We start from the raw sequence: 144179 nt of genomic DNA on the forward strand, positions 1-144179 counted from the left end.
ATTTGACCCAGCTATTCCCCTTCTCAATCTATTCCCTAAAGACCTAAAAAGAGCATGCTACAGGGACACTGCTACATCGATGTTCATAGCAGCACAATTCACAATAGCAAGACTGTGGAACCAACCTAGATGCCCTTCAATAGACGAATGGATAAAAAAATGTGGCATTTATACACAATGGAGTATTACTCTGCATTAAAAAATGACAAAATCATAGAATTTGCAGGGAAATGGATGGCATTAGAGCAGATTATGCTAAGTGAAGCTAGCCAATCCCTAAAACACAAATGCCAAATGTCTTCTTTGATATAAGGAGAGTAACTAAGAACAGAGTAGGGACGAAGAGCATGAGAAGAAGATTAACATTAAACAGGGATGAGAGGTGGGAGGGAAAGGGAGAGAGAAGGGAAATTGCATGGAAATGGAAGGAGACCCTCAGCTTTATACAAAAGTACATACAAGAGGAAGTGAGGGGAAAAGGAAAAATAATACAAGGGGGAGAAATGAATGACAGTAGAGGGGGTAGAGAGAGAAGAGGGGAGGGGAGGGGAGGGGAGGGGGATAGTAGAGGATAGGAAAGGCATCAGAACACAACAGACACTAGTATGGCAGTATGTAAATCAATGGATGTGTAACTGATGTAATTCTGCAATCTGTATATGGGGTAAAAATGGGAGTTCATAACCCACTTGAATCAAAGTGTGAAATATGATATATCAAGAAATTTGTAATGTTTTGAACAACCAACAATAAAAAATTAAAAGATAAAAAAAAATAAAATAAAATATATTTTTAGTTGTAAAAAAAAAAAAAGAAAGTGGATAATGACTTATTTTCTCCTCTTCTAAAAGAGCAGATACTGTGCTCCATTCCCATGCATGGCTCAGTCCCTTCTAGACTGGGGCTCATGCAATATTTCATAAGTGAATGAGAAGATGCTCTAACCTACTGATGTGGCACACACTCCTAGCCACCAGCTGGCATGGAAGGCATGATGAGCAATGCCAGCAGATTTCTGCAGGAACCAGAGAAGTCCTGCAGTCATGCCACTTGGAGTAGGGGAAGAACAACAAACAGAAATCTTCCGTTGGCCGCTGCACACCATGTGGAAAAGACCCTGAGAAATGTAGCTCTCTCCATATCTTTTATGGTCAACTATTCTCTCAGTTATAGTAATGAAACTCCAGAAAATAAAAAATGTTCACAGTGTCTGAGACCAACATAATGGAAATTGTTTGCTTCAAAACCTTGACAGAGCTCATTTGCATTCCCAATATAAACAAACAAACCTTCCTCATTGACAACAGGCAACAAAACATCCCAGAGTTGTGAAAAGACCTAGGAGTCAGAAAAAGGGGTTCAGAGCAGAAGTACAGTTGGTTGCTAACTTGTGCCAAGATATAGGTATAAAGTTGATAAAGTCTTTATTTAAATTGCAATGAGATTGACGAGCACATTATGCTTATGAAAGGGTCTTTCTCATTGTTGAAATTCAAAACTTCTGCTGAAATATTTAAACTTCAAGAATAAAATTCTGTTCCCTAAGTATAGGGTCAGAAAAAAATACACAAAAAAGAAAATAAAATCTTGCTATTACTGGGCTTTCATTTGAAATACTAGAAGCTGGGAAATGTTAGAGGAGTATCTTAAAAATTTTTGAGAAGAAGAGCTTGTGATCTAAGGGATTTCTATATCCTTCAAATAAGAGGCAACAAGAAAGGATCCTTAGACTTTCTTATGAAGATTCTCAAATCCAGACACTCATATATCCTGACAGAAGTGTTATCATGACTAAGAAGTGATTCAAAAAATCAAGGTCTTAAGTATAGATAAAGCATTTGCTGCACAATTTATGATAATGATTTATTTAATATTCTCTGTGCTCCAACTTGTAATACCTGGATCAATAATATTTAAATAGTTATCCATAATAGTTCACTTTTCTTGTCTTAGGATTTTTACAAATCATTTTCTTAAGTAGTTTATTTACTCAAGAATTCTCAGTGCATTGGGAGTTAGCAAACCATGAGAACTTTACAAAACAAATATGAACTTTAGGAAAAGTCACAGAACTAAATATAACTAGAAATATGTTAGAACATGGGAAGGTTTGAAAATAATGTCAATTTTTAACTCTAGAAATTATGTAAATGACCAAAAAGTTAATTGGAAAAAACAAGGAAGAGAAAGATCAAGGTAAAAATTAATGCAAATTTTACAAATGCAACCATTAAAAAATTGAAGAGGCAGAAATTACTTTAATTTAAAATATTAGTTAACACAAAATCAACCAATTATATAAATTCATCCAGACATAAAAACCTGTGGTGAGTTTGACTGAGAAGAGAATAAACACAAATACACAGTGCTAGGAGATATCACCATGTAAATAAATGAGATTGAATATCTTTAAAGGAAGTTTTATAGCCACCTTGATCTTAATAAGCAATCTGGACAAAGTGGCCAATTTTCTGGGAAAATTTGAAAATTATCCAAAGGTGGAAAACATGAATGGAAAGATAATTGTGGAATAAATATTAATAATGATAAGTATAATTTTTAAATGTGCCACGGAACTATTCATAATAAGCATGGTATATCCAGATGGTTTTTAAAGAAAATCTCTGCACAATTGCAAGAAGCATATACTTCTTTCTTTACTATTTAAACTACTACTAATAAAGAAAAAAGGGGGGAACATCCAACTGATTTTACAAGGCTAAATTGTAATCAACTAGCCAAAGCCTAATAGCAAAAATGGTATATATGTGTTTGAATATATATATTCAATGATTTGAATATATATATATATATATGTATATATATATATATATATATATATATATATATATATATGTACCAAAAATGGTATATATGTATTTGAATATATATACTCAATGATTTGAATATATATATATTCTAATAATTTCCTGATCTTTTCTGGAAAAGATCAGGAAATCATTAGAAGGGCAATATATGTGTGGAAATGAAACCCATAGAATATGGCTGTCAATTTATTATAAGAGCCTTATTGTAAGGAATTGGTTCAGGAGGTTATGGAGTTCCAAGAGCTGCAGTTGGCAAGATGGAGACCCAGGGCAGTAGGTGGTCAGAGAGCTGGTGGGCTTAAGATCCAAGAACATCTGATGTTTCAGTTTAAGCCCCAAGATAGGAAAATAACAATTTCCTTCCTCCAAGCAGAGAACTTCTGTCTTACTTAGACTGCCATAACAAATCACCAACGACTGGGTGACTTAAATAACAGGAACTGATTTTCTCCTGACTCTGGAGACTGGTGAGTGTTCTCTTCCTGCATATAGATACCTGTCTTCTTGCTATGTCTTCACACAGTGAGGACAGAAAGAAAGAACAAGCTCTCTGAGGTGGCTTCTTCCAAGGACACTAATTTGATCTTGAAAAGCCCCCCACCATGACTTCATCTAAATCTAATCACCTTCTAAAGGTCTCATCTCCAAAAACCATCATATTGGTTTCAGCCCTTCAATATAGGAATTTTGAAGGGACACAATTTAGACCATGGCACACCTTAATTAAGCAGGATTTATACCAGGAATATAAAGATGATTCAATAATTGGAATATTTTTATTAAATTCATTAAAAGGTTACGTTAGATCATCTCAACTAATGCAAAAGTCATATCAAAGTTTAATAGTTCTTTCTTTTGTAAGAGGATAAAAGACTCTTAAGCCAAAACACTTATAATTTCAGAGTGGCAATGCCATAGGCAAAACACAATGATAATGATTCTCACAGTATCATTACTATTAATAAAAAATTTTAATCTTCCAGCCAGAGTAATAAGAAAAGAAAAAAACAAAGAGAGCTTAAAAAAAGGTAAATTATCATGGTTTGCAGATTATGTAATTATCTAACAGGAAAACCCTACAGATTCAACTAAAATCCATTAGAAAAAATGACTTCGTTAAGTGGACAGAATAAGGTTAAAAAGAAACAAAAATCAATAGCTTTCTTATAGAAGTGGTGGCCAGAAAAGATGAGAAAAAAATATCATTCAATTTATAACAGCAGCAAAAATCTAAACCACTAGGAGTAAACTTAGCAGGAAATATGCAAGGCCTACATGAGAACACTTCAGAACTTCTGAGGGCATAAAAGGAGATCATATTCTCAGAAGGAAAAACTCAAGGCAGAGGCTGTGGAGTTCTACGTAGGAGCTGCTCTCCAGGAAAACACACTTTACAGCAAACAATCTTACTAGGCTTTTAAGATCTTCTCTTTACCCCTGGCGTTCTGAAATTTCACAAGGAAGGATCTGGGTGAGATTTCCCTTTTCATTCATCTTGCTTAGCACTGAGTGGCCTCTTGCAATTCAAAGATAGCCTCTCCAGCTTTAAGAAAAAAATTTATTCTTTGATAATTTCCTCTCTTCTGTTTTTGAAACTCCCATTGTTTGGTTGCTGAATCCCCTGAATTAATATTTTATGCTTTCCTATTTATAATAGCAAGAAAATACATAAATTACCCAGGAAGATGCCTAACAAGAGATGAGATGAAGGTGCTAACGTGAGGGAAATCTGGGTGAGGTATATGTTTTTGCCACTTTTCTGTGAATCTAAAATCATTCTAAATAAGAAGCTTACTTTTAAAAGATGTAGAAATCTGTAAGGGCAAAACATAATACTTTATCCAAAGACACGAAAGAAGGCTGAAACAAAGGAAAGTGGATATACCACAGTCATGAATGAGAGAACCAAATAATGTAAAGATGTCAGTTTCTTTCTGGTTGCCTTTAGATTCAGTATAATTTTAATAAAAATCCCAACAGGGGTTTTAAAAGGAATTTGACAAGCCTGTCCTTAAATTCATAAGAGTGAGCAAAGTCCCCAACCTTGGGCCTCACGAAAGTTATAGCCCAGCAATTCTACTCCTAGGTATAAGAATATATACAATATATATACAATTTTTTAAATACAATATATACAATTTTTTAAATCAGGTTTTCCCAGCCTGTTGCTCAGTCTGGTCTCTAACTTGTGATCCTCCTATCTCAGCCTCCCAAGTAAGTGGGACTACAGGGGCACACCACAGTAACCAGTTTAAGAATATATATTCTAGAGATATTTTGCACCCAAGCACCAGCAGCAAATATGTACAAGAATGCATATAGCATCATAGTTCTTAATAAGAACAAAGTAAAACAACCCAGATGTAGATTAATAGGAGAATGAAAAGATCAAATCCCTCATATTCTCATGATACAATGTTACATAATAGAAAAATATAAATAGCACAAACAGCAGCTACATGTAACAAAATTGATAAGTCTTAGAAATATAATATCAAGTGGAAAAGAAGTCACAAAAAACAACATACAGTAGGGACAATGGCAAATATTGTGTTATAGTTACCCTGTGCCAGGCTCCTATGTGTGTATTACCTCATTCGATTCTCATTATAACCCTCTGAATGAAGTATTATCTTCCCTTTTTACAGATGAGTAAACTAAGGGGCTGAGAAGTTGGATAAGTTAGCTCTCTTAGGAGTGGTAGGATCAGGATGTGAAATGGCAGGTCTACTTATAATCACGGTGCTTTTTCTTTCTCTCTGTTTATAATCACTGTGCTTTCTCTCTCTGTCAGAATGATCCTACTTTTATTAAGCTCAAAAAAAATTTTTAAAGATATGTTCATATACTAAAACTGAAATTTCAAAAACAATGCTATAATTAGCATAATTAACAAAATCCACTATGGCACTTGTCCCTTGGGGAGGCGTGAGGTCAGTACGAGGTAGAAGCAGATCAGTGATGCTCTAGTCCTTGGGTTGCTGGTGTCCATTTGGTATTTGTGTCTTTTACCTGTGTTTCCTAATCCTTCAGTATGTGTTAGATAGGAATCTTACAATAAGGAATCGTGTTTCCTTTGACTTCTCCTTATGGGAACAGTTTTCCTTTTGTTCTATTGTGTACATTTTCTTTTTATCCTCAGCATTTTTAATTTTGGCAGTCACACTTTTAATTTCCAAGATGTCTTTCTTGTTTCCTAGTGCTCCTTCAACATAGCTCCCTGAACTTATTTCATTAGGACCATCAAGGTTGGAGTTTGACCCAATCAATGAAAACCCAATCTAAAAAAATTAAAAGAAAAAAAAAGACACCTTCCCAAACCTCTCTACATAAATTCGTGTTTGGAGTCCACCTCTATTCTTTGAACTGTCTCCTCTTCCCTTGGGACTGGCTGTTCTGTCTGCCCTCTTGTTCCTCTTTGGTGCTGTTGTTTCCTTCATCCGTCTGGGACGCTGGTGTCAGGGTGTACTGGCTGCTCTGAGTCACCCCTTTGAGGAAGCAGCTTCATTATAGCTGAGTCTGGGGTCATGGGACGAGTGTCACTGTGAAGGACAGGACAACTCTCTCCTGGGGCCTCTAGTGTGAGTGCTCTTCCCCAGGCAGACATTCAAACTTCAAGCTCAAAATGTGGGCGGATTTTCATTTCCCTCTCATTGTAGAAACTTCCTTCTCTTGAGCTTGGTGATGTCTTTTAAAATTCTTTTGACAACAGTTGCCATCGAGCATACCTGTATTTGGAATAGTATGTGGGTTCTCTTATGTAAGCTCAATAGACTATGGAGGCAGAAAATCTACACTGTGAGTTCTATAATCCTTTTAAGATACTTTTCCTTAGATGATATTTTTGTCTACCTCATACACAAGGATTTGGGACACCTATGGTGTCTTAGTCAACTTGGTGTTACTTTAATAGGATACTGGAGATTAGACTGGATAATTTAAGAAGAAAAATTATTTATTGGCTATAAAGTCCAAGGTCAAAGGGCTGCATCTGGTGAGGGCCACTAGCTGTGTCATAATATGGCAGAAGGCATCACATGGAGGGAGAAGGAAAGAGAGAAGGAACAAAGGAAGGGAGGGAGGAAGGGAACTGAATCATCCTTTGACCAGGAGCCTGTGCCCATGATAGCTAGCCCAGTCCTGGGATAACAGCATTGATCCATGCACAAGAGTAGAGCCTTCCTGACCTACTCTCCTCTGAAAGGTGCTACATCTCAACACTGTTGCATTGGAGACTAAATTTCTGACATGTGAATTTGGGGGGAATATTCAACTACAGCATATGGCGAAGGGAAATATTAGAAAATACACGATCCCTACCAGATCCTTTGGTTATTAAGTCCTAGAGCTATCCAACTGGAAGATACTTTACTTTCTTCTTCCAAAAGCATCTTCTTACTGCCTGAAATGTGGCTTGTCTCCCTCTTATTGGCTCCTGCCTCACAATTGCAAATCTTAGAATGCATTTTTCTGCAAATGATGGTGAAGCTTTCAGTATAATGAATTTCCAACCCTTACTATTTGCTCAGGCCTGGCCCACACGTTGCTCCATGGGCAAATCGAGCATGCATTCAGTTGTGCCACTTTTACTTCCATGTTTGACATGGGGGCAGCCTGGCCATTGACACTACCCAAGTGTAGCCATTTTCTAGTGCTAATGGACCCAGCCAGTCCATTCCCAGGTCCTATGATCTGATTTCCCAGCAGGTATTCCAGGTTCCTCTTACTTGAACTCTGTCTCCTTTTGATGCTTGACCCATATTTTTCAGTCTCTTCCTGGGGATGAATTTTATGCCTATATCCTCAGCTCCTGGACTGATTAGTGTTGAAGTCTCATCATTAGCTTTTATCTTTACTTATTCAGAGATGACTCCCAAACCAAAATCTCTAGCTCAGCCTATTGGATCTCTCCACAAAGCTACAGAAAAAAGCCACCAAAATCAACATGTCAAAAAACTGAAGAATAATATTTTTCCTAGAACTTCTCTTTTTTGATGTCTCTTTATAATCATCAAATTCATTCAAGACAAAACAGGAAACATCATGGGTATCCTTTATTTTCAACTCTCACATCTAAGGAATCAAGTCCTACTGAGAATAAATCCTAATTATTTCTCAGCCTGTCCCTTTCTCTCCATCCTTTCTAATACAGCCCTTGCTGAGACATTTTAACTGTAATAGAAATCAAAATTATCTCTTCTTGTTTAAAGTTTGAGGGGCTTTCCATTGCCAGAAGATCAATGCTTGAGCTCCCTGGAGTGGGGTGAATAGTGAACCCCAAAAACTATGTCCAAACTTTCTGAATGTAACTTTAAATGGAAGGAGGGTCTTCGTGGATATAATTAAGATTAAGAATCTTTGACTGGGACCATCTTAGATTAGGTGGGCCCTAAGTCCAATGATAAGTGTCCTTAGAAGAGAAGAGGAGAAGGATATGTGACAATAGAGACAGAGATAGGACTTGTGTGTCTAAAGTCAAGGAAGAACAAGGATAGTTAGTGGCCACCAGAAGTTAAGAGAGGTATGGAACTGAACCAGCCCTTTATGCATCTCCAGGAGGAATTAACTCTGCAAACTCCTTGATTTCAGACTTCCAGCCTTGACATTTGTTGTTTTAAGCCCCTTGATGGTAATTGTTATAGCAGCAGGTAATTTGTGTTAGTAAACTAATACCTCCTGACAGGGTGAACGAGGTCCTCCAGTTGGATTCATGCCCATTCCCACGCCTCAGCCCTCCTGTTTCATTTTTTATTGAAGTGCACGGGGCCACGTTTTCCCTTTGCCAGAACCGTGCTCTTGCTTATTTCCTTGACTTCACCCAATTCTTCACCTCTGCCTGAAGTCCCTCTGTTCTGCCAAAGAGCCAGGCCTATTTTCCTGCACTTGTTATGATTTGGATGTGAGGTGTCCTCCAAAAGCTCATGTGTGAGACAACGCAAGAAGGTTCAGAGGGGAAATGATTGGGTTGCAAGAGTCTGACCCAGTCAGTGATTTACTACCCTGATGGGGATTAACTGAGTGGTCACTGAAGTGGTAGGGTGTGGCTGGAGGAGGTGGGAATTGGGGTGTGGCTTTGGGGTATATGTTTGTATCTGGCTAGTGGAGTCTCTCTCTGCCTCCTGGTCACCATGATGTGAGCTGCATTCCTCTGCCACCCTCTCCTGACATGATGTTCTGCCTCCTCTTGAGCCCTGAGGAACAGGACTGTATGGATTAAGACCTCTGAAACCACGAGCCCTCAAATAAACTCTTCCTCTGTAATTGAGCTGGTCGGGCCTTTTAGTCACAGCAGTAAAAGCTGACTAAAACAGCACTCCTTCAAGATCTGGTGTGGACACTTTCTCCAGGAATCCTGCTATGAGCCCCTCAGGTGAGTCAGGGTCCCCTCTGAACCCCAGTTGTGCTCCACTTGCCTATGTGGAACAGAACCGTAAAGCACGAGAAGGAGCCATTGTTGATGATCTGCCCTCCTCTCTCCTCGTGGGTGTTGGAGCTGATTCGCATCTGAAAGCTAAGTTCTTGAGGCAAAGTTCGGTACTTTTTACTCTTTTTAAATTGGTAGTTAGTGTGAAAAGCCCAAGTGGATTTCCACAAGGAATAAAACTACCCACCTGTTATGATTTGATGAATATATGTCCCTTCAGATTTCATACATTGAAATTCAACCTCCAAGGTGACAGTATTAAGAGGTGGGGCCCTTGGAAAGTGACTCGGCTTTGAGGGCAGAGTCCTCCTAAGTGGGACTGATGCCCTTAGCAGACTTCCGAGAGCTGTCCGCCAGCCCTTCCATCCTTCTCACCACGTATAGATTCCTAGATCTGCCATCTGGGAGGAACAGGTCTTCCCCAGACACCAAACCTGCCAGTACCTTGATCTTGAACTTTCCAACCTGCAGAATATGAGGAATTTTTTTTTTCTCTTCATAAATCATCTAGTTCATGGTATTTAGCTAGAGGAGCACAAATGGAATGACATCACTTACATAAGTTTTCAAACATCCAATCATGTCTTGATATTTGTAGATAGTGATATGGGTTGAACTATGTCCCCCATCAGGATTTGTTGAAGCTCTAACCTCCACTACTGAAACCATGAGCCCTCAAATAAACTCTTCTCTAATTGTGCTGGTCGGGCTCTTTAGTCACAGCAGCAAAAAAAAAAAAAAAAAAAAAAAAAAAAAGCTGTCTAAAACAGCACTCCTCCAGGATTTGGTGTGAACACTTTCTCCAGGAATCCGGCTGTGATCGGGGATTTTTAAAATTTTTTTTATCGGGTCATATTTTTCTCAGAATATGACCCGATTTGAAAACAAGGTTGTTGTAGATATAATTAGTTAGGAGGAGGTAATTAGAGTGGCCCTAATCCAATATGATGGTGTTTTTATATGAGAAGACAGAGACACAGGGAGAGAATACCACTGAAGACAGAGGCAGAAACTATAGTTAAACTGCCACAAGCCAAGCATCACCCAGGGCCACCAGATACTGGAAGAGGCAAGGAATGATGCTGCTGCAGTGCCATCAGAGGGAGCCTGGCCCTGTCAATACTGACTTCCAGCCTCCAGAACGATGCTTGGAAAACAAGAGATCTCTGTTAAGCCACAAAACTTGTCACGGAAGCCTAGGAAACACAGAGACCTGTTCATCATGTATGTCCACAAAATGAAGGATGGACACAAAGCCAGACGTGTAAGTAGGTGGTCATCAGCACATTCAGGATGGTGCTTAACTCAGGGGAGGGAGCGGGGAAGGACAAGAAGAAGCTCATGGGAGGCTTTCACTGTATCTGTGCTGTGTTATTAAAATATGTCTACAGCAAAATGAGATTTGACGGAATGTGTAGTGGGTAGAAGGAGGTTTGTCATATTTTCCCTGTGTGTATAAAATAGTGTATATACAGAGAAGAACAGAATCTAAATCCTGCCAAGTATCTGGGGTACCTGGGAATGGGGCACAGTCTCTCTTGGGGTTAGCCCACTAGAATTGGTACCCACTTCCATGGGACGTTGCTGGGAGCATGGCGCAGGATGCTGTTATTGGATGTAGTGATCCGATGGCCATCGGTAGAGGCTGAGTAGCAGGGATGGGAATCAAACGACAAGGTTACTTTCCAAGGTTGGCATTGCTTTTAAGACCCTTGCAGCTGAAGTGTGTGAGGTAGATCTTTCTCAAAAGAATTATCAGAAATTAACTTTTATTCATTCCCACAGAAGAGAGGCTGCCTCATTGTGGAGAAGTTCTTGTTAGTAATAATAACTTCTAATTGTATAGTTCTTTAAAGTTAAAAATGTAATTAGAAACCAGTTTAAATAGACTGCACTGAAATTCTCTTGCCTCCTCCAACTTCCCCTATCAGTCAGGTTCGGTCTTTGTAAGCATCAAAGAGCAAATCCTTTGCCACCTGTCTGTCTCCCCATTCTGAATACCTGCTACTTGCCCTCTCTTGACCGTAGCTTTCTTGTTACACTGAGCAGATTTTAAACAAGGATAGCCTCTAACTTGTAGACCCACCATGAGACTAAGAAGCCTGAGGCTACAAGTGTGTTTGATCCCCCTGAGTGTAGCTGGAAAGCACAGTTTTTCAGCTTGCTTTCTAATTTGTGGCTATTGTCTGAGATGAGGATCTAGGAGATTGAGCTGGCTGTCAAGCCATACAGGTTCCATGGTCTTAGGCAAACTAGATCCTTACATGGTTAATTTCCTCATCTGTATGATGGGAATAGTACTGAGCTAATAGGGTGTCAGTGTGCATTAAATGAGATACTACAAGTTAAGTGCCTGATGTTTAAGATGACTTCAGTAAATTGTTTACTAGCCCCCGGTTCTACAGAAGAATCCCATGAGCCCAAATTATCACAAGAATCTTAGTTAGTGTGCTCCTTTCTTTTAAATAATGAGAGGTTGTAAATCTCTATCAATGAACTTATCAATTAATTCCATGATTCAGGATGTCCTTATGCGTATAGAAAGGCTGACGCAGAAATAGCATGATTTTGTTGTATTTAGTTCTTGTTTCTGTTTCCTTCCTTTGAATGATCTCACCAAGATTTCGTTCAGCACACGGGTAACCATGTGGGTTATGGTGGGGTGGACAGGGATACAGGGGAAGGCCTGCATCTTGTGGTTTCTATGGGGCTTTTCTTACAAGTTCATTTTCATGTCACCAATTTTAAAAAATTTGGAAAAATCCAACGTCTTGAAGAAAACTGTTCCATTTTACTTATGTTTAGTTTAAAATGATTTTTTAAATATATAATGAGAAAATTCAGTCCCAGTAGGGTGACAGCAAAATGAGATATTCTCATATATTGCTTGGGATAATATGAGTTGGAAGAATCTTTTTTTTTTCCTGTAGGGCAATTTAATAACATGCACCAAATGTCTCAAACCATATTTTTACTACTTGGCCTAGCAATTTACCTTCCAAGAATTCTTCCCAGGCAAGGATGAGAAAACCCTGGGAAAGATCAACTGACAAGTAAATTTAAAATAGCACGATTTATTTATTTGTTTGTTTTTTGGTCATGGGGATTGAATCTATAGGTGCTCAGACACTGAGCCACATCCCCACCCACTCTGCTTTTGTTATTTTGAGACAGGGTCTGCCGCCCCACTGACCAGCAAGGGCAGCTGATTTAAGGTCACTTGTGTGAATTTGTAGTGACATAAAATAAAACACAGCCACCATTAACCTTTACACAAGCTTCTGGACAGCTTCCCCTGTGAAAATACTTCTTACTGTGCACTGAGGCTCTCAGCCTCAGGCTCCCCAAAATGGAGAGCAAGAGAAATTCACTAGAGGCTGATGAGAGAGAGTGAGAGAGAATGTTCGGAAGTCAGCTTTTATTGGAGGGACGCTGTTCTTAGAAAGTTCTATCCATAAAAGGGCAGAAGGGGTAGAATTACAAGGGAGCAGGTGAGTCTAACACAATCCCAGGGGTACGCCTACTCAGAAGACCACCTTGCTATCAGAGCTGGGTCAACACCCAAGCCACCACGAATGTAGTGATTGGTCAGAGCCTCCTGCTTCAGGACTGGAAGGTGTGGTCATTCAGAGTGGCTCCCCAAAGGGTCTTCATAAGTTCCTTAGGGCCTTGCTGAGTTGCTGAGATTGACTTTTGAACTTGTGATTGTCTTGCCTCAGCCTCTGGAGCTGCTGGGATTAGGGGCATGTACCACCACACCTGGCTCAAATTATTTATAACTGGAAAATATTTTTTAAAAAGAAATGTCCAAAGACATGGCTATAGTTAAATAATGTCATATCATCAATGCACTTTTATGCAGCCAATAAAAATGTCCATGAGGAGTGTTTAAACACATGAAAACCTCTGATTATAATCAAGCTAAAGTAGGCATATAAATTATCTGAAATATGGTTTCTGTTCATATCAATAAAGAATGGCTCCCAACAGATGACGCTGGATGGATAATTTTTTTTCCATGCTAAAGATCAAAACCAGGGTCTTGTGCAAGCTAGGCCAGTGTTCCACTACTGAGTTACATTCCCAGCCCTTATAATTTTTAAATTGAAAGTATTCGTGCACATTAATATTGCACAAATAATGGTTTCATTGCAACAATTTGGTCAGATCTACTTTCCCTATTTCCTTATTTTGGATGGATAATTTAAAGTTTTCTTAATTATTGTGTATCTTATAAATCTTTAATAAACCTGCATTTTCTTCATAATCCTAAAAAATTGACATTAAAACATTAAAAATGTTTATAATATACCTCAATTCAGTTTTAGTATTTATCCATATATTATATTAAATAGTCAAACAGTGCTAAAAGACTTATAATAAAAAATAGCAGTTATCTCCCCCTCTGATATCACTTTCCTCCTCCACCCGGAGAGAAGACAATGACTTTAAAGTTTCTAGTTTCTTTTCTGTTATAGTTTTGCATACATATAGACATTCCTTGTTTCATCACATTTACACATTCCCATATTAGAGCAAATGATTTTAGTATTCTTTTTTCCTCCTTACAGATGTACCACAATTTTTAGTTAAATACTTACTTATTCAATGTTTTTATTATTACAACTGTGAAAATACTTCTTGCTGTGCACTTGAGCGAAGCAGGGTATTGCATGTTGTGATGTATTATAGTGAAGGATGTACACAGTTCATGAATGACTCTGGCTTTCCTAGAAATTCATTATTATCTTATTTTTTCCTTTGCTTATTTTTTTTTGATCCTGTGGCTGTATTTTCCAACACCCTTCAACTGCTGGATAAATCATGTCTCAATATAACTTTCCACGTGGTAAAAACTCTCAGTTCAAGCCTGAGATATTCCACAGGATTCCCTGTTTTCCAGTTTATGGGCTGCTTGTTCTCTAGTCCTGTTGTACTTCCTGACAAAATTTTAGGCTACCATCATGGATATCCATGCTCCTAAATCAGATTTCATGTTTCCAGAATCCTATATATTTCTTTCATTTTGGTGGGATATAACCATCATAGAAAGAGTTCATGAAAGATAAAATTTTGATCCTTTGTAGTATCAAAATATGCTTCTACTTAACTTCACTCTTGGTTGATATTTTGGCTAGGTATAGAATTCTATGTTGAAAATCATATTTATTCAGTTATTGCTGAGAAAGCCTGAGATTCTTTTTAGGTAATCTGCTTTTTCTTTTTGGAAATTCTTTGTATTTTTCTGTTTATGTTCTTAAATTTTAGGAGAACATGCCCCAGCACAGATCTTATTTTGTCCACTGTTCAGGTAGTGAGCAGGCTCTTTCAATTTAAAAACTCAACTCCTTCAGTTTTAGGATATTTTTTGGCATTTAAAAAATAGTTTTCTCTTCACCATATTTTATATTCTCTTGTCCTAAATTTCTTTTTAGTTACGTATTAGCCCTCCAGAAATGAGAAAAATTTAAATTTTCTTATCTTTTTGCATCCATTTTGTCTCTATTTTATTTTTGCTCTATTTTTGATCTTTTTATTAGTCTTTTAATTTTGGCTCATCATATACATAATGTCTAAAATATCATTCCCTCTCTTCTTATTCTTTTCTAAAATATCTTGTTCTTATTTCATGGATGTCATATCTTCTCTTTATGGTTATTAATTATGATTCTTTGGGAGTTTTCTTCTTCTTTATCTCTGTTTTCTTCAAATTCCCTTTTTGTTTGTTTTTTGGGTCCTTGCTTTCATAGTTAAGTATTATCCATTTATATTTAAGAATGGGGTTTTTACAAGCTCACTGACATTTCCCTGCACGTGGGTGAAGTTTTGCCTCTGGAGTAACTTACCTTCTCCAGAGAAGAGTCTTTCAGCCTTTTGCCTGCATATACAACATAGGCTCACAGCATTCAGAATTGGGGGAGGAAAGAACCCGGGGAAGGGATTCTTTCTATTTGGTGCCATTCACTTATTGTTCCCTACTCAATTTCAGCTTGGCATTTTACCGCCAACATCCTCCATAATCCTCTGGGTGAGCCAAGTCTAGACGTCCCTTGTTTTTTTCGTTTGTTTGTTTGTTTCCAGAGAATACACTTCTAGTGTCCTAGGGGTGGGGAAGTTAATCACTTCCTAATGCTATAAAGTGAGATGAGCTTGGAGAGTCTGTTTCTTATATGAACTAAATAAATCCACCTATTTCAGATTCCCTCCCCACCATCTTCTGAAGTACCTGACATTTACTTTGTCTAGAACCTTCCCATGGTTCTATAGTTGAATTAGCTTCCTTCTTTCTCTTTACCCTCTGTAAGTAATTAGATTTGCCTAATTATTAGTAGAAATTGACTACTTTTTCCATCTGCTTTCCATATCTCTATATATTTTGCTTCAAGTGTCTTTAGAAATAAAATTTGTTCATTTGCTTGTTTTTTCTCCTTGTATTTGGAGGTGGTTTTCAAGCATAAAGAGAAGCAAATCTTCTTAGTCTCATTTAAAGTTTTTTTGTGTGTGTGTTGACATAATACCTTTATTTATTTATTTATTTATTTATTTATGTGGTGCTGAGGATCGAACCCAGAGCCTCACACGTGAGAGGCAAGCACTCTACCACTGAGCCACAACCCCAGCCCATATCTTTATTTTTATTTGTTTATTTATTTATTTAATTTTAAATACATTTCTGGTTTTTTAATATTTATTTTTTAATTATGTGTTGCTGAGGATCGAACCCATGGCCTCACACGCACTAGGTGCACACTCTATCGCTAAGCCACAACCCCAGCCCTGTTTATTTTTTTTATGTGGTGTTGAGGATCGAATCCAGAGCCTCACGTGTGTGAGGCAAGCACTCAATCACTGAGCTATAACCCCAGCCCCTTAATCTCATTTTTAAAGGTAAGAAAATGTATCCTCAAGATGGATACTAAGGTGAATAAAGCAGCTACGGGTAGTCTCTTTTCCCCAGGCCTCCAGCATTTTCATGGAGATGATAGAGAAATAGATTGCTCAGGGTAGAAAATAAAGAGCAGGAACAAGCTGCATGCTCACATGTTTCAAAGCATAATAAGAATATGAACCCAGTGTTGGACAAAGCATATTTATCTTTATCCCACTTACTTTTAAAGCTCCCAATTCAGAGAAAATTATATATATATATATATATATATATATATATATATATATATATATATATATATATATCTCAGGCTTGTATATGCCCTGCAATGTACAACCAATTTGTTAGGATGATACTTGTAAATAAAACGGCCTGGGCAAGCAAAGTGATTTTTGTGGATGAATTAGCATTTTTAGATGCCCGAGGGAGCTTGTTTTAAGAGGAATACACTAGTAAATCCTCACACAATGCAAGAGATGTCATTTAATACACCCAATTGTAGGTGGGACTTTTAAAAGGAAAGATTTTCTTTAAAATATGTCATACCTACGCTGGTGCAGAAGAAATACCCAGAAGCTGTTCTCTTTCACAAAATATTTCCAAAGTAGAACTTCCCTTTGGTTCTAAAGCAAAAAACATTCATGAATAGAATGTGCATTTGTGCCACCTGGGAGAATTTCTTCCTCAGGCAAATACATCCCAGTAACTGTCCCACGTTGCTGTAGTTGAGGGTGCCCCACGTGAATTTCTCATATGAATACTGAACAGTAGTAGTCTTGTATCTCTGTTAGGGGTGGAGATCCTTCACTAAAGGGTCTTGAAACAGTTTTTCATATGAGACAAGCAATACATACTCTAACTTCTTAGCACTTTCACAATTGTCTGAAACTTGAAATATGAACATTAAAGCAGACCTGACTATCCTAATTAACAGTCAGGTCTGTTAATTAATTAATTCTTACTTCTATGCAGGTGATTCTCAGTTCAGGTCTCATGTTCACATCTATCATCAAAAACTGTTTAGATATTTTGAAAATTCTAAGTGAAGAAAAAGAATTAGGGACTTTAAATATCTCTAAGTAGAGCATTTTCACTAATTCTTATAAAAAAATTCAAACCCATTGCAGCAAAAGGAAAGAGGATGAAAGCAAAAAAGAATGGTGAAAAGGAGAAGAAGCTCCTTATTGGAGTCTCTTTGTGCATGAGTTGCTTTGTGTATGAGGGTAAAGAATGAGAGGAAATGGGTACTTGGCTGATTCCCATCCTGGGCAAACACTCCTCACTTAACTTTACTGTACTATATCAAAACATTATATCCATGCAGGATTCCAGCAAAGCAGATGATGGTATCCCCAAGTTGCAGATGAGCAAATTGAGGCTAGATTTTAAGTAAACTACATACAGTAATTCAAGCGATAAATCAAATCAAACTTCTATATAAATAGTAAAAAACTAGAGAAAGCATCAATGTTTACAACAGTACTAGTCAAATTCTCATAAAACTTCCCTAAGAGCAATTTGCTTTATTAAACTCTATTATTCAATTAATACCTTCACTACTCAGTACAAAAGCTATATTTGTGTATCTCAAGTATATAGAAGAAATGGAGATGTTGATGTCATCAAGGTTGACAATAAATTTTTTAAATCACACATCCATTTTGTCACTATGCATGGTGTATTAAAATTCCAAACCCATCTGACCGTACACAATGGCCTATTTGGATAAGTCATCAGAGATGATCAAGGCATTATCTCTCAAATGTTCTCCCATACAACAGCCAGAGTAAGGAGCCAGGTGCTGACATGGGGCAGCATCAGAAGCAGTGGCTGACACCGCAATGGTGTACTTTAGAGCGTCTGCGTCTGTAAGTCTCTTTACCAACTGGGCAACAGTGGATCACTTTTGACCAGTAGCAACATAGATACAATACAGCTTCTTTTTTTCATCAGGTCCATCATTGAAACGTTTCTGGATAATAATTGTGTCAATAGCGATTGCTGTTTTCCCAGTCTGTCCCTACTGATCAGCTCACGTTGACCACATCCAGTTAGCACCAAGCTATCCACAGTCTCCGTGCCAGTCTGCATTGGTTCCCTGACAGAGATTTGAGGAATGATTCCAGAGGCTTTCAGGCCCACTCGCCTATGGGTCTTGGAACCAACTGGACCCTTTCTATCAATGGCATTACCAAGGGCATCTACTACATGACCCAACGGTTCCTCACCAACTGGAACATCCACAATGGCTCCTGTTCTCTTTACAATATCTCCTGCTTTAATTAGTTTATCATTTCTGAACATGACGACACCAACATGGCCTGGTTCTAAGTTGGGAGACATATCCATTAAGCCTGAAGAAAACTCTACCATTTCTTCTGCTTGAACATTCCTCAGCCCATGAAGTTGGGCAATTCCACCACCAATACTAAAGACACACGGAGTTTCTTCAAGGTCAACAGAAATATCAACTCCAAGAATACCCTCTTTGAGAATAGAGGACATCTCGGCAGTGCCAATCTTCTGAAGGTGGGTGTTAGAGCATGGAGATTCCTTGTAGCAACATCGAGGCTGATGGAAAGATCTCAGAAGAGTCACATGCAACACTTAAAAAGATTGTAACAAACTTCTTGGCTGGATTTGAAGCATAAAGTATGGATTCACATCAAATACTGGTTTGGTTTTGTTATCATTTCTTCTAGTAACATTGTTTCCATTTATAAAAGGATTATTTTCATACTCCTGATGTACAGAAATCACGTTAAAAATAATAATATTATTGTCTTGCTTCATCCAGTATAACTGATGAGAAGTCTGATTTTAATATTATTTTTAAAACAATGATATAGTATATGTTATGTAACAGACGTTGTTCTATGCACTTCCAAATATTGAAAACCCATATATTTCTTTAAACGTGAGCATACAAGATTTCATTGCTATTATCTATGAAGAACCAAGAAGATACGTAATTTGTTTGAAGTCACGAAGTTTGCAAATATTAAAACCAGGATTCAAACTCATGTATTCAAGGTCTAAAATAGTATTCTTGTTCCTTTGTGCCTAATCTGTTTTATTTTCCCATAAAAATTTTCAGGATTTTTTTTTAAGTTGGTGTTCTGAAATTTTATTCTGATGTCACTAGATGGGTATGTGCATATGCATGGTGGAGTATTTATTCTAATTGCTACCTGCTAAACCCTTTCAAACAGGTGGGTTCATTCATTTTTTAAAAAAACTTAGTTAATTTTATTGATATGCTCATTAATTTACTGTCTACATTCTCTTTATTGTTTGTCTTGAACTCTTTTAATCTTTTAAACTTCTGGCCCTGTCTCTTAATTTTGTTTTCTTACTCATATATGTTATTCATTTCTGCTCATTCTGATAAAATTTTTCACTTAAAATTTTGGCTCATTGATCATTGTTCTGCCAAATGTCATTTTTCTTTGTAGGCCATCTATTAAATTTCTTACTGTTACAATCTAATTTTTAATATCTCTGATCTCTACTTGACTATTTCACAGATACACATGTTCAAACATATGTTGATGTACACACACTAACTTTTTTTCACATATAAGGATATTAATTGAAGTTAATCTACTGTTATACTAATTCTGTTCATGATGCTTTCTTGGGTACTATATCCTCCATTCTTTGATTTTACTGGTCATCAGAATATAGAGGTTAACCAAATATTCAGTGATTCTTGCTGGAGAACACGTCTGTTGAAATGACTTGTTAGTGGAGTGTCTTCTAATAGTCATGCTAGAAGCTGTAAGAAGACTCTTTGATACACTGGCAATAATGAGAGATTTCCTGAAGGATGCAAAGACTATAAAATTGTATTGAAAATAAAACCACACACCCAAATTATCTACAGGAGAACCAGCAGCAAAAGGTGGGAATGGGAGACAGGAGGGGGCCTCGTGCCATGAGTATAATTCATTGCACAGAAAACAAGGAGGGGGGAGCTTCCTCCCAGTGGGTCTGACCTTCCCAGGAAGTGCAGGATGACATTTTATGGGTGACTTCAGCTGTCTCTGGTGTCTTGCCCCTGAGCTCTGACTTAGTTCTTGATAATGTTTACTACCTTCCTCCAAAGTTGCTGTTTGAAATGTCTCTTGCTCCTCTTGGTGCTTGCTCCAGAACCCTGGAAGCCCACACCCTCAATGGAGTATGTCACTGTGCAATAACTTTTGGAGGAGCAGCTGTATGATCAGAGTAAAGAGGCAGAAGCATGTGCCTGGGAGGAGAGGGAAATGAGCTGGGAGCTGCGAGACTTCCTTCTCTGTCTCAGGTCTGAATTGAATTTTTGTTAGGCTTAGAAGTTCTGATTTTTTTGTTGTTGTTGCATTGAATGTCATAAATATACTTGGAATATGAGGGTTGATATATATTTTATGTTCAGACATTTTGAAAAATGTAATTGTATGTTGTCAAATCCCCCACTTCCTTCCAGCGGTATGAAACTTAAAATATATGTTTGGTTCAAGTAGAACATTAATATCTTTAATGCAACATATATAATGAGATAAATGCAAGTGTTAAATTAGAAAAAAAAATGAACTGTGCACTAAAATTAATTACAGATTCTTTGGAAATCTGTCAGTAAATTGTCAAATTATCATATAAGATTAATCACATGTGAGCTAAAAAAATGCTAAAAATAATTTAAGCACTATAAGTAAAGTTATGAAGATAATCAAATAATAGTCTTTAAAAGAGAAAAGTCACTTCAGCTCCAGCTTTTGAATTTACAAGTCAAGCAGATTCAGGTCAAGCCTGGAGAGAATGTGGCAGAGGGGAACAGAGAGCCAGAGGCCTTCACAGAACAATCTGACCCTGATGGAGCTGATTTCTGGTACACTCTTCAGCCCCACACCCACAGGGGAAGGAAACTTCTCTGGAATACTACAGCAGGAAATCAGTTGTATCCTAAGAGCACTGGGAAGGCTCAGGAGCCTGGATTCTAGTTCTTATTTCCCCACATGGTTACAGAGGAAGCCTGAGTACACCCTAAAATCTTAGGATTTCTCATTCCTTGGCCACAGGAAGAGGCTAAGGAAAGGGTCGTGTGTCTTTCCTTCTAAGCTTGATACTCCCCCAAAGTGCAGGATGGCCCAGTGGAAGCAGACTTGAATGTTTTTGAGAATGTACGTGTTCTGATTTTTCCTTTTCGTTTTAACTGAAATTGCAAAGGAAAGGAAAAGTCAGGATCCCAGATTTCAGAAAAACAAAAATGATTTCAACTCTCCTTCCACAGTTCTGTCAACATGCTGTGTCACATTTCAAATCCCAGATCCTTTTTGGCAACCCCTCGGAGAGAGGATTAAAAAGCATCCCCCTAATCTAGCTGAGAGGGAGAAGGTAGGATTTAAGCCTTCAATTATAATAAGAAACCCCATCCAAAGTAGAATCTCTCTAGGGTGATGTGCTGTAAGAGCTTCCGGTGATAGGGATGACTATTCTCTTTCCAGTGTTTCTAGGCCCCTCTTTTGTCTCCATCTGGGTAATACTTCTCTGCATTTCCCAAGTCCTATCTTTCCACCTCACCTCACCTTCATTTAAAACTACCTCCCTTTCTGACAGATTCCCAAATTTCCAACAAACACGTTTTGCCAGCATCAAAGGCAAATACATTTCCATACCAGTCAAACCCCGCTCAGTGAACTTCACAGTGTATCCAACTTGTTTAGTTGGAGTGGAGTTCTATAATGAGCATATGGCTGGAGATCTCAGTCTGGTTGTGCTGAAGCTAGAGGAGACGATGAGCTGACAGCTGTATAACTCTCAGTGAAATGGCACGTTTTAAGGGTGCTTTGAAGCTCCAAGGGGGGATGAAGACAGTGTACTGTGCTGCCTCTCCACATTCTACCTCAGAACATTAGTTGCTCTTATTTACTCATATTGTCAGGCAGTAGGGAGGGGGAGATCTCTGAGAATCTTAACATTCTATAAGTCAAGAGATGGGAGGATTAGAGGGTCCTGAGACCCCCTGCTACATGAGGACTTCAGCTTTGTCTTCATTTCCTACCTTCCTCTCTATCCTCCTTTCCTCCTTCCCATGTGAAATTCAATAATCACACAATTAGGCTCCTTTTTTAAATTTCTGCTAGTAGACTTGAATGCAAATGGCTAACAGATATGAAAAAAAAAAGATTCAACTTCAATTTACCACTTCACTTACCAGGTTGGCATAGAATTTTTAAAATGGTACCTGGTGTGCATGAGGTTCAAGAAAGCAGGCATTTTTCATATAGCGCTAGTGGAATTTCAAATGGTTGTAACCTTTTTGAAGGGCAATTTTGCTATTTATGTCAAAAGCCTTAAAAACATCCTCTTTCACTCTGCAATTTTAAAATTGTAAAAGTATACAAAGATTCATATTCAAGAATACTTCTCAGAGTATTGTTTATCAAATCTAAGCACTGAAGACAAACGGAATGTTCAACAATAATTAAGTTGTATTGCATCCACATGAGGAAATGTTTTGCTGGTATTAAAACAATGTGATGATAAGAAAGGATCGTACTGATATTGAACATACTCGATGTTTTCAACACAGTTTTAAACACAACATATGGTAACATTTCGTAAAAAATAAACAGGCGTGCACTGAAAATACTAGAAGGATAATTTATTGAAATGGTAACAGTGGCATCTAATGATAGGCTTGTAAGTGGTATTTGCTGTTTTCTTTTTTATAGCTTGATTTTTTAAACTTCTAAAATAAAATGAATTGCTTGGTTAACAAATTAACTTTATTTTTATTTTTATTTAATTATTTTTTGGTACCAGGGAATGAACTCAGGGGCACCCGACCACTGAGCCACATCCCCAGCAATATTTTGTCTTTTATTTAGAGACAGGGTCTCACTGAGTTGCTTAGTGCCTCGCTTTTGCTGGGGCTGGTTTGAACTCACGATCCTCCTGCCTCAGCCTCCTGAGCTGTTAGGATTATAGGCAAGTGCCACCGCATCCTGCAATTTTATAAAGGAAAGATTGAGCTATGTAGAAACACAGAATAAATCAGTGAAGACAGAGAAGGAACATAGTTAAGATGGTACAAAATCACAACATGTTCATAGCCTGAGCTAATATAGAAATAGGATGGAGAGGATGATGTGAGAGACATGTTTCTTCCTTCCCTTCCCTTCCTCCCTCCCTCCCCCCCCCCCTCTCTCTCTCTCTCGGTACTAAGATTGATCTCACTGGCACTTTACCACTGAGCCACATCACCAGGCCTCTTTTTTACATTTTTAAATTTTGAGACAGAGTCTGCTAAATTGTTTAAAGCCTTGCTAGGTTGCTGAGGCTGGCTTTGAACTTGATCCTCCTGCCTCAGCCTCCAGCATTACTGTGATTACAGGCAAGTGCCATAGCACCTGGTGTGTGAGAGACATTTTTCAAAGGTAGAATCAACAATACTCGATGACAACAGGAAATAGTGGTAAGGAATAGTCACTATATGATACGTGTGTTTGTGAGGGTGTGTACTTTTGAAAGTAAAAACACGTGTTTACCCATTAGAGCTGGTGGAGGGCATCTAAGGAGATGTTTTATAGAGAGTGGAAGAAATGGGATCACTGTCAGGTGCACGGGGGATAATCTGTTTTCTCAGCACAGCTGGAACAATAAGAGTTAATTAACCACTGAAACGACTGTGGTTGTTAAATATCTGTGTACTGGGCAAGTTAAGAGTTTTGAAGAAACGAAGAAGGATCTATAAAGGTTAACAGAGGACTGTCTAGAGAAATAAAAGGAATGCCACAGATTAATTCAGCTTCTCAGGAAACTAGGGGAACGGGTCATAAAGAAAAACGTGGGGGGACATTTTAGAACATTCAAGAAAAGCTGTGGCAGAGAAAAGACCCCTGAACTTGAGAATGTATTCTTGGAGTCATTAGAAAAGATACAATTCATGTCTGGAGATTGGTAAGAAGAGAAATTAAATTGTAGAAAATCATTCATTCAAAAGCTGTCAGTGAAAAGGAAAAGAGAGAGAAGGAGCTGTTAAAGGGTGAGCAGAGAATAAGTAAAACCGCATGCTCCAAGTCTGAGGATCTCTGCCTGCATTGGAAAGAAAGGAGTTTGCAAAGGGAGGCTGGGAATAATGAGTTAGGAACAGGGTTCTCGAAGGGGAGGGAAGATTTGGGCTGTAGAGCACAGATTTGAGAGCTCAACTTAGAGATAAGAGACCATGTCTTTTCTTAGAGATAAAATAAATATAAAAAGACTGAATGTGGACAACCACAGATGTTGAGTGAGTGACTTAGTGAAACTTGGGTATCCTTAAAGTAACATTTGAGGTTCTGTGTGCTTCTAGAGTAGAATTCTAAACTGTGGACTCAGGAAAACAAAGGGGACTTGGAATATTAATTTTAGGAAGTGGGAGAGAATGAAAAAAAAAATAATAAAAGAAATACAGCAACCTGTCTGTCTGGAGGCTGGGTTAAAATAGTGACTCAAGAGTCAAGGATGAATGTTTCCAGACGGGGGCTCATGAAATTCATGAATTCAGATGAGCTGATGGTGAGTTCTGGTGAGTGGAGGTCAGGGCAGAGCTTAGGAGAGAGGATGTATGGAAGGAGAGGTTTTTGGGGAATCAGTAAAGTAGGAATGTTGAGGAGGCTGTGGCCAAAGACAACACAAATTTAATAATTGAGGTGGAAGAATGGAAAGAGATGTTACAGCCCAGGATACTCAATTTTGTGGGATGCAAGGGTGGCCAGATGTGCAGAGGAACTGATTTGAGCAGAAGGTAGATGGAAAATAGGGAGTTGAGGAATTTGAAGGGTCATGGAAATGAATGTAATGGGCATGAAAGTTGTGCCAGAGGTCTACCTTAGGGAACGCCAGAGACCCTGGGGACAAAACTCTCATAGCTTAATGTGAGTGAGCATGGGTTTTCCCACCTCTATAATGACGGGGGCTATGTGATCTTATGGACATTACAAAGCTCTCTAAGCTTCAGTTCTCTCATCTGTGAAATAATACTATCAATCTGTTGATGTCATGTAGATTAAGTAAGATAATGTATCTCGAATAAATGATCATAATGATAGTGGTAGCAAAATTGTTCTAGATATGGACACTATTGAAGATCTTAGCAGAAGGTCTAAGTCATTCAGGAGTTCCTAAGCCTGATTATCTTATTCCTCAAGTACTTATGAAAAAAAAAAAGTACCTTTAGCACAGGCATAAGTGGTTATTTTTATGAGTGAGATGGTGGGATGGGGTGGGGGAGAAGGAGTTGTCCACTGTGCTGAAACATCTTTGCTTGGTCTTTAGCCACTCTCCTAAAATTCTCTGTTCCATTTTCCACCACTGTCTTCAACACAACAAAACCTGGCTGCAGATTTCTAGTTCCTGCTCCCATTATGTCCACAAGATGTAGCTCATTTAACCTGGTCTATGAGTTTATCTCTAAACTACAGTCTTTGTTCTGGACTTATTTCAGGAGAGAAAAAAATATATATGTACCCATGTCTTCTTTTCTTTTTAGTTCTTTCAAGTATAAAAATGTAATAATCAATGATACTAATAACAACTTTGAGTGTTTTAAAACTTTAAAAAAATTTTTTTTAGTTGTAGATGGATACAATATCTTGATTTATTTTTATGTGGTGCTGAGGATAGAACCCAGTGCCTCATATATGCAAGGCAGGCACTCCACCACTGAGCTACAGCCCCAGCTCTAGAGTTTTAATGTTTATTTTTCTCTTACAAAAACAAAGAAATATGCAATGTAATATAGGCCTTTTTATTTCATTAAAATAATTGAAATAAAATAAATTATTTGGTACTGAAATGATTAGGACCCAATTATTTTGAAAATTGCTTAATCATCATGGAGTGACAAAGCATTATACTAGTGCACTCATAAATTAGGCTCTTATTTTCATATTATCTTTCGATTTATTAGCTTAAATTCATACACCCATGGTTTTTCAGATTTTGTAAAAATTACCTGGAGTATCCACCTAGATAAAACTACAAATTCTGTGCTGTTTACACATACATTCAAGCACCTCACTTCCAATACTCATTATCGTCTGGCAGTAATAAATGATGAAAATCACACATCAAAATACATGAGTATTTGTAGAAGTTAAAGTGTAAAGATGATGAATAAAATGGCTTTTAATTTTTTTCTCATTTATAGACATGATTCTGGTTCCTATATACAAATAATTCGTTATTAGCCGTAGCATGGATATGTGTGTGTTCGTGGGGCTTAATTATGGGCGGGGCTTGGCATTAGGTTTGAGCCTCTAAGGAAAAAGAGTGAAGTCAGGGAGGCTACTGAGTGTTGGAATGGCTAAACAGGAAGGAAAGATAAGAACCAGATGGGAAAGCTGCTGAGCAGTAAGATCAGGCCGACTTATCAGATGGGGCAAACTACAAAGACTGGATTCTTTCTTCTTCCCTTTTTCACTCCCAACATAATAGATAAATTATTTGCATAACTACATAGTTAAGATCAGCTAACGTCCACAGAAATGAATAAAAATTTAAACATTAATGGCTTATGCCTTTATGCTCACTTTGATCCACAAAGCTCCTTATCGGTTTCCTTAATTAATGCCTTCTTTTGATTGGATACATCATCTCAGAAAAGTATCTGAGGAGTCAGGTTTCCTGATGTGACATGAGACACTTTAAAATATGTGGAACATAAATATAATTTGTGAATTTATTTCCTCCCTCTGATGGAGCTCGCTCCATACTCTCAAGAGCATTATTGATAAATGAGGACTTGAATGTGTCCATGACTCTAAAAGTTCATGATTTAAGCACAAGGGGAAGTTAGAAAGCCAATACTAGAACAAAAAAAATGTTTGAAAAATGACAGCTTATTTATTCTATGAATTTAAAATACTTTAAGACAAGGTTAGGATCCACCATTAAAATAAGAGGATCACTGTTAAATGAAAACGTAACCATTTAAAATCCTTTTGGTTCAAGGACAATGAATGTTTGGTATCCCACTCTGAATTCATATGAAATTACTAGAACCGTAGGAAGAGTTATTAGAGAAACGGAATAATATCTAATTCATTCCTAGATGTTTCAATTCTGTCAACCCATTTGGGGGTGTGAGTTGATTCTCTCCAGAACCTATACAAATGGAAATGCATGTGTGCATGGGGCGATTTGAAGTCTTTCGATGTTTGAATTCCCATTACCGCACCACCCAAACACCCTACTTACCTTTATCGCATCTGCTGCCTGTATTTGGCTAACCCCTAGCCGCTAACCATTTTCAACTGAAGTGCATCTGCTTGGTACTTAGCAGCTAGCTGAGAAGATTCTTCCTTCCCAATCAACACAACCACAGCATGAAATGAAGACACAGAATGAGAGGTAGGAAAAGGAAAAGCCGGGGAGGGGGCTATATATATATATATATATATCTCCTGTGACTTCTTATGTGTTCTGGAAGGACTATTAATATTTCTTTCTAACTCTCCCTGCACTGCCAGGCTCCCCTTTCTCTCCCACCCTCACACCTCCCCATGCAGGCAAAGTCTTGAATCAGCAGATTCTGAGCTCTGAGCAGTAAAGAGCTATTGAGGGACAGACTCTGATAGCATTACGGCCAAACATGGAACCATTTTCTGTGGCGAATCGCTGAGTTCTACCTGGTTATCTCTTGCCTTGCACATCACTTCCAAATGACATGCTCTCAGTCTGGGCAAAAATGAGAGTTTTTTAAAGAACTGGGATTTCAATAATATGTGACGAAAGGATGAGATTACTTTCTGAGGTAGGGGAAGGCAGGGAGGAATGAGGGAGGGAGAGGAAAAGGGACAGAGAAGGAGGTAGGGAGTGTGGGAGAGAGGAGGCAGAAAGGCATCCCTCACTACCTTGAGATCAGTCTTTCTCTAACCTTAAGAAGTAAAACAGAAAGTCGTTTTAATTTTCTTTGTCTTCTCTTATTCTCCTGCTTCTTTCACTGGTGGTAACTGACTCTTGAGTTATTTATGAGGATTACTGTGACTTGATTTTGAAACACCATTAAGCGACATGGAAACTCCAAAGCTCAGACCTAGGCAATGGAGGCCTTCAGAGAACAAAGACATCTGCATTGACCATTAGCAAATTCAGAGACTAGCCATTTTTGAAGCACAGTTCTTCTGTCTGTTCTCAAGAAGAGAAAGTTGGCCCTGCAGTACCCAAACTCTCCACTGTCCAGGGCCTGCCACCTCCTGCCAAGGGCTTCTAGAGGAAGAAATGGGATACATTTGAATGCTTCATCTCTGTAATTAATTGGCACTGTTAGGATATCAATTTCTCTTTATTTCAATGAGGAAAATGACAACATGTTGAATAAAAAAGCATTATTTGTACACCCTCATGAAATTAAAAAGTAAAGCATAGAAAAGTCGGTCTCTGTCCACAAACATGTGTAGTTGCTTTTACACATTTTCTGAAAACAACAACAACAACAACAACAAAAATTTGAACTTGACAGTGATATTTATTTCCTTCTGTCAGGGGTAGAGTCTCCTGGTCTGAGATGGGCCCTGCATGACCTGAATTGCAGCTTTTCCTGATGTTCTACTCATCTACAGGTGAGGCAAATAGGGACAACATTCCCAAAGGCTCCTCCTGGAGCAGACTGTGATGGATTCATATCCTGCGAGATGTGTACAGTAATAATAAAATGATCCCAGATCAGGATGAATTAGAAATAGGAGCAGAACCCTATCAAAAGGCATCATAGGAAATAAATCTCTGAATGGGCCTGAGCCCTTAATCCCTCACCAATGGTGAGCTAGGCCCATCACTCAGGAATGCTAATGCAATGTTCATGCATGACACAGAGAAGAGCATGTTTCTAAATATACAAATGTGTGTGTGTGTGTGTGTGTATGAATGGTAATTGGAAAATAATTCAAAGTATGTACAATATAATGTAACCAAAGTTTTATTTCACCAAATCCTTCCCCTCTGTTCCCCAATCTAGCATCCATTTTGGGGAGTAACCACAGTAAAGATGTCTGTATGAAGCCTTTCAAGCCATTTGCTAGCACTTTATTCCACACACTTAAATGCAATATTCTTTCTTTATTTCACACACACCTGAATCACATCTGTCATGCCGTTACACTGCTTGGATTTTTACTTACTGTATCTTGAGGAAGCTTTCAGTTCAGAAAAGAATGAGGCTTGCCTCATGATGTTTTTGTATGGGTGTACGGAGTTTATTTAAGAGTTCTCCTAAAGATGTTCTCTTGGGCCGTGTTGAACTTTTGCTCATAAAAACAAATGTTGCAATATACTTTTTTTCCATAGATACTTATGCCAATGTGTCCTTTCTCACTTTTAAAAAAAATTTTGAAATGATTTCAAACATACAGAAAAGTAGAAGAATCGCAGAAGGCCCCCAGATGCATCAAACAGGAACACTTTATCACATTCTTTCTCTTTCCATGTATATTATACACACATATTATTATTATGTTGCTATTTTTCTGAACAACTTGAGAATATTTGCACTCAATAACACCCCCCTTTCTTTCTCAAATTCTTCAGTGTGTATTGTCTAAGGACCTGTATTCTCTTACATAGCTACAGCACAACTATCAAGTTCAGGAAATGTAACATTGCTTTATCTAAATCACAGTATTATGATTAATTTATAATTTCACTCATTGTCCTAATAATCCCTTTTATGCCAATTTCATTTTCTGATCCAAGTCCAACTGAAGATCATGTGTGATAGTTAGGTGTTGTGTCTTTCATTTTACTTTATTTCAGCCTTATAAAGGTATATAGTAAGCTGCACATATTTAGAATATACTTGGTGACTTTTGACATGCAGAAACTATCACAGGAAGTAGATGGAATGAGCATATTTGTCACTTCCCCAAGATTTTTTTGTACCCTCTGGTAATCCCTGTCTTGCTTCCTTCCCTTTCTCTAGTTCCCCACAGGATAACTGCTTTGCTTTCTGCATTTTCCAGAATTTTATGTAAGTAGAATTATATATCATGCACTCTTTTTTGGAGGGGAGGTTTGGTGTTTTCACTTGGGCTACTTTGAGATTAGCCATAAACTATCAATAGTTTATTCTTTATTATGCTCAGTAGTATTCTATTACATGGGTATTAACAGAATTTGCCCATTCACTCAAAGACATTTGGATAGTTTCCAGTATGAAGCATTACAAGTGAACTTGTGATGAATGTTCGAGTACAAGTCTTTATGAGGACTTGTGCTTTTATTTTTCTTGGGTAAACACCTAGGAGTAAAGTGATAGGTCATATTGTAGATATATGTTTAACTTATTGAGAAACTGCCAAAACCTTTTCCAAAATGATAGTACCGTTTTACATTCTCACCAGCAGTGTAATAGAAGTTCACCAGATCTACATCACTTCCAACTGATAGGTGTTTTTTTCTTTTCTTTTCTTTTTTTCCAATCCTGGGGATTGAACCTAGGACCTCGTATGTGCTGCACAAGTGGTCTAACCTCTGAGCTACACTCCCAGCCCTTTTTATTTTATTTTGAGAAAAGGTCTCCCTAAGTTGTCCAAACTGGCCTCAAACTTGCAATTCTCTTGCCTCAGCCTCCCAAGTAGCTGGGATCACAGGCTGTACCACCACATCTCACCTGATAGTTCTTTTATTGAACATCCAGTAGGTATGCTGTGTCATTTCATTCTGGCTTGAATCTTTCTTTCCCTGTTGACTCATGATCTGAAGCATCTTTTCATGTGCTTATTTACCATCTATACATCTTCTTAGTATTAAGTCCATGATTTTATTAGACATTGTTTCTTTTGCATAAATTGAATATTCACTTTTAATGTCAATTTCCTATTTTCATATGGTTTCTAAGAATTTTTAAATGTGTAGCAATGGTAATCCTTGTTATGCTACATGTTTTCTCCTTTGCTGCTTGTGTTTTACCTTTTTATATAAAGCAGTTTTTAATTTTTATGTGGTCATATCTATGTCCATTCTTCCTTTAGGCTTCAGGTATTTTCTTCATGCATAAAAGCCTTCTCAATCCCAAGAATTAAAAAATATCCTATATTTTCTTTTTGTACCTTTCTAAAAATTTATATCATGAATTTATCATTGGTATGGTTTTATACATGATAAGAGGTCATGTTATGTTAACAAAGGTCACCTTTTAAAATATTTTCAGTTATCAGTAAATTGTATGTTCTAACTTTTAAAACCTTAAATACTGGATCATTGAACTACCCCTGAATTCTAGGAAGTTATCAGAAATGACATGGACATAAGAAGGGAATCCCTTTCAAACATGATGATTTTGAAGTCACCTAATTCAAAGGAGTATAAGCAGGAAAACAAGAACCTTAACAAACTCAATTAAATGATGCACTAAAGCTGGGAGATGTAGCTCAATGGTTGAGAGGCTGCCAAGCAATCATGAGGTCCTGGGTTCAATTCCCAGTATTAAGAGAAGGAGGAGGAGGAGGAGGAAGTAGAAGGAGGAGGAGGAGGAAGAAAAAGAAGAGATACATTAATTAAGGCCCAGGCTCCTCACCTGTGCCTGCTCCTCCCTTCTCCAACCTCAGCATCCTCATGCCTAGTGCTTCGTGATTGCAGGATGCCAGCACAACTTTAGACATCACATCTGTGTTAAAGGCAGCAGCAGACAGTGGACAGTGAAGAGGAATCCATCTCTTTTTCCAGATAACCAAAAGTCCCTAAGTAAACTTTCTTTTCCTTTTTCTTTGCTTTTTTTTTTTTCAGTGCTCATGATTGAACTCAGGACTGGGCATGTGCTAGGTAAGGGTACCACCGAGTCACAAACCCATCCCCCTGTGTAAATCTTCCTTAAGTTTTCCTTGGCAAGAACTTGGCCGCGTGTCAATTCCTAGGTGCAAGGGAGGCTGGGGCAGTGAATATTTGCATCCTAGCACCAGAGCTGGGATCATCAAACACGAAACTATGAACCAGACTGCAGTGGACTTCTAAATTGGCCAACACATTGAGTTTGTCACAGCAAATCTGGAGAAATGAGTCTCAAGTGTAAAGAAGTATTTTAAGAAGGAAATTCTATTATGTACCTTCACATGTTTAAAAGGTTGTCACTGGAAAAGTGAGTATTTTATATTGCCAAACTAGGTCAATACATGGGATTTTGTAAGGAGGCTAATCTCAGTTAAGGTAAGTTACAGTTTGGCTCTGGTTGTCTTGGAAGGCACTAAATGTGTGCATTTATTTATTTATCAGACATAATTTTCAATGTTGTTCATCCAATCCTGCTTTGTGGAGAGATTGGGTCAAATTACTTTTCAGGTCCCTTCACAACACCCCTCAAAATTAGGCCCCTCTTCCTTAGGTTTTAGGCACATATCTGATCATCATTAAACAAATTCCCCTTTTCAGCTCTAGAGAGAAACCTGCATGTTCAGCTCTCTTTGCGGATGATGTGCTAGATAAGGGTCTTTTCCTTCTAACTCACTTATTGTTTCAGGGTCTTATATACACTCAGTGTCAAGACTCCACCAACTTGTCCCAGTGTGTCAGTAGAAGGTGTTCATTTACATCCTTTACTACCCCTTGAAACTTCCTTTTAAACGGTGCTGGCTCTTTGCATAGGGAGCAGAACAAAAGTACTTTAGAACCAAACTATCCAGTTGCTTTTTTCACAGGTGGTAGAAAAAAGCAGACCCCAGAAAAAAAGGTTTGGGCACATGCTGTACATACTCAGCACGATGCTGAGAGCACGGAATCCTGCTTCTTCAAACCAGGGCTCTGCAATTTGTCTCAGGTGTGTGCATCAGAGACCACCTGCAAGTCACTTCACTTAGAAAACTTCTCCTAAAGAGATGCAATCAGGGGGATTACAGACTCCGAATTGATTTGCGGCTTCTACTTCATGTCAGCTGAAGCCTTCATTTCCTGCAGTCTGTTGAAAGAGGTCTTTCCGTGGGCTGCTCTGCTCTCTCTACTCATCGGAGACCAGGGCAGCACAAAGACCAGGGACAGTGACCCAGGTGAGGATCTGGCTAGCGGCCAAGAGGCACACGAAGTCGCTCAAGGATGGCAGCAGGCCAGGACTCTGCAGGGGCATTGCTGTGTGGCATCTGGAGAAAAGGTCAGAGATTCTCCAGTGTGGAGTAGGGGTAAGGCCAGTCCCGAGAGACTGCGGGCTGTTGGTGGGAGTCAGACCCAGCAGTGCAGTCCGGACTGGGCTGCTGAAAGAAGAGTGGCGGTCAAGGCCAGAGGACCACCTTCAATTCTGAACTCAGCAACAGCAGCTCCCAGTGAGTCTAGACTATGGAAACTCACAGATGTTGACCTGGTGCAGCTTTTCTCGCATAGATTCGCCAAACCCTTCGTCTTCATTCCCATTCCTCTCAGTGTCACTTCTGGGGCAATGAATCTTCGAAGTGTATTATCTGGTCTGTAATCTGCACTCTTTTTTTTTTTTCCCTTGGTTTGGAATCTCTTTTTTCCAAGTTTCAAAGAAGTACCACTTCATCCTCATGTTTTGGAGGAGCGAGTTTGGCAGGAGCCTGGACTAGTACTGCAGACACCTCCGTGGGCAGAGGTGAGCCAGCTGATCCAGCCTCGTGTTCATGACCTCATTTTCCTCCTCTATAAATGACGAACGACAGCCACAGGACTGTGTTAGGATGCAGTGCAAGACGGACGTGGACATGACGTGTCAATGGTAAAGAACCCCCAGCTACGAGCCAGCCCGCATCTATTGAATAAACTCTGCTCCAAACAAGGCTGGCCTTTTGGCACCAGCAGCCCTGACACTCAGGGAATGGGATTTCTGGGGGATGTCTGTGGGAGACAGGAGCCACTTCTGTGAATTGCTTCCACAGACAGGTGAGTTAGAAGGAAAAGATGTAGGAGCAAAGTGATGAAGAGCATTATTTTGTGTGGGATATTTCTTAAACTGAAGCTTTCTTTTCATTAGGAATATCTGGCAGATTTTTTCCTACTGATATTGCTTATTGACCATTTTCTATTTTTATACTCAAGAAAGTTGCAGAATTTTCCTTGATTGGTATGTCTTTTTAATAACCAGAATCAGTAGAGCCTCTGCGGTTTGTTTTCTCTCTCTCAGATCATTTGCAAAAATGTTAAATTCAACCAATAGAGCTGGAACAAATCTCCGACACTGTTTTTATACTTCTTCTGTCTAAAGTAGCCCACCCGCCGTAGTCATTTATCTCAGATCTGAATTCAATTAAAAATACATATTCTTGGTTAACCATTTTATTCGATTTATTTATGGTACCAAAATACTAATTTGTTTTCCCATTCATTAGTTACATTCTCTTTCCTTTTTGTAGGTTTTCTCAAGAAAAGTAAGTATCCAATGAGCCTCTACTCCAGCCTCTACTTCAATACAACGCCCCTTCCTTGTCAGATAGAGGAATGGGTCTCAGTATTTCTAGTCAGAGCCTGTCTACAATGACAGGCCCACATGAAGTAAAAATCGATCCAGTCCTTCTTTGGGTATTTTGCCCTCAAATTCTTCAAATTGGTTTTGGTGGTAATTCACCTTTTTTATTCTGATCAATGATCCTATTTATAGGAGTCTTAATTCTTACCTGCATTTTAAAGGGGGATTTTATAAAAGGGGATCTCTCTCTGAAATCAAGATTTTTATCCAACCCTTTGCTATTTTTTCCCCTCCTTTGATTCAACTAAGTGCTATTATTTTAAAGAGATTATTTCTTGAACCGACTTCCTTCCATAGATTTAAAACATCTCTCCCCACTACTTTTGTAATTCTCTGCAAATTGCCACATATTTTTGTGTTGCTTTTTGGTTTATCTAGTTTTGAGGTTGCATAGTTTGAATGCTTTATCCCCTGCAATGCTCACACTGAAACTTTATCTCTGTTGTAATAGTGTTGGGAGGTGGGGTCTAATGGGAGGTGTTTAAGTCATCAGGGCTCCACAGGAATGGACCAATGCTGCTATACAAAGGGCTTTCCGGGAGAGTTCTCTCTTTTCTATCTTTCTGCCATGTGAAGAAGAGAGAGCCACTTCCCCAGGGGATGCAGCTCCACCTTGTATCCAAACCCTGAACTTACCTATACCTTGATCTTAGACATTCCAAGATAAGAAATAAAATCTTGTTCTTAATAAATTACCCAGTCTGTGGTATTTTATTTTAGCAGCACAAAACAATCTAAGACAAAAGGTATTCTTCACCTGCTATATTTTGTAAGTCAATGTATTTTCTTAAATTGGTTCTTTTTCTGCTTTATGAAACATATCCCTTCCCCTGCTCCAGCAGTTACATTTCTGACTTTATCAAGCAGCCACTGAGACTTATTATAACCCCTTGGGATTTTTTCCTGAATTGCTGATAAATCACCTTGAAAATATTCTCTTGGTTACTTTCTTATTAATTATGGAGTTTTAATACTCTTTCATTTTTTGTCATAGGATACCTCTAATATTAACTAGACATGCAGTGTATTTTAATTTTTTCACAAGCCTGTGGAATTAAATTGTGTGGTGGCTACTGCCAATGTTTTTGTGTCACCTTGTGGACTAGTTTCTATTCACCGTCCGAGCCCAGTCTGAAATAGTTCCCTACAACCCCCTATCCTTCTTTACCTTCTCTGGGAGTAATTTCTCTTATCTAAAAATCTCACTTCCAACTCTTTTCCCAGTGAGGCATTATGCCAATCTATGATTGAGTAATTAAAAGTCTCTCATTATTTGCTACCTGCCCTAATTTTGTAGCTTCCACAATCTCAATTAACATTTCTATCTCAGTTTTCTGGTCAGGTGGGCTGCAACATATCCCTATTATGACTTTTTAATTATGTGAGAATAGAATTTCTACCCACAGAGATTCCACAGAAGTTCCTTTCTCTGATAAGATTTTTATCTTATTGCTTTGTAGAACTATGCTTCACACAGCAGTTACTGAAATGTATTTATTTATATCTATCCTCTTTGCAAGTTGTATTTGAAAAGCAGCTTACAAAAAAAAGTAAAGATTAAAAAAAAACACTAGCCATTGAGAAAAATGGGTAAGGTAATAGACGTAGAAAAATAAGATGTAGACAACACGAGTTCATGCAGGTATTGGCTGTTTGGTACCATTGGCTATAAACTTGCTTCAGCTATTTCTCATGGCCAATATGAAGAAGGAAATAGGATCAATCACACAGTTTAGAGTCTTTGAGGTAGAATTAAGCGAATTGCCTAGCAGAGGCACAAAAATTTATTCTTCAGAATTTCACAAATTGTCCCCTGGTCTTTATAACATCCTCAATAACATTGTTACAGTAAATGCAACATGTTCCCCCAATTAGCTTCCTAATGTGCTCCCCAGTGTGGGATTACTGCAAAAATAGCAATAAAGAGTTTGGTAAGAAGAGTTCTATTCAGGATTCAAGGAAACTTCTTGAGCAATCATGGGGTCAAGAGCATCGACCCTGACAGGTGGTTGGCATGCAGACCTTGTCTGTGTTCCACTGCATACAGAGCCTGATGTTTTTAACAGCCACCTGAGTAAGGGTTAACAGTCACACTGTAAAGGAAAAGGGGTGAAGCCTCAACTGAAAAGAAAATCTATTTTCCTCCACACTAAACGCCCACAAGTGGAGAGGAAGCTTTACATAGAAAGCAATTTGGGGTCAGAGGAATATTTGGTGAACAGATGATCGTGGCTAGTGAACGTCTCTGAGTGCGTGTTAATGAATGCAGATCTCACACAGTAAAAAGTATACTCCCAAGTCAACCATCCAAGACAAGCTGGGAGCAAAATGTTTCCTTTAGCAGTTTACAAAATCATTTACAAAAACATTAAACCAGGAGACACTAGACATGATGCAGTCTTATTTTGCTTATGGTTTTAGAGATAAAACCAGTTAAGTGGTGAAAAATATTTACTGAAATCAGTGACTACCATTTTGGAATGATATTGATATTATTTTCATCAATTACTACTTCCTGGTAGTAGTTAGACAGCAAGGGCTATGCTCTGTGAAGACTTTTTCCCACTGAGGTAATAAAATACTACTTCTGCACATAGGCTTTTTTCCGATTCTTCCCCTGCCTCTAGTGGAGTGTTGGGTGAAGGATGGATGAAGGTGAGTCTGTATGTAGCTGAGACAACGGTGATCTCAAGTCATCAGGGTAAAAGTGAAAAATAAGGTGGTGATGTTGGTGGGGCCAGAGCATAAACCTGTTTTATTCCACTAGAAATGACCTGCTCCTTCAGGCAACTCTCTGACTTTCTCAGAGTCTCATGGGAAAATTGTGTGCAGCTACAGTGTAAATGTTTACAACTTAGAACTAACATAGGCCTATTAGCCCACAGCTAATGTTTTCCATAGAGTCCAAGGAAAGATCAGAAAAGCATCTGAACATCTACCTGATGAAAATGTCACAAAGATGCTTTTAAGACCACAAATGGTCAATCACAGAGCAGGCACCCCAAAGGTTCGCCTGCTTCTCATGGAGCATGCCATCTGGCAACAAGCTTAGAAAGACCCTGTGCACACTGTCTAGGAAACAAAGAGGCTAGAGCTTGAGGGTTATAAAAAACTGTTCTATCAAAAGGTATATGACACTAGAAACTTTGGGTCAAACCACATGGAATATAGCAGAAGGGATGATAACAAGTAAATGCACCTTCAGGAACCAGAATCCCCTTTCTTCATGGCCCTTGAACAGCTCTTAGAAATGCCTTCCTTCCTAGGAGTGCTAAATAAGCCCAAGATTTTCTAATCCTCTCTACTATATCAGGAAGAGTTCTAGGGCCAACATGCAGGCTTCATCTAATGGTATGTTAGAACAAAGGCCACATGTACCCAAAAGTTGGTTAAGTAGTTCAGATTAACTTAGGGGTTGATAAAGTGAGAAAACATTTCTAAAAGTGCAATCATAGAATAACCTCAAAGCAATGTCTGATCATAAAGGGCAGGCAATGGAGCTGGAAAAATCATGTTGAAGTCACCACTATTGATACACAAGGCCTGTCAGGTTTGTGGCCTCCTCTGTATCATTTTCTATTTAAAAAATTACTTTATTAAGATGTAATTGACAGACCAGACAAGATGGTGCATGCCTGTAATCCCAGCAGCTCAGGAGACTGAGGCAGGAAGATCAGGAGTTCAAAGCCAACCTTAGCAAAAATGAGGCGCTAAGCAACTCAGTGAGACCCTGTCTCTCAATAAAATACAAAATAGGGCTGGGGATGTGGCTCAGTGGTTGAGTGCCCCTGATTTCAATCCCTGATAACCTCCCTCCCCCCAAATATAAATGACATACTATAAAGTTCACTTTTTAAAGTGTGACATTCAGTAGTTTACAGAATATTCAAAAGTTGTGCATTGATCACCACTATCTAATTCTAGCATATTTTAATTACCCCAAAGAAGAAATCAGGTACCTGTTCGTAGTCACTTCTCATTTCTCCCTCCCCTTCCCAGCCCTTGCAGCAACTAATCTACTTTCTATCTCTGTGAATTTACCTATTTGGAACATTTCATATAAATGCAAGCATACAATTTTTCTCGTCATTTTGTAGCATGTATCAAAACTCCATTCCTTTGTAAGGACGAATAGTATTCTGCTATCTGGATATACCATGTTTTATATTTCAGTTTATCAATTGATGTACATGTGTTTGTATTTTTTATGTTATAATGTCACTATGTACATTCATATACAAGTTTTTGAATAGACATATGTTTTCATTGTCTTGAAGACAAACCAAGTGGAATTGCTGGACTATATGGGAACTCTTATGTTTAACTTTCTGAGGAAGTACGAAATGGTTTTCAAAGAAGATATACCATTTTGACATTCCCACCAGTAATGCACAAAAGCTCAAACACCTCCACATCTTCACCAACACTTGTCGGTATCCATATTTTGCTGTTGTTGATATAGCTGTTCTACTAGGCATGAAGTGGTGTCTTGTGATTTTTATTTCCATTTCATCAATGACTAATGATGTTAAGCATTTTTTAATGGTTTATTGGATATGTGTACATTTTCTTTGCAGATATTCTATTCAAATCCTTTACTCATCTTCTGAAATTGGGTTGTCTTTCTATTGTTGAGTTGTGAAGGGTTTTTCATGTATTCTACATACAAGTACCTTAACAAATATGATTTGCAAAATTTTTCTCACATTCTGTGGGGTGCCTTTTCTCTTCCTTAATGATGTTCTTTGAAGCACAAGTGTTTACTTTTTATTTATTTTATTTTACTTTATTGTTTGCAGTACTGGGATGAACCTAGGGGTGCTCTACCACTGAGGTACATCCCCAGTCCTTTTTATTTTGAGACAATGACTCCCTAAATTACCCAGGCTGACCTTGAACTTGCAGTCCTCCTGCCTCAGTCTCCTGAGTAGCTGGGATTACAGGCATGCATCATTACACCTGGCTACAATATTTGTTTGTTTTTTACCAGCTTTATTCTTCTGTATATTGACATCCAGTTTTCCTTGGACCATATGTTGAAAAACAATTTTTTACTTCAGTGAATTATCTTAGTAACTTTGTTCAAAAGCAATTGCCAGTAAATGAACTTTTGATTAAATTTCAGTGATCTATCTTTATATCATTATTCCAGTAATGTCATATTGTCTTAATTATCATAGATCTGCAGTAAGTTTTGATATTGGGAAGTATGAGCTAATTTCATTCTACTTTTTAAAGATTGTCTCAGCTACTTAAGGACCCTTACTTTCCTTATGAATTTTATAATTTAGTTTGTCATTTTCTGCTAGTAATTAATTTTATTCGTTTTGTTTACCTGGAAATGTCTTAATTCTTCTTCATTTTTGAGGAATAGTTTTGCTGGATATAGAATTATAGATGGGCAATCTTTTTCTTTCTGCACTCCAAACATGTCATTCCACTGCCCTCTAGCCTCTGTGTTTCAAATGAGAAGTCAGCCGTCAATATTATTGAAAGTGTCTATGCAAGGAGTCACTTTCCTCTTGCTGCCTTCAAGATTCTCTTTAGCTTTTGACCATCATGTGTTCAGGTGGTGGACCTCTTTGAGTTGATTCTACTTGGAGTTTGCTAACTTTTTCAGACATGCAGATTAATGTTTTTCATCAAATTTAAGAAGTTTTAGGCCATTATTTCCTCAAATATTTTCCTGCTCTCTTCTCCCATCTCCTCTTCTGTGACTCCTGCTAGATGTATATTGACATGCTCAATGGTGTTCTAGAGGTGCCTACACTTTGCTAATTTTTCTTCATTCTTTTTTTCTTTTTTTGTGCCTCAGACTGGATTTTATTAATTCTCCTGTCTTCTTGTTGGTTAATTCTTTCTTCTCTTTGCTCTAATGCCCTGTTGAGCCTCTCTGATCAAATTGTTAAAATTTTGATTATTGTGCTTTTCAACTCCAGAATTTCTATTTGGTTCCTTTATCGAGATCTGCCATTTTTATCTCCTTATTGGTATTCCCATTACTTAGTTACATATCATGCTTATACTTTACTTAATTCTTAGTCATGGTTTCTTTTAGGTCTTTAAGTGCATTTATGATAGTTGATTTAAAGTCATTGATTAGTAGATTCATCTTCGGGTCTTCCTTGGAGACAGTTTATACTGACAGTTCCTCTCTCTTCCCAATGTATGGGCCATAGTTCCCTATTTATTTGCATATCTTGTACTTTTTTTGTGTGGAAAACTGTACATCTTATGGAATAAAATGTGTCACTTGTGAAAGTCAGACTCCGTCCAGCCCATGATGTGTTGCTATTATTATTTGTTATTGTTGCTGTTGTTCATTTAGTTTCCTGTATATTAATTCTGAAGGTTTATGTTCTTTGTGTGTATAGCTAGCAATTTACTTAGTTGTCAGATAATAATTAGACAAAGATTTCCTGAAATACCTTGAATAAATAAGCCTCTTATCCTTTGGTGAGGCTCTGCATGTGTGAGTTTTAAACAAATGCCCTGTGAATAGGATTGTTCATACATAGAGTGTTAGCTTTTCATTGCTATGACAAATAATCAACTAAAAGGAGGAAATATTTATTTTGGCTCATGGTTTCAAATGATTCTGTTCATGGCTGGCTGGCTCTATTACTATGGGATGGTGATAATGCAGAACATCATGGCGGAGAAGGCATGGTGGAGCAGAGCTGCTTCGTGGAAGCTGGAAAGCAGAGAGGAGGCGGGGAACAGAGCCAGGGATAAGATAAAGTCCCTAAGGGCATGCCCCCAGTGACCTCCTTCCTCCAACTATACTCCACCAGTCTACAGTTTCTACCACTTCCTAGTAGTCAATTAATTTATCAATGGATTAATCCACTGATGAGGTCAGAGACTCCATGATCTACTCACTTCCTGAAAATTCCATCTCTTAACATTACTGTATTGGGAACCAACCTTCAACACATGACATTTGGGGGGAAATGTCACATCCAAACCATCACACACAGTAAATTCTGACTCAAGAAAAATATAGGCAAGTTAAGAGAATGGAAATTTTCATCAAGCCTTTAGTCATAGCAAATAATGACAATTCTCTGGGAATGCATATTTTAGATGGCTTGACAAATTTGTGCCCAACCACTTACTCTCTACTCCCCAGTGGTTGCCAGGCTACTGGTTCTCACAAATATGGTATATAGGAAGATATTGGCTTTCAAAGCTACCAGAGGGCAGGTAGAGAGAAGGACATGGGGGCAGGGAAAATTAAAACACCATGAGATTGATGTACTTACAGAAATTCACTTGTCTTTCTTGAATTACCATTCTTCATATTATTATAAGTCTTTGATTAATTTTCAGAGCTCTGGAAAAATTGATCTTGACAGTTTTGCTAGTGTTCTCATTGCTTTTATTTAGGAGGGAATTTGAGGAGGCCCTACTCCACCATTCCAAAGGTTGAAGTCTGTATTATTTCTTTTTGATTTAGTTCATCAACATTCCCATTAGACAAGTACCTGTTGACTGGAATAGTTTTGTGAATAACCTTTTTTTCCCCCCAGTGAACATAATTTTTTAAGCCACTCTCTCCTTCTTTCAGGTTGTAAAAGAAATCAGGTATCAAGGGAACTATTGACACTTTCAAGGCTATTGATATATTTGGAGAGACATGTGCTTTTGTGACAAAAATAAGCAGAAAAATTTCAGCACACTGGTAAGATAGCCACTATATCTAGCCAAAAGGGGAAACAGGTTTGTAAATCATTGATTATTTTGTATGTTTTTCTCAAGTGGTTGCAGTATTATTGAGTTACATGAATTTTGTTACAAGTTATTGTCCAAATGGGCATGAATATCAGCTAAAGAATAGCTTCTGAATTCTACTTCCAAAAGACTTGCAGATTAAAAGAATTTTAGAAATGTATTATAACACAATCAACAGAGTGAAAGGGCAGCCTATGAAAGAGGAGAAAATATTTGGCAACCGTATATCTGATAAAGAATTAATGTATTTGATAAGGAGCTAATATATCACGTATCTGATAAAGAGCTAATCCATTCATCTGTTGATGGATAAACAAGATGTAGTAAATACATAAAATAAAATGCTATTTATCTTTTAAAAAGAAGGAAGTTCCGATACATGCCACAACATGGATAAAACTCAAGGACATTATGCTAAGTGATGTATAGACCAGTTGCAAAAAGATGAAAACTGTCTGATTCTACTTAGGCAAGGTAATAGAGTAGTTGAATTCATAGGGACAGGGGATAGGGAGTAACTCAACTGGTATAGATTTTTAGTTTTGCAAGATGAAAAAAGTTCTGGGGTTTAGTTGCACGGTGATTTAAGTGTAAATACTATTGAACTATGTAGCTAAAAACAGTTAAGATTGTAAGTCTTTTGTTACATACATCTATCTATCTGATTAATCTCTCTCTCTACACACACATACAAACGCACACCACACCACATCACAAAATGCATGAGCAATTATAGAAGCGTAGGACTATAAAGCCTACTAAAGTGCAATGGAGAACATTCAACTTTTAGGGATCAACACCTTAAATGAGTGGAAAGAATTATATAGGGATGGATTTGAAGAAGGTATGTGACCTTGACCTGCAGTTCAGTGAGGGAACCTGTGCACATGATGGGAAGCTAGCACAGCATAGAGACTCTAGGAAGGAAGTTCTGCATCGTGGGCACATGTACACTGGGTTGCAGGGAGATGAAATCAGATCAAAGCAGTGTACTGAGGAGGGTGCTGGGAGTGCCTTTCCCCAGTGTGCTCCCAGCAGATTGTATCATTCAAGGGATGAAAAGCCTGATTCTGGATGAGGTGGGCAGCACTTTAAAAAATTGATCATTTGTGTGGTCAGTTTATTCTTGTCACTTGGGAAAACACACAAGAGAGTGAGACAATATAAGCTTCCAACTAGGTAGAGGAACCAAACCCTGAAGGAGGCCCTTTCATAGGGAGACTCTTCTTTCAGCAAGATTCTAATTATATGAGTTTATTGATCACACACATTCTGCTATCCGCCTACTCATTTGCACGCTTCAAATGGAGACAGTGGCCAGGGAGCTCCATCCAGGGCAAAGAGAAAACCACGGCCATGACACCCAGATAGCATCTCACACTTGTCATCAGGAGTCTTCTGCCATCTGTCCAAGGGAACAATCTGACAGAGCACACAGGATGAAATTTTGCTAGCTTCTGTCTTTAGATAAGGATGCTATCGCTGGCTGAACATATTTTATGTATAACCTACCAGCTGCAAAGACCACTCAAGCATCATGTTTAAATATATTTGATAGTATCTGGAATTCCTGTTAACTCTTGCCAGGGTGTGTGGATTTGAAAAAGCATATAATCATATTCAATAGCTGCTCAGATTAAAAAGAAAAAACATGCATGAAAAATGACTGTGATCCATCCCTGAATGGAAGGTGCAGGGACAGAGGTGGGCAGAGGTGGGCAGTGGTATAGACAGTGGCACAGAGACTATTGAAGGAAGAGATCACATACTTCCTTCAAACCCATCTCTATACAATCTTCCACTTACTTAAGGTGTAGATCCCTGACTAAATGTTGAATGTTCTCCACTGCACTTTAGTAGGCATTATAGTTCTATACTTCTATAATTGCTCATGCATTTTGTGGTGGTGGTGGTGGTGGTGGTGGTGGTGTGGGTGGAGGAGGGGAGAGAAAGAGAGACAGAGAAAAAGAGAGAGAAATATTAATTAGCTAGATATGTAGAAATATATAGACAGACAAAATTTAAAGTGTGATGGTAATAGAAGGTCTTTAAAACAGTACAAACAGCTTAAAACCAAATTCATCTCTCTTCTCTGTTGCCTGATTGCACATGGGCCCACACCTGCAGATACCTCTGCACCACAAAGTGTTTTCTTCCTCTGTAGCCTAACCAACTACTCACTGTTGGCTAATTTTGACACTAAGTCTCATAGTTGAGACAATTATGAATTGGGCCAGACTCAACATTTAGGAAAATTAAAATGTAAATTCAGGCTGATCAGTAATTTCATTATTATTATATTCAAGAATTTGTAGAAATGAATGTAAATTTTATACCCTACACACCCCCTACTTAAAGCTTTGAAGTGTCAGGGTCCTCTAAAGGCAAAGCATCGTGTAACCTCATCCCAGGATCATCTTGGTTATCTTATCAATTATAGCAAAAATAAGGGTTCTTCACTTTGCATGTGATGTTTCTCCCTCATTGGTTTAAGTTTCTTCTCTCTTATACTTAAATCCTGAGTGTGCTATTAGCTACTAGGAACAGAAAATTCTTTCACATAAGCAGTTATTAAAATCAGGAAATCTAACATGACTATTACATAATCCATAGTCCACATGAATTTTTTTTCCATATTCTTATTGGTGCAATACAGTTGTTACATAATGGTAGGATTTGTTCTTAGATATTTGAACATGCACACAATATAAAAGTATAATTTGGCCAATATCACTCCCCAGTAGCGTTTCCCCTTTCCTTTCTATGCTCCCCTCCCCTGGTCTCTTTCCTCTACCTATCTCCCTTTGATTTTCTGAGATTCCCACCATGACCTTTCTTTTCTTTTTTCCTCTCTAGCTTCTACATATGAGAGAAGAGATACAATGCTTGACTTTGTGAGTTTGGCTTATTTTGCTCAACATAATGTTCTCAGGTTCCATCCATTTTCCTGCAAATGTCATAATTTCATTCTTCTTCATGGCTGAATAAAACACCATTGAGTGTGTGTATACTATCTTACAAAGCCCTCAGCCAACCACATTGTCTTTATCCATTCATCCATTGATGGCACAGTTCACATTAAAACAGAATTCTTAGGGAGAAGGTGGTGGGAGCAAGCCAGGCAGGGAATCCCAGTCTCCTCACAACACAGACAGGAGGCAGAGGCAAAGGAAAGGCAGAGTCGAGACGTGAGTGACGGAACAAATGCTCTAAGACTCAGTATCACAAGGTATGAGACCTGGAAAGACGGGATGGTAGGTTACCAGAGTAGAAACCAAACTCAGAGTCTCCTAATCCCAAACCTGGACCTGGGGAGAAGACAGGGCAGGGGCAACACAGAGAGAAGGAAAGAAAGAGGGGGTGGAAATTCTCTTGCACTCACCCCCACATAAAAATAGTTGGAAAGACAGACAACATTTAAAGTGTGATGGTAATAGATGAGGGTCCTTAAAACAGCACAAACAGCTTAAAACCAAATTGTGAAAAGAAGACTGAGCCGGGGTTCCACAACCATTTTACAAAGCCCTCAGCCAACCAGTAACCCCTGAAATCATCATGGCCTCTTCTCATGCCCAGACAGCTAGAAATTAAACCAGAGGGAAGTCTCTTGTAGTAGAATCTCTTAAGAATCCAACCCAAAAGAACTTCTAGGTGAAAATTGCTGAAACCCCCTCTCTTTCTCCCTCACCATGAACAAGGAGAACAAAGGGACTGGTGGGGACCTGTGTCAGGAAGTGTGCCCAGCTCTACTTAGCCTTTGTGATGCAGGCAATGGTGGAAAACTCTGCACATTGTTTGCTCATTCAACTCAGACAGAATCAGCAACCAATTAGCTTTGGCCCTAAATAAAGGAAAGTAGATTCACCATGTCCCTACTACTGACATTGGAGGGGGAAGCATCATGGGAAACCTAGGAACAGTCCCCAGGATCTTGGTGTCACACCAGAAGGAAGCTCCCTAAATAGTCAGTGACAGAGAGACCCAGGGGGTAATTACCAGAGTCTATGCAGCAGAAGGAGGCTAATCCCAATCTTAAGTAGTGCCCCCAGTCTGAACATTTATCACTACTGGAAAATGACAGGGCATTGTTGGGGATACTCACAGAACCTTGCATCAGACTTAGAACAGAGGGAATCAATGCCCACCATTCATAACATGGGGAAGTGGAACTAGAGTCCAGTTGAATCACTTGAGACTCCTCATATAGTATCTCAGAGAGTGGCAACGCCCAGGGGAACACTTCTGCACCACAGAACACCTGTGAAAACCCCACAATCAGAATTTCTGCACTCACAGACAGTTACCAAGATCATTACTACCATGAAAAGGATCCTGTAGACGGGATCCTGTAGGAACGAGATCCTGTACCTACAGGGTGACACAGCAATCACAGGGACACTCCAGATCTTGCATCCTGAACTCCTGCACAGAACAGTAAAAGCCAACACACAACACTGCACCCTCTGAGTAGTCAGCTACAGACCCCTGAGCTGGGAGAGGATTCATAGCAACCAGGGAATTGGCTCCTGTGCCCCTGCAATTTGAGAGAGATCCACAGCCAAAGACTGATGAACATCTGTCAAATGTCCAAATCCCAATAAAATCCAAATCAAGATAATAATTTTCTTCACTTTGATGTGGTTTACTATAAACAATGCTAATGACAATTTTGATCATATAACTAACTCTTTCACTTGAATGATAATTGTTCACCCAATAGCCAACATTGTACCTTTGACCCATTTGAATGTATTTTATCTAATGGTTTAAAGCATTAATTGGAATCAATCTTCCTATCTGTTTTCCTAGCTCTAGTTTGTACCTGCTCCTCTTATCTCCTACTCACCCTCTTGCATTATCTGCTACTACCTCAAATACCAAACGTTCATCTATTTCTCCAGTCTTCCTTGGTGTAAAAAACTATAAGTAAATAGCAGAAAGAGCAGGATAGAGGGAAGGGAAACTGGGGAAAGAGTAGGAGAGAGTAAGGGGAAGTGCTGGGGACTGAATCAGAACAAATTATATTTCATGCTATTATAATTATATCAAAATTAATCTTATTGGCATGTATACCTAAAAAGAACCAATAATTTAAAAAATTTAATCCATTTTCCCCAAATGTCATTTTTCCCAAAAGTATCCTGTGAAAATTATTTTTTGCCTGGTTTAAGTATTCAGTTGTCATGTCTCCTTAGAGTAAATATGAACAGTTCCTTGGATTTCCTTTCTGGGGTTTCATTTTGTTTGACCTTGATGTGAAAAATCAAAAAGACTCATTGAGAGTATCAGTTATTTTTGTAAAGCATCTCTCAGTTTCAGTCCTGATGTTTCTTCCTTGTCAGATTCAGGTTGCACATTTTGGGCAAGAACACTTTGTAGTGTTGTGACGCCGTGTCCTTCTTGGTACATAATTGTAGGAGACACACTGTGTCCATGGACCCAATATTGGTGATATTAGCCTTGATCACATTGTTCAGGCTGTGTCTTCCAGTTTGCTCCACTTAAAATTACCATTTTCCCTTTGCAAATGATGTTTGGGAAGATACTTATACTTTTGAAATGTCTCAATGATTTTGAATAATACTCTTTAGTAAAATGTTCCAGGCTCATTTGGATTTTTCCATGACCTTCAGTTGGAATTGACTGTTTCTTCCTGTGTTCAATTTATTATAGTAGAGATTAATATTGAAGTACCAATATCTGTGTGCTAGGTATGTTCATTGATTCTGGAGTATAACAAATTCTAGATTCCCTTACAGAGGAAGGCTAGGAAATATACGTGTATACTTATTTCTGAGTCTATATTTACACTTTTCCCAAACATCACATTAATACCTCTAATTCCAATCTAATATCACAGGGCACATTCTTATCTTCCTTCTTGCTATCTCCCATTATCTTCAATATATTTACTAATTGGTTTAAGCCTAGAATACAGAGAAAATACTTTCATATTTTCTAATATATTCTTGTGAGAAGAGTCTCTGAACTAGAAGAGTCTCTGAACTAGAAGAGTCTCTGAACTAGAAGAGTCTCTGAACTAGTCTCTGAACTAAAGGTTGATATTTCCAAGTATTTCCAATATATATGGGCCATTGGGTAGAATTTAGACAATTAAATGTACAAGTCTGAAAGTGTATAATTCAGTTCATTTTGACCCATAAAATCTTATCCATACCAGAACATAGAATATTTTATCCCTTCAGTTGAGGTGCTGGGAGGATTCTGTCTCAGTTCCATGGGAGAGTGCACAGAGGCAACCACCTTAGGCTTTGCCCTGTGCTCCTCTTCATTTGTCTGGTCCTTATTTGTAGCCTTTATGATAAAACTGTAACCGTAGGCATAGGGCTTTCCAGAGTTCTGTGAGTCATTCTGGTAACTTATCAAATTTGAGGTAGGTGCTGAGAAACTCCTAGATTAGTAGCCATTTGGTAAAAAGTGTGAGTGGCCTGGGGTCTCTGAGGTGTGGCTGGCATCTGAAGTAAGGGCAGTCTTGTCACAGAATACATTCTCAAGAGTGCAAACTGCCACTCACTCCAGGGGGGTGGCCTTAGAATCGTATTGCAGTACATCACTCTGTGCTAGAATATTATTTACCATTTTCTATTTTATTGATTTCTGCTCTACACTCTATTATTCCCCTACATTCTAGATGCTTTGGGTTCACTTTGATCTTCTTTTTTTGTAGTTTCTTAGGGTAGAAGCAGATATCATGGATCTGAAACCTTTCTTTTTATCCTGATGCAAGCATTTAAAAGCAAAATTTTCCTTCCAAACATCATGCCCATTTTGATATATTATATTTTAACTAGGATCCCATTTGAAATCATTTCAAATTCCCATTGTGGTTTTTTCTTTGATCCATGAGTTATTTAGAAGTAAGATTCTTTTTAATGCCAAATATTGAGGAACTTCCAGATATTATTTCTTTAAAAATTTGTCATTTAATTACATTTTTGTCAGAAAAATCTATTACCTACTTCTCTGTTTCCATAGCTTTTTAATCATGCATACATATTCTCCATAGGATGCATTTTATAAAATGTATCTTCTAGCAAGATTGGTCCTTTAGGGAAGCCACTGCCTTGCATGATACCTAAATATGTTAGGTACATTATGAGGTTTTTTATTTTTCTGTCTGAGACATGGAAACAGGGACCCTTGAAAACATTAAAATATTTATAGGGGCGAAAGGGCTTTGGAAAGTTTGATGGAGAAAAAAAACTGTGGGCAAGAGACATCTTTGTCTCTTTACAATTTTTCCAAATGCCAGTATTCCTGCTCTGGACTGTACCTTTCTAGTGGTTATTTGTTTTATTTCATCATATGTTGAAAGGGACAGTAAGAAGATGTTGAAGGAACCCATCATTTCATGATCACTTACAGTCTGAATAAGAATCTAAACATACATGTATAAACTTGAACTTGCCACTTATATTGCTCAACTCCTTCCTCTCTCTCTCTTCCTCTTCTATAGGCTGCTTTTAATTTTAGTAGAATATTGAACATCTACTTAACAACTTAGACCATTCATCTTAGACACTGGAAGAATGATGAAAAAGTTATTTAACCTTTCATCAGCAGATTTTTGCATTGAAAAAGAGCCACCTAACCTAATGCAGGAACTTTTTTCACTAAATTTAATAAATTGGTTCATAGTCTCGATAATTTAGGAAACTTCAGCGACATCATCCAAATCATTATTTTTAAAAAGAGGCATTTTAGTGTTTGGTTGACTAAGTGCCATGCACTGTATGATTTAAAACTCATACATCAAGCTCAATATCATGCAAGTGAAGTATTAATCAATTTTGTATAAATTTCCCGGAATGAGGAGCACATATCATGCCTCGGAGACTCTGCAGAGAGGACTGGCCCCAGTCACAGGATGAGATAAAAAACCAAGAAGTCCTGCTCCTGGCCCACATCAGTCTTCCTGAAGAGTTATTTAAATTAAGCCATCTGCACAAATGAGACACTCTCTTCAAGTCACCTCTATTGTCCTAAAGCGGATTAGGAGCAAAGCAAGGCAGTACTACTTTGCACTTAATCCCTTTGTAAATCAGAGACTTTATTTAGCCTGCATCCAGGGGCCCAAGTCAGCTGAGCTGAGGCCAAGATGGAAGGAGGACAATGCATGTTGTTTCTTACCTCATTCCACATGCCAGTTCACTTCTATTCACCTCTCCTCCCAGCTAGACTGTCAGTTCTGAGAGCTCAGGAAGCAAGCTTGGCCCTGCACAGAGGTGACCTCTAGTAAATGCTTGTTGGACAGCTTAGAGTTACCCAAAGTACCTTTTTTTTGTTGAAGTAGTTATAACTGAAGTTCTGTGTTCCCTGTCTAACTCACAGTCATGAAGAAAGCTTTTAAATCTAGAACTAGCCGACTTTTTACAATCAGGCTCACAAAGAAGCACCCTGACACAAATGCTTTGAATTTAATGATGAATTCAGTGAAGGATTCAGTTTACTGATGATATTGACTTGATCTGATCATTTCCCTCTCTTTCTGTTTCTCTCTCTTCTCTTTTTCTGGGACAGAGAGCGATCTGCTGTGCGGCATGGTCAGTGTGGCCTTCCTCGAGAAGGTGACAACTGAGCAGACACTAGAATAAAGTAAAGGAGAGAGCCTCATGAATGGACATCTGGGGAATTCCAGGTGAACTATGTGGGATCAAGGGAACACCAAGGATAAAACCCCAAGCTGGCAACTTGCTTGCCTCAGTGCACAGCAAGGAGACCCTGTGGCTTAACGGGGTGAACTGGGGGTGGCAGGAGATTGGTGGATGGGTCAGAAAAGCAGTGGGATGGGCAGACTGTAGGCCTTTTGGCTTTTACTCAGTTAAATGGAGAGTTGGGGAATGGCATGGTTAGACTTCCATGTTCAATGGGTAGAATTTGCAATCAATATGAGTTTTTATGGTATAAATGCTGTGTCACTTGTCATCTAGTGGCCTGAATCTTGGACTTATAGATAGAACGTCAAGACTGAATCACAGCTAGCTCTCCCTGGGACCTCACATTTTCAGAATATCCTTGTCTATGAAAGGGATGATGGCATCAGTCACTCTGAGTCTCTGTGTGAACCACCTAAGAGTGTATGACATGTAAGATACCTTGCTAAGTAAAAAACAGTCTACACAATAGGGCATAAAATACAATCCTGACTTTGCAAAAAAAAAAAAAAAAACCTACTATGTTTTAGGAAGGTAACCCATCTGATATGTTAAGAAAACAAAATGTATTCTCTGATTCATGTTACAGACATGGGTTGCTGAACAGTATGGATGCATTCTAAGAGCTGCACATTGTTGCACATTGTAGCATGTGCTTACACAAGCTAAGATGGCTAATCATCACTAGGTTGTAGGCTCTTAATGTGATCACCATCATAGAGGTGGTCTGCCATTGACAGAAAATTTTAGTGTGGCATATGGCCATATTTATAAATTATTTAACTTTCTTCTTTACTCTTTCTGGGTGTTTTAGATTTTCTCATTGAACATACATGCTTTTTCAAACACAGAGGTGTAACCTTAAAAATAAATATAAAAGTATTTGATAAACATTTAAGTCCTAATTTCAGTTAAAATTAATAGATGTCAAATTATTAGAAATTCTCAAGAAGTGTGCAAAGGTGGGTTTGAGTTTTTTTTTTTTTTTTGAGGAAAATGGGGACAATAATGTTTTATTTCTTTCTTGAGTTTCTTTTGAAAATCAGAGAAAAGGCACAGTAGCTTTGGCCAAAGGGAACATTTCAGCAAAGGGTCTGGGATGCCAAAAATGGAGGGAGGAGAAGTCCAACTTTTAAAATATTTTTTTAAAAGACAAAATAATAAACCAACTTGGAATCAGGCTAAGAATAAGAGTTCCTTTGCCATAACCTGTATTTAGAAAGAAACTAGAGGGAAAGATCACTGGAAAAGTTGAGTCCATTCATACTTTCCCTCTCTTATTTTCACCAAAACCAAAACTGACTCTTAAAATGAAATGAATGCCCTTACCATGGCTCTACTATACTCTAGGTTGTATACTCTTAATGTGATCACCATCATAGAGGTGGTCTGCCATTGATGGAAAATTTTGGGCGTGGTGTATGGCCATATTTACAAATTATTTCATGGTTGGATGCCTGTCACCTCCCAATTTCATTTTCTACATTTTTTTTCTATTTGTCTCATCATGTTTTGGACACTCAGACCTTCTTTGGATAAAGTTGGTTCCTGACTTAGTGCTTCTGCTACACCTCTTCCCTCTCCCAGGACCCTGTGTTGACCCTGATCTCCACGCTGCCCACTCCTGTCATTCAGACCTCAGATTACACACCACCTCCTTGTGGAAGAGCTCCATGACAATGCTCCCTCAAGAAGCCCACTCATTCCATCAGCACACTCTACCTTGTCACCCTGCTGGTCTCTACATTGTCATCACCAATTTTTTTTAAATTTTGTAGGGAAGTTTTAGGGTCACAACAAAACTAAACGGAAAGTAAACAGGGTTCCCTGCCATGGATTGAATGAATGTCCTTCTCCTTCATTTTCTCTCCTGTGTGAGGACATAGCAAGAAGATATCCATTTGAAAAAGGGCCTTCATCAGGAACTGAATTGGCCAGCACTTTGATCTTAGCCACACCAAGCCTTCAAACCTGGGAAGGATAAGTTTCTGTTGGTTAAGCCATCCGGTCTGTGACATCCCAAAATGGCTACCACATTTCCATAGACCCTTTCACATACACAAAACTCCCTTGCCATCAAAATCCGACATCAGAGTGCTACACTTGTTGCAAGCAATGAACCAATATTGACACATCACATTTCTTTCGCAAATATTTTCTCCCAGTCTGTGGCTTATCTTGTTCTCATGACAGTGTTTCATCATCTAACATTTTTATGTCTAATTATGTATGCACAAAGATTATCTAGTGCATGCCACAGCTTATGAATACATATTTGCAGGATACTGGAGGGTAAATATCCAGAATCAGGATTGTTGGGTCAGTGTGTTTGCAATACTAATCAATGTTACCAAACTAACCTTCTTATGGGTTAAATCCATTTAATACTCTGACCAGCAATGTAACTATACTCCCACCAGACACTCATTAAAACAGTGGACTGTTAAACTTTAAATCTCAACCAATCAAATAAGAAAAAATAAAAAAGTATTTTTTCACATACTTAAGAGCTGTTTGTATCTCCTTTTCAATGAACAGTTTCTACCATTTTTCTTTGTTTTGATTGTGCACATTTTCATCTTTCATTCCTAGGTGTTTTCTCTTAATGCTATGATACAATGAAATCCTTTTACCTCATGGATTTTTAAGGTGGTTGTGATTTGTATATGTCATGATTTTGATTTCTGTATATGGATTAGCTTCCTAGTTTCTTCACTCAATCATCTAATTTTTGTAATAGTTTTACTATAGATTCTTTTGATTTCTTTGTTTTAGGTAAAAGATGTTATCTGAAAGTGGTTATATTATTCTTCCTTTCCAATTTTTATATTTTAATTTTTTTCCTTTGCCTAATTATACTGATGTTAATTATACTGCCAGAACAACTTTAAAACAATAGTGGTGATAAAGGATATCTTTGTCATGTTTGTTTGTTTGTTTGTTTTAATAAAATTTGTTCAAGTTCTTCATTCAGAATAAGGCTTGTTTTCAGGATGAAAACATATTTGTAAATAAATGCATTATTGTAATTTTGGTAATGAAGGATTATTTACCTGGCTTTTACCAAATGTTTTTTAAACCAAGAATAGTCATGAATCTCATCACCTGCTTTCCCAGCAGTTAGCATTATTCATATATAATTTTTATCTTTTTTGAATTTTTATGTTCTTTTTAGTTATATGTGATTTTGACATATTTATACAAACATGGAGTAACCATGTTGATTTTTCTCTTTTATTATAGTGCATGGCTAACATTATTATTTTTCACTAACTCTTTCAAATATAAACAAAATCAGAAAAGTTAATGCATCCCATAATACCCATCACCTAGCTTCCCATGGTCATCAACTCACAGGCAATGTTACTTCATATAGATCTTACAGTATTCCTTTCCCTTCCCTGTTTAGAAACAAATCCCAGTATCATTTCATCTATAAAGAGCTACATATTAAAGTATAGACTTTTTATGAACATAACCACAACACTATTATTATACCTAAATATTAAGAGTAGTAATAATGATTAAGCAACAAAATTAATAATAGTGTTCAATACCATTAAATGTCCAGTGTTCATACATTTTCTTGATTGATCATATCTGACAGTTTATTGGAATTAGGATGCAAATAAGATTTAATAGCTGTGATTGCATTTCTTGAATGACTTTTCATCTGTGGTTTCCCATTCACCTCTTTTTTTCCTCTTGTACATTTTTGTTGACATAATCATTCCCACAGAACTTTTACACTTTGTATTCTGTTGATGACATCTCCATGGTGTTAATAAATGTGTCCCTTTGAACCTCCATTTTTTTCTCCCAATAAATTAGTAGTAACATTTAGTGGCTGATCAGATTTACTTTATTTTGTCCAGATTCTTTCACAGGTTGTACTGAATACTCCAGCAGGAGAAAACGAGAGTTTTCTCTATTTGAGGGATTTCTAGCAAGCACCGATGATTGTTTTTCTAGATTTATGAATTCATAAGGCATTCCAAAGGGTGATATTCCATTTTTACTTCTCTATGAGCTGGAACACTCCAGCTAAAGAAAAGCTTCTCTTCATTAATTGCAAGGATTCCTAGAGGTGCAGTTCATGAAAGAAAGACAGGAGAGTTGCTCAGTTCTTCCCTCTTAATGATCAATTTTCAAAACATAAAGTTATTCCCTAGTATCATCCCAGCAATGATCAATGCTTTTAAGGTACTATTATGAATTTATCGTCATCATGAACACATATGTGACACATTCCAAATCCATTGCAGTAACTGTCCTTGTAGTTACATCTTCCTATATTGAGCTTGTGGGATCTTACTCAAGAGGCTCTTGAGTTCTTTAGATACAATTTTAATAGTATTTGATAACTTACTTATTTTCTGGCATGACAAGTTGTTTTAGACTCATCTCCTACACATTTTGCCCTAGATTTGAATCTGCCATTTCTCCAAGGAGTCCTGAAGTACTCAGAGACCATGATCTTGATGCTACCAAGGTATTTACTAGTTCTGGCTTTATCATCATTTATAGGTCTTTTCAGTGAATGGAGTTAGAAATTTTTTTAAAAGGTAAAAGACATCATGAATTCATTCATAGATCTGTCATCAGCACCTCCTTTATTCTACATCAAAGTCTCAGTTCTTTAAAACAGCAATATAATTATTCACTTCCGTTATATCACATTAAACACACCCCTGAGGGTAACGTTATTAACAGTACCCCTCAAAATGTGATTGATTTAAAAACTTTGCAATTCTTTTTATAAAATTAGGGGATATTCTGAAAGGAATACTAAAAGTTAGGTTTTAAGTTTTTTTTTTCCTTTTTTACATTTTATTTATTTATTTATTTATTTATTTTTAATTTTTTATTGTGGGTTGTTCAAAACATTACAAATTTCTTGACATATCATATTCCACACTTTGATTCAAGTGGGTTATGAACTCCCACCTTCACCCCATACACAGATTGCAGAATCACATCAGTTACACATCCATTGATTTACATATTGCCATACTAGTGTCTGTTGTGCTCCGCTGCCTTTCCCATCCTCCACCCTCCCCCCTCCCCACCTCTCCCCTCCCCTCCCCTCCTCTCTCTCTATCCCCTCCACTGTATAACCCTGAGGGTCTCCTTCCATTACCATGCAATTTCCCTTCTCTCTCCCTTTCCCTCCCACCTCTCATCCCTGTTAAATATTAATCTTCTTCTCCTGCTCTTCGTCCCTACTCTGATCTTAGTTACTCTCCTTATATCAAAGAAGACATTTGGCATTTGTTTTTTAGGGATTGGCTAGCTTCACTTAGCATAATCTGCTCTAATGCCATCCATTTCCCTGTAAATTCTATGATTTTGTCATTTTTTAATGCAGAGTAATACTCCATTGTGTATAAATGCCACATTTTTTTATCCATTCGTCTATTGAAGGGCATCTAGGTTGGTTCCACAGTCTTGCTATTGTGAACTGTGCTGCTATGAACATCGATGTAGCAGTGTCCCTGTAGCATGCTCTTTTTAGGTCTTTAGGGAATAGATTGAGAAGGGGAATAGCTGGGTCAAATGGTGGCTCCATTCCCAGCTTTCCAAGAAATCTCCATACTGCTTTCCAAATTGGCTGCACCAATCTGCAGTCCCACCAGCAATGTACAAGTGTACCCTTTTCCCCACATCCTCGCCAGCACTTGTTGTTGTTTGACTTCCTAATGGCTGCCAATCTTACTGGAGTGAGATGGTATCTTAGGGTGGTTTTGATTTGCATTTCTCTGACTGCTAGAGATGGTGAGCATTTTTTCATGTACTTGTTGATTGACTGTATGTCCTCCTCTGAGAAGTGTCTGTTCAGGTCCTTGGCCCATTTGTTGATTGGGTTGTTTGTTCTCTTATTGTCTAATTTTTTGAGTTCTTTGAATACTCTGGATATTAGGGCTCTATCTGAAGTGTGAGGAGTAAAGATTTGTTCCCAGGGTGTAGGCTCCCTATTTACCTCTCTTATTGTTTCTTTTGCTGAGAAAAAACTTTTTAGTTTGAGTAAGTCCCATTTGTTGATTCTAGTTACTAACTTTTGTGCTATGGGTGTCCTATTGAGGAATTTGGAGCCCGACCCTACAATATGTAGATCGTAGCCAACTTTTTCTTCTATCAGACGGCGTGTCTCTGATTTGATATCAAGCTCCTTGATCCATTTTGAATTCACTTTTGTGCATGGCGAGAGAAAGGGATTCAGTTTCATTTTGTTGCATATGGATTTCCAGTTTTCCCAGCACCATTTGTTGAAGATGCTATCCTTCCTCCATTGCATGCTTTTAGCCCCTTTATCAAATATAAGATAGTTGTAGTTTTGTGGATTGGTTTCTGTGTCCTCTATTCTGTACCATTGGTCCACCCGCCTGTTTGGGTACCAGTACCATGCTGTTTTTGTTACTATTGCTCTGTAGTATAGTTTGAAGTCTGGTATCGCTATACCGCCTGATTCACACTTCCTGCTTAGCATTGTTTTTGCTATTCTGAGTCTTTTATTTTTCCATATGAATTTCATGATTGCTTTCTCTATTTCTACAAGAAATGCCGTTGGGATTTTGATTGGCATTGCATTAAACCTATAGAGAACTTTTGGTAATATTGCCATTTTGATGATGTTAGTTCTGCCTATCCATGAACAAGGTATATTTTTCCATCTTCTAAGATCTTCTTCTATTTCTCTCTTTAGGGTTCTGTGGTTTTCATTGTATAAGTCTTTCACCTCTTTTGTTAGGTTGATTCCCAAGTATTTTATTTTTTTTGAAGATATTGTGAATGGAGTGGTTGTCCTCATTTCCATTTCAGAGGATTTGTCGCTGATATACAGGAATGCCTTTGATTTATGCGTGTTGATTTTATATCCTGCCACTTTGCTGAATTCATTTATTAGCTCTAATAGTTTCTTTGTAGAGCCTTTTGGGTCTGCTAGGTATAGAATCATATCATCTGCAAATAGTGATAATTTAAGTTCTTCTTTTCCTATTTTGATGCCTTTAATTTCTTTCGTCTGTCTAATTGCTCTGGCCAGTGTTTCGAGAACTATGTTGAACAGAAGTGGAGAGACAGGGCATCCCTGTCTTGTTCCAGATTTTAGAGGGAATGCCTTCAGTTTTTCTCCATTCAGAATGATGCTAGCCTGAGGCTTAGCATAGATTGCTTTTACAATATTGAGGTATGTTCCTGTTATCCCTAGTTTTTCTAGAGTTTTGAACATAAAGGGATGCTGTACTTTGTCGAATGCTTTTTCCGCATCTATCGAGATGATCATATGGTTCTTATTTTTAAGTCTATTGATGTGGTGAATAACATTTATTGATTTCCGTATATTGAACCAGCCTTGCATCCCAGGGATGAATCCTACTTGATCATGGTGTACAATTTTTTTGATATGTTTTTGTATCCGATTCACCAGAATTTTATTGAGGATTTTTGCATCTAGGTTCATTAGAGATATTGGTCTGTAGTTTTCTTTCTTTGAAGTGTCTTTGTCTGGTTTAGGTATCAGGGTGATGTTGGCCTCATAGAATAAATTTGGAAGTTCTCCCTCTTTTTCTATTTCCTGAAGTAGCTTGAAAAGTATTGGTATTAGTTCTTCTTTAAAGGTTTTGTAAAATTCTGCTGTATACCCATCCGGTCCTGGGCTTTTCTTAGTTGGTAGTCTTTTTATGGTTTCTTCTATTTCCTCAATTGATATTGGTCTGTTTAGGTTTTCTATATCCTCCTGACTCAATCTGGGCAGATCATATGACTTAAGAAATTTATCTATGCCTTCACTATCTTCTAATTTATTGGAGTATAAGGATTCAAAATAGTTTTTGATTATCTTCTGTATTTCTGAAGTGTCTGTTGTGATATTGCCTTTTTCATCCCATATGCTAGTAATTTGAGTTCTCTCTCTTCTTCTCTTCGCTAGCATCGCTAAGGGTCTGTCGATTTTGTTTATTTTTTCAAAGAACCAACTTTCAGTTTTGTCAATTTTTTCAATTGTTTCTTTTGTTTTGATTTCATTAATTTCAGCTCTGATTTTAATTATTTCTTGCCTTCTACTTCTTTTGCTGTTGTTTTGCTCTTCTTTTTCAAGGATTTTGAGATGAAGTATGAGATCATTTATTTGTTGTTTTTTTCTTTTTTTAAGGAATGAACTCCAAGCAATGAATTTTCCTCTTAGAACTGCTTTCAATGTGTCCCATAGATTCCGATATGTTGTGTCTGTGTTTTCATTTATCTCTAAGAATTTTTTAATTTCCTCCTTGATGTCTTCTATAACTCATTGATCATTCAGTAACCTATTGTTCATTCTCCAAGTGATGTATGCTTTTTCCTTCCTTCTTTTATCTTTGATTTTCAGTTTCATTCCATTATGATCAGATAAGATGCATGGTATTATCTCTACTCCTTTATATTGTCTAAGAGTTGCCCTGTGACATAATATATGATCTATTTTTGAGAAGGATCCATGTGCTGCTGAGAAAAAAAGTGTAACTGCTTGATGTTGGGTGGTATACTCTATATATGTCAATTAGGTCTAGGTTATTAATAGTGTTATTGAGTTCTATAGTTTCCTTATTCAACTTTTGTTTGGAAGATCTGTCCAGTGGCAAGAGAGGTGTGTTGAAGTCTCCCATGATTATGGTATGGTGGTCTATTAGACTCTTGAACTTGAGAAGAGTTTGTTTGACGAACATAGCTGCACCATTGTTTGGGGCATAAATATTTATGATTGTTATGTCTTGTTGGTGTATGGTTCCCTTAAGCAGTATGTAGTGTCCCTCTTTATCCCTTTTGATTAACTTTGGCTTGAAATCTATTTTATTTGATATGAGTATGGACACTCCTGCTTGTTTCCGAAGTCCATATGAGTGATATGATTTTTCCCAACCTTTCACCTTCAGCCTATGTATGTCTTTTCCTATCAAATGCGTCTCCTGTAGGCAGCATATTGTTGGGTCTTGTTTTGTGATCCATTCTACTAGCCTGTGTCTCTTAATTGGTGACTTTAAGCCATTAACATTTAGGGTTATTATTGAGATATGGGTTGTTCTTCCAGCCATATTTGTTTATTTATGTTACTAAACATGGTTTGTTTTCCTCTTTGATTATTCCCCGCCCCCTTTACTGTCCTACCTCCCACTGTTGGTTTTCATTGTTATTTTCCATTTCCTCTTCCTGTAATGTTTTGCCGAGGATGTTTTGAAGAGATGGTTTTCTAGCTGTGAATTCTTTAAACTTTTGTTTATCGTGGAAGGTTTTAATTTCATCTTCCATCCTGAAGCTTAATTTCACTGGATACACAATTCTTGGTTGGAACCCATTTTCTTTCAGTGTTTGAAATATGTTATTCCAGGATCTTCTAGCTTTCAGAGTCTGTGTTGAAAGATCAGCTGTTATCCTGATTGGCTTACCCCTAAATGTAATCTGCTTCCTTTCTCTTGTAGCTTTTAAAATTCTCTCCTTATTCTGTATGTTGGGCATCTTCATTATAATGTGTCTAGGTGTGGATCTCTTATGATTTTGCACATTCGGCGTCCTGTAGGCTTCTAGGATTTGGGATTCTGTCTCATTCTTCAAGTCTGGGAAGTTTTCTCGTATTATTTCATTGAATAGACTGCTCATTCCTTTGGTTTGGAGCTCTGTACCTTCCTGTATCCCAATGACTCTTAAGTTTGGTCTCTTAATGTTATCCCATATTTCTTGGATGTTCTGCTCATGGTTTCTTAACAGTCTTGCTGAGCTGTCTATGTTCTTTTCCAGTTGAAATACTTTGTCTTCATTGTCTGATGTTCTATCTTCTAAGTGTTCTACTCTGCTGGTAGTATTCTCCATTGAGTTTTTAAGTTGGTTTATTGCTTCCTGCATTTCTAGGATTTCTGTTTGTTTGTTTTTTATAACCTCTATCTCCCTGTATAGTTGATCCTTTGCTTCCTTGATTTGTTTGCGTAATTCATTGTCGAAGTGATCTTTCATTGTCTGATTTTGCTGTTTAATGTCTTCCTTGATACTCCAGATCATCTGAAGCATGTATATCCTGAATTCTTTATCTGACATTCCATCTGCTGCAGCTGTTACCTCTTCTAAAGTTGCATTGACCTGCATTGCTTGTGGTCCTTTCTTTCCTTGTCTTTTCATACTGCTTGCGTATCTTTCCTGCAGGCGCAGGCGGCGGCTCTGCTCTCTCCTTATTCCAATTGGGGTGTTGTGGCTACCACGCCGGCAGGTCACTGGGCCTGTTCTGGGCGCTGGCGGCGGCTCTATTCTGCCCCTACTCCAATTGGGGTGACGAGTGTACCACACCGGCATGCCACCGGGCCTGATCCGCCGGTCGGTTGCAGGTTTGCCTACCCTGCAGGCGCGAGCAGCGGCTCTACTCTGCCCCTACTCCAAATGGGGTGACGTGTCTGTCGTACCGGCAGGCCACTGGGCCTGTCCCGCTGGTCGGTCGCAGATCTGCCCACCTTTCAGGCACGGGTGGAGGCTCTGCTCTGCCCCTACTCCAATTGGGGTGTCGTGACTACCCCGCCTGCAGGACGCTGGGCCTGTTCCTGGCATGGGCGGTGACTCTGCTCTGCCCCTCCTCCAATTAGGGTGGTGTGTGTACCACGCCGGCAGGCTCCTGGGCCTGATCCGCCAGTCTGTTGCAGGTCTGCCTACCTTGGAGGCTTGGGCAACGGATCTGCCCTGCCCCTCCTACCACGCCTGCGGACCCCTGGGCCTGATCTGCAGGTTGGTCACAGGTCTGCTCACCCTGCGGGCACGGGTGGCAGTCCCGCTCTGCCCCACTCCAATTGGGGTCACGTGGCCACCACACCGGCAGGGCCTGATCCGGGCGTGGGAGAAGGATCTGCTATACCCCTACTCCAGTTGGGGTGACGTGTGTACCACACTGGCAGGCCACTGGGCCTGACCCGCCAGGCTGTCACAGGTCTGTTTACCTTGCAAGCGCGAACGGCGGCTCTGCCCTGCCCCTCCTACCACGCCCATGTACCACTGGGTCGCGGGTCTGCCCACCTTGCAGGTGCGGGTGGCGGCTCCGCTCCGCCCCCTCTCCAATTGGGGTCACGCAGTCACCACGCTGGCGAGCCGCTGGGCCTGCTCCGGGCGCTGGCGGCGGCCCGGCTCCTCCCCTCTGGCTCGACGACAAATTGAGGAGACTCGGGTGTCTGTGCCTCACCCCCCCCTACCAGGAGACCAACTGTTTATGTCGCCGCTGGTATTGATAAAGTTCTCTCCTCCGCCGCTTTCTGATGACATCAGATCTCTGCCATGTTGGTATCCTATGCGAATGGCAGCATTTCGTTCCCCTTGCCGGGCAACCAAAGCAACGGTGAGTCCTGACCGGCCCTCAGCAGGACCCGGACCGAGAAGCAGTTTCCGCGGGCTCCTAGCCCCGGGCCAGGGAAGTTCCGGGAGCCGGAACTCGGCCGCTCCGTGCTCAGTGTAAGCTCCTATAAGAGTAGGCTCCAAGAAGCAGTCCCCGCGGGCTCAGTTCCGGGAGCCGGAATTCGGCCGCTTAGTGCTTGGTGTATGCTCTGATAGGAGCAGGGTCCAAGAAGCAGCCTCCGCAGGCTCCGCAGCCCTGGGCCAGGGCGGTTCCGGGAGCCGGAACTCGGCCGCCCCGCGCTCGGTGATCGCTCCGATAAGATCAGGTTCTAAGAAGCCCCCAGGCACTGAACCCTAGCAATCTGTCTGCAAGCCGCAGGCGAATGGCAGCCTGAAATTACCTGTTCTATGGCTGAATGAGCTGCGGTCAGTCGAAAACAGGGATGGTGACGTCAGCTTTCCAACATGGTGGCTGCTGGCCTCCTCTGTGGTCTGACCGGTGTGGAGAACCGAGATGGACCGCTTCCTTCCCCCGTCTCGAACCCAGAATTCAGCCCTGAGTACTGTGCTTGCACGGCTGGCAGAAACTGCAGCGCTGTATCCCTGCGTCACTATCTCCTCGTTTCCCAGCACGCGCTGCAGACTCTAGCCGCGGGGCGATTTGCTGAATAAGCAGTGTTACCCTCTGTGCAACAATCCTCTCGCGTTTGAGTCCCCGTAGCCGATCCTCGTGCGATGGAAATCCTTCCTCCAGGTTCCGGAGCACCCCACTATTGCTGGAAATTCCTAACAAGATAGCCTTTAGCCGTCCTGACTTGTCATACTCCCACACAGTGAAGCAGCACACGGGGGCAATGCACTGCCCTCGCCGCCATATTCCTAAATCTCTTTAGGTTTTAAGTTTTAAAGTTAGTTTAAAAAATTTATTTCTGGTGACTACTTTTCTCATTTGAGTGGTTATTATAGTGAATTTGAATTTTCTAATACTCTAATATTAAAATTCTAATATAACCCCAAAGGAGGAATCCATAGTAGGATTCTAGCATTACTATTCACATGTAAAGTTGGGTCTGTTTTTGTTGGTTTTGACATTAGTGTTATGATAGCTTCATAAAATAAATTTGGAAATTTGAAACACTCTTTTTTTTTTCTATGCTCAGGAATAGTATAAAGAGAGTCAGGAAAAAAGTACAAAAGAAATTCATACACAGCCTCATCAGTGTTTATTGAAGTACAATTCACCATAACCAAAATATACAACCAAACTAGGTTCCCTTCAAAAGATGAATGGATAAAGAAAATATAATATATATTACTATATAATATATATATATATATATATATATATATATATATATATATATATATATAATGGAATATTACTCATTCATAAAGAAGATTGAAATTATGGCATTTGCCGGTAAATGGATGGAACTGGAGACTATCATGCTAAGTGAAGTAAGCCAATTCCCAAACACCAAAGGTCAAATGTTTTCTCTGATATGTCTGACATGTGGAAGTTGGTCCAAAATAAGGGGGGGAGGGGGGATAAAAAGAGAGGGAAGGGGGAAATTCTATCAAAATAGGAGAAAGATCAGTGGAGTAGATAAAAGGGATTGAGGAGACTGATGGAGGGACAGGATAAGGGAAAGACAGTGGAATGAATCTGACCTAACTTTCCTATGTACATATAGGACTATACCACAGTGAATCCCACCAGTTTGTATATCCATAAGACAATAATTTTTCTTTAAAAACCCTATAAGTAAATAGCAGGAAGATCAGTAGAATAAAGGGAAGGGAACAGAGGGTTGAAGGAAGGGAAAGGGTAAATACTGGGGACTGAATTAGAGCAAATTATATTCTGTGCTTTCATAATTATGTCAAAATGAATCCTAATGTTATATACAACTTTTAAAAATAAAGAAAAAATAGCAGTCTTCTGTGTACCCCAGGAACTGCTTCCAATTACCACTAGAAAAAGTTATTAAAGAATAATCCAGAAAAAAAGGAATTCAGAAATCATACGGAAATAATAGTACCTATTGTTAAGTAATTCCTGAAAGCAAATTATCTTTTTTTTTTTTGCTCCAGTACCACAGCCACATAGAATCTTACACTAGTTGGACATTAATTAATACAAGTTCAACTCAGCTGCTCATCACCAAAAGCCAACTAAGAGCCACCACTCACCAGCACAGACAGACAGATGTCATGAAATCCCCACCTGTTTCAGTTGCTTGCATTTCCCCCTCTTTTGACCTCTCATGTAGAATCTGCTCTGGAAACCAAATGTGAGAAAGCTATGGTTAAAAAATGACCTAGGAAAGGTCACAGGTCCACAGCCCTCCATGCCAGAGCTCACACTGGTGCAGGGGGTGAGGCTGCAGGATTACCTCCAGTGCCTGTGTGTGGCTCCTGCTGGTCCCCAGTGTGGGACAACCTGTGTTCTCCAACTCACATCACCTTGTTTCTCATCTCTAATGTAATGACTTCTCTAGGTTTCTCATCAGAACCACCGAGGGAGGGAGAAGTGCCTTTTCTTTTTATATCACTTTAAAGTGAAAGATTGCATGCTGTCTCTTAGTCTTCCCTCTTCTCAGAAGCTTCCATGCTTCACATAGGCTTTATTTTAACTATTCTTTGCAGTTTCCTTCCTAGTAGGTGATCCAGCCAGAAAAGGTAATCAGGATGCCACATGCTCAGGTGTGGTCACCGGTTGGGAAGCTAAAACAACCTCAACTGACCCCTTGTCCATTTGCAGTATAAGATAGACAGGATAAAGAAAGGCTTCTAAGGTTTCAAAACACTGTTTCAAATAATTTCTAATCCCCATGCCTCATGGGGCCCTTTGTAACTCTAATGCCCTCAACAGTGGAGGATGCGAATTCAGAGGCAGAATCTGCTCTTAGCAGCTGGGGCAAATGAGATGGGAAGAGAGAAATCCAGGAGAACTAAGATCAGACAGTGAGATTTGTTGAGAAGAGAAGAGAGGATAGGATCCTTTCTCCAACATTCTCCCAGCAGAGAAATATGCAATGTGGACTTTTTAGGGAAATGTCCTATATTGTGGAACCATGTCTGTGGAGAGCAAATGAGCCCCTAGTCATCCGCTGATTCTGTGGTGTTGGCAAAAGCCAACCATGGGAAACATTCCTTGCCAAAAAGGCAAGGATATTAACAGCCTTGACACTCAGCTCGGATGCTAATGGTTATCAGACAGTCCAGTAGATGGGCTTCCTGGGTGCAGCAGGATCATAGTAGGATGTTCCTAGCACTGTAACAATAGGGTAGCTGCAAAACTGTTTCTAGCTCTGAACTTTTAGTGCACAAAGAAGCCTCTTGATAACTCACAAGGCTTGGACAATTTACAATGCCCCTCAGTTTAACTTCCTGATTATGAGATCCTACATAATAAACTTGTGGAGCTAGTTCTGAGTCACTGTTCCTCCATCAGAGGTCATTGTTCCACCTGGCCCCAGCTTTGCTTAAAGAAAGTCTCTGTCTTCTTTGTCTCTGTGTTTTTCTCCATCTCCCACCACCCTTACTTGAGATCCTTTGTTGATACTGCACATGTCCTGGGAATCTTGATCAAAATTATTGAAAGCACAATTTGCTTATAGAGCTACGTTTCTTGTGAGAAATTTACAGGTTTTGTGTCAAGTGGGGAGAGTTGGGGCAGAATAAAATCAGCCTTCTCAAACCTAGACCTTGGCTTTGACTAGTAATGCTAACAATGCATGACGTTCACTCCAACCACTAATCTGCATCTGCCAGCCATGATCTGTCCTTCATGTTAAAGAGCTGACATCTCCAACCCAAGATATCTCTCCTTTGGAAGGAAACATTGTCCACAACTGAAGCCAATAGCCAAATGATTGAAGATTATTTGTTTCAATTGAAAACACATAGGAAAACTAACAACTACTATCATACTCTTTTTATAGCACTAACATCACATTGCTAAATTGATGAATGGAATATAAGCTTTATATGTATAAAATTTGAAATTCTCATTAAATTATCATACTTATAATCTTAAATTTATTCATTCAGCCAGTTATTCTAAATGTATTTATTAGAGTTAGTACAAGTTTTGTTTTGTTTTGTTTTGTTTTAAATATATATACTAGAGATTGAACTCAGGGGCATTTGGCCACTGAACCACATCCCCAGCCCAATTTTGTATCTTATTTAGAGACAAAGTCTCACTGAGTTGTTTAGCACCTTGCTTTTGCTGAGGCTGGCTTTGAACTCGCACTCCTCCTGCCTAGCTTCCCAAGCCATTGTACCACGCCTGGTGGTACAAGGTTTTTTGCTTGAAATAAAAATACAAATTCAAATAGATATAGCATCTATTTTTTTTCCAGGTTGTATAAAACACTACAGTAAGTTTGTGAAGCTACTAGTTTTCAAGACTGTACCCTCCATGTTTTCCAGCAGGTCAGATAAAAAAATTAACCTCTTTCAAGTTTGGGCTTTTTAAGCAGCTTTCAGCAGATCTTGAGAGCATTCTCTTGAAATTATAGGACTATACAGTAGAGACTCTTGCCACAGGTTCAGGAACCTATGGGGCTTCTCCAAAGCAGAGTTCGCTTTCTGTCCCTGTGGTAAGGGATATCTATGTCAGTTGTCCATCACAGAGATTGGGAAAGAATTCAGGAGACATCATTTGGGGAAAGGAGTTATTATAAAGTGACTCGGAATGCATTCTCCAGTGTTACATAAAGCAAGTACAGTGGCTGGGTCCTATGAAATTAGTGCGGCCAATTTGGAAAGCAGTATGGAGATTCCTTGGAAAGCTGGGAATGGAACCACCATTTGACCCAGCTATTCCCCTTCTCAATCTATTCCCTAAAGACCTTAAAAGAGCGTACTATAGGGACACTGCTACAACGATGTTCATAGCAGCACAATTCACAATAGCTAGACTGTGGAACCAACCTAGATGCCCTTCAATAGATGAATGGATAAAAAAAAATGTGGCATTTATACACAATGGAGTATTACTCTGCACTAAAAAAATGACAAAATCATGGAATTTGCAGGGAAATGAATGGCACTAGAGCAGATTATGCTAAGTGAAGCTAGCCAATCCCTAAAAAACAAATGCCAAATGTCATCTTTGATATAAAGAGAGCAACTAAGAACAGAATAGGGAGGAAGAGCATGAGAAGAAGATCACCACTAAACAGGGACGAGAGTGGGGAGGGAAAGAGAGAGAGAGAAGGGAAATTGCATGGTAAAGGAAGGAGACCCTCATTGTTATACAAAAGTACATATAAGAGGAAGTGAGGGGAAAGGGGAAAAAAACAAGAGAGAGAAATGAATTACAGTAGATGGGGTAGAGAGAGAAGATGGGAGGGGAGGGGAGGGGAGGGGAGAGGGGATAGTAGAGGATAGGAAAGGCAGCAGAATACAACATACACTAGTATGGCAGTAGGTAAAAAAGTGGATGTGTAACCGATGTGATTCTGCATTATGTATATGGAGTCAAAATGGGAGTTCATAATCCGCTTGAATCAAATGTATGAAATATGATATGTCAAGAGCTTTGTAATGTTTTGAACAACTAATAATAAAAAAAGAAGAATAAAAAGAAAGAAAATATTTGAAAAAGAAAAAAAATGAAATAATAAAATGGTAACCCATATCCATGGGGAGGGAGAATGTGGGAAGATCAAGGGAAAGTCAAACAGGTGGGGCCTGTCACTCTGCAAATAAGAGTTGTTGTGATGTTCTGCCAGAGTCTAGAAGGTGGAAGCCAGCATTTGCCTCATTTTTGTATGGTAGGATACACAAAAAATTTTAAAAAATTATACATGTGCATCAGTAGGCCAACAGAAAGGTTTGTAAGGAAACATGATTGGGTCCTTTGGTGAGGAAAACAAGAGTTCTTTTAACATATAACTGCTAAAATATATACTTCTGCCTATATATTCCTTCTAGAGGAAGGAATAAAGCTTTTACAGTATTTTAGTATACTGGTTTGGGATTTGTGTAGGATGGGAGAGAGGAGTAATTGGGTTATCCTGTCAATTAATTAGTTGACAAATTTTGAATGACATGATGAGTGAAATTATTTTTTAACTAAATTTACCTATGTGAATTTTAAAGATGAGCTGGATTTGGGTAATCAGATATTTGGGAAGCGTGTGTGTGTGTGGGGGGGTGGGTACTGATATTCCCAGCAAGGAAAGCAAAATGTGCAAAAAGGCAGGGATTGGAATGGGTGTAATGGGCATAAGGACTTGCATGAAGCTATCTGTGGAAAGAGTGGGATTTATGTCAGAGCAAGAGGGCAGAAGCTCTTCAGTGTGGTTCTTGGAGTACAGCCCAGAAGGACAAACTGAGAGAGGCAGAGAGATGGCAAAGGTTGAAACTAGGGAACTCCAAAGAGGAGTCAGAGTGAGGTTCGAAGTGGATAGTGCCCGGGCTAGGAAGCTGGCAGTGGGAATGCAGAGTATGGGGCACATGTGAAGGGCATTTCAGTAAAGGAATGATGCGATTTCATGGCAAATTGGTTGTAAGGGCTGAATGGAAAGACTGAAGTGAGAGATGGTCTTCAAATTTTCTCACTGGGAGGCCAGCAGGGTCCTGGTACCTTTGAGCGAATGGTGAAGTTGGAAGTGTTTCAGTTTGAAAGAAAATGAAGAAAAGGAATGAGGCTGTGTTTTGGATCCATTGAATCTGCTGAGACTGTTGAGTGTCCAAGTGGAAAGTACTAAAAGGCCTTAAAATGGGGATGTTCTGTGAAGGTGAGGGGGTCAGGATAGAAGTTACAGTTCGGAAAGTCATCCACATCAGATCTATATAGATAAAAGTGCAAGACATCTCAGAGTGAAAATAGGGACATAAGTTCTGACTCCAAGAATTGGGAACTGGTGCTACATGAGTATTTTATGTAGTTATTTTCGGCAGCCAGTCCTACATTTCATTCAATTGATGATAACAGTAAGATTGGGGAGACATATTTCCTGTTTATCTATAGGTTTTCCATTATTTCGCTAGTCAAATTTATCCATTACCATCCAGAGGCTATATTTGTTTTAGTGATGAACTTTCCTCCTGCAAGCATTAAAAAAGAGTCTTGTCTGGTTGAAGATTTTTTCTAAATGACACAAACACAGCCCATTCCACCACCACCCCCACTTAATTTTCAATTCTGAGCTTTCTGACAATGAACTGCACTGTGGTAGAAGAGAGAGGAAGAAGGCGGTGGGTAGAGATAGATCTTTTTATAAAGATCAGCAATTCTCTGTGCTTTCATCCCAGGCAAAGATTACATTTAACACCCAGGGGTCTCCGCCGCCTCAGATCCTTTTCAGAATGAGTGGCTGTGGCCCTGCAGATAGTTTGGGGTGTCCTTTCATATTTTGCCCGTATTAAATATACCCCATTGAGCAACAAATCAGAGATTTATCTAAGAATAAATCATATCTCTAATAAGGGGGCCACTTCTTTTAAATTGGACAGTGCATTATATTAAACAGATTTTCTCCAAAGTACAAAAATGTGTCAGTCAGACATTTTTAATGAATATAACCTAAAATTCCTCTTTTTGTAAGAAGAAGGTAGTTTTTCTCAGTAGGAGAAAATGGAAAGATCTGCTGAGTTTTGTTGGCTATTGTGTACTTTATTTACTCTCTCAGTGATGGGGAGAGTTAGGGTTCCTCTTAGATTTTTCAGTATCCAGGTTTAACATCAGGAAAGGGAGAGGAATAAGAAAGATGAAAGAAAGAAAGAAAGAAAGAAAGAGAGAGACGGACAGACGGACTACGGACCTAGGTAAGCCTAGTGGATGCACAGCAGAAAAGGGGCCAAGAGTGGACTGATTTTGCTCTTATGTGCTAATAGTTGGCACTGCAGTGTGTTCAGTATCCTCTCAGGGGTTGGGTCTGCCTCATTTGCTACAGCAGCCCTGGTACTTAGCATAGCAGTACCTGAAACACCTGGTAGGTGCTCAGCATCTATCTACTGAATAGATTTACACGGTGTGCTAAACTGATATGATTATTTCTTAGACATTCAGATTCCATCTTGGGCTATTGCAATGCATGGTAACTTCACTGATATTAGTTTAGAAGCAGCTGGGGAAGAGAGAAGAGGTTAAATATGAAGATGCATCCACTTTTTCACCCATAGTAGAGTGTTTTCTAAGCACTTGTATCCCTAAGGAAAAACATTGCTATGTGCTGTCTATATTTGTTCTAATTACTGGATTTCAGTGGTGACAATGACAAGAAAGGTGGTGTGGGCAAGGGCAGAAAGGAACTTGAATCCTTAAAGGGCGATAATCTGCTTTAGAGACCTGGCTACCCATAAAAATAAATGGATTAGCTGCACATGGATATAAAATATGAATAACTGAAGACAGATACAGATATGTTGGAGACATCTGTTTCTTATTAAAAACTAAAATATTCCTAATATCTGAAAATGCTGGATAGAATATTTAAATAGATGTAAGTGTAATCCAAAGGGAATTGGAAAAAAATCAAAGGAAAAGACTTAAGGCCCAAAATAATAATAAAGCAATACTCCAGAAAGACAAGTGAGCAGTGATTCCGTGGACCTGGGGTATTCATCTATTCCAAATTAGAGCTTCAAGTTTCCAGGACTGATCTCAGGAACAGAGACGAAACTTGAGTTCCATGAAAGTCAGAGTGGAGATCCCTGATGCACGTGTCCTGAAGAACAGACTCAAGAAAAAAGACTACCAGGGAGGGGAGGGGAGGAATTTGCCCTGCGAGGGAAAACTTTCCTTAGGGGCTACATGCAGAGAAAGGTGGTTCTTCCTTGAGAATTTACAACATAAATTGACCCTCTCGTGCATCTGGAGACAAACTTTACATTACACAAGTGAACAAAAAAGCTCAAACTAACCCTTTTAAAATGCTCTCTGGATGGTAATGCTCTCAGGCACCACATGGAAGAACACACCTTAAACCCAAGCTTCAAATAATCCCCACATATAAAATGAAGTGAATGCAAATTCACAATTAAGAAAATAATAATAAGGAAACAAGACACCACGAGTGAGTTTTCTTAATACACAAACAACAAAACAAGTCCACAAAACTTCAGATATTCCAATGACTGGCAAAAAATATGAGATAAACATGAATAATTATTTAAGTAAATTAGAGAGTCAGTTTAGTCTATCTTTGACCTAGGACTGTCAAAAGATCGAGAAGCAGAAGACACATTTTAAAAAGAAGGAAAGAGAACCTCCCAAAAATATAATAATGAAGATTAGAAAAATAATGGGTTAAAAGCCCAATTAGAGTTGATGTGTTAGAAGACAAATACGAAAAATTATCTAGAATGCAGTGCAGAGAGACAAAGAGCTGTAATAACAAACACCAAATCTGAGTCCCAGAGGGAATAAAAGAGTTAACAGGGAGGAAATGATACTTAAAGATGGTAGATGAGAATTTTCCTGCTTTGATAAGAAACAGGAATTATGATAGTCAGAATAACTAAAAATTAATCTGTTTGTATACATCACAGTGTAACTACAGAATATATACAAAGAGAGAATCTTTAATGCAGCTGGGAAGAAAATTAATGGAAGACAATTAAGGCTTGACTGGAGTGAGACATGGAATATAAAATCTAAGGCGACGCTTACCATCCAGTCAACAGCAATAAAGACCCAAAACACTGGCAGGAAAGGAGTGGCTTTCTCCTTTCAGAACTGGGAATTATTCTTCTTAATTTAAGAGTGACAATGATATTGCCAAAGAGGTAGAAAAAAATTGTCCCTTTAGCCTACATCAAGTTGTCTTTAAGTAAAACATGCTAAAATCCTTCAGTGAAGTGCTGGTGTCTTGGTGGGACTGGGATAAGACATGTAGCAACCAAGGTTTCCTACATGTCTATGAAGGAAGCATCCAAGGTTTATAGGATCAAATCTGATGGATTGTTTGTTAGGTGCCTCAGAGTCAGGAAAATTTCAACAAGACACAAAAAGAAAATCTCAAAGTCATATGGAAAGGTATATTTTATCCAACCCAGAGGCAAAATGAAGATTCTTGACACGTCTTTTGTCATGATAAAATTCTCCATGCAGAGCAGATATCACCAGTTAACTACAACACTATTTCTCAGCTTGAACTTGTTCTCAAAAACTTTTTGATACAGTGCTCCTGACTCCAGTTCACCAATGTATCTCTAGTACCTAGGACAGCTCCTGAAAACTTATGCTCAGTAAACACTTGTCCATAGATGAATGAATTGGAGTGGACAAAATTGATCCTATTTGCCACAATCAGGCCAATGACTAATAATAACAAAAATAATAACTAGAGAGAGAAAGAGAACTTTTTGTCCAATCCATCTCCCCAGAGTAGATGAGTACTAAGAGTTAAGACATAAGTCTTTATCTGAGAATATGTTATCTCACTGGAACAAGCTGGGCATGAAGAAATGGCCTCTTGGGTTTGTGGGTTTTAGTTCATGGAATTGAAAAGTGATTCTTGTGTCATATGTGGATAGTTTCTGCTGGCCTTTCTTCTTAACTGCAATTTTTGTCTCCCAGTTTTCTCCTCTGTACATCAAATTATGAGGGCTAGCAGATGGATGGAGATTAGTGGATGTGAACAAGGTTCAGGAAATCCGGTATTGAAATAAAACTTCTGGATGAGACAGGTAACACTTTCATAAAAACACACAACAATTTGAAAGCTTTAATTACAGCTTTGGAATGAAATTCTAGAGATACAATGTGAATTAAAACCAGTAAGATGACCCAAAGGAGAAGCTCTTACTGTTGAGACCAACATCAGTAGTCTAGAAGATCAAGTAGAAAGAATATTTCACATAGAGCAACAGTGCAGAAAAGGAAAAGGAAAGACTTGGAGTAGAGAACCAGAATCTCTAGAAAGAATAAGAATTCTGGAAGGAGAAACAAGAATATGTGGAGAAATGGTAGTTAAACACATAATGGGGGTGGGGGGTGGGTCCCTGAGCTGAAGACAGAACATAAGCCATCGCCTGAGTCCAGAAATACAAGCTTCAACTAGAATTAATAAAAAAGGATGCACTCAGACACATTCTAGGAAAAGCCCTGAACTTTAAGGATAATGAGAAAATCTTACGGACTTCCAAACAGAGCAAATTCCTTACAATGGAAACAGAAGCAGAGCAGATCACACTGGAAGACAGAGTCAGTTATATAAATCTGTTGGTCATGAGAGAAAATGACTGCAAACTAGAGATTTTCATCCCTGCCTGACCTTTACATATCAGGGTGAAAAATATGCTTGTGTAAGTTCAAAAACTCAAGTATACATCACTCACCTATCTACCTGAAGAAAACATTCAAGGAAGAATTGTAGCCAAATGAGCAGAGCAAAAGTCTACAGAAAGGGAAGATAAAAAGTGGGGCAAGAGTCCTATATATAGCATGATTTAAATGGGTAAAAGAGAGACCCTGGTAATTTTGGTAACATAACTACCAAGTAAAGGTTTTCAAAATAGGGAGACATACTTTAAAAAGAAAATAACATTAAAATATAGAACTAATTAAGTCTCAGCAAAATCTCCAAATTGAAGTATGAAAGTAGAAGCACTCTAATTTGACCCCAGCTGCTGGAAGGAAGTAGAGAAGTTAGACTTAGAGTTCTAAGTATCTCATCAGATTGGGGTGAAGAACAGAGATGGAAATGAGCACATTGGTGGTAGGAAAAGTTGATATCTAAAGGACAGTATACAGAAATGTGCTTTTGATATGTGTCAGAAAAAGAATAAGTGGTAATTTGATCAAGTGAGAATTAATAATGAAAAAAAGAAAAAGAAAGCAACAAATAAAAGATATATATACATAAAATTGGGAGTAATAAAATTAAGTACATCAGTTTCTACACCAAATGTGAATGAGTTAGATTTTCTTATTAGGAGATAGATACTACCATACTGGGTTTCCAAAACAAACTTCTGTGTGCTTTTGTTTTGTATTGTTTTCTAATTTTTAAAATAATTTATTTTATATTATTACTTTATGACATTGTCATAAGTAACACTTGAGGAAAGGGGATGTGAAAGCTATTCAAGGCAAATGAAAACAGATATCAATAACAGGTAAGACTGAATATAAGAATAATTACATTAAACAGTATTAAAGAAGAATATTATATGATGATAAAGGTGGAGATTCTGAAATCCATAAGGATTCATAAAGCCATATATACTAAACAATACATTAACTAGAATAAACATAGAATTCTTTTATATATTTTAGTATTTTAGTTTAATGAGACTTACAGAGGAGCTACAAAATGGTACAGAGTTCCTCTGTGCCCTTCATCCAGCTTTCCCTACATGATTATGGCACAAGTACCAACAATAAGAAGCTGACATTATCACAACTGAACTATAGACTATTTAGATTTCACAGTTTTCCCACTCATGTCCTGTGCATGTGTGTTTGTGTGTGTACACATGTGTGTGTGTTCCAGCATCTAGTCCAAGATGCTACATTGTATTGAGTCATTGAATTTCCTTAGTCTCTAATCTCTCCAGTCTGTGACAATCTCCATTTATCTTTTCATTTATTTAATTTTTTTGGTGGTACTGAGTATTGAACCCAGGATGTTCTACCACTAAGCTACACACAAACACATTTTTGGAGATAAGATCTCCTAAGTTACCTCCTAAGTTGCTGAAGTTGGCCTAGAACTTGTGCTCCTCCTACCTCAGCCTCCAGAGTTTATGGGATTTTAGGCATGCACCATAGATCTCAGCATTTCTTGTCTTTCATGACCTTGATTCTTTTGAGGAGTTTCTCCCACACTGAGTTTGATGTTTTCTCACATTTCAATTGAAGTTATAGTTCTGGGATAAGAATTGAGGCAAGGTATCCTCCTCCCTGGATTATGACAGTGAGTGTGTGACCTTGATATGTCTTGTTGCTGGTGATGTTCACCTTGATCACTTGGTTAAAGTGGTGTCTGACAGGCTTCTCTAATATAAAGTTACTATTTTTTTTCCATTTAAAATTAATAAATATTTGGGAGGGGAGGTAAGTTTGAGGGCATGCAAATGTCCTGTCTCTTCCTTAAACTTTCACCCACTAATTTTAACATTCATTGGAGGATCTTACCTGCATCAATTACTGCTAGTGTTCTACTGGTGATTTGCTATTTTGCTCATTTCTTTTACATTGTTAATTGGAATTCCTCTATAAAGAATATTTGTATTTTCTCCCAAATTATTTATTTACTCAATCATTTATTATATCAGAATGGATTCATAGATATTTATTTTATTTGCTAGGTTATAATCCAACACTATATTTCTCAATTGGGAGTTCTTTCAGTTGGCTCTTGATGTGACTCCACTTTTTAATTTTTTAAAAAATATTTCAGCATTTACTGAATTTGTGTCCCGATAAGATGCTCATCTTATATTTTCTCTGTCCCAGCCCTGGACTCAACCTCTTCTTAAAGGAGTCCTGGTTCCATTTATTAAAGAATGGTATTTAAAATCCAAGAGCTGGGCACTGATGGTGTTGCTTGTTTTTATATATATTAACCTCCCTCCCTGCCATCTATAGATAGGTAGGTAGGTAGATAGATATTCACTTTTGGAGGATCCTGTATTATTTCATTATTTCCAGGTTTTGGCGATTATGAATAAAACTATTATAAACATTTACATATAGAATTTTGTGTAAATGTAACTTTTCATTTTGTTATATATACATAAATATTTATACATAAATGCATAGTTTTAACAACACAAGATTTCATACGAAGTCCTTCAACTTCAACTCAACACCTCAGGGTTCATTCTAGCCTTGCCAATTTGCTCATGACTTCTTTCTCCAACAAGTGAGAAATCTGCCTTTCATAATCTGCAATATATTTACATATTTTACATATGTAAAATAGTTTCAGAATTGCTAAACTGTACTACCATGAAAGACATATTGACCAACTATAGTGTAATATGGACATATGGTTCTTTTTGTCTTTAGGCTTAACAGTATCCTATGAAAACACCTTTTGGTAAAGTTGCATAGGCCATTTTCATTCTGTCTCAATCCATTCAGTGTGGCCAAGTCATTTATTTATAATATAGTTAGATTAATTTGTCATAGTTTGTATTTGACCTTGGGTTTCCCTGAGATCTTGATTCTTTAAAATTTAGAATTAATTCTTTGTGGCCTACAGTTCTATGGGTTTTGAAAAAGCATACAGCAACATATACACAACCACAGTGCCATACAAAAGGATTCCATTGATACCAAAACTCCCTTGTGCACTTAATATCTTTTATTTGTTTCTATAATTTTGCCTTTCCAAGAATATCATAAAAATGGAATAATTCAACATGTACTCTTTTGTGTCTCATCTTTCACTTCAAATGCATTTAAGGTTCATCTATGCAGTTAGATAAATCAGTACTTAATTCCTTTTTACTGCTGAATAGTATTATACTGTATAAATATGCCATAATTTCTTTCTCCTTTCATCTGTGGAAAGGCACTGGGTTGTTTTCAGGTTTTCTGGGTCTGGTTATGTAGTTCAGTGGTATAGTAGTTACCTAGTATGTGTAAAGTCCTGAGTTAGGGCCCCAGCACTATAAAAGTAAAAATGAAAACCCTTTGCCAAATCAAGATGTCGCAGATTTTAGCTTACGATGTCTCCTAGAAGTTATAAAGTTTTACAGTGTTGCATTTAGATCTAAATCCACTTTGATTTCATTTGCATAGAAGGTTTGTAGGAGTTAGGTCAAGGTTCATTGATTTTCACATGAGTATGCAATTGTTTGCAACTCTCTGTTTAAAATATTATTTGTTCTCCATTAAATTTCCTTTGTATCATTGTAAAAAAAAAAGTTGATTAAATCTGTATATGTGTATTGGGGGGTACTCTCTTCAGTTCCAGTGATTTAGGTATGTCCCTTCACAAATACCACACAGGTTTACTCTAGTTCCACAGTAAATCTTGAAGTTAGATAGCATAAATTTTTTAACTTGTCTTTTTCAAAATTAATTTGGCTCTTCAATTCCATTGTGTGTGTGTGTATTTATGTATTTATATTTATATTTTAGAATCACTTTTGGGCTTTAAACATGAAAGCATGCTGGGGTTTTGATGGAGATTGCATTGAAACTATAATTCAAATTGTGGGAAAAATATTGACATTTTAACAGAATTAAATCTTTTCAATCCATGAACATGATATCTCTCTCCATTAATTTGGGTTTTTAATTTTTCATCAGTATTTTCTGATTTTTCAGAGTTCCTGAATGTAATTTGTTACATGCATACTATATCTATCTATCCATCTATCTGGCTGGTTTTTGTTTCGTTTTTTATTTTTATTTTACTTTTTATATTTTGCAGTTCTGGGGATTCAACCCACAGCTTGTGCCTGCTTGGAAAGAGCTTCATCACTGAGTTGCATTCCAAGCCCATAACTGTGTGTGTGTGTGTGTGTGTGTGTTCTTTTAATTAATAATTTTTATTTAAAATTCCTATTAATCTCTTTTAGTATACAGGAATACAATTTAATTCTTTGGAAATTTACCTGTAACTTGAAAAGTTTATTTCAGTTTTGAAAGGGTTTTCTTTTTTTTTAAATCTTTGGTATTTTCTACATGAAAAATCTTGGTGTCTGCGATTACAGTTTTGTTTTATTCTTTCCAGTCACTTTGCTTTCATTTTTCCATTCCTGTCTCACTATCCAGGACTCCCAGAACAGTGCTGAATAAAAGTGTGAGAGAGGACATCTTTGCCTCATTCCTGAGATTGATGGTGGTGTTGGTAGAGGGAAACATTTAGTTTTACTATTAAATTTGATGCTTGTGTAGGGGTTACATAAGTGCTTTTTACCAGGTTATGTAAGTTTTCTCCATATTCAAGTTAAATTATGCTTTTCCTGAATGGATATTTAATTTTGGTCAATGCTTTTTTCTGCATCTATTGAAGTAATCAGATCACTTTTTCTCCCATTCATCCATTAAATGGTAAATCAATCTTCATTCCAAAGATAAATACCATTTGGTTGTGCCATTATCCTTTTTATGTACTGCAGTATTTGACTTGTTGATGATTTTGGCACCTACGTTCATGAGGGACCAAAGACTTCAATTTTCTTGTAATGTCTTTGGTTTTGTAATTTGTTTAGTATTTATTGTTATTCACAGGATTTTAATGACAACTTTAATTTCTTTAATAGACAGGAATATTTTCAGCTTTGATAACTTGTGTCTTTTAAGAATTCTATCAATTTCATCTTACTTGTCAAATGTAGGGTACTGGGATATTCTATAGTTTCTCTTAGTGTTGTGGGTTGTTTTTCTTTTCTTTTAATGTCTGTGTGGGGTGCATGATGTTTCCTCTTTCATTCCTTGTATCAACGGTTTCAACATTTTTTCTTTTCTTATTCATTAGATTGGCTAGATTTTTATCAATTTCATTGGCAACATTTTAAAAATCAGCTTAAAACAGTTTGATTTCATTGACTTTTTCCCCCTTATTTTTTTCAGTTTTCAAATTCACTGATTTCTGCTCTTTATCATTCACTTTCTATGCATGCTTTGAATTGGTTATTACTCTTCTTTCTCTAATTTCTTAAAGTTGAAACTTATTTTAGTGATTTGGGACTTTTCCTAATTTTATTTGTTTATTCATTCTTTTCAAACTTATACAATACAATACTTTTATATAAAAAGTAGAAATATTAAAATAAAATTTACATTTATCAACTGATACCATTAAAGGTACAAAGTGAAGTGACAGATTGGGAGAAATAAGTTTCAAAGCACTTTTTGTATTGTTGTTGTTTTTAGATATACATGTCAGTGGAGTGTATTTTGGCATGTTATATATACCTGGAATACAATCCATTCCAATTGTGATCCTATTCTCGTGGTTGTACATAATGTGGACTTAACACTGGTCATGTGTTCATTCATGAGAAAAGAAAAATTGTGTCCAATTCATTCTATTGTCTTCCCTAGTCCCATATCCCCTCCCTTCTCTTCATTCCCCTTTATGTAATCCAGTGAAATTCTACTTGTATTTTTCCCTTCCCTTCCCTCTTTGGCATGGGTTATCATCCACGTATCAGAGAGAACATTCAGAAACATTGGTTTTTTGGGACTGCTTATTTCACTTGGAATGATATTCTCCAGTTCCACCCATTTACCAGCAAATGGCTTTTCTTTGTTGGTACGCTTTTGATGGCATCTTCAATTTCATTGCATGAAATTGATCTGTTTAAATTTTCTAGGTCCTCCTGTTTCAATTTGGTAGGTGATATGTCTCTAGAAATTTGTCAATGTCTTCATAATTTTGTATTTTATTGGAGTATAAATTTTCAAAGTAGTTTCTGATAATTGTCTATATTTCAATAGTGTCTGTGGTGATATTTTCTTTTTCATCATGAATTTCAGTGATTTGAGTTTTCTCTTTTTCATCATTAGCTTGGTTAGGAGTTTATTAATTTTAATTATTTTTTTAAAGAACCCACTTTCTGTTTTGTTGATTTATTTTGTTGTTGTTGTTGTTATTTTGTTTGTTTCAATTTTATTGATTTGTGGCTCTGATTTTAACTACTTCCTGTCTTCTACTCCCTTTGCTATTGATTTTTTCTTCTTTTTCTGGGCCTTTAGTGTCCCAGAGAATTTGATAAGTTGTGTCACTATTCTCATTTACCTCTCAGAATTTTTTATTTCATCCATGATTTCTTCTACTAGACATTTTCATTCAATAGTATATTATTTAATCTCCAGGTGTTAGAGTGGCTTTTATTTGTTTATTTTATCATTGGTTTCTAATTTCATTCCATTGTGATTTGATAGAATGCAAGGTATGAACTCTATTTTTTGGATTTGCTAAAAGTTGTTTTGTGGCCTAAGATATGGTTTATTTTGGAGAAGGATCCATATGCTGCCTACAAGAAAATGTATTTAGTTATTGATTGATAAAATATTCTAAATATATTTGTTAAGTCTAAATTATTAATTGTATTTTTCAGATCTATAGCTTCTTTCTTTATTTTTTGTTTGGAGGATCTATCTAGTGATGAGAGAAGTGTGCTAAAGTCACCCAGTATTATTGTGTTGTGGTCTATTTGATTCTTGAAATTGAGAATTCTTTGTTTGATATAAGTAGTTGCTGCACTGTTTGGGGCATAAATATTTATGATTGTTATGTCTTATTGATGTATAATTCCCTTAAGCAGTATGAAATAAACTTCTTGGTCCCTTCTGATTCACTTTGGCTTGAAGTCCACTATATCTGATATGAAGATAGAAACCCCTGTGTTATGGTGTGGATGTGAGGCATAACCCAAAAGCTCAGGTTTGAGACAATGCAAGAAGTTTTAGAGGAGAAATGATTTGGTTATGAGAGCGCTAATTAAATCAATTAATTAATCCTGTGATGGGATGAACTGAGTGGAAACTGAAGGCAGATAGGATATGGCTGGAGGTGGGTCATTGGGGTTGTGCCTTTGGGATATATATATATATATATATATATATATATATATATATATATACACACATATACACACACACACACACACACACATACATACAGTATCTGGCAAATGGAATCCCATCTCTGCTTCCCGATCATGACATGAGATGGTTTCTCTGCCACATTATTCTACCACAATGTCCTGCTTCACTTTGAGCCCTGGGGAATGGAGCCTGCTGTCTATGGACTAAGACCTCTGAAACTGTGAGCCCCCAAATAAACTTTTCCTCCTCTACAGTTGTGCTGGTCAGGTATTTTGGTCACAGTAGTGAAAAAGCTGACTAAAATAGAAATTGGTATCAGGAGTGGGGCCGTTGCTGTGATTAAACTGACCATGTAGTTCAGAAGCTGTTGAAGTTTTTAAAGTAAATCTGAGGAATTTTGAGATGTATAGAATTGCAAACTGGAAATGCTTTGGGTTTTCGTAAGCAGTGCTTAATGGCTGGTTTGTGGGACTTCTGAGGACCAGAATGTCAGTGAGTCTGTGGACAGTGAAGACAGGATTCAAGACTGTTCAAATAAGGAGCACTCTATTGGAATATGGATTATAGGCCATTTGTGTTATGTTCCAGATGAGAAGTGGTCTGCATTTTGCCTATGTCCTGAGGTTTTCTGTGAAACTGATTTTCAAAATGATGGATGTTTTAATCTGGCAGAAAAATTTTCTAGGTAGCATAGCATTCAGGCAGTGGCATGGATATTGCTGGCAGCTTTTAGCCAAATTTATTGTGATAATCAGGAGCATAAAGCAGAGGAGGAGGATCTGAAAAACTTGGACTTGAAGGGTAGGAATAAAGTTGGGGCTAAAGAAGTTGCAGTTGTTAAAGATATTAATGCCACTAAAGAAATGCTAAAGACTTTCCCAGAGACAATAAGAAGGATGGTTTGAGGTTATTATCTCAGGAGCTAGCAATATCAGATCTATCTCAGACTCAAGGAAATAAAGTAAAAGTTCTCTTGAAAGAGATGAGTGAGGCATTCTTTTTGCACAAGGAGGCTTGGGAAACTTTTTCCTCATATTCAGCTACCCAGGCATTCCAAGACTGCTGTGGCCAGGGTCCCTGGAGGCTTGGCTACTGCTGGATATGGTGGCAGACCTTGGTGTCAACCACATGGTACTAGTTCTGCTGTAATGTAGGATGCTAGAGTTAGGAGATCATGGAGGCTTCCACCAAGATTTCAAAGAAAGTTCTGGGTGGCCAGTCAAAATGAAGAAGAGTCAGAGTGCCCATGGGCAACCCCTGTGAGGAGAAAGCTAAAGCTGCAGTGGAGATCCCCAACATTAAGAAATGCCAGTAATATGGGACATCATCTAAGGAAAGCTTCAGGAATTGAGCATAGAGAAGCCAACAGAAAGGCCACTTGGGCTGCAACCAACAAGGACAGAGAGGTGGAGCTGCCCAAACCTGTTGAACAGAACAACACCTTGCCATGTGCCCCAGATGCTAGAAGTGGAGCTGCAGGACTTATGGGCCCAGCTGGATTTCAATCTTTCTTTGGTCCTATTCCCTCTTTTTATGCTGCTAATTTTGTGAATGGAAATGTTTACGATGTACCTTTATATATTATATACTTGTAAATAGCTTTTGATTTTTATAGATGCTCATGATGCAAACTTGTCCTGAGTCTCAGAGATTTTGGACTTGAACTTTAGAGCAATCCTTGAACTATTGATACTATGGAGACTCTTTGAAATGGACTAATTGTATTTTGCATTATGAGATGGTCACAAGCTTTTTTAGGCCAGGGGCAGAATGTTACAGTTTTGATGTGAGGTGTACCCCAAAAGCTTACGTGTGGGACAATGCAAGAAGGTTTAGAAGAGAAATGATTGGGTTATGAGAGCCTTAACCTAATTAGTGAATTAATCCTGTGATGGGATGAACTGAGTGGAAACTGAAGGCAGATAGGGTGTGGCTGAGGTGGGTCATTGGGGTTGTGCCTATGGGATGGAGATATATATATATATATATATATATATATATATATATATATATATATATATGTTGGTAAATGGAGTCTCTCTGCTTCCTGATCATCAAGTGAGCTTCTTTCCTCTGCCACACTCATCCACCATGATGTCCTGCTTCACCTTGAGCCCTGAAGAATGGAGCCTGTTGTCTATGGACTGAGACCTCTGAAACTGTGAGAACCCAAATAAACTTTTCCTCCTCTACAGTTGTGCTGGTCAGGTCTTTTGGTCACAGTGGCAAAAAGCTGGCTAAAATAACCTGCTTGTTTATAATATCCATATGAATGATTTTTTTTTTAACCTATCCTTTTACCTGTAGTCTGGTGATGTCTTTGCCTATGAGGTAAATCTCATGGAGACAACATACTATTGGGTCTTGTGTTTTAATCCAATCTGCCAGTCTGTCTTTATATTGATGAGTTTAGGCCATTTACATTCAATGTTATGGGTAAATGATTTTTATTTCCTGCCATTTTTATTTATTTTTGGTTTTTATTTGAATTAGTTTCTCCTTTGGTTGACTATTCTTCTAGTGTAGTTTCTCTCTTTACTGGTTTTCAGTTTTATTTTTCATTTATTCTTCATGAAATATTTTATTAAGCATGTTTTATAGAGGAAGCTTTATAGTTATGAATTCTTTTAACTTTTGTTTATCATGGAAAATTTTTATTTCATTTTCAAATCTGAAGCTTAATTTTGCTGGTGCTAGTAGTATTCTTGGCTGGCATCTTTTTTCTTTCAGAGCTTGCTATATATTATTCCAAGACTTCTTAGCTTTGAGGTTCTGAGTTGAGAAATCAGCTGAGATCCAGATTAGTTTCCCTCTAAATGTTTTTTAGTTTTCCCTCTAAATGTTACCTGTCACTTTTTATAGGGGCGTTTAAAATTCTATCCTTATTCTCTGTGTTAGGCATTGTCATAATAATGTGCCTTGGTGTAGGTCTGTTGTAATTTTGTATATTTGGGGTCCTGTATACCTCCTGTGTTTGATATTCCATTTCATTCTTAAGGTTGGGAAATTTTCTAATATTATTTCATTGAAAAGATTGTTCATTTCTTTGGTTTGTATCTCTGAGCCTTCATCTATCCTGATAAATCTTTAGTTTGGTATTTTCATGTTACCCCATATTTCTTGGAAGTTCTGTTCATGATCTCTTAACATCTTTTCTCCATGGTCAACTTTATTTTCAAGATTACATGTTTTGTCTTCATCACCTAAAACTCTGTCTTCCAACTCTGTCTTCTGTGGTCTAGTCTGTTGGTGATGCTTTCCATTAAATTTTTAACTTGGTTTATTGATTCCCTCTTTTTGAATATTTCCAACTGATTCTTCTTAAGGATTTCTATCTCCTTGCTGAAATGACCTTTCACTTCTTGTATTTTCTCTCAATTTCAGTTCTTATTTCATCTTTTACCTTGTAAATCAGTTTAACATAAACTTTCTAATCCCATCTCTGACATTTCCTCCACTGTGGTGACATTGGAGTCTATTGTTGAGGTAGTCTGTGTTATTTGGGATGGTTTTTTCCCTTGCTGTTTCATATTGTTGTGTGTCTATCCATCTATCTGGATGGATTTGATGCTCTAGCATTTCTATCTTTAAAGTTCATAGAGTCCCTCTATGTTACTAGTAGCTCACAGATGGTGGGGGGCAATGATAGCAACAATCTATGCAAACAATATATAGCAGTAGATTAAGTCCTCAGTTTCTATTTTGATATCTAGTGTTAATTGGTACAATATATAAAGATTGTAGGATCAGCAATTTCCATCAGTAAAAACAGTAAATAAACATGTATTATGTCTAGCTTAAAATCAAATAATATATTAACTACTGCTATAACACTGGTGGTAGGGACGGAGGTTATGTACCTCAATTAGTATTAAGAAGTGTTAAGGATAGAGTTGAGTAAGAGGAAATAAGAAGAGATAGGGGGTTAGAAAAGTGTTTGCAATTTGAAAAGGTGAGTAGGGCAGATGCAGTGGTAACTTAGGACTGTTGTTAATGTGAAAGAGGAAGAAAAATAGATGAATATAAAGGAGGAGACATAAAGTGGAATTTGAGAGTCAGAAATAGAAAAATAGAGAGAGAGAAACAAGGGAGATAGAGTAACGGCAAAGACCATACAAAACAAAATCAAAATATGCTAATCAAAAACCCTAACCCTCAAAATTCAGAGCATGGGAAAATTATACCCTTGAAAGAAAGAAAAAAGAAAAGAAAAGCTAGAAATGAGGAGAGAAACAAATATGAATATATGTAGGAGTCCTTGAATCAACCAGTACACACTAAAACAAATATATCTATATCTCTAAACACAAAAACAGAACTGCAACCACCACAACAACAAAAATCTTGGTGTAATGTAAGAAATTAAGGAGTTGCTTCCACTATGGCAGATAAAATTGTCAGCGAGCATATGTGTTCACTGTGCCCACCTGATTTTCTTGTTTCTTCTTGAGATTTGAACCAAGTGTGGGCCATGGATTGTCAAGTCTTTCCTTTTTATTGTGTTGTTTACTTAGTTGAATGTTGGAGATGAAGACTTTGTATTTCCCTTCTTGGGCAGGAGGGCTGTGGACCTGGAGGCCAGTGGAATGCTGGAGAAGCTGCAATGCAAGTGGGTGGTGACACAGATGGCCACATCTACGGGACTGGATGGCCACGTCTGGGGGGCCAGGTGGATCAGGGGCCCCATGCTAGGTCCTGCAGCTGGTGGCAAAGGTGTGTGCTGTTCTGGCCAAATTTCACAGGGAAGCAGGACCCTGGCAGGCAGGACTCTGCACCCATCACTAAGCTACAGGCCTAGTAGATGGAGCAATAGGCTGGATAGGGGACCAAGGGGTTGGGAGGCTGAGGACTGAGGGCCAGAGGGCCCTTGTGGGTGCTGGACTACTACTAGACCTGGCAGGTCCTGGAGACCCCAGAACAGGTGAATGCCAGATTGGAGAGAGTGTGGGCAACCAGGCTGGTGCCATGACCCAGCAAGTGCAGGCCCAGGTGGACCCACTGGGAACCCAGTGGGGGCCCTCACACCCACCCTTCCAACTTGTCAACCCACTCGCCACAGGACTCACAGGATTGGAGAGGGCTGGGCTCTCTTCAGCCTCTCTAACCTGTGTTCACCTGGTCGAAATGCTCCCAGTGCCTGATTTTTCATGGGTTTGCTAGGCTCAGACAGGCCCACACAGACCTAGCTGCAAACTCACAGATTTCTGTTTCCAGTTTCTGTTGGCTCCACCATGCAGCTGTCCCACAATCGTCCACCATGGATGATTGATAAACTCAGGGCTAGAACTTGAGTTCTGAGCAACCAAGCTAGAAGAAATGTTGCCTCTTGCCTCTAATCTGCCATCTTGCTCCCTCTTCTTAGTAATCTTAACTCATTTCCTGGATTTCAGGGTGACCAATGCTCTCCCCGTGTAGCATGGAAACCTAGGGCTCCTAAGCGTAATAGAAAAAGCCCAGATATGGATACAAAGAATAGAGGAATCCAGAGACAAAGACTGTACCAGATTGCAGAAGCCTGCCCCTGACTTTACTTTCTAAAAAAAGTTTAATGGTATAAACTTTGCTCTAAGAAATACTTAAGATGCATTCCACAAACTTTGATAAACTATAATTTTATTTCCATTTGGTTTAAAATGATTGCTTAAATACCAAAATATAAAGTACCAACTCTGACCCAAGAAGCAGCAGGAAAGCTAAACCAATTATAAAAGGTGAGCTTATAAAGTTGATAAGAGATATGCCACATAGTTCCAAACCCGAGTTGTCCAATAAATTTTAGTAATCAGATAATTTCAACATTATTAAGACTATTCAAGATCATTTAGAAGAGGAAAGTTCTTGCCAATTTGCTTTTTTGAGATGAATATAACCTCAGAACAAAAAGTTTATAAAATAATAAAGGGGGAAAGTAAACATACTAAAGACCAATCTTTTTTTGTCTCAAGACAAATATGAAAATATTATTATTCTAATACTATCTATTTGAATCTGGATATATAGCAAAGGAACTATATTTTATGTCCAAATGGAGCTTAAGTCCAGGGATCTGAAGGGTGCTCCTTGTCTAATATTTATGAATGTTAACTAAAGGAAAAGAATCATACAATAATTTCAGTACATTTCAAAAATCAGTAGATAAAACTCGGTACCTATCTTAATAAAAAGTATAATGAACATAAGGAAACTCCTTTAATATAATTCAATTACCCAAAACTAACACCACCATCACTCTCCCATGAAACTCAGCATTCCTTTTCAAGGCTGAAAGAAAATGAAACAAATATTACAAAACATGAAATGTATTTTTATTGATTATACCAAGTGTGTGTGTGTGTGTGTGTGTGTGTGTGTGTGTGTGTGTGAGAGAGAGAGAGAGAGAGAGAGAGAGAGAGAGAGAGTCAGCTATTTTATTGCTGTGTCTAAAAGACCTGAGAAGGACAATTTTAGAGGAGGCAAAGATTATTTGGGGGCTCATAGTTCCAGAGGTCTCAGTCCATGGACATGGGCTTCATTCCTTGGGGTTCAAGGTGAGCTGACCATTATGGCAACAGAGTGTGGTGGAAGGAAGCAGCTCAAGACATCACACCATGAAGAGGAGAGAGACTCGCACATACAAAACATATACCCCTATGGCATGCCCCCAATGGCACACCTCCTGCAGCCATACCCTACGTACCTTCAGTTACCACTAAGGTAATTCCCATCAGGGGATTAATTCACTGATGGGTTAAGGCTCTCATAACCTGATCATTTCACCTTTAAACCTTCCTGCATTATCTCACACATAACACCTTACATCTGAACCATACCATATACACATAAAAAGTTTATTAAAATTAATAGTATTAGTGATTAATAGGGTAGCTTAATACAAAATAAATATACAAAATAATAGAATTTCTATATGCTAGCTATAACCAACTAGAAGAAATGAGAAACTATTTCATCTACAGAGTGATAAAAATTACAGTTCTTACAAATAAATTTGACATAAAAGGCTCTGTATATATGTCCAGAGAAGTATCAAGTGAAAGACATAAATCTGGTCAAACTGAAAGCTATACCATGTTCTTGAATGAGATGACTTAATATTACTCCAGAATATCAATTTAACTACTTATTTTTTGTTTTGAGGAGATGGAATGGAGGAATCATCTTAACATTTGTAAAGAAGAATAAATGTCTGAGAAAGGCTAAGATTAGTATGAAATTTGATAAAATTCAGGAAGTTGTCCTATATTGGTAAAATAAAATAAATAAAACAAATCATTGAAAGATCATTAAAGACTCAGAAATAGATCTTGGTTATGAAGGAATTTGATACATGAAAATAGTGGCATTCCAATCTAGTGGGAAAATAATGATTTTTTAGAGAAATGATGCTGTTCTCCCAAGCTTATTGCAGTACTATTTTCAATAACTTCAATATGAAGACTGTTAGAGTCTGTAAACAAGTCTGGATGGCGCCTGGCAAAATGCCAGAGGGAGTGGTTTGTGAAGTAACACCAGCGAGCCATTAAGTGTGGAGATTCCTTATTGGTTGACTGATGTATCTAGTTTATGCTAATTAAGATAAGCTGTGTGGAATGTATATATACCCCTCCTGTCCTACAATAAACGGCTCCCACTCCTGCTGTATCAACGTACACAAGTTATTCGTCACCCCCCGGTTATTTTGCTGCAGCCGGACTGCGGCAAAGACAACCTAGATGCCCATCTGTGGATGATGGGTAAAGAAAATGTGACATATAAACACAATGAAATATGATTCTCCCATAAAAAAAATAAAGTCCCATCATTTGCAGCAACATGGATAGAACCAGATCATTATGTCCAACAACACAAGCCAGATACAAAAAGACAAATATCACATGTTCCCATTCATTGGTGAAACTAAAAAGTTAGTCTCGTATAAGAATAGGTTGGAATAGTGGTCACTAGAGACCGAGAAGAACAGTGGTGGGGAGGCAAAGAAGTTTAATAGGGGACATCAAAACACAGGCACAGAGGAATAATTTGTTCTGTTTTTTTTTTCTATAGCACTGAAGCATTTGCTAATGCTTAAAACAAAATGAGTAGAAGAGTATGAAATTCCCAGCACATAAAAATGATTAATATTTGAGGAGATAGAAATGCTCATTATCCTGATTTGGTTATTACCCAAAGAATACATGTTGTTATATACATGTGTTGAATTACCATAATGTAGCCATAAAGCTGTGCAAATATTATTTCTCAATAAAAAACTTTAAAAGTAAGGAATAGCGATGGTACTCTATTTGGAAAATAATAAAATTTGACTACATTCAAATTTCAGATAAATAAAAGACAAATGTAAATTAAAAAGAAAAATCTTAGAAAGTCCAGCAGATTACATGTGTAATCTTGTGGTTGAGGATACAATTTTAATTAAGAAAGAAAACCAACTAAGAAATTATAAAATAATAGAGAAACATAAGGAACTACATAAAGAATTAAAATACTGGCATGTTATCCAGCTTTCCATTGCTATGACAAAATACATGAGAAAACAAATCACTTAAAGCGGGAGAAGCTTATTTTTCTCAGCGTTTCAGAGGTTGCAGTCTGTTGTTGGTTGGCCTCATTGTTTCTAGGTTAATAGTGAAGCAGAATATCATGGTGGGAAGCATGTGGTAGAGCGAGGCTGTTCATCTCCTGGCAACCAGAGGGCACAGAGAATGTAAAGAGGGGCCAGGGACAAGATATACCTTTTTAGGATATGCTTCAGTGACCTGCTTCTCCAACTAGGCCCCACCTCCTAAAGTCCACCACTTCCCAATGTTGCCAGCACCTAACCTTCAACACATGAGCCTTTGGCCGACATTCCAGATCCAAACTACAATAGATGGCAAAAACAATATTGATGTATTGTGTGTGCATTTAAATATTTACCCATGTTTTAATAAATATAAAGCATATTTATAGGTAAATGAATAAGAAAATGCAGAAAAACAAGACACTCACAAGGATTCCATTTAAAGGTGACCAAAGTAAAGCTAATATATTTATATGTCTAAGTATGGTTATGTATGCATGCAAAAAATTGTGGCTATTTAAAAATATATTTTAAAAATTTCACTGAGGGAAATTAAAACCAAATGTATTTAGAAAATTGAATTTATTCAAAAATCTAAACTCCAATAAGAAGGTAGAGACTTGAGGTTGCTGAACGGAGAAGAGACTGAGAGTAGAGGGTAGAAGAGCTGATACAGTTCTTGAACCTAAACAATATACTCAGAAACAGATTGGATCACTGAAAAATATGTATTTTTTTTTCATTCAGTGGACAATAGCCATTGATCTTGGGATCAGGATCAATGTAAAAGTTGTGTGCACTGAAATGATCCTCTAAGCCCCAAATTAGGTTTTATCATTGCTTGTTTTCCTCTGTCTTCAACAGGAAAACAAAACAAAACATCAAACCATATAAGAGTCCTAATTCTGAGGCTAACGACTTAGGAAATATTTGAAACAGCAAGAATCGTCAATGTCCTTCTTCAGTTTTTGATAAAATGCCATTCAGAAGGGGGAGAAAAAAATCAAAAGACAGAGTGTTTTGTTCCCATTCAAGTAAATTTGAAAAAGGTTTAAACTAGTTACTATCTTGTTTTGGAATGAAATAACTGATTTCAGACTCTGCTCTTCCAATAAGACCAGTGCCATCAGAGAAAAGAACGTGATCGGTTCCCCAGAGATTGTGTCAAAGAAGTTGTACTCTTACATTCTGTAAGAATTGTTGTATTGAGATGATTTTCAAAGAAATTCTCCAGAAAGGAAAATTCCCGCATTCTGTCCTCGAGGTGATAAAGACCTGCATCCCCAGTCGGAACCCTGGCTCTGCAAGCTGTGCTCAGAAAGCATGTCGTTATCTCAATCCCATTTCACTTATCAAGCTACGTTCTGCAAGTTTTTCATTCTTTCTGACTCTTAGTGTTTTCATCTATAAAATGGGAGTGCTGCTGATAATAACATGGTGCAGAGAAGAATACCTACTTGACTTATTTTATGTGTCAGTGGCACGATTCAAATGCAAAAGCATAATCATGAAAATGTTGATTAGAATGGGCACACAGCTCACAACGCCACAAACCAAAGTAGCTTGAATAAATGTGGTTTTCCCCTCCAAAGCCATGATTGTAAGCTGCTTAAGATCACTAGGGAGTCCTATTAAAGTAAATAGCAGCAGAGAAGATTTTAAATGTGAGTCTTAAATCCTGAAACAGAAATGTCAGAGATCAGTGAGTCCAATGTACTTGTTTTTCTAGTTAAGACAACTAAATCTCCAGGTAGTTAAGAGAGTAGATTGAGGTTGCACAGCTTCTTGGTGACAGCGTGGAGACTTAAATCCCCCTGACTCTCCACCTAGTGTTTTCCTACTCGAGAGTGAGACAAAACTCACTCTAAAACAGGCCTCCACTTGCAAGAGGCCAGTTTATAAAGGTTTTCTTGACATTTCCTCTACCTCCCCTAACCATGGAGGTGATCTCCTGAGTGATCTGCTCTTCCCTATACACACCTTTAACCCTGCACCTCAAAGGTTCTCTCTCACAGGCCAGTTGTCTCTTAGTCTGGAAGGTTTTTGGTTTGTCTGTTTTTCAGTGCTGGGAATCGAACCCAGGGCCTTATAGCATGCCAGGCAAGCGCTCTACCACAGAGCTCTACCACAGAGCGACGCCCCAGCCTACTCTGGAAGTTCTTTAAAGACAGAAGCCATTGTCCATCTTTCCTTCCTTTCTTCCCCTTGGCTCTGACGCTGTTTCCACTACAGAACAAATCAACTTACTAAGGTACTAATACTGTCCAGCTGAAATAGTACATATAATGTTGACCTTTTCAACTCCAAACCCAGGGTCCTCTCCCTGGAAACAAAACCACAATATAGGAAAGGAGATTTCCCTAGTGGAAATGAATCGGGTTTGCTTCAGCCTCTTTTTTTTTTATTTATATTTTTTTTATTATTATTATTTTTAATTGGTTGTTCAATACATTACAAAGCTCATGACATATCATCTTCCATACATTTGATTCAAGTGGGTTATGAACTCCCATTTTTTACCCCAAATACAAGTTGCAGAATCACATCGGTTACACATCCACATTTGCTTCAGCCTCTTTTAAGAAGGAATTGTTTGACTTTTGGAGGCATCTAACAGAGGAGGTTGTGTTCGTCGGGCTTTACTAGCTTGTGCTGTGGTAACAAGTACCCTAAAATCACACTGGCCTTACAACAATAGATTTCCTCCAGAGTCAATTACTGGCCCTGAAGGAGTCAGCCTTAACGTATTCATTCCAGGAGCAGACTAAAGCCCCTAGGTGCACAAGCCTGCCTAACAGTGGGACTGAAAATGGGAGAGTGACCTCACAGCATGATCTCTGAAGTGGGCCATGTCTCCTTACTTATCATTGGCCAGTGCAGGACCATAGGAATACACTAGGTTCGATGGGTTAACTTGTACACACCCGCCACACCCAGTACCTCAGGATGTAGCCTTACTTGGATACAGGGCCATGGCAGATACAATCAGTCTGAATGTGATCATGCTGGACTGGGGTGGGTCCTTAACCCAAGATGATTTCATGCTTTTAAGAAGAGACACAAAGACAGAGACTTACAGGAAAAAGATACTATATAAACACAAGGCAGAGACTGCAGTTAAGTTGCCACCAGCCAAGGAACACCTCGGGCTCCCAGGAGTTAGAAGAAACAAGGAAGGATCTTCCCCCAGAAGGTCTGGGGGCAGCATGGCCCTGCCAACATCCTGATTTCAGACTTTTAGCATCCAGTAATGTGACTATGATAAAATGAACTTTGGTTGTATCAAGTTATCTAGTTTGTAGTTCTTGATTATGGCAAAACTAGGAAACTAATATTTCAGGCATCATAAATGCACTGGGTGGGCCAGGGAAGGGAAAAAAGAAGCAATTCCATAAGAAGGGGCAGAAAATATTTAGATAAAATACAACCTACTATGAAGGGCCCATGCAGTTTCCAGCAGAGGCTACAGGACCACTCAGCAGAAATGTTCTAGTGTCCTACTGCATCGTGGGGTGACTATAGCTAACGCTAACTTATTGTATGCTTCAAAATAGAGGAAGGCATTTCAAATGTTCTCAGTATGAAGAAATAACAAATGCTTGAAATGATAGATATGATAATTATCTGATTGTTTTGAAATATCACACCATGCCTCCATAAATAAATAAATAAATATATATATATATATATATATATATATATATATATATATATATATAATCATTATGTGTCAATTAAAATCGCTTTTTTCCCCTCAAAAAAGGTATGTGTCAAGAAAGGTATTGTGCATTAGATGGAAACAGCAGTCCTTAACCAGGACTACACATTCGAATCTCCTGGAAAATTATGAAACTATCCACATTTCAGACTCACATACAAAAACATCTCATTCTTCTGAGATACTTATTCATCAGATTTGTGGGTGGATTCTGGACCTGTACATTTTGGAAGAAGCTCCCCAGGTTCCAAGACGCTGATGTGTATCTCTGAATGTGAGCCAAGGAGTGGAAGGCCAGTTTCCCTTCCAGAATCCCTCAATCCCAGGCTGCTAGCCATGGCTCCGGCTCAGCAGGGAGGTCAGGTGCCTTGTGCGTGAACTTGCTCTTTGGTTTGCTTTCAGCACACAGGGGAATATCAGTTACTTCTAGTTCCCTACTGAATCCGCAAAGGCATAACCTTTTTTATTCAAACATTTAAACTCCCATGCTACAGCAGGGGTTTCTAGAATACAGAGCATTTTTTTAAGCCCAGAAGCTGGAAGGTAAGTGAAAAGAGTCAACAATGATTGTTAGAACTGTCTTTTCACTTACCTTCCAGCTGAAGCAAGAAGCAGGGGTGCTCTATGCACATGTTTCTCTACAGACTAGTTGTAATGATAGCCATTGCTCTGAAAACAGGTGTGTTATGGACTGCATGTGTATGTGCCACCCCGAGTTCATATGTTGAACCCTGACCCTCAGTGGCATGTTATTAGAAGGTGATACCTTTGGGAGAGAATTATGTTTAGATGAGGTCATCAGAGTAGACCCTCAAATGAGGCTCTTTATAAGAAAAAAAATTGGAGAAAGAGTGTAAAGGAAATGGGCTGTCATATGAGGGTGCCTTGGTCTTCTTGGACTCTCATTTCCAGAATTATAAGAAATAAATGGTAATTTAAATCACCCCAGTCTATGGTATTTTTGTTATAGCTGTTCCAGCGAAGTCAACCCTGGAACCTGATGATTCTGTCATATTTAGTGACTTTATTTGAACACAATTAAGTCCCCCTTTTTCAGAGGCAAATTTTCAATATAAAGGAAAGTCACCAGAGGCATTCTAATGCTACTGAAGATAGAATTAGGGACCACGACTTGAACTAACAATTGGAAATAACATGCCAAGTGAGCCTTGACCCTGCAGTGAATGAGAACAAGCACTTTCCCAGCAAGCAAGTCCCATTGAACTTGCCTTAAGCAGATCCTCTGTATCTCCCCGAACTCGAGAGTTCTCGCTGCCTCTTGGAGCTGGGTTGGGCATCTGGGGTCATCAGCCAAATCTGATGTCAGCCACTGGTGCTCCTGTCAGGATATTCAGGATATTCAAAATTGCCAACTGGCACAGAGGGAAGGAAATAGGAAGGGAGGGAAGAAGGAAGGAAGGAAGTCAGTGCATTTTCCAGCCTCATTCCCTGTTCCATAATTCTTCACTCCTCTTTCTTGACTATCCTAGGCTTTTCCACTGTGTACCTTTTACTGAATTCTTCCTTTCTCCTCTTCCCCACCTTGGGTTCAAAAGGCAATTGACCAACTCCTGCTGCCAGAAGAGAAGGGTCCACATTCAGCTCAATCTGCAGTATTGTCTCTAAACCTTTCCTCTCATTTCTGACAAAGAATGTTCTTCCATTGAGGCTTTGGCCACATTCAGCTTGGTTAACCTCTGCTTTCTCATCCAACCATGTGTTATTAACCATTTAGTCACTTCCTTCACTCCTTCAAGATCAACCCCAGGCTCTTAATGGCCCTCCTCGCTGTCACTCTAGCTGATATCTGGGAGGTTCCCGTATTGGGCCTCTTCATGCCCTGCCCAACAACCTGGCCTCACAATTCCTCAGCTAAGCCTCTGCTGTTCACCCATTGACAATTCTCACCCCACATCATATAAATGTATGACAGTGAGACAAATGAGTAGCATATAGAAAGAATATAAGTGAAATTTACATATCGTTTTGGGAGAAATTTGGGGGAGAAATTTGAGCAACAGGAGCAACTTTTCTGTTTCTTTGTCAGGGAGGGAACATGAATGCAAATAAAGCTGTGAGTTTGGAAGGCAAAAAATAAATGAGTACTGACAATTGCTTTTTATCCTCTGTAGAAAAAGACCAGATCATCTTCTGAGAATGAAGGTGCAAGTGGGTTGGATGCTTAAGGGGAGTGATAATGTTTTAACATAGTCATTAAAGAGCTTGAGAGAGTAGCACGTCATACAACTATCATATAAGTGCCTGCAGGTGGAGGCCATTGCAGTGGAGTGGTGCCAGGCTGTTCTTTTAAGTGACTTCCCCAGCAGATGCAAAGTCTCTGCTCTTAATACCTTCAACTGATTGGATGTGGCCCAACTACATTGTGGAAGGTAATCTTCTTTACTTGAAGTGTACTGATCTAAATTTTAATCACATCTGAAAAGTACTTTCACAGCAATATCTAGACTGGTGTTTGACCTAGTTACTGGGCACCATTACCTAACCAAAATGAGACAAGTAGTTAATCATCACAAATAGCAATGGAAGGAAAGGAAACTGTGATCAGAAAGGCAATGCTTAATTTGGTGAATTTGGAGGCAGAGTAGAATGACACCATCTTGGTGTTATGGAACCATCTTGGACCTAGATAACTAGGGCAACCAAGAGGTCATTGGAGATGTGAAGGTCAAGGAACTGGGAGTCCTGCATAATGACTAGACTTGTTCACTCCCACAGTGAAGCCATCTAGGATGCTGTCAGAAGAGCTATAGAGGAAGAATGTGAGCCATGAGCTAAAGCTTTTACTGAATGATGGTAATGACCAGGAAGAATAAAGATGACCAAGAAAGGGTAATACAGTCAAGTGGCAAGAATCTCAATGGACAGTATTCTAACTCTCAGCTCTGCCATTGGGTGACCTTGCATAAGTCACTGATTTTCTGTGTGCTTCTGCTTTTTTTGTTTGTTTGTTTGTTTCTCAAGAAGGAATTCCAGTCCAAATTTAACATTCAAAGGTTGTGTGGCAATCAAATATAGTGGCAAATTTATATCTAAAAAGAACGAATAAAAAAAAGTATAGTAGTAGCCAATGGAAAAGCAGTTCAAAAATGGCAGCAAAACCCATTAGAGAGAAGATAGAGTTTCTTGATAATGGTAGTTAATAACCACTGGATATGTCTACAACCAAATTTAAGAAATTTCTGTTTGTGATTCAAAAGAGTTGGGGTAGCCAGCCTCCCTCGGCCCCCAAATGATCCTTCCTTTGTGTTCATGCTCTTGTGAGGGACATGCATTTAATAGGGCTGTCTTGTTTAACAACTAGAAACTATGGCATGTGACTTCCAGACTAGGTCATAAAAGCACTGTGGCTTCCTCCTTGTTCTCAGATTCCTTACTCTAATAGGGGGACAGTTGTCATGTCTAAGAACACTCAAGCAGTTCTCGGGATATACAAGGAACTGAGGCTTCTTGCCAGGAGCTCTGTGAGTGAACCATGTTGGAGGCAAGTCTTCTAATCCAATTAAGTTTGCAGATGACTGCAGCTCCAGCCAATACCTTGATCGTAAGATAAGAGGTCCTGGTCATCCAAGTATGCCCACTTAAGCTGCTCCTGAATTCTTGACCACTTGAAGTTATGAGTGTTGGGAGGTATTTCTTTCTGCTGTGAGGTATTGTAGTGCCCCCCCCCCAACCTTCTACAGAAGAGTCATAATTAGGCTTCTCTAAAGACCCTCACCATAAATGTTCTCATCAACAGGATATCAGCAAAAAGTTCTACGTAGAGCTCAATGTGGATTACAGCTTCCTATTTCCTGTAAGGGTTTGGTTGCTCTTTCTTGTAAAAGCTAGGTTTGCCCACAACCTGATGCTGTACAGAAATTATTACTTCTGCTTTCTGTGGTAAACAATTGTGAAAACCTCTGTCTAAGGAAATGGAACAAAAAATACTTCTTCAATGTAAACCTCCAATTCCTCTCCCACTGCGTATAAAGTTCAAAAAATTTCCAGACTTGAGATCCAGAGATTTTAAGGAATTAGCCCCTCTGGACCATTGCAGCTAAAGTAAACCTGCTTCCTATGAATTCCTCATGTGTCTGGCCTCATCTGTCCTACATCAGTATCAAGTGAGTCTCTTTAGCTCCTTAGACTTTGTCTTACCAAGGTGTAAAATGAAGGGCTTCCCTGATACTCTGAAGACCCTGCTTAGGTACCAGCTCTGTTGAGCAACCTCTTGAGTGAGATAATTGGCTCACAAAACACATATTATTTTACTATGCTGCCAGATTAAACTTAAACTGTCCCATCTCATGGATTGAATTTTTATAAAACTAAAGCAAGGCCAATAAATACAGCCAGAGAGCATTAAACCCAGAGGCAGGAAGCATTGGCTAAAAGGAACCGGAGAGAATGGGGAAGGGGATTCAATAATTCCAAATTCAATTTTTATAAAGAAGTTCCTTGTGACATCCACCAGAAGTGTTTTGCATACAGTTCTGCCTTACTGATATATTTGGCTATATATTTATGTTTCTATTCCTTTTAGACTTGTTTCACTTTATAAATAATATTACATTTTGCTAAATTAAATTTTTGGAGTTTCTTCTATGACTATGTCTCTCCAATAACTAAATGATTTGAAAATTGGGAAAAAAAGTATATTGCAGAATAGGTTATTAGTATTTTAGATACCTATAACATTCACAGTGAATTTTCAAGTTATGATTAAATCCATCAAATTCCCTCATTTGCCCATTTTAAAAAGTAGAAGATTCAGCCATATTAAATCAGTTCAATTTTTATTTTATCCCCTAACCTTGGTTTCTATGCTTTCCCAATCACTTTGACTTTTTGTGAGACACAGTTGTACTGGAACTGACATGGTCAGGGTCACTTAATGAAGCTAGTTGGTATTTCCTAAACAGTCCCAAACCCACACCTTTCTGTATGACATGTTTCTATTTATAACTTAGTTGTTCTTTTCCCAATCCATCTTTCTGCCCCCCTCTTGACACAATACATATACAACATCTCATATCCTATAATTTATCCCAAACTTAGGGGAAATGAAGTGTCTGTGTCATTTGGTTTTAGGTTTGTGTAAACATTTTCTCTTGTTAGATGTTGCTATTGACTGATTTCACTGGGCTCATCTTCTGTGCCTCTGGACCCTCGGCCATCTGCCCTGCCCCAGTTACTGCTGCTGTCCACAACCCCTCTCAGACTCCCTAGTTCCCACTGCCTGGGGCTCAGTGGTGGCTTGCCTGTGAATGGCGGGTCCTCTCTCCTGGAGGTAACTATACAGCCAGGCTAATCAGTTGCCTGTCTGCTCTCTGTTTCCTCTTGTCACTTGTAGACTTTAATATAAAGCCATGGCACAGGCATGGGAGCAAATATAAAATATGGTAGTTCTCTTCCAGGTTGTTGTTGGCATATGAAATAATTAGAGAATTTTTGAAGTGCTCAGGCCTGTGGAATGAAACTTAAACTAAACCCGCAGTTCAGGGACAAGAGGAAACAGATGTCAGATACCTAGCTCCTGCTCTCTCTCCCACTCAGCTGACCTTTGACAACTGGCTTAACCTTTTTCTCGTCCCAGTTCTCACCTACAAAGTTGGTATAATCTCCTAGGGATTACTAAAAGGATTAAATAATACAATGCAAGCACATTGCCTCACATCCTGAAATTGCTCGATTAATATTTATGATTATAATATTTTATTATTGCAATTTCTAAGCAGCTACACAAAGATACTTTTCAGAAGGTGGGACTTGAAGTGTAAATGGATTTGAAACAAGAGGAGAAACTAGAAGTAGAGGAAATAAGGGAGAAATGAGCCTGGAAACACAGATTCAGGGATGCACGTGGGGTCCTGAATCCTACCGGAGTGTGTCCCAGGAGACTGGGTGGGAGAGAAAATAGGGAAGGGAAGGGAAGAGAGTGGCCAGATTATGTCAGAGAGAACTTGGAGTTTGAAGCTCTGGGGAATGGAGAAACAGGGGAAATAAGACAGGTAGAATAAAGGGAAGGAAGAAGGAAAGATAGGAAAAAAGTTGAGAAGCAGAAGTGAAGCGAGGCCATTGGTCATAAATAGCCTTCTCATGTGTGATATTCTTTTAGAATTTATTTAAAGCATTAAGATGAGAGGACAGTGCAGAGCACTGGATTAATTCCCTTTTCTCTCTCTCCCTCTCTTTCTCTTGCCCTTTTATTAAGAAAATAAAAGAGACTTTGAAATATTAAGAGATAGTGGGATTAGAACCTTCTCCTGCCAGCCCTAGTCTTTCCTCCCTATTAATTTCCACTTGATTAGAATTCTTTTTGAAGTATTTAAATATGGACAATGGGAAATAGAAGGGTGAGTTATTGAATATCAGTTAGACAGTATTAGTATAATCACGGCTCCCATTTTTTATATAGACACTTCATCTATATGTATAGTTTCCATTAGGAATAAAGTAGACACTCCCTCTCCCCTACCTCAAGTAATTATGATTTTTTAAAACTATAATGAAACTCTTAACAGTTAATAGCCGATTTGCAAACCCTCGGCTTAAAATTTTTAATTTAAAAAATAAGTTTTAGAACTCTATAAAATTTAGAGTTTTTTTTCCTTACTTGCCTTATAAAAAAAAAAAAGACATAAGAGTCTTCCCTACCAGTAAACTGTTGAAGTGGTGAGTGGTTTTAGCACATGCACAGGTTTGAAAAGGGATACAGGTCTTTGGATGGAAGTCGTGGAACTCAGAGGAACCCTCTTCACTTCAGGGTGCCTGGAGAGGGGAGACACTGGAATTCAGAATTTCTTCAGGAACACATGGAATGTGCCCTCATGGGAAAAGCAGCTACTTATCCTTCCTTTCATAATAGAGACCTCACCACTGTCTGGTCCCAACACTGGCTTTTATGCCAAAGGCTTGATCTAAATATCCTTATAGAACAAAAGAGGGGACTCAGTTTATTTGCATTGAGTTGGGGCTTTTTAAGTGTTTATTATGGAGTTCCTGGGATTTTTTTTTATCATGAAGAAACTATGGGTCTTTAAAAATAAATTATTTTATAAACAGAAATTCAAAAATGTTCTGAAAACCTACAAATGTTATTGAAATGTACAAATATTGTTATTTGCAAATCTTATCTTTTCACATTAGTGTTATCTAATGGACATCCCAATTGTCAATTAGTTTCTTACAAACAAGGAATTCTTTACAAATCCTTCCACCCAAACACAAACTGTTCCAATAAATTCTGTTATTTTAAACATGCATATTTCCTTGGCACATATGAAAAGTCCTTGCCACCAATGTGAGAAAAACATAGACACAGGGCTTATGTTGGAAGAGCTCAGATTCCTTAGGAATGCTGAAATAATGAGAAAGCTTAAACCAAAGAGTGAATGAAAAACCGAGGCATGAAAATAGAGATACAGAATGAGAAATTCAGTGGAAGCTCATTATGTCAAGTTAATTAGTCTGAATTAATGAAAAATTTGACACAAATTCATCCCTTAGCATTTAAGAGAGGAGTAAATTCTAAGTCCCTCATGAATCCCTCCACCTTGTAAATAATTCTGTAGCACAGAACTGATCCCCCAAACTACATAGATAACATGAATGAAGGGCTACCAAGCCATAATGGAAGATACATGTGACCTTGGCCAGAATGAGTGCTTGCCCCTCCACCCTAGCCTCAACCCTGATTCAAATTTGTGCTTCAGCAAAAAGTTTCAACTGGAACACTTCATATGTAACCCTGTCACTCTTCTATGACTAGAAATCTCTGATCCTACATGTCTGTTTGGCTAATATCTACTGTCTATACTGGAAACAAGTATCCTAACGTCCTTTTGGAGTTTCGGGCATCCCAGGAGAGGTCATTTGAAATTGCCATCTGCTAAACTCCAAAAGGTGTCTTGGGGCAAATATGAATGACTGACCATTAGCCCCCACAAGGCTGCCCCCCAAATGGACCTTAGGCTCCATTTCATTGATCTTTATACAAGATGAGGAAACAGAAACCCTGGGATGGAAAAGAATTTATCCAAAGTTGATACTAGTGATTTACAGAAAGGAGGACTGGAATTGAGCTTCCTGGCTCCTAGGTCTCTTCCTATTTCTTGTGCTTCCTCGTGACCAATGTTAGAGTCTGAGTTTTATGTGGTAAACCTGACATTGCTCTGCTGCTAATAAGGAACAAGTCAGAAACCATCAACTCTGGAGATCTAATACCCTATGTTCAGGGCCAGGATGCATACAGGCCCTGGAAGTTGGAATCAAGAGTTTAGACATGTACCTTCACCAGAAGGTACATGCACCTTCCAGGGGTTACCTAAAGTCATGGAGACAGCCCCTGAGGAAGTACTAGAGGTGGATAGCTTCTCTCTGGAAACCAGTGATCAGGAACAAATCTTTTTACCCATAAAGACACAGCTGAATTCCACCTTTACTTTTCTTTCTTTGTGATACTGGAAATCAAACCCAAGGCCTCATGCATGCTAGGCAAGCCCTCTACCACTGAGCTATACCACCAGTCCTATCTTACCCTTGCCTGGGTAGCGCTGACTACCCAGGCTCTCACAATTTTCCTGGTATCATGAGTTCTACTAGCCCCTGGCATTTGTATCATATAGCACAGAACTTGACTATTATACTCTTTTGTGTTATTAATCCACTACTGACCCACTTGTGTTAATTTTGGATTAAGCTTATATTCTTGGAGGTCAGCAACCAGTTCTTGTACATCCTCTGGGCCAGAGGAGGAGTTTTTCTTAATTCAATTCATCATTGAAACAGCTTCAAACAATGTGTAAGAGAAGCGCATGATTGAAAATCAGCCTAAGTTGGCTGGTGCTGCCCCTCAACTCCAGTATCCGAAAACATTCCACCCTATCTATTCTCCTGGTTCTGCCTTTACTGGACAGGAAATCTAGGCTTCTGGACAGAGAAAGGCAGATGAATAAAATCCCTCCCATATCTCTGCTCCTTGTTTCTGGGTTGCTTTAAGATCACTTGTCTTTGGACTAAATCTTTTGTCTTAAATGATGTTTGCACAGGATTTGCACAAATTTGTCTTCACTGCTGAATTTGGCTAGGAAGCAGAAAAGGAAAGAGAGAGAAAGAAAGAGACAGAGAGAGATCCCAAAGACAACAGATAACAGACAACAGGAAGGAAAATGAAAAGAAAATGCCATAATAGCATGGCTGTGAATATTTTTTTTATTGTTTCTGGAAAAGGATAATGTAAAGGGTGGAAAATTATATGGAACAACTAACTCCACAACTGGAGAAGGAAAGGGGACAAAACACAATTGTTCCATCTCTGGTTTTCTCAATACATAACAGAACGGGGAAAAAACCTGAATGAGAAAAGCAGAATTATGCTCCCAACCTCTCACGGTATAAAATCAGCTGGTGAGGAGTATTACTAGCTTGGAGCTAGAAAAAAAAAAAATCATTTCTGAAGTGCGTGTTTAGAGAGTGTTTTTTTTTAATGCAATAAAAATGGAAAAGAATTTGAGGGTGGGGTAGGGGGAGGCCCTCCTACAACAGCAGCTGCTTCTGTCTTCCAGCTCTGGGCAAAGATGCTTCGTCCCATCCTTTCAGCAACCCATTATCGGGCCTCTCTCCTTCGCATTATTCTCTAGCAACCTTATCAGACACAAGCATCGCCTCAGATGCTGTGACTGGAGTCTTGTAATTGTCCCCGGTTAGAGCTCAATAGCACCTTGAACCATCAGAGCAATCTCAGCTTTTAAGAAAAGGTCTCCACAAGGAGAAGCGGGTAAGAGAATTTGCCTGTGGCTATGTGAGTTCTTTAATAGCTAACTCTCCTCTGCCAGCCCTCGCTGCCGAGCCTGCGGAGAGATGAGAAGTCTCTCTATTTATCACCGGGCTCTTCCAAGTGCCTGTTAGGCAATGATCATATTATTTATTACCAGGTGTGTGATGGTGTTGTTGGGGGTGGGGTGGAAAATGATTTCTTTTAATGGGCCTTTCACAGATGTAGGGACTTGGGAGACCAAAGTGGGAAAAGGGAGAAAGAAACTGAAGACACTGGGGTACAGGAAGGGGTTTGCTAGTGTTGCATGCCTGACAGTCTGCACAGAAAAATATAATTTCCAGAAAATATACACATACATGATTAATTATGTTAATTGAGCAGTAAAAGGAGAAGAGAAATGTGTTCTTCAAATATCTTTCTGTCTGTTATGGGGTCACCTCATGCTTGCAGTTTGGGGAGGCCTTTAGCTTTCAGCACCCCCTAGACCTTTGACCCCACAAAGCAAAATTCTCCAGCAAAAGAAACAGCAGGGTGAGATTCAGAGCCAGGGAACACAGTTTGCAACGTGGGGAAGTCCCAGATCTAGCTATGTGAACAGGAGCTATCAGGCACTCAGAAGCGGTCACTCTCCAGACCTGGAGTTCTTTATTTGAATAAATGGGCCATGTTTTCCTCCCAATGCATAAACACTGTGAAGAGGCTGCATGCAATACAGACTTTGGGACCTTGGGGAGACAGTTTTTTGTCATAGTTCCTTTGTCATTCAAGGGTGATATTCTATATCAAGAGGCATGCTAAAAAGAGTGGAAAAGTTCAGGGGGACCCATGGAAACTCAGGATGGTGGCCCCTGGATCAGCAGCCTTTTCTGGGCAAACCAAGGAGGGCAGGCAGGCAAATGGTGAGTTCTGGGTGGACCTGCTAGGGCAGGTGTCAACTTGTGCTTGTTGGATTCTCCAGACACTGTTCCCTGCAATGACCACAAGCTGGAGACAACTGAGTCCAGGAACTCCTCACTAAAAATCATGTCATCCATCTGTTAGGGCTAAATGCAACAGGTGCCCTAAAGTGAAAGACAGTCTTCCTCCCTCCATCCAACCTCCCTGTCCTGCCCTAAGTGGTCCCGCTGGAAGATAAAGTGCAAGAATCAGGATTGGGTTCAGCTGCAAAGTACAAAGGCCAACTACAAGATAGGGTTCCATTCTCATGTGAAATCTGCAGGTTGGCATCTACTTGCTGACACTCTGCAGTCCTTAGAGCATGACTTCTAGCCTCAGGGTTGCCTTGTATTTACAAAATGATTTTGTAACTCTGGCAGTCACATCAGAATTTGAGAAAGGAAGCAAGAAGAAGGAAGGAGGAAAAGGAAAGACAAAGAGAGAAGAAAGACTGAGAAAGAGGTAAAGAGGGACCTGTAAGAGGACACATGCCCAGTGAGTCAGCTGCCCTTTTACAAAGGCACTTTCTTGAATGCAAGCTACTCAACAGTTTGCAGTGCTCAGGGAATCTTTTCCCATTCAACTGCAGCTCATATATCATCTACCAGAGCAGCACATGGCCATTCTTTTCCATTAAGGAAACTTGGTAATGTGATATGTTTCGTTTTAATCTGTAATTCCACCAACCCCAACAAAATCAGGATTTTCTACTAAGGGAGGGAAAGTGGATATTAGATAATCAGTAATCATTGGCCATGAGACAGAGATCCAGTCCCAGAAAACAAGAAAACCTAGGCCTGGAAATGAAAGCCCCTTGCCTGGATTAGGAGGCTGCATCTCTCCCAGAAGACTCAAGGCATGTCCAGCTACCTATGGCCTCCGATCCCTGGGGAATGGTTTTCTCAAGGGCAAGGCCAGATCTTCATGACAAGAATAACTCCAAGGGCTGGGGTGTAGCTCAGTGGCAAATGTTCTCCTAGCATGCACAAGGCCCTGGGTTCAATCCCCAGCACTGCAAAAATTAAAAACAAAAACAAAAAAAACCCCACAAACCACATACCCTGTGAGTCTTTTATGGCACAGACACACAGACACTCCAGACCAGTGGACCAGTGGAGGTTCTACCTCAGCCCCTCTGGACCTGTGTCTGTAATAAGTCTAACTTAATTAAACCAGTCCAGAGTCTTGATGCCTTATAATCTTGACACTTGACCATCTGGCTACCTGGACAAGCCCAGGTTCATGCTATGTGATCATTTCAGCAGAAACAGCTGATGCTCAAAAGTCACTCTTGGTGAATTGTCCTCTCAGCTCTCTTTGAGTGGCCAATGGCTAAGGCTCAGACCTCTTTTTGCTCAGACCTCCTTCAAACTCCAAGCAGTCTCCTAGATTTCACGATATTAAATCTAAAGGATTTGCTTCTAATTATGCTCCAGTCTGGAACCCAGGTTCCAAGGCCATAGCTCTAACCTTATTCTCTGTCTTTAAATCTTTACCTTGGGCCCTAATCTTGTTTCAAGGTCTCTGGGTCTTTGTCTGGGCTCCCTTTCCTGAGCCTGCACCAATCCAGTCATACTCAGTCCATGAGATTGGGTCTTCCTGGCTTCTGGATGTAAATGTCCACGTCCATTCTTACTGCTGGTCTTCAGTGCCAGGTTTCTGTTTGTGACTAAAAGGCTCAGGGGTCACTCTAGTTAAACTGGGCTAACTGGGCTATGCGAAATAGCCACACAAGAGACACAAATACCTTTTTCTTTGGGGTCACTGTGACGGCTCCTCTGACCTTAAGGGTCCACAGGAAGAGAGAGAGAGCACGCACGCGCTGACCCCTTTTATTGAGGTGAAGCTATTCAAATGAGGCAAGGGGTCAGGTTTCAGGGGGCTGAGTCTATCTTCATGATGTCCACTATCAGCAGCTTGACTGACACCTGGGTAGGCCACACCCAAGGGCACAAGAAGAGGAGGGGACACACACAAGGCACTTCCATGGAACATTCTATCCTAAACAAGGCAAGGGGTAATGTTTCAAAGGAACAGGTGAGCATAGTTCCATCCATGGGGCTGTAGGAAGCCATGCCCAGGCACGAGGACAGTCACTCCAACCCTAGAAGAGCAGGGCAGTCTAGCAGCATGGGTGCCTGACTGCCACATGGCCCAGCAGGAGAGTTAACTCAATCACGTGCAAGGTTGGTCTCCCACACTTCAGACTTGGGATTCTACAGCTTACCAATGGTCCTACTTGGAACTCCCTGATGTCTATCTGCGCCTGGGTGGCCACTGATGCCTCCCCTAATGCCATTCTCTGATCAGATGCTTTAATATAAATTATTTACTGAGGGACCCCTTCCTGCCTGTCTTCCCTCTGATGTGTCTAGGAAGTTCTTTGGGACTTGGCCAATCCCAGCCCTAGCCTGGTGACTCATTTCTGATAGTGAATTCACCTCTGATGGTTGGGGTTCTGATAATCACTAAGACAGGACAGTAGCTCTTGATCTTGGCCATGCTTCGGTGCATCCACTTACAGCCAGCTGCGCATCTTCCTGTACTGCCAAGTGCCTCCAAAGTCCTGTTAGTCAAGGACACCTGTCTCTGTATTCTAATATGTAGATGATCCGAAAGCTGACAAACTCTTCACAGTTGATCTCCCATTGCACTATCCCAATTTCCCTATAAAAGAGTACAGCTGAAATCCTTTCCTTTTTTTTTTCAAAGAAGGAAATATATCCAGGAACAGAGACTTCCAGTGTTTAGAAGTCATCATAATAATGGGATGATAATACTACTATGATAATATCACAGACACTGGCCTTAGGGCAAGACAAAGTCCCCTAAGGGTTGGTATTGGTGTGAACAATTCCTTTGTATAATTTTAAAAGCTGTTTCCCACATATATTCCTCAAAATAGCCCTGGTGAAGAAGGTGGGAAGGTCTGTATTAGCAGCACCTTACAGATGAATTACCCAAATTCCAAGAAACGTGAAGAGTTCTGCTTAAAGTCACTCAGCTATTAAGCAGCGTGGCCATGGCTGGAGTGTAGGCTTTGGCATCCAAGTTCATGGCTCTTTCCATTCTTTTGGAGGCTAGGAGTAGATGGGCCTTCAGAAGCTTTGGAAATGGGGTAATGGTGCTCTGTCTTATTTCCTGAGATGAATAAATGAGTGTTTGGGGATCACTTCCAAGGGCTACCCAAAGATCCTCCAGCACCAACTTGGAGTTTTCTCAGCTATAAGGAAAGGGACTGTTGGCTTTGAACTTCTAGGAAGGAGAGTCTTCTGATCCAATGGGCATCTTTCTTAGTAAAAATTGAGAATTATTTAGTAGACTTAAAATTGATAAATTGGCAGATATAAATGTGTGCGAAAAATATTTGGAGGACTAGCATTGTGTATAGTTATATAACTTTACTTTTCTATCAATAAACGCAGAAATTGCTTCCCTTAAGTCCATTATTTCTATATTATAAACTGAAAATGGTTCCCACCACAACTGAGATTTTATGTAATTGCTTCTGATTTGGATTCTCTATAAGAAGTTAATATTTTAGACAAGTCTTTGAATTTAGAATATCCAGACTATACCTTTCTGTCTTGTTGTGTTGCTCAACTTTCCTGTAGAGACCAAGATTCTCTCTTTTGACTGACAGAATAGATACCTTAGAATTAGGAATTAAACTGTCCAATAAAAATCTGAAAAATTCCAAGAAAACTTATGTATAAAATAATATACGTGAAGAGTTCTGTATAAAATAATATTGTTATCTTCATATTAAATTGGTTATTAAGCACGTATTTCAATGTAGTATCTTGCTGTGAGCAGTACTTTATAAGACTCTTTCCATCCATTCTCATGCTCCATCCTCAGACCCATGAGATTGGGTCTTCCTGGCTTCTGGATGTGAATCCTCAAACAGGTCTGTCTCATTAGCTGCATCTCTTTCATGGGGGTGGAAACTGAAACTCTGGGAGGTTATGAGTTGTGCATCTAAAATTAGGATTTGGAAGACATTAGCGACCAAACTATGAGAAGTGGGGAAGGAGTATGTTCAACAACCCCCTCACCTTCCCCTTAACATTGACGCTGCTTCTCTTGGGCCTCAGTGAAATCTGGGGATTCATACAAAAGGTAATGGACTTAGGTTAGAACTTAAGCTGATGAGAGTTTCAAAGCAGGCAACTAAAATCAGAAACTAAAACTTAGAAAAGTCAAATTGTGAATAGGCAGATTAGTGCCCTGGAAATTGAAGTTGGGAGTCCCAGATAAATGCAGGTAAACCATGAATGAACTCATGTCAGATGAGTGTGGGAAAGCTGAAGGCTCAGTGGCAACAGCTGTGGGCTCTCAGAGCAAGTCCCTGGTGGGACACTAAAGGCTGGCCAGAGGCAGATGCAGGCTGCCAACCTGTCTGCTCTTCTCTGCCTGCTTCCTATTCTTGATGGCCTTGACACGCCCCTGATGGCACTGTTCTACCTGACTTAAAAACCTCTGCTCTGCCTGCAGAGAATAGGTATCAATACCAGGTTGATGCTCAGCCAGTGCCAACCCCCATGCTTACCTAACTGCTTGTCTGTCTCCACCATCAGACTGTAAACCATTGAAGAGCAGGACTGTTTCACTTGCCTCCAGGATATTCACATCCGAGATGTAGGTGAATGGCACCTGGTGGAGCTCAGTACAAATATATTGAAATTTGTCACTGATACATGATTGTCCATTGGGAATCACATCTGAATCCAAGACATGATTCACCTTGTATCTTCACTCTATGAATCTCAGAATCAGATCAAGAGAAGGTCCAGGAGAAGCTTTAACAATTGTGATTTAATCCTACAGACTTGCAAAAACCACCACATATAACATCTTTGGAAAATATTGATACTTGTGCAAATAGCTTGCTTTTGAAAAGAATAACCATAGTGTGCTAATGGTGATTAACAAAATACTTCTTTACCTTTTACTAATTTTTGAAAGATAAAAACCTGACTAATGATCTAAGACTATTTTCTTTTCTTTTTTTTTTTTTTTTTTTTTTTGATCTAAGACTATTTTCTGACTTTCCAGATAGATTAAAATGGAGTAAGGATGACCAACAATTGTTGTAAGGAATCCCCATTTGCCTTAAGCTCAGGAACATAGATAGTTTGAATTGTTTTCACTTTTCCAAGGAGAACAATTCTTGTGTTCTGCTCTAGAAAGTGAGATTTGGCTTTCTGAACGAAGAATCTTCTTTCCTATAATAATGGCACCTTCTACCAAAACAGATGTCACTGCTACTGTTTCTTAAAGGCAAGGTGTTTCGCAGTGAGAAAATGTAACCCTTGACATTTGTGCTCAGAAACTAGTTTTCTTTGTTTTTTGTAATCTCTCTCCACTGTTCTTAGTCTATTGCTGTCTGTGCACATGGTGTGGATTTCCTAAGTGTGGTTAACTAATTAACTCAGGCAACTCTGTGTCCTCATGTGAAGAACATATCTGAATGTGTATATGTGAATTTGTTTATCACAGTTTCTGAGCTTGGGCAAATCCAGCACCCGACCTACCATCCACAGAATTTAGGTAGGTAGAGACAAATCCTGGTTTTTCTCCCACTCTATCCCCAATATCTAGAATAATGCCTAGTAGGATATTGTGGAAGGGTTGGGAATCAAGTTTATAAGCAAATGAGATACAATTTTGTAAATATAGAAGGATTTTTCTTACATGAAATTATTTCCGTCATTTCTGTTTTGGGACTCTGAGCCATTGTCTCTGCTGTCCTCTGTTATTATCATCCGAGTCCATGGGTCAGTAAACAAGAACCACACCTAGTCATGAGTGAATTTAGAGTTTCAAATGATTGGAGGAAAAATCTAAATTAAAATGGTTCACAGCATGTGAAAATTACATGATATTCAAATTTCTGTACCATATTTATTCATTTAAATATTGTTCATGGGTGTTTTTACATTACAATGGCACAAGTGAGTTGAGACAGAAATTGCATGGTCTACAAAGTCTAAAATATTTCCTATCCATTTTTTTTGTTATATATATATATATATATATATATATATATATATATATATATATATACACACACACACACACACACACACACACACACATATTTTTTTTTCCTGTTCTAGACCAATCATTTTCTGGAGAACTTGTTAATAATGCAAATTATCTGTCCTCCTCACCTATTGAATCAAAACTGAAACTGGGGCCCAGCAATCTGGGGTTGACAGCCTTCCTGGTGATTCTGATGGATCTGGAATTTGAGGACCACTGGTCTAGAATCCTTGAGCAACCACATTCTGAGATAAAGGCAGAAACTGATCTTTGTTAAACATTTATGAAGCATCTACTAATGTACTGGCCCTATGTTCCGAGGTTGTGATTCCCTGCAGCTACCCAGAGATCAGAAAAAGACCGTGCCAGGGAAATCCCCGCAGGGTGGCTCTTGTTTTCATCACAGAGCAGCCGCCTGCCTCAAACGAAGGAGCGTGAAGTGATCCCCCGCACGATAGGAAAGCATCCCAGGGGGAGTTTCAGGCAAAACGAGTTCTTAAATATTTGATTTTCTTTCCAGTCAGTGGCCGCCTTTCTATTTGGTTTGGGGCTGAAATAAGACAGCTTGTAAGTAACTGGAGAGGGTGTTTACCCAGTGAATTAGTTCGACTTTCATTGTGCAAGGGATTAGCGCTGAGCAGTGGATGAGGCTCCGTTTCAGGTTAGAGGGGCTCGCTGTTCCCTAGCTCCAGGCCAGGACTAATTATCATAGGACTGGGGCCATTAAAGGGCTTAACTACCAGTGCCCCCTTCCAGGACTGGATTAGCTGTTCGCCTGCAGCTCTCGGCCGATAACCATTCCCTGGTCTGTGCTACAGGCTGTGATGTGAGCCGGAAAATGCTTGGGACTCAGGGTTCAGAACTGCTCAGCACGTGGGCGCCGGACCGCGGGGGAGCCTGGGCGCAGGGCGCAAGCCGCCTGGGGCTGGAAATGGGGGTCTGCCCTGCTCCAGGAAAGGCTAGGCACTGTCCCTGGCCCCCAGCCCCGCTGCAGGGCTGAGCGAGCCTGGGCTGGCAGGGGTGCGGACTGGCCCTGCGACAGGACCCCCTGGGGGATTGGGAAAAAATTAATTTGTTTGTTCACCTGCGCGACCTCAGCGCCATTCCTCTGTCGCAGACTCTTTCCCCAGAGATGAAGCCTACACGATTGTGGGAAAAACAGTCGTTTTCCTCTCTGGAATGGGGGCAAGTAAGTTACAGGACCTCCCTCAGTTTCTATTCCTCATCTATAAAATCAAAATAAAGCAGTGTCTATATAAGGGACGGTGTGTAGCTGGAAGTCTGGAAAGCGCTGGTTTATTTAAGAGCACAATGTGCAAGAGCTCGGATACTGATGGCCAGAATTGCTGCAAAGGCAGAAACTGGCTCCTACATCTGCACCAAGGGAAAGTCCTGAAGATTCCGGTTTTCTGCTTCCTGTGATTTCCAACATGGGGACATTGTGTGTGTGTGTGTGTGTGTGTAATGCTTGTGACATTCATTGAAGGAGCAAATAAAAATTCATACTGATTAAAAGACCCCCTCACGATCACTGTATGGGCTCCCCAGAGCGCAAAGTCCATCATCAAGGGCTCATAGTTCCCAGCCTCCACTGAAGTCTTGGCAGAGAGGACCCTGCCTTTGCACAGCTCCAAAGATGGCTGCTCCCACCGTCCACTGGCCCAATCCATTTGAGAGTTATTCTGATCAGAGGAAATTATTTTTTCAACGAAGTATTATGCTATAATCGTCTCCAAAATAATAATGATGACTTTTGGTTGATGTGATTGTGTGTCATTTTCTCTACTTTCCATATTCCTACAAAAGTTTGTCAGCATGAATAAAACTTTTGTAAAACATGAAACTCAAAATTGTGTCTCTGAGAACTTCCACCGGTTTGATTCTTGTTTTAGCCCTTTGTCTACATAGACCAGTCTAATATTTACCATGAGGACCCTTCAGGCATGTGAAGTCAGCAACCAGGTTGAAAGGTCACCGGTGAGAAGTGACTGTATTCCTCAGGTGTACATCATTGCTTCATTCTTCAATAGGGACAACTAGAGTGTGAAGATAGGTTAATAAGTCACAGTCAAATGTAGTCAAACCACTTGACCATGGCCATTCTCAAACATATCAGTGAATTTTTTAAAAAATCAATTTTGGTAATTATTTGGAAGTATGACAAGAATCTTTTCAGTTGCTAATATTTTTAAAATGTTTATATATTTTGAAAATAAGAAATTTCAAATATGTAGAAACTATGGATTTCTGTTGTAGCAGAAAAGAATAGTGGTGATACATTTAATGGAAAGTTTAAAGACTTCAGATTCTACATCTTGACTTGGTTGGTCACAAAATAGGTACCTCTTTGACTTTTTGCTAAGGGATAAGCCCTTTATCATGAGTGTTCTAGGACACTTGGGTTTGGCTTCTGGTGTATGAGTCCACGAAAAAAAAAAGTAATTCAACTGAGTTTATTAAATATTAATTGAGTGGCTACTATGTGGCATCCACCATTCTACCGCTGATAAGGCAAGGAATTTCCAAAATTCACAGTGAGAAAAAGAAAGCTCATCATAGAAAATTTGGGGAGATTAGAAACCAGTGTTTTCCATGACCTCAGCAATCTGCTTGCCTCCCACCATTGGGCTCTGTGGAGGATTCAGTTGACTGAATTCAATGCAATTGGTGCATTTGGAAAGATGCCATGCTCTGAGATTTGTTTTAATCCTGTGTGTATTGTTAAACAAACAAACAGACAATTGAAACTGAAGGAAGAGAATGTCCTTGGGCTATTACTTTAAAAACCAAATTATAAAAATCCATGAAGAGAAAATCAAAATCAGAATATGAGTAGTGTTCAACGTTGAACATAAATATATTTGGATCACATCAACAAATATTTGTTGAGCAGATCCCATATATAAACAGTGATATCAAATATTTTGATATTTTTGGTTCCTTGGGTACCACAAGGGACCAAAGAAGAATAAGAGGCCATCTCCACAAGTAAGAAACTCACAGTTCAGATGGGAGAGGCACATAAATAATTTTAGTAGAAAGTAGGCTATGGTAGGTATGTAACTACAACAAAGTGTTACAAGAGTTTGAAATAAAGAGGGAAAAAGGGAATCTGAGATTTTTTAAGAAGCTGATTGACTTGAACTGGGTCTTGTTCAAGATTTGTTACTATGACTTTGTAAACCCGAACTAATGTGTTTCTACAGTGCAGTCGTTTATGTTCCGATTCTCCCCTTTTGGGGAAGAATGCAGAATAAATGGAAATACATCAGAATTTCTCATCAGCCACTTGACAAAGTGCTAGTTGACCCAGGAAAAATTCATAATTGATAAAATTTCTGAATTCATATTGAAGACAGATTCAAAATGTACATCATGTTATTAAGTGCTCATTCAACTACAGGTTAGGCTATGGTGGGAAGAATGAGTCAGAGGTTTAAGGAAATTCTGCCAAACAATTTGAGTACTTGAGAGATGCACTCTAATGACAAATCATCAAAAGCACCCCACCCAGAACGTTCTCAGAAGTTCCTGGGAACTCAGATTCACTGATTTGTATTCTAGCCTGGAAAATGCAGTAGCTCTAGGTGATCTCAAGTGCATCTCCAGAGCAAGGTATCCCCCTCAAAATTCTACATCCTTTTCGAGACTGTGGGGAGGTGGTGGATAAATTTCTTGACTAAAGTTCAAATCTCATTCTCTCACCTACTGTGTGATAATGTCAGCTTCTCTGAGGCTGTTTCTTCTTCAAATTGCTTAACTTGCAAACTATGTTTCATATAGATTAGGGCAGAAGATGTTCATCCAAAGCCCCCAGGACAGTGCCTTGTAATACACAATACACATTCATCACATTGTAGTTATTTGTATTCATATTATATCTTGTTGACATTCATCAATCATTGACACAGATTCTCTTCAAAGTGAAACTTCCTCTATTATATAAAAGACTGGGATGCTTATAACTAGCAAACTCAATCTGTCTCTATCCACCCATTTGGATGCTGACTCAGCTAGGTGAGAGATCATAAAGCTTTGATCAGAGGTCTTTTCCTGTTACATTGTCTTTACATATTCAAATTGTAGTTGTTTAATAGTTGATCCTATTAAAGATGATTGCATGAGGATAAAATAAGGTAACCTATATAAAATGCTTAGCCTAGTACCTGGAAAGAGTAAGTACTAAACAAATGTTAGCTATTTTTATCATAGGTATATGATGTTACATTTGTTGTTTATTTACGTGTGCATGTTTCTTTCAATATTTTTCTGGTATATTTTGTTTTTATTAAAAAGTGGAAATATGTACATGAATGCTTACAGCTTTATTCATAATTTCCAAATGCAGTTTTTAGAAACTCTATGGAATATTCAACATAAGAAAGTAGACCTGAGGAAATTACCCAGAATTCAGTACTAACAGACAAACATGAAAGAAGTTAAGATACTCATAGGATACAACGGTTGGATCTAAGAACAACATCACAAAGAGAATAGGAAGGGACAATATTTTGACATAATGGGAAGATAAAGGCTGAAGGTTTTCCAGAATTTATGACAGACGTAAATCCTCTGATTGAGCCAGGTGCAGTGGTGAACACCCATAATCTCAGTGGCTTGGGAGGCTGAGGCAGGAGGATCACAAGTTCAAAGCCAACTTCAGCAACTTAGGGAAGCCCTAAGCAACTTAGCAAGACTCTATCTCAAAAAATAAAATAGGCTGGGGATGTAGGTCAGTGGTTAAGTGCCCCTGGATTCAATCCCTGATTTAAAAAAAAAATCTCTGATTGATGGAATATTATGAATCCCAACAAGGATAAACATATTGTAATGAAATTATGAAAGACAATATACATGTAGAGAAGAAATTGTAAAAGTAACCAAAAGAGAAATGACAAAATAGCTAAAGAGGTATAATTACTCAACTATTAGGAGAATCCCACAATACTGAGAGCTTGGAGATAGAAAATAATGATTTAAAAGTAGTAATATTATGCCAAAATTATTATTAAGGACTGAGGGAAAATTGAAGAAATGTTTTAGAAAACTAAAGACGGAGAGAATCTATTACTCTCAGACTCTCTCCTAAAGAACTAAAGAATATATTTCAGAAAGAAGGAACTTAATTGGCTGGGGTTGTGGTTCAGTGGTAGAGCACTCGCCTAGCATGTGTGAGGCCCTGGGTTCGATCCTCCGCACCACATAAAAATTAAAAAATAAAAATAAATGTATTTTTTTAAAGGAAGAAAGAAGGAACTTAAATACAGAAGGAATGTACAAAGTGGAAGGAGCAATGGTGTCTGAAGAAAATGGTAAATATTTGGGCAAGGTTTAGCAAATATTGAATAAATAAAACTATTTTTTTACAAATGTCCAAATTTATCAAAATTTTGTTGAATAAATAAAACAATAATAATTACATAGATTAATGGGAATTTTACGAGAGAGAGAGAGAGAGAGAGAGAGAGAGAGAGAGAGAGAGAGAGAGAAACTAAAATAGTAGACAGTAATAATTAAAGTGGGGAAAAATGAAACTGGTACAATTTTAGCAGATTTCCATTGCTTAAAGAGTACTTGAAGTATTGCTTAGTTTTTGTCTTTGTTAATTCATATATACATTAAAAGTAAAAAGAACAGAAAGTAAAATATTGAAAACAGAAGGAAAACAAATTTAAAGAGTTCAATATAAGAAAGGAAAGTAAATTAAGTAAATACAAGGCAAAAAAGATTGCAAAACATTAAATTATTTCAGTAATAATAATTTTAAAAATTGTATAAGTTTAACACCATAGTTAAAAGAGAGAATCTCAGACTAGATAACAGTTTCTTCACTTAGTTGCAATTTCAAATGATACTTTAAAGCAGTGACAGCACTGTTAACAGTATTAGGATGGAAACATATTTTAAGTCAACTTCTGGGCAAATTTTATTTATTAATGTCAGCAAAATAGAATTTAAGGCAAAAAAAAAAACAACAAAGAGAGAGATAAAGAGGGTTAATCAAAAATGATAAAATGAGCCATTTTCTAGGAAGATAAAATAACCCTGAACCCACATTCAACTCATACAGCCTTAAATATATAAAGCAAATTAACAGAATTAAAAGGAAAGATTAAATGTCTCCACCATTATGCCTCTGTTGGTAATTAATAGATCAATTGGACAAAAGTAAAGATATTGAAGTTTTAATCATATAGGTAAAAGCTTGATTTAGCATAGAATTTTATATCCAATATCTCAAAAATATAATATTTCCCACACACGTGGAACATTTGTAAAATTGGCTGTAAATAGGCCATAAAGTAAGTTGCTGTATTTGCAGTAATCAATATTATCTAGAAAATATGTTCTGAATAAAATGTAATAAAAATCAGAACTCAAAAAAGGGAAATATAATCAAACTTCAAATATTTTGAATTCTGAGAAACTTAAAATAATTAATGAACAAATAAATAAATTACAATAAAATCATTAAATATTTACAACTAAATTTAATACTATAAATTTAAATAATTAACATTAAAATGAATAACATTAAAAACTTAAAAATAAAATAATTTATCTTAAGGTTATGCAATGTAGTTAAAACAGTACTTAAGATTCCTAATCTTAAATGAATGCATTTTTTACTTATGTTCTTATTTGTGCATTATAGTTTTATATAATGGTAGGGTTTATCTGGACATATTCATGAATGCATATAACATAATTTGCTCCATTTCAGTCCCGGCTTCTCTCCCATGATTTCCTATCTCTACTCTATTAGTCTTCCTTCTATTAGTTAATTTTTTTAATTGGTGCATTAGTTTAGTTATATATAAGAGTGGAATTCATTGTGAATTATAGGATGAAATCATTTGAGTATTTAGGGGACGTGATGGTGGATATCATTGCGCTCACTCAAAAAAACCTCACTAAATTTGATCTTATAAGGTCAAAGAGAGAAAAAACAAAGGGTAATAATATAACATTACCAACTGGAACACAGATGAATCAATAGTGATAATTTAGCAAAGTCAATAAATTTAAATGATAAACTATCAGCAGAGAAAACATACTGCAATTTCATTTACACCAGATATGCATGAAAGCTCAAGAAAGGGGAGAACAAGTACCTCTGGAAATGGGGCTGGTTTATAAGGTTAAAGCAGAGTTGCTTGGAAATTCATTGAAGAAGCAGTTTGAGATTGGGAAGGTGGACACAAGTCTACCATGGACAAGTCAAAGTGGAACCATCACTTGAAAAATGCTGGAATAGCTACCTGTCTCTGCCTCTGTCTCTCTTTCTCTCTCCCTCCCTCATATATACATATTTCACTAAAGATGAGGGAAGCTAATGAATATTCCAAATTTGCTGTAGGAACCTGAATGGTCCTTAGTCATAAGGATGAATCAATAATGTAGGAACAAAACACAAAGGAAAAATGCCACAAGATTCTGAAAGAAAAATATAGCCTGTAAATTATTTATCTTTTAAAACTATCTATCAAATATGAGATTAAGCTAAAAATATATTTTTTAGACATTCCAGAAAGTTTATGGAAGATATGCTCCACCAAAGTGAGAAGCATAAGTTAGAAAACCAAGATTCATACAGGATGGAAACAAAAGAGAATCCCTTGGGCAATAGTAAAGGGGGTGGCCAAGCAGCAAGAACAGCCTGTCCAGACTGGAGGAGCTCAAAGTCTCCAGGCACACTCCCTCCACAGGTCAAAGTCAGTGTCTGGTGTGTCTGGAAGTATCAAGAGTAGGGGGTGTGCATTAGTAATAAATACACAGACAACACCCAAATGAAAAAATCAAGGACGTCGTAAAATTCAGACCAAAAGAGTTTTGCAAGAAAAATCAATCTGGATGCATAACAAAATAGATACTTGGTTTATCTATCAAGGGAATTTATGTAATCCTAATAATACAATGTAATCCTGACAAATTAAGACAGTTGCATATGGAGGATAGGATGTGGAAGTGTAGGAAAATGTATGTTAAAATAATACATCTTCAACATTCAGAGAAGGAAATCAGAAGTGATACCTAAAATTGAAAAACACAAGTAGCAATATAAGCATGACAATTAGAGAAACAGTTAAAAAACAAAATAAGCATCAAAAATAGCTTAATGAGATTGCCTTTCAGGAGGAACACAGTGAAATGCTTTCTGGCTTTTGTTTGTTTGTTTGTTTTTACAATAATTTCTGGAAACGTTTTTAAAATTTTTTTAAGGATGTGAATTTTATTTGATAAATATTAAAAAGGAATGTAGAAGACCAAGTAGAACTTTAAAAAATAGCTAATCATACAACTAACTAAATGAGCTAGAAAATTAACAGTTTTATAAGACACAGAACATATGTTATATATAGTAATATATGATATATACAATTAGAGATAGATATGTTTGTGTTTGTGTGCTTAAATCATGAAGATAGTATATTCTACATAACTCTTTCATTTCTCTCCTAACAATAAAACTTACAAAGCATTGCCTATTAGTATCTAAGATCTACTGAATTCTTTTTAATGACTACATAGCATTCCATTGTAGAGCTTTATTAGACTTTACTAATAAGTCATATACTAATGGATATTTCTTGTTTTGCTTTTGCTAAAAATGCTGAAATATACATTCTTGTACATACTTACACAATGTACATCTGAAACTTAAATTATTAAACATGGGATTACTGAGTAAAAATTGCCAAACTTTCCTCTAAAAAGTGTGCCCTGATTTGCAATTTCACTGATAGTTGACAAAATATTTACTTTTCCACTGTTTTGTATATTTAAAATTTTTAATTCGATAGGGATAACGAGTTATCTTGATTTCATTTCAATACATATTTTCATAATCGTGAGGTTGCACCAACCAGCTTATTAAACCAGCTTCCTGTTTACTCTTACTTTTTGATTTCATATTTTAGGTCCCAAATATGATCCAAGTAATTCATTTTGTTTCACTAAATAAGAGTTCATTTTGTTCCAAATGGCTAGCCAGTTGCCACACATCATTTGCTGACTAATCTATCATTTTTGCAGTAAATGGTAATGCCACATTTCATAAATTCAATTCCCTTATGTGCTGGGATCTATTCTGAACTCTTTTCCAATGATTTGTTTATTCATCTGCCAATACCAGATTGTTTTAATTACTGTGAATTTATCATACATTTACTCTTTGGTATAGTGCCCTTTCATATTCTTCTTCTTTTGCAGATTTATTATGGTTATCCTCAAATATTTATTTTTTTAATCCAAAATTTGAAATATTCTTGTCAGAAAGAAAAATAATTTTGTTTTTTATTGAGTTTTTACTGAAATTATAGATTAATTCTGAAAGAATTAGCGTTTTTCTCATATATGGTCCTTCTAAGCAAGAGCACATTTTCATTTAGCCAAGTCTTCTATGTCTCAACACTGGAAAGTTTTCTTCCTCTAAGCAATGTGCATTACTCAAAATTTTTCTATATTGTTTCATGTTTTTTTTATTCATTTAAATAACACATTTACCCAACAGCATTTAGAGCTTCCTTGTCCACTGAAAAACTACTTTTTGTGTTTAATAGTATAACTACACACCTTATTGAATTCTGTTTTATATAAAATATTTTGGGTTTAATACAGGTTAAAAAGCATATTATATGCAAAAGATAATAATTGTGTGTCTCCTCTTTTCTAAATGTGATGCCACTTATACCTTCTCTTGCTAAATTGCATTAGCCTGCGTTTCCAGAGCAATGCTAAATAGAACTGTTGATGGGAGCATGCTTTTCTTGTTTTCTACTCTAATGGAAATGCTTCCAGTAAAATTAAGAATAACATGGTATACATATAAAATGAGCCATGGTGCCACATGTATAAAATCACAATGAGAAAGATTCTGTTAATTTTATTACATTAAGACATTTTAAATCAGGGACATATGTTTTGTTTTAAAAATCTTGTTCTCAAATTTTTTTCTTTTTGCCTACTAATGTAGATATTGCTATTAAAATATTTCCTAGTAGCAAAATACCCTTGTACTGTATCCTTGTAAAACTACTTTTACTGTGCTGTGAATTTTATTTGCAAATAAGCAATTAATGTTTTGTGATTTTTACAATGATATGCTGCATAGATTGATACATATTTTTGTTTTTTATACCATCTTGCTCATGTTATGTTGTCAAAATTATGTGAATTTTGTAGACAGAATTTGGAAAAGTTACTTCTCTTTATGGTTTAGGGCAGTTTGCATGGTGTTGGAATTTTTTTTGTCTTGATTATTTTATTACAGTCACATCAAACCATTTCAGTCAGAAACTTTCTTTGAGATAGATTTTTGGAATTTATGTTTTCATAGAAAAAAATTATTGCATTCAGATGTCTTTTTTATTTGCTGTGTCAAAGAAAGTATTGCCAAATGCTTTGGGCTTCCTTCATTAATTGAGGTCAATTTACACCCTTATTTCTAATTTGCACTGGCTCCTGTTCACTAATTATTAACTTTGCTTCATCTGTGGCATAGCCCTTTTTAAGAGATGGACTTTTTAATTACTTTTAATTAGGGTAAAGGCTAAGCCAAAATAACAAAAAGATTCCCAAAGTACAGTGGCTTAAACCAGGTAGAAATTTAGTTCTCTTTGATACAAAAGCCCAGCTAGTGCAAGGTGATTAGTGACTGTTTCACAAGTCATCTAAGATCCCGGGTTTCTTCACCTGTAGCTCCACCCACACCAAGGTACTTCACCTGTAGGCCAAAATGGGATCATTGCTGTAATGGTTAATTTGAATTGTCAACTTGATTGGAGAGATCCAGATGATTTAAGAGGCTTCCAGGTGTGTCAATGAGGGTGTGTCTAGGAATGATTGGCATGTGGCATAGCCAACTGAAGTAGAGACCCTCCCTAATAGTGGCATCACTGTCCAATGAAATGATGGCTTGGATGAAATAAAACTTGGAAGAACAAGGAAGCAGCAGCAGGTGAAGGTGATTCTTCTTGTATGGGTTCTTGAAAGGCTGCTGTGATCCCCTGAGGATATTGGACTCTTGCTTCTTCACTCTTCCAAAGCAGACTCTGCTAGTGATTCTCCAGGAAGTTTCCAGAAGCCTTCAGTCTTGGACTAGGGTAGCACTGTTGATCTCTCTTGTTCTGGTCTTCAGCCTCTTGAACTGTGCAGTTGCTGGTTCTCCAGCCTGCATATGGCCAGCATGGACTATCCAGCTTCTGGTTGCATAAGCCAAACTAATAAATCCCCTTTTAATAATTATACTTCCTGTTGATTCTGTTCCTCTAGAGAACCCTGATTAGTACAATTGCCAAGTCTGCATTCTAGGATGGGGCAGGGGGTAATGGAGAAAACCCAAGGTAGGACTCTTCCTTTAAAATAATAATTTCGAAGGGGACCCTATCATTTCTACTTACATCCACTAGTGAAAGTTTACTAATGTGGTCCAGAGAGCCACAGGAAAGACTGGAAGTTAGGGTCTCTGCAAGACCAACATGCACCCTGTTGCAAGGAAAGGAGAAACTAGATTTGGGAGGAGACTCTTAGTCTGCAACAAGCATATGTATTTATTACTATTTTCTTTATAACTAATCACATCTATTTGCTGTGTTTCATTTTTGTTTTTATTGCTTTACTAACTTCTGGAATTGATTTCTGCTTATAACACTAGGATTGTTTAAAACATGCTCCTTCTGGGTTTATGGTAAAGCAGCATCTCTCTGTAGTTATGGAAGTTAAATATGGAAATCTGATTTGCTTTGCACAATGAAATGTGAACATGTGTCTTGCTCTGTTTGGGGCAGGAGTAGAGTGTAAGGTCAGTGCACATTTTTTGCATCTTCATCCCCTTCCATGGTGATCGTGAAAACTGCATCAGGTTGACTGACTACAAATGAGCAGAGTAAACACAGGGAGAACCAAATTTGATTACATTTAGTCCTTCCAATTTTTTGTTATCTATTATTATAAAATAACCTACTCTATCCTGATGGATATGAAAGCTATGAGCTTTAAATTTTTTCCTTTTGGATTAATGTAAGTTCAAAAGGTACTACTATATAGTGACTTGTTGAAAAAGCTCCAAATATTGAAAATCTGTGTGTCCTCTGCTTTGTAGCATAGAATTGGCTCTACTCATTCGCTCTATTTTTATAATATTTAGACAACAAGTTTTTATTTACCTCCTTTGTTTGCTTTATTTAACTTTTGTCTTACATTGTTTTTAAATTTTTATTTTGAAATAATTTCAAATTTACAGGAGAGTTGAAAAAATGATGTAAGGAGTACCTATATAACCTTGAACCAGATTCCTCAATTGTTAATATTTCTGAATCCTGGAAAATAAGTTTTAGACATGATGATTGAAATCGTTCTCAAAAGGCCACTGTATTACCCTCAGAGTCAGGAAATTAATGTTAATTCACTGATTTAATCCACAGATCCCATCACATAGGATCATGTCTTAATGACCCTATAGGTCCAGGGTAAATCCAGGATGCCTATTGCATCTGGTTGTTTCTCTCTCTCTCTCTCTCTCTCTCTCTCTCTCTCTCTCTCTCTCTCTCTCTCTCTCTCTCTCTCTCTCTCTCTCTCCAAATCCAGAATGCCTATTGAATCTGGTTGTCTCTCTCTCTCTCTCTCTCCACCCCCCCCCACCACCTGGAACAGTTAATCATTCATTCTTTCCTTGATTTCGTGAAGTTGATATTCTTAAAGAGCAGAGACCAGTTCCTTTAAGATTTCATCATTGTTCTTTGTTATTTCAGCATTTTTGTCAGAAATATGACAGAGTTGATGTTATATTCACCTCAAGGCATTATGTCAGGAAATATATAATGCCTATTCTATTACAGATGATGTTAAATTTTGTCATTTGGTTAAGATGATATGTAACAGGTTAATTAATCAGTATCTACAAAGGTTAGTAATAAGAATGTTGCAATTATTAATCAACACATGATTAATAAGCATTCATGGCAAGGTACTTTCAGACTGTGCATATTCTGTGGCTTATCAAAATTTCTGTCTGTCAGTTTTAGAACTCATTGATGGTTTTTGGCTGGATCTATTGTAAATATGTTGGTTAAAGTTTTCTAATTTCACTGTCCTTCCACACATATTAATTGAAATTTGACTATAATGGGATCTTTTTTCTATTTAGTTAAATTATGAATAAATTAATCAATATTACAGATTCATGAATTATTAGTTTATTCAACAGGGTAATAATCCATCAATTAAATCAATAACTTAATAATTCAATAGATACTGAATTATCATTCAATAATATTTAATAATTCAATGGATCATAACCCATCATAGCATTAGTCATTTTAATGTACAAATGATCTAAGACTTGGCCAGTGGAGTACTATTCAATTTAGACCCTGTGTCCTTATGCATATATTCATTACTGTTTGGAAACTTTCTTACTTTCTAGTAAAAAAAAAAAAAAGATATTCTAGACTTATCTTGTAATTACTCTCTTAATCCTGCAGATGGATAGTCATCTAAGGAGCCCTGTTTTTTATTGGTATAGAATGGTATTTAGAAACAATATCTGGCCATCAGGTATATTTATTGCTGTTGGACATCATTGCTTCCACCCATGTAGCTGAAAGAGCTAAGAAAGTATGTGTTTATGTTCTCTTTACCTACGCTGATAGATAATTAATACCCCTGAGTTCATACAGTATCTCTAATTACAATCTAATACCAGAATTTATGCTATGTAATAGAATTTACATCTTGTCATATTTGTGACTCCCTCTGTAGAGCTGTTGAGGTTTACCTGTAGTGTTTTGTTAGATCTAAAAAACCATTATTCAGCAATTCTTTTTGAGAAGGACTGCCAGCTTTGAATTGTCTTAGTGTCCTTTCATCCGAGAATGCCTTTATTCAACTCTCACTCCTGAAGGATATCTTTGGGTATATAAAATTCTAGGCTGATGAGTCTTTCTCAGCCCTCCAAAGCTATTTTACCACTTCCTTTTGTCCTCCATGGTTCCTGAGGAAAAATTTGCCTTAGTTGAATTTTGTTCCCCTTTTTTCTCTGGCTGCATGCAAGATTTTGTCTTTGTCTAGTTCCAGTGGCTGATTAGGCCTCCTCTTAGTATAGCTTTCCTTAGGTTTATCCTGGAGTTTATGGAATTTCCTCTTTATGTCAGACACATCCTTTGCTGTACTTTGGATGTTTCCAGCCGTTGTTTCTTCAAATATTTCTTTAGCATTATATTTTTGCTACTCTTTCTAGAATTCTAATCACATAAATGTTAGACGTTTTGTTCTTGGCCTTCACATCCTCGAGGCTCTGTTTTTACTTTCTTTTTTCTCTATTCTTTCTTCTTTTCTGTTGGTCTATCATCAACTTAATTGACACCTGTCATCTCCATTCTACTCTTGAACCTGTCTTCTGACTTTTTAGAAATCTTAATTCTTTTTCAGTTCTAAAATTTTTATTTGGTTTTCTTTTGTTCTGTATTTCTTTACTGTGACTACTTTCTATCTCTGTTATTTGTTTCAAGAGTATTCATGAAATCGTTATTCAAACGATTTTTTAAAAAGCTGCTTTGGAGTCTTATCAAGTAATTTCAGTATCTGTGATCATCTCATCACTGATATATGTATTTTTTTTGTTCAGCCATGTTGGATTTTATGGTTCTTCATGCACCATATAATTTGGTTTGTATAATGAACATCTTGAATATTAAATTAGGAGAAACTTTGTGCTGTTTAGATCCTACAGAGGTCATGGATACTTTTGATTTAGCAGTCTGGGACCTGGTTAGGTTCAGGCCAGCACTTCTTTTTTTTTTTTTATTGGTTGTTCAAAACATTACAAAGCTCTTGACATATCATATTTCATACATTATATTCAAGTGGGTTATGAACTCCCATTTTTACCCCAAATACAGATTGCAGAATCACATCAGGCCAGCACTTCTAACCTGCACTTTGTACACTCTGGCCACAACGTCAGTTCAGACTTCAGAGGTATCTGGGTGCTGTCTGCAGCGGTCTCACATGTACTCCATGGAGTTCAGCCTAGAATCTGGGAAGAGATCTGCTCTTCAGCTCTGCTCTTCAAGCCTAATTAGGACCAGATCCATTCATGTACAGTTCAGAAATAAACTCAGGAGTTCTTTAGACCCTTGAGTCATCTCCCTAAGCTTAAGCATCTCTCTCTCCATGATCCCCTAGTGTTTTCTAGTTTCCTTGGGGTACTCCTTTAATCCCTCTGCTTAGAAACTTACCACTTTCCTGATTGTGCCACATTTGGGACCCAGAGAAAGGAGAAGGGTAGCTGCATTGAACTGGAAAGGAATCTTCACCATCTTCAGAGTTTGACCCTTGCAGGTTCCCATAGTATGGAGGCTGGAATGCAATAGAATGGAAGAAAGAGGAAAACAAGGGATTTCTACAGTGTCTCTGAGCATTAGGAAAGCCCTGTTATTTCTCCAGGGAGAATTAGATGATTTTCCTGAAGCTCAATCTGTATTCCCAGTGTTTGTTTTTGGATTTCTGCCTATGTTAACTTCAGACTGTGAGAAAAAAACTGGTAAACTGGAGGCTGCTTCAAAAGTGCTTAGAATTCTGGCCTTCCGCCCTGTCTGCTGCTGTTTACTTTTCAGACTCCTCAGGGTTTTAAGTTGGCTCATGAATCCTGTCTAGCTTTTGTACTTACATAGAATGAGAAAGAAAGACTGGAATGCACTTCTGCTCTCTTACTCAGAACCAAACCCTTTCTATCATTTTTATACTTTAATTCACCTGATATGTTTTGTTCATCTTTTCCACTCCTAAATGCCTAGTGAAATTCTTTTTAAAAAAACTGATGTAGAATTTAGATGCAATAACACATGTACATCTTAAGAAAAAAATTTGATGAATTTTGAGAAATGCACTCATTCATATGATTACCAACCTATTGTAGAAGAACATTTCTATCATTCCAAAATGTTTACTCCCTCCCTTTCCAATCCAATTTCCAGCCCTCCAAAATCTGCCACGATTCTGATTCATCATCATAGAGTAGATCTGCGTGTTCTCAAGCATCAAGTAGATGGTGTCACGTGATACATGTGCTTCCATATGTGGTATCTTCCCCTTCATCTCATATCTTTATACTTTTATTTTTGTTATGTCTAATCTACTATTAATACTATTTAATGAATATTTTGTTTCAAATATTATATTTTTCAGTTTTCCATTTAGCTCTTTTTAGAGTTCTCACATCTTTTCTGATATTCTACAGTTCTTTGCTCATTATATCATATTTTAATGTAAATTCTCTATCACTTTGATTTAGTAATTTCTAATTCTACACTGGACACTGGGTGGTATAGATTGTAGAGATTCTGGTTTCAGTTATCTTCCTCTGAAGAGTGTCATGCTTTGTTCTAGCAGACTACTTAGTTGCTAGTGGATCATCTTGATTTGTGGAGGCTTTGTTTTAGGTTTTGTTAGGAAGAGTCTCTTTCATTTTGCCCTTAGTATTAAGATACACTTCCATTTTCCCAGAATTAGGTCTTTACTCCTAAGGTATGAACTTTCAGGTGTGTTAGTTAGAAATCCTAAGTAGCATGACAAGCCACACTAACCCAACAAGAGTTCTACCAACCCTGTGTCACCAGTGGTGGTGAGTTCTGAAGTCTCTTCACAGTTTCTGTAGCCTTCCAACTGTCACTTCTTTGGGGGCTCTTTGTCATATGGCCTGGTGAGTGTTCATTTCAGGAGTCATGTAAAAATTTCAGGAATGCTTGAAGATTTGGGAGTTCAGCAATCTGGGCTCCCACTTTTCTGGGATTTCCCATTTTAAAATCCAACCATTCTGAAATAAAAATTTGGATTCCTTGGTTCCATAAGATTTCTTCTTTCTTTTCAAGTTTTATTCCTGCCACCTCTACCATGAATGGGAAGAGCACTCTTCCTATTCATGGTATAGGTGAACTGAATAAGCATGGATCTCAATCAGAACTGGTTGCCTTCTTTCAAATTTGTATCTACCTGTTGTAGTTCCAACAAATAGCATTTTTAAATAACTTTAAATTTTTGAAATAGTAAAGTTTCAAATATTGTTTTAATTATTTTTAAAAAGGTTTTATGGAATTTATAATTGTTATGAGCAGAAGGTTTAAGATGTGTTTAAGTTAAGAGGAGTTCACACGGGACATGGTGTTGCACGACTCTAATCCCAGCAGCTCAGGAAGCTGAGGCAGGAGGATAACAAGTTCAAAGCCAGCCTCAGAAACTTAGCAAGACCCTAAGCAACTCAGTGAAACCCTGTCTCTAAATAAAATACATAAAAGGGCAGGGGATGAGGCTCAGTGGTAAAACACCCCTGGGTTCAATCCCCGGTACCAAAAAATAAAGAGTTCACAACTTTGCTTTTGTGGACCTTTTTATTCTGCAGGCTTTTGTTTTGTTTATATGTTAGACTATTTTCCCCTTTTAAGTGACTTTATCTTACCAATATTCATTTATGAAATAGATATGTTTTGTTTTACTCATTTCACCTAAATTTGTTTTCTGCATTTAATAATCCCTCCTTTTTTTGGCTGAGTTGGTTTGGTTTGTTCTTATTGTTCGATGGCCTCTGTGTGACAGTGTCTATATTTATTGGTCTGATACAGGTATGCAAAGAATACAGTTCTGTTTATTGTCCACAGCTGGTCTCATTGTGCCATCGTTCCCAATGACAATGAGGCAAGCCTATTATTTGTCCATTAAATGTAGTTTGGTCTCTTTTGGACAATTAATCAGATGATGCTGGGTTTAAGCTGAGTCAGATGGAAAATTCTTCTGCCTCTTTCTTCTTTCTTTCTCAGCGTGGTCTGGGTCTGGTGTCCCTGTTGACCAAGACCAGTCATCATCTACCACTGTCTCTCATACTTCATGCAAATACAGTAAATCTGCATCCTTCAGTCCTGCCACACCTCAGCCATCTTCAGGCAGGGACCACAGGTGCCCCTTGCAGAATGCCTGCACATTTGAGCTCTCTTGTCCAAGGAAGAGAGTGAACTTTGGTTCTATAGGATAAGCCACTCTTTTAGGAGTCCTGAGAATTGTCTGAGATCTGCAGAGAAATGTGTTTGTTCCCTTTACCATGTCCCATTTTTAAGGCATTTTGAAGTTATTTTTTATGGCTTTGCTTCAGATTGTTTATTTTTCCAAGTTTCATCTTATACAGAAGGGTTTTCTGTCTTTTTTAAAAAACTCTTCATGTTATTGTTAACTATTTAATACAAGACAGTGAGACAGAAATACCTTCCTAACAGGAGATGAAGTACTGAATATCGAGCTTCCAGGTCCATTTTAATTCCAAATTTATTTTATATTTAAATATTTCAACCATTTTTGGCCCTCCTAATGTATCAGTCAGTATAGGTTAAGTATATACCGTAACAAACACCCCCACCCCAAATCTTACTGGCTTAAAACAACCAATATTTTTTTTCCTCAATTACTTTACTGATCTATCTATTGTCAAATGACAGGGTCCCAGGCTTATGGAAAAGCCTTACTGTAAACACTGTTACTCACCAATTCAGATGGGAAAATAGGTGTTGCAAAGCATATGCTGAGTCTGAAAAATTCTGCTCACATCTTGTTCAGCAAAGCAAATCCTATGGCCACAGCTAACTTGAGGTGAGTAAGGAAACATAATCATGTTGTGTCCCCAGGGAGAATAGTCTGATGACACCCCCCCCCAATGCAGATTTTCCTATGATAGATTTAGGGTTCACAATAAAGATCTGGCCTCATATCTGTTTTCATTCTGAAGTTTCCCTATCCTTTCACTTCTTGTTTTCAGAATCTCAAGAAATTGCATATATTTCCACAATTCTGTGAGCCCACAGTGAGAGGGCACATATCCACATCTCCAGGTCTCCTTTTTTTCCCAGAGAAAAAAAGACCCTTTTTTAACAAATAAATCTGAGTGATCATATGGTGAGCGGAGAAGCTCTTTCAAAGCTTTAAAGCAGTCCTTTGAGTTTTATTGCTCCCTTGGCAAATTTTCGAGTGTGGCTTAGACAATCTTTCTCTTGCTATAAAAGTTCTAGAAAACAAGAATTTACATCAAACTGAAAAATAACTAAAATTCTGAATTCACAAATCTTGAAAATGATTCTCTGGGAAATGGGAGTAGGATGGTAAACTGTATCCCAACTGTGAGGTCGTGTCTGATGGAGGCCATCTATAGACTCAGTTGATCCAGAATCTATTTGCCATGTACATGACCACCTCTGAGTCCAGAACTCAGCCAGCACAGATAAAGTCAGACCCAGATACAAAAATCTGTTTTCCTCCACGTTTTATTTTCTGTTTGCATCTGACTTTGTTACATGTACGCTCTTGTGTTGCAAATACTCGGTAAACTTAAATATGATGCCTATAAATCCCATTTCATATTCTGTACAATACCCATAATTCAAATGTCAGCTTCTCCTTAAAATCTAGGATAAGTCCACTGTGGAGGTTCTGTGTGGTTGACTTTATAAGTGGATGAAAATCAGGCCAATAAAACTGTCTACAAGTCTCTTAACTTGAGGCCGGTTCAGGAGCATAAATTAATCCTGACCTCAGGTGAACACGATTTCAGCTGAGACTGGAGGAGCTTCTAGTTGATGCACTTGTGCACCTAAGGATACTTCAGTTTTTTTCTTTTTAAGTTAGTCCTTGACGTTAATGGGAAAACAAAGCAGCATACAGACCCAGGAACCTTACTGAAGAGCCTAGATCTCCCATGATCCTGGAAATCCTTATGGAAGAGATGTTACTATGTCTTTGATATATTCTCCTGTGACCACCTGGGCTGTGGAGCTTGTTTGCAGGCAGAAGAACACAGCTCAGCATCTCCTGGCCTTTGGTAGTCACTATGGAGGGGATTCGCTGTGCTCAATCTGACCCACACACCTGTCAGAACAATTCTTTGGGTCATGCTACCAATGGCAGAGAAACTATCTCAGTCTCCTATTACTGATAGAGAATAAACAGAAAGTTTGCATTGAGACTCAGCTTTGAGAATATTGGCTTCCTTAAATTGCAATATTTTCTAATAGAGAATGCAGAGAAAGCTTTAGATGAAGGATAAAATTTTCAGTTTTCGAATTTCAACTGGCCACATAACATAAGCTTATGTTATGAACTGGCAGTTCATAAGCATGGGCTTCGAACCATATTGCCTAGATTCAAGTCACCTCAGAGCTCCTCATCTTTGAGAAACTCACTTCACTCTGTGCCTCAGTTTCCTCATCTGTAAAATGAATATAATAATCCTGCTGTGTTAGCTTCTTATCACTGTGACCTAAAGATCTGACATAAACCATTTAAATGAGGAGAGATTTATCCTGGCTTACAGTTTTAAAGGTATCAGTTTACAGTCAACTGGCTCCATGGCTTTAGGTCTGAGGTGAAGCAGTAGTACATCATGAAACAAATTCGTGGTGGAGGAACGCTGCTCAGCTTGTGGCAGTCAGGAAGCAGAGAGAGTGGGCAAGGGACTGGGGACAAGAGATAGGCCCCAGGGGTTCACTCTCTCCAACTCGGTTCCACCTCCTACAGTGTGCATCACTTTCCATTCAGATCACGAATCCATGGATGGGTTAATCCACCCGTGAGGTCAGAGCCCCTATGACCCCACCCTTCCTCAAAAATCTCTACTTCTGAATGTGGCTGCACTAGGGACCAACCCATCACCATATGAGCCTTTGGGGGACATTTCAGAGCCAAACCATTACATTTGCCTATCTCATAAGATCATGTGGAATTAAATGAGTTAATACCTAGAAAACACTTAACATAGATCCAGACAGAGTTTGTGTTTACTACATGTGTCAATCCATAGCCGAGTTGTGCCGGGGCAGAGGAATAGGTTGCAGAAAGGCTGTAGGAAGTGTCTGGGGAGAGCTCGGGAGACATGTGATCTGTTGGGAAAAGCTTGCAGGAGATCTGTGACTAGTCCAAGAAGAGTACAATGCGGGCAGGCTGCACCCATGGCACCTCTGTCCCTCAAGGTACTTCACCAAACAGTGCCTCCTCTCCCTGCTGGTGTTTGGTCCAGGGGTGGCTAGCTGGACAAGTGACCCATGTCATTTCCACAGTGCCCTCAGTTCCACACTTGCCACTGAGGGAGGGGTTTTATGTGTTAGGCTGCAGAAGCAGTGATGTCATCAGCTTTGGCTTTTTTCAATTGCTTGTCTGACCAGCATCCCGAGGAGCATCTGGCCTACATGCAAGAAAGTAGCTTTCTACCGATAACACTGACTTGCCCTAGTTCCCAGAGTGCATAAGAGAAAGCCAGTGTCCTTCAAGATTATATGCATCCCGGCATTCCAGCCCAGGCTTGCTCTCTTTGTTCCCTTAGCGTGGCTGGGCTTGGGGGAACCGAAAGGAGTACTCAGGGACATGGTGATTTAATGTCTCCCTTTTCTGTAATGATGACACATACACGTGGACCATGACCATTGCTATTATTTACCACACAGAGACGAGAAACAGACTGACAACACAGGTTAGTTTCCTGCAGGGCAGGACCTATGCTATGTCCTATTTAATCTTCAAAATTATACCAAGACATAAATATGGTTCAGGTATTTCTTTTTGCTAATTTGCTTATTTCATCCACTCACTCAGTACAGATTTACTGGGTGTCTACTATATGCAAGTCACTGTTCTAAGTGATGGGAATAGAGCAATAAAGAAAATAGGGGGAAAGGCTCTACCTTCCCAGAGCTAACTGCACAGGAGAGGGCGAGAGACTAACTAAACTATAAATACATAAAATGTAGAGTTGTGAGATCCTAATAAATGCTACGGAGAATAATTAAGCAGGGGGTGAATAAGGAGGGCTAAGGGTGACAGTGTTGCACTCTTGGGACGGTCTCGCACACTCAGTGACCTCACTGGAAGCTGAGTTTTGAGCAGAGACCTGAAGAATGTGAGGGGATGAACTGGCAACCTGTAGCCAGACTGGACTCCCCACCAGAAGAGAAGCAGAAATCCAAAATGGAAGAGAGCCTGGATATTCTAGAACAGCCATCAAGGCCAATGCTGCAGGTTTGACGGGAACATGTTGATGTGCTTACGAAGGGGCTGCAGGGGAGGTGGCAGGTCTTGTCACGCAAGACTGGCCTTTGATTCTGAATGGCTGGCATGTGTCTTTTTGTAAAGGGTTGGATTTGTTTGAAGATTCAACTTTATTGTGCAAAAAGGTTTATCTGTTATGAAACCATGATTTTATATATTGCATCTGTTGCATCCTCCTACTTCTCTCTACCCCACCCCCAAACAACTGCTGACTGTCCCTCTTCATTTTCTAAAATGTAACAAAATGCAATCATACAGGATATATTCTATTTTGTTTGACGTCTTTCACTCAGAATGAAAGCATGTGTCCATTCAAAGATGTGACAAGAATTTTCTTGGCTGCTTTAACCTGTAATATCCCAAAACTAGAAATAGCCCAGTTCTTCATCAACAGGTAAGTAGATACAAATTGTGGTTTGTGCATATAGTGGAATACTATTCAGCAATGGAAAGGAATGAACTATTGAAATGTCTAAATCACAGATGAATCTCAAAACAATTATGCTGAATGAAGGGAGCCACACCAAAACATGGCATATACTGCATGATTCCATTTGTAGTAATGGTTTCCAGGGCATAAAAATATGTTAAGACTCACTAAATTTCACATTTTAAATATATGTGTTTCATTGTAGATCAATTATTATCTCAATAATCTGTTAAAAGACTATTAAGGAGACTTTATCAATAAAATTGATTAAAAAAGATTCTAAAATTTCAAATTTATATTCTGGAAATAGAAAACATACATGCACACACATATAGAAACAGACCCATGACTGCATGGAGGAGGGGAATTAATTCCAAAGGGGCACGGGGGGAGTTTGAGATGACATGGGAATGTTCTATGTCATGGTTGGGGTCACGGTTACAGGATGGTACACATTTGTCAGCACTCTCACTGTTCTGTACACTTAAAATTTTTAGTATGTCAATCATACACACGCACCCCATGGGGTGTGTGGGGGGACACGTGTTTAAAAAAAATCAAATTAACAAAAAAATAGTGTTGGGCACTAACATAGGTGTGGGACCTACAGTGATGAATGAAACAGTCAACACACTTCAACGGGTACAAATTCAGCGGAGGTGACAGATGGTAAACACATGAACAAATAAAGATGAGGCGGTTTCAACAGGAGCTCCACTAGCCCCGACTGTGTGTGCTTGTCTGTGCACAGGTGTGCACCTGCGTGGACGGTCTGTTTCAGCCTCAGAGTTCAGGGAGGCTTCTTTGAGGAGGAGATGTTGGAGCTGACACCTGACTGATACGAAGGGACAACAGGCAGAGAACATGGGACAGAGCATTCAGACAGAAACAGCAGCTAGCCCAAGCCAGCAAGAAGAAGACCGCTGGATTGTGCAATTGGGCGAGGAGACAGTTTGGTTGCTGGTCACGCGGGGACTGAAAGCCTGTGTCAAGAGAACTGGATGGCCCTGTGGTCTCTTCTCTGCCAAGATTCTGCTAGTTGATGTTGTCACCATAATTATATTGTCCAATGTCTGAGGTCAGGTCAGTGGTCCTGCCTCTCTATTTTCTGCATCCTAGATGAGTTCACAGTGGATGTTTTAGTATTTGTTAATTAATATGTTTGCTCATTATATGAATTATACCTATAATGTGCCAGGCTTACTCTTCCTGAAAACTGTTCTAGACTCGTGTGTGTGGGTGTGTGGGTGTGTGTGTACATGTGTATGCGTGTGCATGTGCGTGTACGTGCACTGGGGATCAAATCCAGGGCACCAAGCCACAACCCCATCCCTATGTTCTTTCTTCAACAAGATGTAGTATTCCTCCCCATCACAAGAAGAGATCCTCTGACTTTACAGATTCCATATTCCCATCACTGTTGCTCTGAATGCTGAAGTTTTCTCTTGATTACTGACAGGCAGAAAGAAAACAGACCTCTTGGAAAAAAGCTCCTTGCATAACCAGGTCCCTAGAAAATGCATCGTCCATCTCATTGAAACTCACTATATCCGGGGCACACACTGGGTGCCAGGCCCTTTGTATTATGAGTTGGGCCACGAACACCGTGTAAGGGCCAAGCTATTGGGATTCAACCCGTCAGCTCTGCCAATCAAAACTGCAGGATTTGGAGTGAGTTATTTAATTCATCTTGCCTGACATTTCCTTTTTTATAAAATGAGGATAATAATAAAAACTACTTTATAGGTAATGGGAAGAATCAAAATCAATGATGTAGGTAACGCACTTGGAACAATGGCTGGCACATTTTGCACTCAAAAATTGGCCTATGGTTGTGAAGAATTTGTGATGTCCCTGGTATTGGCAGCAGCCCTCCGAAAGGTGAGGGCCTGTCCATAGTGAATGTGCTCTGGGGCCCAGGGACAGGGGGGCGGGTGGGCTCTGCAGGATGTCAGCGTGAGCTACGGCGGCACGGAAACAAGTCTGCACGGGTGGGACATCTCTGAGCAGTATTGACCTGGGCCCTCATTAGTTGCCCATCTTTTTGTTTGACATTCGATTAAAATCATGGCAGGAAAGAACTGCAGGTTAGGGCTGTGTCAGTCCTTACTTCTCTGTCATTACATTATACTAGCACCCTGGGACTAGAGCAATAGAAAGACAGTTTTTATAAGACCAGTAAATAACCTTCAAGCAGATAAAGAATTATTACATAAGGGATGGTGTATCATTAATTATTCTCCAGCTCTACAGGGGACAGACAGTGGAGGAAGACCCTGAGCCCTACAACAGAGGGGTAGGATTGGCTACTGAGAAGTGCTTCTCTGACAAGGGGGTGACAAAATGTCAGGATGCATTGTTAAGTATGGTGGAGAATTCTCTTCCTAGAAACAAATTTTAAAGTAACAAAGTTACCTATCTGGACAATTGAGTCAGGCCTACTTTGTGGTCGTGGACAAAGAAAGATTCCCAGTGACCCATTGAAGCACATCTATGCCAGAAGTGCTGGGTGCTGGGGATGCAGAACTGAACCAGCAAAGGCCAGCCATCAGGGAGCTCAGGAGGTGGGGACCAAGTGTCCAGGGGACCCAGGGGTTCTCAGATTCAGGGAAATCGAGGACCATGAGAAATCACAGGTGACTGACCATCTGTTTCCCACACCACACTTTGGAAACCTGACAGATGTCCCCAAGGCGGAGGGTTTATGCAGGGTCTTGGCCACCTTGGCACTCCCAAATGAATAAGACAAATCTTCCTGCTTTGTGTTGGAAATAGTAGAAGAGATGGCTGTGAGGGTGGTCACTGTTCACTGGGGCCGGTCAGTCTCCCAGTCTCTAAGCTAACGATCTGTACGATAACCATAACCCGCCCAGTCCTAGAAGAGCTGAATGAGCCTCACACGGAAGAGAACTCGCTTTGGACAATCTGCTTGGCTCCGAGAATGATCAGCCATGAAGAAACAGGCCTGTCGTCTTTCGGGAGCAGTACAAACCACTGACAGTGGCCCAGCCTTAAGAAATGGACAGAAAAAGGCTGTCACCTAACTCAGTGGCTGAGCCTATTGTACTGAATTCCTCCAAGCATCAGTGCCTGCATATATAAGGAAATGTGATAGCGGATGACAGTACTAATTACAGAACCCGACATAATAACTCAATAAACTGCAACTGTGTTGATACTGTTATCGTTGCTGTTCTGTAGCCTAATGGAGTAAGGCCTGTGGGTGGGATCCTCCTTCCATTGAATTCAGCAAAGGTGTCTGCTCATTGAATGAAGAAGTGGACAAGCGGCCTTTAATTTGCCATAAGACCCATGATCCATTCTATCCATACCTTCCAAAAAATGGGAAGGTTTCGTAGGCACAGTCCTCAGTAGCCCCTGAGATATTTGGCCCTCTGGGAAAAACAAGAACCCATACAACAGAAAGGCTGGGGAGCCCCAGAGATGCCAATATTTTATGTACAAGTTTGATGATGAAAATTATGTCTTCTTAGGAGCAATCTGCTCTTTAAAATTCTGTACTACAAACTTTGTAATTATTAGGAATATTTCACGCCAGTAGTGTAGTACAGATATAAGAGATACACTACACACACACACACACACACACACACATCCTTTGACAATTTAGGAATGTCTTACTAAGGATGCATCTAGGAAATACAATTGTGGTTAAAACTCCCAAATGTTATTTTACAGCACAGCAGAGCAGAGTCATCTGTTCTTAGTGCTCTGTGAGCCACCCAATGCCTCACTGCAACTTTTCCATTGCAGGTATTCACGCAATTTATCAGACAGACAGACATTGCTCTAGAAATGGCCCATTAGATTTCAGCACTTCTTTAAAAACACTTACAAGAGTATTTAAGAATGCTCAGTAATAGAGCGCCTGCCTAGCATGTGTGAGGGAGGCCCTGGCCACAACCAGAAGCGCTTCCAATTGTTGAGCTGTTTCCCACTTTCTCTCCTGGGAGCTTGACCGCAGTCTCCTCCTCTGCCTCTCCCACCTCCTTGGCCTCCTCTTGTCCTTCCTTCTCCCACGCAGCCCCCTTTTACTCCTGCAACCAAGTGCAGGTGAAGCCCTTCTTTCTGATCATCAATTTCTCCCTGTTTCTCACTAGTTCTTGTCCTCACTGCCCTGAAAATTAGGGATTTTTAAGAAGGCGTGAAAACTGGAAATGTTTTCTCCTGGGATGCGTGTGTGCAGAGGGAGGGGGTGTGATGGATGGGGCGGCAGCGCCCAGCTGGGCAGCAGCCTCAATCCATAGCTCAGTCACACATGGGGCGACGCAGGCAGGGTGTTTTGTTCTCTGTCCGGCCGCTTCTTCCAGTAACGTGTGGAACAAATGTCTCTTTTGGACTGTGATGAGGCCGGCGTGGATAGGTCTGGAGCATCACTGCATTTGGACTCTTCAGCTGGTTTTATTTCCTATTGAACCTTTAATGGAAACGCATACACAGCAAGTCAAGCCCTGTCCCTTTTCCGTTTTTTCTCTTTTTTTTTTTTTCGTTTTTTTTTTTTTATTTCTTCCAGGAGTGCTGATGATAAGAAAAGCGATGTCTAAATCTTCTTAATGGTGTTTATGCAAGCAGTTTTGCTTAGCTGCAGACTGCAGGGCCCCCTCCCCGGCTCCCCTCCCCTCCCCGTCGCCCTGCTAATATTGCTGCTTCATCCCTTTCCCTGTTGGCTATTACTATGGACTACAGCAAATCTAAAACTAAATAATCCCCTTAGTGTCAAGTTTTCGGGGCTGAGCAAATAAATCTAACGAAATGCATTATCTAGGCGGAGGAGGCTGTTGTAAGGGGGGAAAAGATGAAAGCTATTTTATTTTAAGGCAGAGAATAAACTGCAGATTGTTTGGGGGGGCCCTATTGTAATTTTAAGTATTGTTATTTTTATTTTATTCAACTATTGTCCGTGCCCTTTCTCTGATTGTAATTAAAAGTCCTGCGAAGCTTCTAAAGGCCAGAATTAAAGCCGGGGGAGGAGGAATGAGGATCTAGCTAGGGAGCCATGCAAATTCCTTCCAGTTCAGAGAGTCCAGATGTTCCGATGGGGACAGGGGTGTTGAGAATAAAGCATGGCTGATTCTCTTCTTCTCTTTTGCAGCTTCTAGGACGGGAACAGGGGCATGAGCAGAGGCTCTGGCCAAACAGAGAAGTTGGAAGCTTTATTTATTTAGGAGATGCAATTCCTGTCTATATTTTCTGCTGGGTGAAGCAACTTCTGTCCAGAGGAAGGAGGAGAACCCACACCCTGACTTCCAGGACCAGGCCAGCTTAGACAGGTCACGGATGAGGATGTGAGCCTGTGGAGCTGCATCCTGGCTGCAGGGTATTCCGGGATCCTTCTCCTTTGGCTTTTGTTAGCTTGGCTTTATCTTAAACAGTCCCAGAGGGGCCAAGTTGAATGAGACTTGGTCTTTGAGCTTTGAGTTGATTCTAGAGCCAGGAGGTTGTTCTCAAGATGGGTTAAGTACTCACTCCATGACCTCTGTCCATTTATTTATTTATTCATACATTTATTAATTAATTCTTCAAAAAATTGCAATGAGCATTAAGCTTGTTTGATAGCAATGGATGAAATGATCTTGCCTTTGTGCAGGTTGTGCTCTAGAAAGAGGAAAGAGAAAACCAAAAAAAAGAAAAGAAAGAAAAGAAAAGAAATATGGAGTTTGTCAAGTGGTGACCACGGAGAAAACTAGAGTAAGGATGAGAAGAAGAGACAGAGGTCAGAAAAGACCCCTCTGTCCCATTCCTTTTAGTCAAATGGTTTCTGGGTACCTAGTTGAACCAGGACCTGACCAAGGCTCTGGGGTGACTGCACTGAACAAAAGAAACAAGATTTATGTCCTCCTAAGTTTTTTTTTCTCTTGCAAGAAAATATCAATAAATAATATAAGTGATATGTGCTCAGAAAAAAATTAAAGCCAGAAGAGAAAGAGGGATGGAGAACTAGGGACGTTGAAACTTCAGCCTGGATGAGCTTTGAGCAGAATCCTGAAGCAAGGCAGGAAGTGAACTGATGAGTACCTGGGGCAGAATATTTCAGAGCAAAAGAACAGTCAGGACAAAGGGACTGGGGTGGAGCCCTCGCATGACGTGAGCAGGAACAGCCATGAATCCAGTATGGCCACAGAAATCAGGAGGAGAGCAAGAAAGAGTGTCAATGGTATCAGCTAAAACTCCCCTACACAGGGGAGCTTCAGCTTCACCCTCCTCATTTTTCAGTATAGAAAGACCCCCCTCCTCAAAGCAATAAATCTGTTAAATATGTAAAAAAAAAAAAAAAAAAAAAACCTTAAGTCACATTAACTTACAGCAGCAATGGAGACTATTACCACACAGGTGTTTCTTTTTTAATATAATTATCCGCCCTTTTAATAAAATATAGTATTAAAAGAAAGCCCAGCAGATGACTGAAATGGATCAAGTCTAGCCTTGCAGGAAGACGTCACCGTGTACATTATTTATTTATTAGTTCACAGCAGGGTTTTAAAAATTATTAATGCATGCTAATTTTATAAGTTAATGGATTTCATTGTGACATTTCTGCATATGCATATATCAGGCCTTGATCACATTCTCTGTCTCTTTGGCCCTCTCTTGCCAAATCTCTTTCTCCCTTCCTCCCAGTTCCCTTCTAGGTTATCTTTGTTTGTTTCCACATGTAAGAGAAAACATGATTTTTGTCGTATTTTATGTGGCTTATTTTGCTTAATCTGATGTCTTTCCATTCCATCCATTTTCCTTTCGATTACATGATTTCATTCTTTATGGCTGAATAGTACCCCATCGTATGTATGTATGTATGTGTGTGCATGTGTGTGTATAGTCATCATTGTGTTGTATTTTCTTTATCCATTCATCTGTTGACAAGCACCTAGGCAAATTCCATATCAGCTATGTGAATATCAGCTATGAACATGGGTACGAAGCTCCCTGACTTCATTTCCTTTATACCCAGGAGTGGTATAGCTGGATCATAGGACAATTCTATTTTAGAGTTTTTGAGGAACCTCTATACTATTTTCCATAAGGAATGTACTGATTCATATTCTTTTTCTCCATATCCTTATGAGCTTTTCAAAAATTAGAGCCTTATAGTTATACATAACAGTTGGGTTCATTTCGACAAAAATTATACATGCTTGGAATTTGATTTCAATCCCCATCCCCTCCCTTATTCTCCCCCCCTCCTTTTCCCTATTTTCTACTTTGCTAATCTTTCTTTTGCTCATTTATTTATGTATTTTTTATTGGTACTTTACACACACACACACACACAAAGGTGAAATCCCTGTAGTATTTTAAATATGTATACAATGTGGTTTTCCCTCCCTTTTCCCATTCCTCCTCTCCCCCTCTCAATCTCCTTATTGTACTCTATGATCTTCCCTTTATCTTTATGATATCCCATACCCACCACCACCATTTTCTTTCACTTATTTTGCTCTCACTTCTACCTATGACAGAAAGCATTCCACCCTTTATTTTCTGAGTCTGGCTTATTTCACTTAGCATGATGCCATGTTCTCCATTTGCATCCCTTTATCAGAAGATGTCATAAAGTCATTCTTCTTTGTGGCTGAGTAAAGCTCCATTGTGTATATATACCACATTTTCTTGACCCATTTATCTATTGATGGGCCTCTGAACTAAGCCAATAATTTTTGCCAAATCTTTCTTTATCTAAGTTGTAATAGTCATTTTGAAGGGTGAAGTGGAATCTCAATATAGTTTTTACATTCCCTGATGTCTAAAGATACTGAACATTTTTCATTTCTCTATTAGCCAAATATATTTCATCTTCTGAAGAGTGCTATTCAGATCACTGGTCCATTTATTATTGGACTACTTACTCTTTTTTGTTAAGTATTTTGAGTTCTTTATATATTCTGGATATTAATCCTCTGACAGATGAAGAGTTGGCAAAGATTTTCTCCCATTCTCTAGTTTACCTCTATACTCCTTTGATTGTTTTCTTTGCTTAATATGATGTAATTCCATTTGTCAATCCTTACTTTTTGTTTCATGATCTATTAATGTATTACTTATGAAATTGTTGTCTGTGCCAATATTGTAAATTGTTTTTCCTATGTTTTCTACTAGTAGTTTCAAAGTTTCATCTCTGATGTTAACGTTTTTACTCCATTTTGAGTTGATTTTTGTACAAGATGAGAGAGAAGGGTCTAGTTTCAATCTTCTCCATGTGGATTTCCAATTTTCCCAGCACCATTTGTTAAAGAGGCTATCTTTTTCTGCAATGTATGTTTTGGGCACATTTGTAAAGAATCAATCAGTTATAGATGTGATAGATGTGTGGATTTATTTTGGGGTCCTCTATTTTTATGCCAATGACATGCTGTTTTTGTTACTATGACTCAGTGGTATGTTTTAAAATCAGGTACTGTGATGCCCTCAGCATTGCTCTTTTTGATCAGGATTTATTTGGTTCTTTTGGGTCTTTGTGCTTCCATATGAAATTTTATAGTCTTTTTCTAGTTTTTTGAAGATAGTCATTGGTATTTTGGTGGGGATCCAATTGAACCTGTGGATTACTTTAAGTAGTAGGGCCATTTTAACAATATGAATTCTCCTAATTCATGAACATGAGAATTAGGTCTTTCCACCTTCTTCAATTACTTTCTTTAGTTTTTATATTATAATTGTGGAGGTCTTTCTTTTACCCCTTTAAGTAAGTTTAGTCCTAGTTTTTTTGAGGCTATTTTTAACTGTGTTACATTCCTGATTTCATTCTCAGTTCATTATTTGTATATTTGTGTCTGAATCATTTCGCTCAATACAGTGACATCTAGTTCTAACCATTTTCCTGCAAATGACACAATTTCACTCTTCCTCATGGCTAAGCAATACTCCAGTGTGTGTGTGTGTGTGTGTGTGTGTGTACATATTAAAAATACACATGTGCCATATTTTCTTCATCCATTCATCTGTTGGCAGGCACCTAGGCTGATTCTATATCATACTGTTTTCTGCATGTTCATTTTGTATCCTGATACTTTTTGAATTTGTTTAAGTGCCTTTTGAGTTTTCTAATATAGAATCACATCATCAGCAAACAGGCATGCTTTGACTTCCTCCTTTTCTATTTGTAGCCCTTTTATTTCTTCCTCTTGCTTAATTACTCCAGCTAAAATGTCTAGTACTGAATTGAATAAGAGTGTAAAGTAGACATCCTTGTCTTGTTCCTGGTTTCAGAGAAAATGTTTTCAGTTTCTCCTCATCAAGTATGTTATTGGCTGTGGGTTTGTCATACACAGCTTTTATTGTACTGAGATTTGATCCTTCTATACCTAATTTATTCAGAGCTTTTATCACAAAGTGATGTTGAGTTTTATTAAAGGCTTTTTCTGTATCTATTTATTATCATGTGATTTAATAATTGATTGTATTGTGTTTATGGATGTGCATATGTTAAACCATCCTTGCATCTCTAGGATGAAACCAACTTGATCATTATGTAGTATCTTTTCTAATGTGCTGTTGAAATTGGTTCACAAATATTCTTTATTTTTGTAGGTACATTATAATTATACACAATAGTGGGAGTCATTATTACATATCCTTAATGCACAGAATGTAATTTGATCAATTTCATTTTTCAGTACTTCCATGACTCATTTTCAATCAAAAGCATGTTGTTCAATCTCCATGTGTTTGTATGATTTCTATTGTTTCTCTTGCTGCTAATTTTCTAGTTTCATTCCACTGTGATCTGATCAGATGCAAAAAGTCTTTTGGGTTTTTTAATTCCACATAGGTGATTCTGAAATTGTGTCTTATTAGGAAAACTGTGTGTATGATTTGATGTTTACAGATTGAGCCTGGAAGTTCTTAGGATAGGATTTCAGAAGAGGATGAATGTTTGGGTTAGTTGTTTTCTTAAAGTGAGGGTCAATACAAGCAAAGTGAGGTTCTAAGCAAAGAAGGAAGAGTTATAACTGTAGTTTCATAACTGTTAGGAGTGGCTGTTCTGTTTCTTGTCTCTTTTACAAAGTAAGTACCTTCCAATTACTTTAGATTCTCCTCTCATTTCTGTTTACTATCCCTTTAGAGAGGGCCACTGAGAGAGTTAGAGAGGATTTTCAGACATTCTCCCCAAACTCTGGACACAGACTGGGTAGACATTTGGAGATCTGCATGCCACTCTAAAACTTCTGGGAGATTTAAACAGAGCTGCATACAACTGCCTGTGACTGCTTCTCAGGAAAAGGCTTACATTCTGCAGACGCAACCTCAGAGACAAAAGGCATAGAAGAAGATTTCCTTGTTTACTTTTCATTCTGAAATAATTTTAGACACACAGAAAAGTAACAAAATGGAGTTCCCAGAGTTTAATCACATCCTTCACCAGCTTTCACTAGTGTTAACAACTTATGTAACCTTCACACAATGGTCAGAACTACAGAATTAGCATTGGTACAACACAAGGAACCAGACTGTAGACCCCATTTGAAGAAATGTTCTATTTTAAACAGATTTTGAACTCTCCTCTCATAAGTGTTAAACTCTAGCAAGAGCAAAATTCAGCATTACAGTAGAGTTCTACCAGCATTCATCACTGCCTAACTACTGAAAATTGGTGACTTGAAACATCAGGGTTTTTTAATTATATCCGTGATTCTGTGGGTGAGAAATTTTATGAACAGAGTATGATGAGGATAGCTTGTCTCTGTTCCATGACTTCTAGGGCCTCAGATAAGAAGACTCAGAGATGACAGGAGGACAGGCCACGGGACAGTCTCTCCATTTCCATGCAGTCCTTCCACATGGCTGGTTTGGGCATCCTCACAGTGTGGTGTCCTTAGACTGTTGAGCTTTTTTTAATAGATAGGGGCTCCACGAGAAAGGAAGAGGAAAAACACGGGCACTGTCATGGGGCTGGCATCGCATCACTTCCACACTACTCTGATTAGAGCAGACACAGGCAAAGACAGATCCAAGAGGAATGCATATAGGACCCCTCTTTATGGGAGGATGGTCAAGGAATTTGCTGGCAATTTACTGCAAATAGCAATTCAATCACATATTGGTGTGTCCTGGAGAAGGGCAATAAACCTTAAAGTGGATTCACTTGGAAGGCCATTCCTTAATTTGGGAGTAGAATGTAAGACTTTTCTTCCTCCACATAGTTAAGCAAAATAGAGTCTGACCCTTGAAGTCCAGGCAAATCTGAATGAGTGACCCAAGTACACTCTGGGAAGTAGGGTTCACAGTTAAGGAAGACTGTGTGTATGGGTGACTAAAGCCTATGGACAGGAAAGGACATCCAGCTTCTTCATAAGGAAATTACTGTGAGGAAGTGACATCTGGACCTGTGACCAGGCCACACATGAGCCTGAAGGTTAGAGGGGAAGGACTGGGTCCAGCCATCCCAGCATAATATCTTTTCTATAAAAATAAAAGTTTACCAGGTACAGATGCTCCCCAACTTTACAATAGTGCAAAAGCAATATGCATTTGGTAGAAACCGTGTTTTACATTTGAGCTTTGGTCTTTTCCTGGGCTAGCCATGTGCTTACTCTCATGCCCTGTTGGGCAGTGGCCGTGAGCTGTACCTCCCAGGTAGCCATGCGGTGGCAGGATGAATGGAACTCTATATTGTACTGTTGGGCTAAGTTATGAGGGTCGGTAAATACATTTTTTAACTTATGGAATTTTCAGCTTGCAATGGATTTACTATTGAGATGATGAGATGCAAACCCACCATAAGTTGATCATGTGTACATTTATGCTTATGAGTTCATATGATTTCTGCCACAACTCTTCCACTTTGTCCTTGTAGCACAAAGCAGCCATAGAAAATATTCGGACAAATGAGTGTG

General features: G+C 38.5%; 1 pseudogene; it reads right to left on the reverse strand.

Moving 5' to 3' along the window:
• Positions 1-17822: 17822 nt before the first annotated feature.
• Positions 17823-18699, reverse strand: LOC124084481 (ATP synthase subunit alpha, mitochondrial-like; annotated as a pseudogene).
• Between the last annotated feature and the right edge of the window lie 125480 nt (positions 18700-144179).

The sequence above is a fragment of the Marmota monax genome, unplaced genomic scaffold (genome assembly GCF_021218885.2).
Source record: "Marmota monax isolate L192 unplaced genomic scaffold, Marmota_monax_Labrador192_F-V1.1 WCK01_AAM20220418_F8-fsc00022, whole genome shotgun sequence".
Lineage (NCBI taxonomy): Eukaryota > Metazoa > Chordata > Mammalia > Rodentia > Sciuridae > Marmota > Marmota monax.